The sequence below is a fragment of the Pezoporus flaviventris genome, unplaced genomic scaffold, assembly GCF_033815535.1.
Source record: "Pezoporus flaviventris isolate CSIRO_AGI_PZ_B2104156 unplaced genomic scaffold, CSIRO_AGI_Pfla_v1 ptg000013l, whole genome shotgun sequence".
Taxonomy (NCBI): Eukaryota; Metazoa; Chordata; class Aves; order Psittaciformes; family Psittacidae; genus Pezoporus; species Pezoporus flaviventris.
This window is the reverse complement of record NW_026892561.1, coordinates 10,374,047-10,483,485: the sequence shown is the minus strand read 5'-3', so window position 1 is coordinate 10,483,485 and position 109,439 is coordinate 10,374,047. Positions and strand designations below refer to the sequence as shown.

Here is a 109,439-nt window from a genome sequence, read left to right as displayed (position 1 = left end):
TTTGATCTTTTTATTCACCTACCTACCATTGGTAGAATGGTTTGAAAGGTTTGCTGTGCAACATTTTTACAATCTGGCAGCTGGTTGTGTAAAGACACGTCTGAATTTGGCACTTACCTGCCATTAGATGAGAACCATGTATGGTCTGGGGTGCCAAAGGGAAGGGAGGAGAGGCTGCAGCTCCTTCCTTCCATCACTCCTGTGGGCAAAATGTATTGCAGAGCCATGCAGAGATCCACTACAATATGTTGTAGCTCTGGGAAAAATTGGCCTGGACCCTCAGACTATTATTTTCAACTTGACTATTCACAGCTGGAATAGCTGTGGGTTTGTTATTTGTAAAACATCCATGAATTTCACCACAGGCCTTTCTAGCAATACTGAAGCATCTGTGAATCAAACTGCTCCCCAGCTGTTCATTCACTACCTGCCGACTCCTCCAGCACTGCAGCCCTATTAATGGTTACACCGCACTCCTGGTGAGCTCCTGCCACAAGGCTCCACTCTTACTGCAGCTACAGACGTGAATTCCCAATAAGACGAGGGGTGTTATTTCTTTCTGTAAAAAGTTCTTGCCAATGGTTGGAGCCCTTGCCAATGTTTACTGTCAGCTATTGATATTTAGATTTCAACTATGTTTTGGTCTAGTCTTTGCAAACCAGTCAGAAACACTCAAAGTGATTTTCTACCTAAGGGAAAAAAAGAAGAAAAAAAAAGTATTTCCATTAGGAAGGGAAAAAATGAACAGAGGCTGTGGAGAATATACTGAATATCCAACGAATGTTGTTCAGAGCTTATCTTCAAAAGAACAAATCAGCTCAGAAGTCCTTAATAAATGGCCTTATCAATAAACCTCAGAAACTGTAATTTCTTTTTACAATAAGGATGTATTTAAGGTTTTATTTAAAAGCTTTTCGTGATAGCTAAATCATCGTAATCAGCTACTTGTTTTTAAGAAACACATCACACTTGCAGATTGGTGAAAAATGTTTGAACCTTTATTTAGTTGGTTCTTTGTTAGATGAGGGCACTGGAAAAAGAGATCAGAAACTAACCAGTGTCTGCACACTTGGAGAGAATTTCTTGGCTTTTCAAGAATACATAGTGTTATTTTTAAGCTGCTAACACATGATGTCTGAAGACTGTGATGCTCAGCTAGGAATTCAGAGGCTTAGGAGCTTTCCCAGGTTTCATCTGAGTCCAAATCTTATTGCAAAATGTCCATGGTTTTTTTATGCTTCATACAGAAAAACACAGGGAAGTTTTTTTATTTTAGAAAGCTTAAACAGAGTTAGTCTGTGCAGTGGATCAGGAAAATTATGGTCTTCTATGGGATGGAGAAGTTCTAGTGCTTCCATACATGGAAGCAGAAACTGACAATTATATGATGAGAACTGCTGTGCCTGAAATATAATGGGTTCTTTAAGGGAAGTTTTACATTTGACCATGATGCAGTCATGATTGTCTTTATTCTCAAGAGATCTGCAGATCTTTTTCAAGGAAGAAGCTCACACCCTATATACTAATTCATAATTTAAGCTATTTTAGACTTCTCAGGTGGCAGGGAAAGTGTAAAAGCAATTAGTTGATTGAAAGAAGGGAGAACTGGGAGAACTGCTTTTTTTTTTTTTTTTTAAATCTTGATTTCTAGCAAGATAATTTTGTCATGGGAGGTAGCAGCATCCCTTTGCTTTTCATTTGCCTACCTGAGCAGGAGGGGATGCTGAGATGATTATATCTATATATATATATCTTGTCTGATAGAGCCTTTGAAGAGAGCCATCTAGCTCTACTGACATGCACCCTCTGGCAGATGTGGTTGCCTGGAATCTGAAGCAAAATGGGATTAATACATGCCCAAACACTTCACAGGGACTTACTTACCTGGGAAATATCTTTTAGTTCTGTTTTACAGAGAAACTGAGCCACTGATATGAAGCATTATAATTCCCTGTACTAAGGTGTGAGACTTTTTTTGTTTGTATGATACCAAATCATAGCTCTGTTTTAGCTCTGTTTTACAGAGAAACTGAGCCACTGATATGAAGTGTTATAATTCCTTGTACTGAGGTGTGAGACTTTTTTTGTTTGTATGATACCAAATCTATTATTATTATCATGACAAAGACAATTTTTGCTAATGTTTATTCTGGGGGCATAAATTCATAAAAATACTGTGCCAATCATTTTATTTTGGGCAGTAGTCTTCAAGTTCTTATTTAGGAAACTCCATACAGTTTTCTTATGTTATATTAAATGTGTTCTTTACTTCTTGAGATACATCCCCAGGTGCTTTCTCTATGAACATTTGATAGCTTCAGGAAGTACCATTGCTCATTAAAAAAGGAAAATCCTGTGCATCACTCTTTTGGAACTCTGTTCCCAGTGATAACATACAACCCAAGAAGAGATTTCAGTACTTAAAATTCAGAAAGAAAGAACTGACCAGCTGTGCAAAATCTGCCATGGTTTGCTTTCAGTTTCAATTTACAAAACAACAACAAACGACCTCATTCAATGCTTAACATTTTATTCTAGTTTTGCTGTAATCTGTCTTTGGTATTAGGATACTTAGTTCAACCATATCATCTAACAGTGAAGTAGATCTATTTATTTACTTTGAAGTGGTCATCTATTTCCTTTTCTTTTGCATTCTTCAGGTCTACGTTCTGACCTTCCACAGCTAAAGGTGCTGGAAGGTTTAGGTTACTTTCTCTGAGAATGTTTCTATACCAGTTTTTGTATCAGAGGCAATACAGAGAATTCAAATCACTTTTATTTCAAAGGTTTTTAGCAAGCTGAAATATTACAGACATATGACAACACTTGGCATTAATGTATTTTTTTCTCCCTCTGTAATATTTCTACCGTACTGACGTAAATGAAAATATACTGTGAACAAGGGAAGATATTTTTTCTTCCCATTGTCTTGCAATGCACTTTGATGTATAGATTTACTAGAGAAAAGGAGAATGGAATAGCTAAGTGGTAGCCATGCAGATTTCATCCATGGCTGCCTGGCATTCCAGCTCTGATACTGCACATCCCAAACTGCATCCCAAACCCATCCACAAACTGCTGCTGGACCAGCACTGATTGCTGCAACAGTCCTCACATACACCAAAGGCTCAGCTAACAGTTATGACTATGCTCAGCTGCGTTTCTGCAGTTCTTGTCTTAAGATTATATCTTGAAAAGTTTTTTGGGTTTGGGTTTTTTTTTCAATGAATTAGCGAGCATTTCTATTCACTCAATTTAGAAGCTGAAGATTAAGAGGAACATCATAGTGCAGGTAATATTAGACAGAACCAATGGATATTAAGCCATTATTTGCACATTAGCAAGTTTTCCCTAGGTAGGTTTTATCATTTCAAGACATTTTGTTTTGTGGTGGTGTGTTGTTGTTTTTTTTTTTTCTCTAATCACCTCTAAAATTATGAACACTCAAAGAATAAAACATCCTGAATAGCAAAGCAGCTTGAAATATTCATAACTAAGAATGCAACTGGTAATACTCATAAACAAAGTTGTTTGGAGACCCCTTTATTAATTTTTAATTTATTTTCAGTCAATTCCTTATTACTTCCAAATTCCTGTAGGGGATTCTGTTAATTAGTCATGTGTAAAATATTCATTAAAAACAGCTTCCTATTTTCTTCTTTTATTGCAAATTTACATTTCTAATCTTATAACCAAAATAAATGCCATTGGGTAGAGAAACCACATTAATTTTGATCAACCCCTTGAATTAGAAACCCAGAGAAGAAAAGATATGGTAATAAAACCATAGTTACATTGTGATTCCAACTCGCTAGAAACAGGTACACATGTATCAAACTGCTGTCTCCTTGATATATAAACAACAGGATTTTTAGATAATTTTACAAATTGCTTTTAGGGAAGGAAAACAAACAAACAAACAAAACCAACAAGCAAAGAGAAAATCAGTCTTCACTGGTACTTACCATGGGCATTTACCATGCATTTGATAGGTCTAGGTATAGAAAAAAGATACTACTTTTGAAATCTGGCCCAAAAATTGAGGCAAAAATGGTTCCAAAGTAATTGACATTAAGTTTTTCTTCATTCTCACTTTTTATCTAATGATTAAATAGAGGAAATGTACTCCTGTGATTTAGTTGGATGACTGAGTCTCAGAGGTCTGAATACAATTTTACTTCTGATATATAGTCACTTCCTGGCAACTCACTTAATCCCTCTGGACCTCAAGTTCTCTTCATGTAAACCCTGACTCATATTTCTGGCCTTGTGAATTCTTTGGTCTTTTCTCAACTTTAAATATGTGATGAGGCCAGTGGAAAGGATTTATTAATATTGGTAGAAATTAAACATGCACAAATGTTTCTCGGGTTAGAATCTTTGGATTGCCTATTCTAATGGGTAGGAAAAGAGGTATTTCTGGTTTTCTACTGTATCAGGAAATGTGGAACATCACCATGTTTTGGACCATAATCTTTTGATATTATGCTTATATTGTGTTATTCCATTTATGGTACAATATTGTGTCTCTTCTATGGAGGTAAGGCTAAAGCAGTGTTTCTTCTTTTTCTTATCTGTTTTGGTATTTATCAGCATAAGCATAGAGGGAAAGCTCTGACAAAACTTTAGGCATCCATAAAAGTTCTGTGTGCAGAATAGAAGCCAAGCTCATAGCCTGGCAAAGATCTCCCTAAAATCACAGGCTGTTCTTTTCTCTCAATAGGACACATCTCCCACTGATGTCAGGCATATGGTTAATTTGCCATATATTGCCAAAGTAAAGCCATCTTGGTTTCTTTCTCTTGTTTTCTGCATAACAGATACTCTATAATAAAATGTTTTTCATTTTCCTAGAGAAAAGGCACTGGAAAAGCAGGAGAAATACTCTGGATATGGTAGGTACTGCTGAGTAGCAATTTTTGAGAAATGGAATAATATTGGCCAAAACCACAGTTTTTAATCTTTTTGCACTAAATACAGAGAGGTTGATGTATTTCCTGCCAGGCAGAGGAGACTGTAAGAAGGAAAAACACATCATGTTAGAGGAATGGCAATACAAAATTTTGTATATTCAAAGGAAAAATCAAGACAACACTGGACCACGAAAAGTGGTGTTCCAGTTCCAGCAGATCTAGACTGGAACCAGAGCAAATGATTTCATATTGAGGCAAATTAACATAACTTTGCTCCTGCCAGTATTTCTGGTTTTGAAAGTTTTTTCCCCAAATAAAAATTATCCAGTTGCAAGAATGCAGGGCTGGTTCATAGTATTCATACAATGATCAGCATCTCATATGAGCTGTTATTTGCTCCTCTGGGGGTACCCTCAACAGCAGGAAGTTGACCAGCATGGGAAACAATCAGAACACAGCCCAGAAGGCTGTTTCTTACCTCATGAGAAGCATCTGAATGCCACCGCAGCAGTAACAATGTCAGGATACTACAGGAGGCACTGTTGAAACTTCTCCCTGCACAAGGGCAAATTAATTACTTCACTCTCCAAGTAGTAATGCACTTTGTTCTTCTCTAATTCCCAGCCTGGACATTATAGTGGAGGGTAAAGGATGAGACTATGTGGAATGGTGTGATTGGCAAGCAAAGCAGAGCTTTTGTGGGTCTGTTATGGAGAAGGAAAGCTCAGTTCCATCTCAGCTAGGGAAATCTACTTTTCATGTTAGATTTCCATTTCATGTACCACTTCTCCCTTTGTGATGTCATTACCAAAAAAATTCACTTGGACATCAAATGCGTAGTTTGTGGTATTCTAAATATAACTGGGACAATTTAGAATTGCTTTGAAACTTCTCTCTGGATTAGGAACCTTGTTGACCTGAATTCTCCCACTTAGTATCTGCAAGTCTGTCACGCTCCAGAAAGCCGTGAGAAAATGCAGGCGCTCTTACTTGGTAGTGTTTTGTACTCAGCTAAAGCAGGTACACATTACTATGCAATAAGCATAGCTTATGTCCCCCATATATTCATCCCAGGAGAAAAATTACTTTTCAATAGCTTTTTTATACATATTCTTCTCCTACTTTACTGCTTTCCTCCCATCACTATCTTTGTAGTCATTCAGTCATTTTCTAAATAACTCTTAAAAAAATGGATTTATAAATTGTGACTCACAACCTCTTCCATTCCTTGACATAAGAGGTCATAACTGCTGCTTCATCAAGACCCAGAATTCTCCTTGGACACATTTAATGTATATAACATCACCTCTACATTAGCTCTAAGGAAATAATTATATATCGCTGCTCCTAATTCCAGGAACAGATTTGATCAAGATCAAATTAATCACTGCCTTAAAATCATTAGAGATCATGTAGTACAGTGCTGGCTGAGCCTGAACCATGACTCAGCCAGATAATACTTTATCTGAAAACTAATCACCATCTACCATATCGTCATCTTGAGCCAGCAATTCATCTCCATTATCTCAGTGGCTCCTCTGATTGCAACTAGATCAAAACATCTTGCTGAAGTCCAGATTAATTTTACCTCATCCTTTTTTGCCCAATTTAGTATGTGGAAAAAGTCGATCAGTAGTGTTAGCCTGAGTTCAGTAAACCCAGACTGACTCCAATGAGATGCTTTCCACTCCATCAGTTCTCACAAATTAATTCCTCTGTGATCCTTTCAAGTTCTTCACCTGGAACAAAAGCCAAGTTAAAAGTTTACATGTCCTGGTCACTCATCCTTTCCTCACAATTTAAACGTAAGCACTAAATCTTGTTCAACATTTGTGTGGTGGAGCCTGGGGAGTCTGGTCTGCAGAATATGTCAGATGCCCCTGCTAATGTCCCTGCTAGTTCCTTGTCCCCAAGGAGCACAGCCCTTCAGATCCTGATTTCTTTGTATCTTTCTTAAGTATATGTTTACATTCTTTTTACTAAAGATCAGTTTTACATTTTGGTTTTTTGGATTTTGCTTCCAATATAACTTTACTCCTTATTTTTTCCTATTAAAAGTATGTAAAAATGTATTTACACAGGAATTTTGCCACGCCTAAGTCCTTGATGGTTGTTCCCCTTTCTGTTACTCAGAAATCTTCTTAGTCTTTTGTTTTTCTTTCCCCTGAACATGTTTGAAATTTCTGTCATTTTTTTAATTTTTTTTTTTGTTACTGCCACACACAGAAGTTCATTACATTTTAAAGCATCTTTGGACTCCTTCAGTTCTTGACTGTTAGCCTGTATTTCAGGTGCATTAGGGGCATTTTTAATCACATTCACTCTCTCTAAAGATATCTTATGCAAATTTGTGCTCAGTATATTTCTGTTTCTCTTCTGAAGAAAAAGGATTTTCATGTTTTAGTTGAAATTCTTCAGATACAAAATCCACTATACTAAAACATTAGATGATGAAAAGTGTAACTTCAAATCAGAGCAGTTTTAACAGGGAACTTCCATAGGTCTCAATGAAATAATTAAGGGAACCATGAAATTTATTATTCTCATGGCAAACTTACAAAGTGCATCTCTTTTGAGGTACGAATTTATACAGGAACTGAGATAATTTCCAAGTAGGTTTATATCTGATTGTTTTGCCCTGTTAATCCAGTCAAGACAGTACAGGAACAAGTTGGTAGGGTTAAGTGCAGAAAAGGCTGCTTTAAATCTCTGAATAGAGTTTGGTGAAGATTTTCTATTTCTAATGTTTCCCACATATTGCTGATTCCTCTTACCTACCTCTTTATTTATTATTGATTTCATGCTAGTGTACTAGGAGGATAATTGTGCTAGGAATTGTATACAAAATACATGTTAATTTTTTTCAAGTATATTGTGCTTATGCTGTAGGCTATAATTGTTTTGGAAGATTGCACTGAATTAGGCAGAGTACTTAGATTCAAAATGAGACAATATTGTGCCCTCTAGGACTCCCAAGATATATATTTAGATCCTGCCTTGACAATGGCTTCCTACATAACCTTGGCATGTCCTCTCATCTCTCTGTTCTTCAAGTTCCCAGCTACCCAGCCAAGGCAGAAATACCCCCCATCTTTCATCTTTTGGAGGTAGATTGTAGCATGCTTATGTGTTTTGCTTGATTTTTCTCCTGAACAGTCACCTTGATTTTAGTGTGATAATTCCAGTGCATGAAAACTTTGTCAAAGGCATTTTCTTTTTCTAACACTGGTGCTTATCAGCTGTTTAAGAGGTATATAAAGCTTTAACCAATATAATTTTAATGCTATATAAATTACGCTGTATTCAAGAAAAGACTAAACATTTTTCAAACTAGTACTTCCTAATAACAAAGCTGGAATTGAATGACATTATGCTCTGAAATTAAAACTATCTGATCATTTTCTTATACTTTGTACCAAAGGCATAAATTTTGATCTTTTCCCCCATAACCTTAATTCCCTTCATTTAGCCCATAAGGTCACTGCCCAGTTGTTTTCTTTCAAAAGTGTATTTCTCTGTTATGAGAAGATATGTCATTTTTATCTGAAGTGCTTAATATACCTTATTGTAAAAACTTTCCCCAAAGAATCAATTTTCAGCCCTAAAGGTTATTTCACTTTAGTGTGCAATATACCACAATTTCTGCTGTGTTTGATCCATTTGAGCTGTGGAGTTGGTAAGATTATACATGGTTTATACTGCATAGATTTTTAATGTTTCACACATTAGGTTTTAAAAATTGCCTTCATATTCCCTATATTGATTTTTGTGGGCCCCAGCGTACAACACCCGCTGAGTGGCTTTGCCAAAGTCTCCTGATGAAAGGATGATATAGGAATCCTCAGCAGGGGCAAAGACAACCATGGATTAAAAAAGAATAGCATTCATTTGACCATTTTTTTTTAGTCTCATTGTAGGTTTTTTTTTTCTCTCTTTTTTTTTTCTTTTTATGATGGCGTGCACAGTGTAACTGCCTAAGGGCATGCTTATTATAGACTGTATTTTAAAGCTGATTAAAAATAAATTCTCCATGTCTGTCTGAAACTTATTCCACAGAGAATCTTGTTTCATATTGGACGAGTAAAAGGATCTGTTGCTTAGTTAACTAGGTTCACCTTTTACCTCAGCACACATTTAAAAATCTCATATCGAATTTCCATTACACTTCATTTATTATCCAGTCTTCCTACTTTCATCAGAGAAAGCATTATAATGACTGTGACTTTGAGAAGTTTTATAACTAATGTGTGTGCTTGTGTGTATATATTTATACATATTATTATATTTTATTTATACTCTATATAAAAATTAGGCTATCAAGTCTGAAAGAAAAATCTTGGTATCATAATAAGCAGACTAGTCTTTGCAATCATTCTGCAGCACACAGGACTTGGCAAATCATCAGATGGCAGGCTGAAGAGGTAAAGCACAGAATCTGCAAATTCTGGCCATGCACGTGGGAATAGGTTCCGGGCTTTCCAAGAATTGTGGTGAAAATGAAACTTGGCAGGATCCATGCAGAAATTCATTTCATCTGTTTTCATTTTGCACTGTCTGTCATCTAGTTTTTGATCACTAAATGAAAAGGAGAAATGAAATTCTGCCATATGCATTCTATAAATTTCAATTTAGCTATCAGGTGTCACACCTGCCACAATTTTACTTTTGCTGTGTTTCAGACAACAGACATAATCATTTGTTTGTGTTACTGACGTTGGTTTGGGAAAGTTTATTTATGGTAGTATTTGCAGTAAATCTGCTCATTTCCATCCATTGCTGTATAAACCTACCACTTGAAATAGAGACAGTTATGTCAGCTTGTATAGGAAACATATTGTATAATGTTAATTATACGGTAATATTTATACTCTCTGCTTCTCTAGTGAAATGCTCTGAAAGTGACTGCTGTGATGTTTTGAACAAAGTCGCATTATACGTTTCAGGCCCAGTTTCTCCTAGAACAGGGAGGCATCATTTACAGTTTACATTTCTCGTTTGTCTCTCCCCACCAAGAATGCTTTGCCCTGCAAGGGCTGCCCACCACCTCCCCATGGGACTCTTTGTCCCTGATCATAAAGTGTTCTTTTGGGTGTCGAGGATGGGATGTTGGATGCGTGACCATTCAGAAATTTCCTGTTGCATTTGCTTTGGCCATGAAACAGTTGCTATGGACTGCCCCTCATCACCTACACTTGGGTGCCAGAGCCCCACCACAGCTTTGGGATTTGGTCCTCAAGACATTGCACACACCCACCCCACACCCACAAAGCCTCAATGCACCTGCATGGTAACAAGTCACTCACTTTTCACTTAATGCCTCCAGAACTAACTGTTCATACTCTCAGGAGGAGAACATTGTGCTGGTTAAATTTATGCTGTTAATAGGCAGAAGGATTAATGGTAGCCAGTTATCTCTCCATGATCTGTCAAATGTATTTATGGTGGCATTTATTCCCCGGTTGTGGATTTTTTTCTGGAAAAAATATAAAAATAAACTTTAAAAAATCATAAATAAATGAATCTTGTCAAGTATCAGGAGAATGGTAGAAGTGGGTCAAATCTTGTTGGAAAATGCTGATTGGGTGGCAATGAATTTTTACTTGGTTCCATTTCAATTTCTCTGAATTGTTTATGTCAAGAAGAGATGGATAGAAATTTAAATAAAAAGTGAAACAGAAGTTAAAATTATTTTCTCTAATTCAATTTCTTCATTTTTCAGAATTTTAAACTGAAAGGATTGTTGTATTTGAAGATTTTTTAAAAGTAGACCTTTTCAGGCACTTCATGCTTTCTTGTTTTGACTCAGGCTTTTTGGAACTTTTTCAAGCTTTTTGGAATTGCTGGAAAATCAGAAAAGCTTCATGTGGTTATACACAGAGTAGAAATATAAGCCTGTTAATTTACCTTTTTTATTTCCTTTTTTCATATGCTTTTGTTTAAAGATGAAATCTTTGAGCCGTAATGTGAGAGCAGGTATGCAACAGGAAATGCAAGCATAATCTATTAAATATTATGACAATAATAAAACACAAGTCATATAACAGTCATGTTAATGAAACAGCATGATGCCATACATTTTGCTATATACTTGAGTTTTGTTAGTTTGGATTACAGGATCACGAAGTCTTTGTTTTTTTTGTTTGGGATGGTTTTGTTGAGGTTTTTTTTTGCGGGGGGGGGAGGGAAGTAAGAGGGAAGATTAACAAAAGAATTCCAGTTCATCTTTCTTTAATTTACACCTTAGTCTTTAATGACACTTCATTGCAGGCTTCTATACTTGCCATTGCATAGGTAAGGACTTTACAGGCTTTCCATTAATTACAGTAATTTTGAAAAGTTCTGATTCATGCTTTGATAAATTTTGGTCTGGGGTTTGAGAAAAATATAATTCACTTTGAGGAAATAAGGGAGAGCATTCATAGGGTGAAAGTGAACATCTGTAGAGTGACTTAGTGGATAAATGATTTTTGAAACTAACCCATCTGAGTTATAATGAGAAAGCAGCTGTGGGGGAAGTTGTCATATTGCATACCAATAAGCATTGTGCAGATGGGCCAGCAGTCTCCTTGCACACATACACTCATACACTCTGTCATATCCATCCAAAGGTGAGTGTATCACTCAGTACGTGATTCATAAATTTGTTAGCTTCTTGGAGCAGGAAATTTGGAAAAATATCATCATATCAGTGCTAACAGTTATTTGGCAATTAAACTGAAACAACAGTTAGCTTAAGGTAGAATTTTGTTTTCTTTCTTTCTCTTTGATTTTCTGGTATTTCACAAGCTTATGTATAATACATTTTATTGTAATTTCTTTCATGCAACAATGGCAATCCTCTGTACTTCAATGATATTCAGTTGCTGCCAGCCCCAGCTCTTGCTGTGGTACACCTCTGTTGCCTCAAGAGTTCAGCTAGTGATGGTAGTGCCGGTGCCCATTGCTTGGCATATTCCAGCTCACCTTATGAATCAGACTTTTTTGTGTGCCTTTCATAGGAAATCCACTGAAGTGTAAAAATATACAGTGTCTTATACCTGCATTTCTAAGGAAGCTGAAGTACCAATACTTATTAATAAAACTGTTGAGAGTCAAGTATATCAGAGCATGTATCTCCTGGTTTTTTAGAAACTGACAGATTTGATCAATTAAACTCCAATGCTCTATTCATAGCTCAGGTTTTTTATGGTACAAAGATTTGCATTCCAATTAGCGCCTGCAAAGAAAGTTTTTGTGTTAACCTGATCAGTAATATTTCCCCCTCCTCAGCGTCTATCTTATCCCATTGAGACTGCAGCGATGTGTCAGGAAGAGCATCTCTGTTACCTTCTGATTGAACAAAATTCTCTTAGGCTTCCTTTGAAATCTTGAGGGCTTGTCACTTGAGGTGTTATTTTTTTAAGCATGAACAAATCTTGTCAGCCAAAGTGAGAAATCAGCTGTATTTTATCAGCACTTTGGGATCAAACTTCACATTCAGTATTCAGCACTGGGTGCTGTATGTGAGACAAAACTAGAGGTTACCGTCTGCTTTAGACAGAACACCTCTGGTGGCAGGGGGCGTCAGTTTATTACTGTTTGCAGATGATACTTTAAAAAAAAAACAACTCAGATGATACTTCCATTTGTGTGATATATCAAGTGCTTAATACCTTGCAACACTTATTTATGTAGGAGCATTATGTTGAATTAAGTACAGCTTCTTTGGCTTAAAGTGCCTTGAATCCGCATGCAACTTTTAAAAGAGAATTAATTGGCATCATAGGTCTTTTGTAATTAATCCTCCTTAAGGCTGAGGTAATGCTGCTTTGCAGCAGGTCTATCACTTACCCAGTTACACACTGATTGCTGCACTCCCTAGTCTTCCATCTGGACATCTGTAGAGCTCTGGGACTTAAAGAGCTGCATTCTCAATCCCATCTGGAGAAGTCTCACAAAGGCAGACATCTACAAGATGCTGTTGCAGTAAATAATGGTAATTCCTGCTCCTACACCCCATGCCAAGTCAAAGGAAAAATATTCTGTGATAGTGACTGAAGACAGTTACCATAAAGGGGAAAAAAAAAATGTAATTTCTGAGTTTGTTCTGTGGAGCTTGTAAAAGCCAGGGATGGAAGCTGGTTCCCAAGACTGACCTGTGTGTCACTGCTGTAGTGCAGAGCGAGTATCGGAACTGAAAAGCTGTGTAGTATCCACAAATCAGAATGTATAGCTATCAGCATTGGTAGGCTACTGTTTGAACTAGGAATGCTTCTTAAGAAATGTTAATCACTTTTAGAACAGTCTGTGTACTGTGGGTGCAACGTGAGATGAGTGGTAGTCATAAAGAAGAAGCTTGGTTTAGCATGTTTATTTCAAGACAGGTTCTATCTGTAGAATTGTCCTTCTAACCATGTCGTCTTCTATTTCTGAGACGTTCTTCTGTTTATTCTATTTCTTCTTATTTCTCACCCAGTGAAAGCAGTAGATTTGCATAATACCTGTAGGGAACATCCAAACCACCCGGTACATTCCTTGCTTGTTGCTGCTGCTTTTCAAGCTTTTCCTTCTTTGGTATTGTAGGCAACAAGCATATCCCACTGCTTAAATTCTGGGGAGAAAAAGGGTTTCCCATGGATATTCTGTCCCTTCAAATGAACACTAATCAGCTTAGTAGGACTATCACCTTCTCCAGCATAAAATTCTTCAGTGCTGCCTTTCCTCCCAAGATTGTATCCTAGCAGGCATTCACAGCTCGCCAAGTAAAACAGCAATGTTGCACTTTTTGAAAGCAGAGAAATGCCTCCAAGGGGAAAAAAAACACAAAACAAACAAACCCAAACCACACACTGCTTTTTACTTCATCCTCCAGATTTCCTTCTCCTGAAACCCAAATGCTACTCCTCCAAGCTACAAAGCCAAATTCATCTGACTGTATGAACGCCAATACAAGATATTATCCTTTTTATACTGAAGACTGCTGTAAGTGAGCAATGTGTCTTCCAGGCTGCTCTCACGGCAGTTTAGAAATGGAGCTGGCAAAACACAGCTGAGTTATGGGAGAAGCATCATGGCAGTTTAACAGCGAGTCTCAGGCCTCCTTCCAATTCTAGGAGGCATCTCATAAAGCACAGTTAGAAAAATCACAGAGCTGACATGCAAAAGTTTGCACTGGGTTCCTTGCCAAAATTGCCAACTATGAAGTCAAACAAACAGAATCTGTAAATGAAATGGTTAACATGGGAATTTCTGTAAATCGGCTTTAGGAAGTGGCGTGGAAGCCCTTGCTTCCTAGAACTGACCTCTTTTCCTCATTTTAAAATCCCATGTAGACAAGCCTAATATGCTAATAAAATATCAAGATACCTTGAAGTTTAGAAGACTTGATTTTTATCCAGAATAGCTTAAATCAGCTTCTTTGGCCTTTCATACCTTACATCAGAGAGCAAGAAATATTAAACATTTCTTATTTCATGCAGCATCTTGAGCACACATAAATATATATTTTTAAGACATGCTTAAAACATCTCTTTCTTATGATGTAGACCAGTGTGAGAACCCTGAGGAAAGAATAAATTACAAACTTGCATAACAACCACGTGTCAGTTTAAAAACCATGCAATAGCTCGGCATGAAGGGAAGAGTTAAGGGATTATATGTGGAAGCAGTAACTCTCAAATTTGTATTATTCTAGGTTTAAGTCCCACCATTATCATTATTTTTAATGGTGTTTTTATATACTGTTGAATAATAGTTTGTCCACATCCTGGCTTTTATCAAAAGAACTGCTTGTGCAGCACTTGTGCTGGCAATAATGTCTAATACAGTTATGGTCACTTAATTAAACAATTTGGAAGTTTACTTTAGATGACATTTAAAATTGAAGTTTCAAGTACTTTATTCTATCATGTTCTCTCTCGGTATTGTTCAGTAAAATGCTGTATTCAAGGAAATCCATGAAATTACAATTCAAAAGCTGTGATAAGAATGGATTAGTTCTGTACCATTTTTAGCTCTCATTACAATTTTTGTTGCAAGACTAAGTCTACAGATTGAGTATGAAGTATATCAGGCTTTAAATTCAGCGATAAGTCATTGTTAGGACAGAGAATTTTGTGATAACACAGGCAGAAGATTAATCCACTCTGATGACAGCCTTGCAAGTCTATGAAGAACAGAACACAGAACAAGATTTATCCATCGCATTGACAAGGACGGTAAGGAGAATGGGAAATGGAACAAAATGAGTCCATTTGCATGACAACCCAAGACTATAATCATATGGTTCCACTCAAATTCTACAGTAATGGACTATAAAGAAAAAAGCATAAACAAGGCACATAATTTAAACTATATTGTACTCATCAACCTTTTCCAGTGTCTGTAGAAAACATAATCAGGGAAGAAAAATTAATTTCAGTCTGGTAAATTACACTTTAAATGCAGAGGGGATACAACAGAATTGTTCAAGCAAAGTTATTCATGTGGCTTTCATAAGTTTGAATAAATTCATTCTGTTCTGTATTCACAAAGATGAGACTATCAAACTAGATCCTCAGCCTGAATAAAGCAGCACAGTTCCTCTGACTCCAGTGAGCTCAAAATCTTCTCAAAATCTCCAAGGAAACTCTCTTCTTGATAGGGAGGCTTTGAAAATACTGAAATAAAAGATAATTTGAGATACCTAGGGGAGAATTTTAAAGAATGGAGATTGCCAAACAGTGTGAAAGATGGAATAGGAAACGTACATGTGCATCTTCCACATCCCTGCAGTTCCCTGAAACTCGCTGGAAAAGTGTGGAACTTCTCACATACATCCATTTGTGTGCCCAGATGTTTCTAGGATCATGGCTGTAAGGCTGTAGGGAAGGGATTTGTGAGCTGGAGTCTGACATACCATCATTTGAATTAAAGCAACAGTGATTTGTGCTAGGATTATAAGATATATACTATATCATCCATATACTATAAATCTATAGTTGTTTTATCCTTTAAGCAATTAAAACAATGCGATCTAAGGCATAGCATCAAGTAAATATGATGTCATTATTGGAAAGCTCTTAGAAGCTTTGTCTAAAGGTCAAAATCAGAATTACATTACTTAGTCATGAACCTTTGCACTTTCTCATCTGAACAATGGAATCTCATTTTAATTTCCTTTCACTTTAAATACAGGCATTTCTGTGAAGGAAGTTGCATATGAATATCTGCACGTCTCCTTTCTTGCAGCCTTATGAAAAAGAGCTATATCATATGATATAATCAACACTCACTATGCCACATACATATAGCACCAGTTATTTTAAAAATATTTTAAAAAGTTAATCTGAAAACATCTGAATTAGTAAGTGAAGACTTTAGTGTACCAGTTGAAGCAGTACATGAATAAACTCTTTGTGTTTCAGTTCCTTTAAAGAACAAGTCCTACAGCCATGCATAAGCAAGATTTCCACTAATTTTAGCTTGCTAGCAGGAATTTACTTGGGAAGTGCCTGCAATACCTAGGTGTTCAAACACTTAACTACATATGACTGAGGCAAATACGTATTTCTTGCTCCTTTTTGAGCATTGCAGACTATATTCCATTCTGGTTTCATCATTATAATGTGCAGAACAGACCTTAAAACAATTTAGGCTAATCACCAAAAGGCCAATGTTCCTGTGAGTGTGTGTGTGAGAACTTTGAGATTGTGTTCATCTGGAACTTAATGTGGAGTGTAGATGTGAATTTACTGAGGCAGCCAAAGAAGCTCTTGTCCTTATATGCTCACTTAACATAGTATCAATTCTACTTAAAAATAATAATGAATAAAAGATGGAAGCAATCAAATTAAGCTCCTCAACAGACACCTCCATTCTACATCTTCTTAGCATACAGAAGTCAGATCAATTTACTCTCTGCTTGTGCAAAGCTTCTCATGCATTGTGTCACAGTATTGCAAATTCCCTGCCTCATTCACAGGCTTTGCTTCTCTGTTTTCTCTTCCTAGAATCTTTTTGGATCTCAGAGATAACCTTGATCTAGGTTAGCGCTGCTGTGCAATGTGTAACAGAAGTGGTAACAGACTGGATGGCTTCTTAACCGCTATTATAAAATACCTCATCCTTTTATGATCTTGATTTATGACATATCTCATGATGTTGTTTTAGAAACACACAAGGTAATGTTTAAAAAGAAGCTGTGCCTCATGTAACCAGTGCAATCTCTGCTGTATGGGTGAAGGAGACTCTTCTTGAAACGGCTAAGGTCAGCAGGGCCCTGCAAAGTTCACTTACCTTCCTGGGGCTTCATCTGGGTATGTAGCTGCAGAGGAGAGCAGGGATGTTGTGGCTGGCAGCCTCTTAGCAGGAGTTGCAAATGGCTCAATTGACCAACACCAGGTAACACCTGTACAACTAAACCTGTTGGGAGTCCATAATCCCCTGCCAGATGGGACTGAACCAGAATGCCAGGATACATGCAACAGCCAATCCACAAGCCAAAACAGTTGGAAGTATGGGATTGGTCAGGAGCCAGTGCAGATGGCAATGGAGGGCTGGTCAGGACTGCAAGTCTTTGCTTGGCATTGGATGGGTGCTGATACAGATGGAGAATGGGATGTGTCAAAAATGCAGTTCTCTCTACTTGTCTTTATAGAATCTATGCATGAGAAAGGGAGACGTCTTCCAAAATATACTCTTAGCTTCTGGGACTCAGTCCCCTCTCTAGAGGTATCCCCTCTACACCTGAAATTAGAGATTTGACTAGAAACATTCAGCTTAAATTTTGTTTGAAGGAATTATTTGTATACAGGAATAAAATGTGGATTTTTTTTTTGATGCATTTGCACTAATAAATCTTTAGTACTCAATTGTTTGCAGAAAGTGAACAAGGACTAGTCACGAATGCTGTCAAAATGGAATTTGCTTTTAACTTCAAATGAATATTCATGAATAATTTCCTCTACTATTTGCTCACCACTCATATTTAATGATATGGGAAATGGGATGAATAACAAGGTGCTGAAATTTGCTGACAATACACAATTATTTAAGTTAATATAAAACATGGAGCAAAGTAAGGAATTTCAGGAGGAGTTAATAAAACTAGAGTGACTGAATAACAGGATACCAGATGAAGTTCAATGCAGACAAGTACAAGATAATAAACATTGGAAGAAATATTGATGGGGTATGAATTAGCTCTGACCTCTCTGGGTTAGGATAGACATACTGTCCAACAGCAGTGAGGAAGGAAAAATGCCCATGCATCACAGAGTGATGATACAGTTGTTTTTAATGCCAGTGTTTTGTTTTGACTTACAGCACTCTTGGCAGTTCATAGGATGAACTTTCCACTCTAAGTCCTAAATGGTTGTCCAATATTTTCCTCTTCTGAGTATTATTTTGTCCCTCATCACAGTCCTCAAGCGTTTTTCCTTCTGAAAGGGTTCTCAGATAGGAAATTCACAAATTCCTGAGGTGTCACCTTAAGAAAAGAGGAAGGGATGCAGCGGAGGCAATGGGGAGTGGTGAGGAAGAAAGAGGTCGAAGGGCTAAGAGGGCTCTGGATATGGCAAGACAGTGAGAAGTGGGGCAAAGCACAAAAGCAGCATAGGGGCGGTGCTTTTAGGAGCTGTTAACCAGGACGTTCATAACTGTGAGGGAGTAAGAGTATGGAAAAGAGCATCTTCTATTACAGCATTGCATACCTCATCTGACCCCAGTGCTCTCCATCCCTGTGGCCACATTTAGATGGTCACACCTCCTCTTCCACTCCCTTTTGGCCTGCCTCTCTGCGAGATATAAACCCACAGCAGCTGGAGCTTCCTGGGAAGTGTATGACCAAATCCTGAGATCCTCACTTAGGATCTAATCATTCCTCAACAGACATGGAACTTAATTCAATAAGGGCACAAACCTTATAATCTGACCATTTTACAGCCTCTTACCCAAGGTAAAATCTAGGATGGTTTTGTGGCATACTGGCCTGCTGGAATATTGCCTGGAGTGTTGCGAGGGTAAAAATCTAGACAGGTTAGGACAGTGACTTGCCACTACTTCAAGGCAAAGAGTATATGATAGATGAACAAGGAGTGTCAGAACTCCTCTCCCATGTGAGTTAAACAGAGTTAGTTTTTGTCTTCTAAGAGCTTGTCTGGTTATCTGACAGTTAGCATATTAGCACTGCAATGTAAGAGCCCTTCTCTTCTAATGCTCTAGTATAAAATGAGTGTGGATTAAAACAACTGATAATCTGGCATTTCATTGGTGTAATTATTCATGAGGTTCACTCTATCCTGCAGAGATGTGACTACCATTACAAGTACCATAACATGAGCAGTCCCAGGAGAACATAAACAAAATTGGAAATGGAATTACTTTATTCCTTTTAGCTGTGAGGACCTTTATACTCAGCCTGTACATCTCTTCTGTGTTATAGCAGATGTGGAAACAGAGCGCAATTTCAGGGCAGCTAATCTGGCTTTCAGAAACATTGCATTCACTTTAAATTCCCTCATTTCATGACTTCATCCAAGGTAAAGCAAAGAGCAGAAAGAAACTAGCTCTGAGCACTGAAATGTGCAATTTCTTTCAGATGGACATAGCTACGCAGATTTAGTAGGATGTGTGCATGCATATGTTTACGTGTGATTGTGTGTTTATTGCTTCAGAATTGCCTAGAGTTACATCATCCCAGGAGATATATTCAGCCCTGTATGTTCAGATGGAATATGATGTTTGCACATAAAATGATAAGCATTCATGAAGCACTCAGACAGGAAGGTGAGGTGAGGCAGTTATAAAACAGATGCTAACAATACTTTTGAGCTAGAGTCCTCTGAGGTAGGCTGCTCTATGGTAGACTAGTCTGTGTTCAGAAAATGTTTTCCCTGGATTTTTTTTATTTGAAAATAATTGTAACCAACCATGTAAATTCATTATTTTGAGCTGACATTTAAGTACATTTTCAATTGCATCCAGACTTTATTGACTAGAAAAAAAACAACCCTGTAATTGCTCTAGTGACTAGGATAAATGAAATATTTCTGAAGTAGTATAAAGACCATCTAAATTCCTGAAGTGATAGGATTTGGTATGGAATCCATAAATGGATTTAATATTAAAAAAAAATAGAAAGCATCAGAGAAAAAGCTTTATCCAAGACATTTGTGCATCCTCAGTCTGTTTTATATCCCATTTTCCTTTTGGCAGCAAAGCTGGTGGTTCAAATGAAGAGTCATTTATCAAAAAAAGCAAAGGCTGAAAGGGAAGGTCATGATCATCTTATTATTATTCATATCAAATATATATAAGCCCAATTCAGTAACTGATACATATATGTGCTTATGTGATAGAGATAAATTAAGTGTATGCATGTGCATGCGGCTGTTCTGCATGCACAAAATGGATTATGTTGAGCACAATGTTGATGGGTTAGATACCAGAGTCTGAGGGTGCTGAATATATGTGGTACCCAGTGACAAGGAAACTGAAGATCTATGAACCCTACAGGAGCACTCAGGGTCTCTCAGTCTGATGCACACTCTTACCACCCCCTCTCAGTATGATCCATAGTGGTCTGAAAGTGGGGTCTGCAACCTCTGGCAGATAGATTTATAAGATGACAATCAGATGACATCCTTTGGCTCTTCTTAAGTATCTACTGGCATACTTACCTGCTAATTTGAGAAAGAAATACAGATCCTTACATACCACACTTGTTTTTCCCTGGTGTAATATAAAACTACAAATGTAGACAGAATCTTTGGCATATATCCAGCTAGCAGTCCAATTTTGATCACACCAAAGGAATAAATGTCTTTCATAGAGTTGGTCATGTTTATGTTAATTTAAAAGAAGCACACCTAATACTAGCACTGTTCAGTTTTACTTCCTTTGTTGGTACTATAGGCAGTTTCCAGAATTAAAGCAGTTTTTTTATATTTATCTTTTGAGAGCTACCTGAGACTGAGCTCTAGGAAATGTTAACTTTCTTCCCTCATCAGCTGTGGGCGTTAGTTTTGCAGCATTGTCTGCACAATCAGGATCCCAATTACCTTTAAGCCACTGTGAATAAATGCATTTCTTCATGATAAAAGCTTGGAAAATATCCGGTAATTTCTGAGAACAGGCTGATGTCTATCAGTTCACCACCAAAAAAAAAAAAAAAAAAGCACAAAAAACCAACAACCTTGAGAATTCTACACTCACAGTGCAATAAGATGTTGTAATCACAGTGATCGGTAATCAAAAAATGTGTGGTTTGAAGTCAAGCATGTTAGCCTGTGTATATTCATGTCCTCTTAACTCGGTCTTGCAAAGATAAATGAGCCTATTTATAAAACAAACAACACATTTAAGTATAGAATTGAGGCTTTTGCTTCCCACATTTAAGAATGGAAAAGCTGTCTTTTGGAGTGTTTCCATAAACCATTTATTTTTAATGCTTATTTTGAGGCAAGCAGGGGTGGATTCTGCAGTACTGACATTCCACATTCTTGCACCATTTGACTTAGTTTAGACTATTCTCCAGTCTTCCAGGAATATGCATGTTTGTGCATGTCCCTTCTCCCTGCCTGTAAAGACAGACATCCTTCAGTTTTGTGACACCTCAATATTTTATTCTCAGTGTATTTTGAAAATTTTGACAGTACAAATTTGAAAGTGTCTGCTTTCTTATGTGTTCATCTGCTCATCTCCACTTGTTTAACTCTTTATACCTGTGTGCCAATAGATATTATCAGTAAATCCTCCTGGTTTAATCTCTAAAATGTCTCAGAAATCTCCCCTTTCTTCTTCATTCTCCCCCTAAAATATTTGTCAAGTCCATCCTTCTCCACATCCATGCCTACTACGACCTTGCTGTCTTCAGCCTCTAAATGACACTCACATTAGCCAGTTTTTAAAGTAGTCTAATGCAAAAGTAATCCACTGCTCCCAGTATTGAGATCTCATTAAGATATTCCTAAATCCCTCTTCTTCCCTGTCTCCCTATTGCCTTCTAAATCTGATCGAAGCTCCTTTTATCACCCAGTTCCTCTTAACCTAACCTTCCTTCTTCTGTCCTTGCTCTGTTCTTTGACATCTTTCTTCTTTATGCACTCCCTCCTCACAATGTAAACCATTTCCCAATTAGACCTATGGACTGCCTTTGACGTTGTCCACTATGCCTGTGAGTGGAGTAAGTAGTTTAACAATGTTATTCCAGATGGAAACTATTCTGATGTGATTTGCATATTTCTCTTGATAAGTTTGGACCATTGACTACTAAAAAGCAAGTTGTCATGTGTTTTTCTAGCAGAAAGGAAAGGAGGCATTTGTCTCCTTATAGTGAGATTATGGCTTTTTTCTGAGTCATCCACAACTTCTCTGTAGCCCTTGAATCAGAAAAGGAATTAAAGTTTTAACTATAAATTTACTATCACTGTGGTTCATGAAATTGCTGTCTAACCAGTCTATCCAAACAGCCCTTGCAAGAAGCTGTTGTCTAAATGAAATAGAAATGTATATCTCTGACTTTTAGAAAATATATTTAAAGCTCTTAAGACCTGAATTTTAGCTTGTAACTTCTCTCTCTCTTCACTTACTCATTGTTAAACACATCTTAGCTTGATTTTGGGGAGTAAAAAGACAAAGGGCAATAAGATATAGTTTCTGCATTATAGGTTTCCAAACCCAGCCCTTACTTAGATGAAATTAGCAGCAGGATCTGTAAGTTAGTACAGACAAGCAAAGCTTACAGTTTAACGTGTCAGCATGAAGGACAGGACATTCAGATCAGAGCTCCACTCAATCCATCTGATTTTCTGTTCCTCTGAGTCTCTGTGCATCAGATTACGGGAAAACTTAACAAAACAATCTAACTCCTAGTCCCTTCCTCTCTTCCCCTTTAAGTCCTACCCCCTCAAAAAAATCAAACAAGAGAACAGTCTTCCTACACCTGGACCCTTTGTTCATTATTCTGTGGTTCAACAAAATTAACATCCGGTTACTGGAGTTTCCTCTCTCTTTGCCAAGGTGCTACAGAAGTATTTTGTGCCAGCCAGACACCTACGTGCTATTTCTACATGCCTCGAAACACCCTGGCCCAAGTAGAGTTTAACTCATTGAACTCCAGCCAGCAGGAAGCTGGAAAGTGATGGTGAGCAAATAGTTCCTAAGAACTTTAGAAAAAATGTTGCCACTTCTACAGGTAATTCTTAAAAGCAAGCTGATGCTTTCTTGTCAGTTCCCTGCCAAAGTTCCAACCTCAGAACTTTCTTGTCAGACATGAAATATTTTGTCACACTGACTTTCCATAGCCTCACATACATTTTATTTAGTTTAGAGAGATCCTCCACTCATCCAGCAGCATGCTTTTTTGTGCATGTCCCTTGGCTTCCATCTATAAAGACAGGCATATCTCAATGCTCCAGTTTTACAGAGCTTCAGCATGTAAGTCATCATCTCTGGGAAGCTGGGTAATGACAGTATCCACATCAACTATAACAGGATTAGAGAAAATGATGCCATGTCCACGCATAATGTAAGTACATGCTGAGGTCTCATCAATTAGGGTACTATAATGAGGACAGAACTGCTCTCACGTTTAACACAGAAACATGCTAAACCTATATTGAATATGTCCTATTACACAACACCCTGTTTCAGTCCTACGAACTTCTAGAAACTTTGGCTTCATCAGCTCCTGAGATTCCTGGCCGTACAGTTCCTTCCTGCCTCTTTCCTCCCTGCCTATACGTCTTTGTTTTTCTCACAAAGCAGAGTTCAGTGGATTTCCTGTACCTCCCTCACCAACCATTATCCTTAAGGCAGCATTGCTTGGCTGCAGTAAGGACCTATCTCAAAACTGAAGAAAGCGGTAGAAAGAACAATTGCAGTCGGTCAAGACTGTCTCAAAAAGAAAACAACAGAAAAAAAAAACAGGTCTTGGGGCTCACATATATTCAGCTCACCAGGAAAAGGTGGAAGGAAGCTTGTAGACCATTAACTTCAAGCTCGTAAACCCTGAGGTAGTTACTAATATCCTCCACCTCTTCCTCACTCTCCCTGATCTGCTCCACCATTCTTCTGCTACTCCTTTATTACTTCTGCAACCAGGCTTCAGCTCACCCCTTCCAGCTTCATCCTCCCTCTGTCCTAGGCACTACTCCAGGCACAAGGTCCTTTAGCCCACTCAGCCCTGAATCTTCTCTGATATCCCTTTCAAGACCCAGGCTTCTGCTTCTCTTTTACTTTCTCATTTATTCCCTTAATTTATTCCCTACTTGCCAGAAGACTCAGTCCTAAGCCCCTCCTGACCCTTCCTGTCCTGCCTGTGAGTCTCAGGAGCTTTTGGAAACGTGAAGCTTGGGAAAAAGGGCAGTGTCAGGGCTGAGCCCACAACAGCACGTCGCTTTCCTGATAGGCATGTGTACATATTTTGCACATGTTCATACATTTTAAGGAAGGGAATTTTTTCTGTGACACAGGGGCTCTGCACCAGGCACTGCACAGCAAACAGCATCACCAATGAAACTGCTTCCATTCCTAGGTAGGTGAAATCTCCTTCCCTGGGGAGCGAGTGGCAGGTGGGAAGGGAGTGGGGTCTGGCAAGGAGAAAGGATGTGTTGGAGGTGGTGGAAAACTGCTGGATACATGGGACTGAAACTCCCTTTAGCTCTGATCAGGGCTGCTACTAGATTCAGTAATTACATGGTTAGGATCATTCCAAACCCAAATCCCACAAATACCAGCCTTTATCTCACTGTGGGTTTTGTTCTGTAAAAAACAGAAACATTGTGGGGTTCTGTGGGCTTGTGGTGTGTTTATTATTTTTTTTTTCTCCTCTCCATCTGCTTGGGAGAGGTTTAGATTTCACAAGTTATGAACAGTAAAATGTCAACAGAATCACACAGGTTTTTGTTTTAATCTCTGGAAAATGGTTTCCTCTCTCAAAAATAGAGGGAAAAGATGAAACTTGGTGATAACTAAATCAATATGGATTATATATAATTGTAAAAAAAAAAAAAAGTGTGTAAGTTTTAGTCTTTTGCATATTTTGAGACATTTTAATTCGTCCAAGAAAACAGTGCCTCAGTGAGATTTCCTGAAGCAAGGAGACCTGTAGTTGTAACAGTAGGCTATCGACAATGATATTTGGGTAGGGAAAAACAAGACTGCATCCAAAAGGATCTTTGTGTTCTGCAACTTCCATGGTGTTCTACTAACGATTTATGAATTAAAAATTAAAAAACTTACTTTCCCTTCTGAGTTAGCTGCTTCATTTTTAACCTGTTACAGGGTGTGTATAATTATAATAGTTTCCTTAAAGGGAGAGATTCCTTTTTTCTTTGTGTGGAAAACCATACGTATTCATGCTGTGGGAAAGTAGATATACCCTTTAGGAGTCATCCTATGTATGGAAAAAAGAAGACAAAACTGTCATAACATAGAAACAGTATGTTAAGAGATTAGCTTTAAATAGTCTGGATAAGTTTTTAAACCCTAATATCATAATGCTGTAAATAGTATGACATGTCATTTTAATGTCTCAGACCATGCATATGTGTTAGCTACACAGGTATGGAAGTGCTTATAAAAATAAAAATTCCCATTAGGAGAACTCTGGTATTTTTACTTGATATGTATAGGGCAGCTTGGATTACACTCAATACGTAATTCAGAGTACAAATAAATGTCTCTGCTTTACTGAGTACTAAGAGAGCATTGAAAGGTTTTCAAATGTTTTCCCCAAATCACTGAATAACTTCGATGTTGTTTACCAATTTTATACTGGTTGAGTACATACACAGTATCTTAATCTACAGTGTCTGCTGTTTCTAGCCCTTGGATATTTTTACCAGAGAAGTCCCTATAATTGGTGGCCCTTGCCCCATCCTGTGATATACTGAGTCCATGATGATAAGTTTACTGGAATACACCAATTTTGTGGTCATGACTCTGATTTTCCTTTGTTCCAGTTCTGATTTCCAGTCTGCTGGACTATGGCTATACTTCTGCAAGCTGCAACATGACATGCCACAAAGATGCCAGGTGTGAAGTTCAGGGTGGGACAACAGGTTGCTATTGCTCCCAGGGATATACAGGAAATGGCATAACATTCTGCTACGGTAAACAGATTTTACCTATATGCATCTTTGTTATGTTTTTGCTTGAAAAACTTACTCAAGAGCTCATTAGCTCAAAGATTAAATCTTATGTCTCAACACCTTACACTAACATGTTCTCAAAGCCAAAAACTTTGTTTCTGAAAAATTCTACAACTTACTCTCAGTCTAATATTTTAATATAGCATACGATGCATCTCAGTTGAGTATAATATGTTTTCCAGCTTTTCTTTCCCATGGGAGATGCTCATGTATTTTCTCTGATTCAGCTTCAGCAATTTCCCTTGTGACTCAGGATTTCTGAAGCATAGAGTTGACATGACTGCCACATTACAGCCCTCTCATCTCATCCACACATACACAACACTAGACCACTCTTCCCAGCAGCTGATCACGATCAAAAACACAGCTCCTGGGCCACTCTAGAGGACTGTGAACATTTTTGTGCCACAGAGACATGCCTGCATATGAGGCAAACGTTAATTTTTCCACTACATCTGAAGAAAAGGACGATATCCCTGCCTGTATTTTTGAGTTGTCCTCCACTATGAGTAGCGCTAGTACCTATTTCTTCTATTAGATAGCTATGCCCAGCTGAAAGCAGGCTGAATTCGTATGAATCTTCTAAATTTTAAGTGTCCTGAGAAATAGTTATAAATATTAAGCATCCTTTTGATCAGGTTTTTTGTTTCACGCATCTTGGGAAATTTAGCAGTAACAGAGGCACTTCAGTTAAGTATTTGCATAGGTAAGTGGCCCACGTTTAGTTTGGATTTTTATAGCTCACTTGCTATGGTGTACTTGGAATTTTGCTTGTTTTAAGAAAATTTAGAAAGCAAAGACATTTTCCCTAAGAAAGCTGCCTACCCTTTTATAAGCTGGAAATGTTTAGAGAGAAATAAAGGTGGCTAAAATAATAAAGAGTAAGGAATTAAAAAGAAAAAAGAAAAAAAGAAAAATTTTGTTTGGAAGAGACCTTTGGAGGTCATCTGGTTCAGCTTCCCACTCAGAGCAGGTCCAGCTTAGAGAAGGTTACTCAGGGACCTGTCCAGTGAGATTTGAGTATCATAAAGAATGAAAACTACATACATCTCTGGGCCCCCATTCTAGTATCTAGCATGGTAGACACGTGACTAGGTAGCCTAGGCAGAATAAGTGTGATGACTACTATATTTTTGAAAACTTTTTTCAATATCTAGTTGTGGTTTCTCTTATTGTAGCTTGTAACTTTTGCCTCTTATGTACATTTCAAACAATAGTTTAGCTTCATGTCCCCTCTAAACCCCCATAGCCTCCCATTAGGTGGCTGTAGAAAACAATAATTTCCCTCTTGCCTTGTCTTCTTAAGCCTGAAAAAACACTGTTGCCTGAGCCTCTTCTTTGCATCACTTGTCATGTATTCACTAAACATATTTCTTAAATTTAATGCTGGCCTTGCCCTAAATATAGGTCAATCATTATTTGTCTATCGAGCTGGTCAGAGAGAAATAAGAAGAAATGGCCTTCACTACACTAGTATTGTATTTGCACTAATTCAGTTTTACTACCATGAGTAAGCTGGTTGATTTGAAAGCTAAATGTACATTATGTTTGCAGAGTCAGGGGCCTATGCTTGTGAATAATGCAGAGAAAGAATTAAAACAAGTCAATTTTTAGCAATGCTCCCTGAAACAGATCAAACCAGGATTTATTTATCTGCCATGATGCAGTATCCTCTATGTTGTGTGTACTTTTCTAGAAAGTTATGATTATGAATCATTAATTATATTTACAGTAAGATACCTGTTGTTCTTCACTGACATCACTGATGTTCTTAAATCCATCCATTATATATGTACCTAGTATAGTGCTATTAAATCCATTTGTGTAAGGGTAGATTTATCTTACCTTCCATGTTCTTTTTCCTCATATAGTATATTTTTCTTACATTCTCTTTTGCCTGTATTGTTTTTAGGGAAATCTACATTCAAACTTCATAAAAACTTTTATAGAGCATGTAAAGAAAACTCAGTAGAGTGAAATATACATTTGCAGATCTTGTCAATCAATTAATTGTTTATTAAGAATTATACTGTTTGGAGACTCAATCTTTAAAATGAAATTTGCAATGTCAGCCCAGGCAAAACAGCTACTAGATGTATTAGTGGTGCTTTGCAGTTGAGCAGCAATGGTTTGAAGCAAGCCTTACATCAGGAGAATGTTTTCTTTGGTAAAATACTTCAACAACCCACCAAAGTCACTTACCCTCTAGCCAAACAACAAAGCTTGTATCAGAACTATGTGGCTGTTGCCCCTGAAAGAAAGGCAACATTTCTCTGGAGCAGCATGTTCCATGGTGCATTGTTAATATTGCGCAGTCGTTCTTTAATAGCATAAACAAGAAACCTGGATTTTAATTGGGTAGGTTCTAAAAAAGATTAGAAATACAGGCCAAACTCTATCATAAATAGTATAAAGCTACCTTCAAAGGAGATCATCAATTAGTTGCTAATACAGTAATTTTCTAGCAAATATATATAATACTTTGTGTTTACATATTTGCCCTTTTAGTGATTTAGATAAGTTGTGAGAGTCATAATTACTGTCAACAGCATTAGTAATTTTGCATAGCACAGAACCAACTTCATTGTGCTTATCCTGGTGTACCATTAAAGCAGAACTGTTGTTTCGAGGGTTTATTCTGGAACAAGCAATTTAAATTCTTTCTCCTTGTGAAAATGTTGGAGAACAAAAAAATTCTAGTTCTTGTGTTAGTCCACTTAAGCCTGTAGCTGGAAAACTGTCCCTTTTTATTTATAGGTACTCCCAATGTTTTTAAAAGGTTTACGTTTTTTTCTCTACTTTCACTTGCTTGTAACACCTCTTAAATACTTGTAAAAGTTATTTCTTTCCCAGCTCTGTCTTTTCAATGTGATGCACTTAGACATTTTCCCTTGAGTTTACTGTGCTGCAAAAGGCAATAATGCCCTGTTACATTTATTTCCTAGCACCATTATTGGTGAATCATGAATCACTGATGTCAGCATACCTTAGGAATCGGGTTTGTTAGTTTTTACTTTGCTCCCTTTGCCAGCTGGCTAAGTGACTGTAGAGAGCTCAAGATTATTGGATTTGCTGTGTATAGATAAAGACATATAGATATGAATTTAATTTCCTGGTGTCAAAGTCATGGCTTTTAAAATAATTATCCTCTTACAATCTTTCCCACAAGATTTCAACCACCATAAATTAGGTCATATTTTGGACTTTCCAAAGGCAAACTTTGGCCAGACTAACAATAAACTAATCCTCTTCATAATCTCATTGTCTTCAGTAAGAGTATGTGCAGGAATGCACATAGTCAGGAGAATAACTGATTGTAGGATCTGGCCTCTTTTGTATATTGGAGTTATAACTTACGTAGCAATAAATTCCTTCCGTACAATATCTTCCAGAAATCAATAAATGAGTCACTTTGTCAAGCTTTAAACCTCTGAAGTACAAAATACTGCGCCATTCTTCTTACTACTTCTTTGGTATTAATATTCCTTGCTTAGGTAGTATTAGATGAGAGAGAGCAACCTCTGAAAATATAATTATTTGCCTCTTAGGATTCCATTCTTGGGCAGATGTGTGTTCTGAATGTAATGCATGGGGCTTTAGGTTCATGTTATCATACACCTAATTGAAGTAGCACAGCTAGAGCTTTCGGCATGAAAATAAAAAATATCCAGATAAGACTGATTTATAGACAAGTTAACTTTCTTTTGTGCAAAAATGCCATGGAATTTGTGCAGATAAATAGCATGCATTTACCACTTTTGTAAATCCATCTCTTTATATAAAGAGTTGGCCATATAAATTAGGTGTTGCTCATAATTCCAGCTTTCTTCCAAAAGAAAATGAAATGAAACAAAAAAAAAATTCAAATCCTTTAGAGAAGATTGGGGTGGAAGTGAAACTTCATAGAAGCCAATATTTTATTTTTAAAACAGAGGGAAAAATTATTTGGCATTATTGATGCTTTCCTAAGCAGCTCTGCTGTTTCAGTACTGGCTGTTTCTTGATTGCTGACTGCCAATTTGCTGCTTTGCTGGCACACTGCAGGAAATTAAAGTAAACAGTGTGATCACAGTGTTTACTTTAACTTTGTAAAATACGGAAGAAAAATGAAGCAGTGTTGTTTGTTCCAGGAGGGTAGGCAGGCAAGCAGGAAAAGTCTGAACACAATATCCCTCCCAGATATCCCCACACAATATTCCCTTGTAAATGTCACTTGCAAATTATACTACAAAATTAATCAGTCTTACTTGCAAAATAGTTACAGCTCTTCCAGAAATAGTGAGCAAGGATGTAGGCTATCAAAGAAACTGTATACTGAAGCAAGGCACTGACTCTTTCTGAAGTGCAGTGTAAGAGGATTTATCATTTTCCAGAGGCAAAAAATACATCAGTTCAAAGTGGTATTTTATATCAAAATACAGAATCCCTGTTAGAACACAGGTCAATTTGTGTAAACTCAGCTGAATCAAATTGAAAGTCTACTCAATATCTGAACACAAGCATATTTTCTTGTTTTACTGAGGGTCATGCGACCAACTCTCTGGCTTTTGACAGCTGTAAAAAGGAGCTTTCCTGTGATACATCAGCTCTTTGCTCTAAGGTGATGTCACTGTGTCCCACCATCAACTTTCATTGCAGTCACTGAATTTGTTTTGATTCACTGATGTCACCATTGCCATTCTAGAACCCCCAATGGGTGTGTAGTTTTGTGGGAATTTTTACCTCTTAAATTAACAATACCCTGTAAAACCACTGTGTATAATCATTTCATTCTATCCATAAATGTCCTTCAATAGAAAGTAATCTAACCAAAATGCTGGTTCACCGGAAGAGAATTTTTTTTATTACCAGCAGGCATAAATCACTGGATGTCACTTCTGTGTTTACCAAATAGTTTGAAATCACTGATATGGAAGATCCAGTCCACACGCTTCCTAAATCCATTTCACTGCTCTCAGTTACCACAAGCTATGAAAAGGCAAATTGCAGCTGCTCTAGCATAGCACAGCAGGAGAAAGATATGTCTTAGCCAAACATAAATAACAGGGCTCCACACAGTGGGTGACAGCTTGGAAAACCTGGGATGTGCTATGCAGGAGGCCAAAGCAGACCACTGATTCCCAGCCCTTTTTATATACTCCTCATAACCTCTAGGCTCATCTCTCACTCTTCCTTACACTTTTTCCTCTTCCCTCCTTATCCTGTCTCTCAGTCTCTCCTGCTTTGCCTCCAAATTCTGCTGGATCTATTACACATTTTTAGGGTGGAGCATGGTAAATCTAAAGTGTGGGCTGTGTGAAAGGGCTGAAGTCATCTTTGAATTCAGAATTCCTGCTCTAGGTTTAGGTGTCTGGCTTTCTGCTGATCCCAAGAAGCATTAGGAGGCACTGTCCTGTTTGTTGCATATGTAGATATTATATTTAATTAAGCCCACACCTTCAGGGTTCCTCTACAGGGAACAGAAAGTTTCCTTCCCTTCCATCTCTTCATCAGTCTGTATCATCTTCAGTGTAGCTGAATGTCTTTCACCTTTTCTTGAAGTGCAGAGAGTGACAGCTGAGCTGTGAGATGTTACCCAAGTGAGGTATCTTGATCTCACATTTTGGACTGTACCTGTAGGCAGATCATGAAATTGAAAAGCCTGAAGAAATTATTGAGGAGGATTTGATACCCTGGTTCATAACAGTCCACTTGCCTGGGAAAGCATGGGTGTTAATGTTAACGTAGCAGGTTCCTGGCTGTTTGTGGACCTACGGCTATATGTATGGCCTTTTTTCATGCAAGGTGCTACAATTTTCTGTGAATTGGGTAAGGTTTTACTGGTTATAATTTATGTAGACTGCTGGGGACTAACCAGCAGTTGCATGGTTGCCTTCTAGTTGCAAAAGACAGAGCTATGAGAAAAAACAAAGAAAAGAGGAAAAACAGAAAAGCATCTTTCTTCTTCTCTGTGGTTTTTGTTTATATTTTCTTGAAATGGAACTTTGAGCATGACTGAAATGCAGTAATGCATTTTTTGAATGGGCCAGGAAGAAGCCAAAACTTCCTCTTGTTACATCTTTAATAGTATCCAGTCTCTCTTTTAAATTAGTCCTGTTTGTATCTAGAAAGGATTTAAAGATGGGTGTAGATGATGTGGTAGAAAAGAGTTATTTGTCTCTCTCAAAAATGTACCCAAACTTTCAAGCTGATCAGCTGTACATGGATGGTTTCTTGCTTGTTTAAGTCAAAATGTGTTTTAACCCATGCCAAATAATTCTAATTTCCTTTCTTGAGAAAATACTCTTTTCATCTTGCTTTATGGTACTAAGAATCAATCAATATGTTACATGTTTAGAGTCTGTGGAAAAATTCATTTAAGGAGCTTTAAACTTGTTATTTCAGAGTCTGCTTACTTTGTGTTTACCAGAGATATGACTCACTTCCTGTATCTCTAGCATCTGAAGCAGTCCAGATAGGTCCGGCAGTAACAAAACATTCTTCTCACTTGTTGGTTTGAAGTAAAAGGATGAAAGATATTTCCAGAACATGTATGCTCATACATGTTTATTAAATGTACACATATGTATGAGTAGGTACGTGGATAAAAACCAACCTTTTCCATGCAAAAAATGTAAAGCAATCTCAAAATCATCAGTTTTACTCATTCTGTGGTTGTATAGTTTAAGTTAGCTTTTATTAAGACTGGGATTTATGGGAAAGAAGTTGCTTCCATAAATTCCTCTTCCTTGAGATATCTTCTGCACCTAGGTTTGTGTATGATAGAACCCACTACAGCCATCAGATTCTGCAGCTGCCTTTGGGGCTATAAAGTTAGTGTTACCCACTTAACAAGGAAAGAATCATAAGGAATTGCACACAGAAGAGATGATGATGTCATTTCCACACATCTACATTAATTTGCATATAATATCCTAGTAGTCTGGCATATTCATTTTACTTCTCTCTCTGTCCAATAATTCACATAGTTCAATAGTGACAAAGTGTTCTGTTTTTTTTTTGGTTTTGCTGTTTTATTTGTTTGTTTTCCTCTTGCAGAATAAACTGGCCAGGAGTGGTGAAGTTGTCTGTAACCTCATTTGAAATGTGTAATTTATCTAGGATGATATGTAGGTGCACAATTTTTCTGTGTATGACTGTGAAAAATTGCCGACTGAGCTGTTGGCAGACAGAATATCAAACCCCGCTCAGCCCTGTTTGTATGAAAAGGTTTAAGAAGGTAATTGACACTTTGGGCCTCTATTTGCCAAAGAAAGAGATAATGACTTCCCCAAGAAGATTAGAATCTAACCAAACATTGTGCTCTAAATATAGAGCACAAAGCCAGGTGATGTTTGCGAAAATGCTGCTTGGCTGCAGGAGGAGGGGGGGCCTGAAGGACTGCAATTTTGCACTGTATATTTTTAAGGTACACAGATTTAATTTAGAGATTATGGCTCGAAAATGAAATTTACAGTATGTGTGTTTTTCAACGATAAGAAATTGATTTTGTGACCTTGGTACACACTAATTGAAATATCTGGCACTGTGTTTTGCTGAGGTTAAAGGAAGCTATATATGCCTGGAACCACATTCTTCTTTCACCTTGAACTGCACAGTTAATCGCAACCACAATCACTAGCAGGAAGGAAGCTGCTATTTCGCTGTGGTACAAGGAAGTTGAATAATCTCTGTTCATTGTCTAATGGATAGGTTGTTTTGTGTTTACTTCAGGTTAAGTTTAAAAGATTCACATTAACTTCAAATGGAGACTTCTGGTGGAATTAACAATTAAGAAGCACCAAGGCTTGGAGCTCTATTCTGTGCCCTCTGCCACTGCGCCAGGTGATGGTACGGGGAAAAGGCTCTCTGGCTGTGCACTTCTTCATGCTGTTCCAGCAGCAGGGAGAAGAGAGCAGCACATGGGCTGCTCTGCCCTTGGACTGTTACTCCTGTACATCCTCCTGCTTGAAAGGCCAGTTGCAGCATTTAGAAACAGTAGCTATGCCCCAAGGGACTCCACAGGTGGGTTGCTGATTTAATGAGTCTTCTTTATTTAACTGGTTTTCTGTCTTAGCTTAGACTAGTACAACTGTGACAGTCTAAAGTTGTCTATAAACTAGTGTGTCAGGGTGTCCCACTATTTCACTTATTATTTAATGTTACACATTTGTTAGGTTGGTACAGGATCATGTTTGTCAAAAAGGAAAATTAAAGCTCCTGAAAAGCATTGACAATAAATGGTTACTTGTTCAAAAACAGCCAAGTCAACCTTTGTTTATGTTAGTAGGCTTCATGTAATGGTGTTGCAATAAAGAAAAATAGCTCTTCAGGATATGCATTGGCTTTTATGTTTTATTTGTAATGAAAGCTATGCACATAGGCGGCAATCTACATAAGTTACAGTGAAGGAGAATATAAGCATAGATGGTGACTTGCATGTTTATATATTTAATATTTATTTGTGGCAAAGTGTCTGAATTTAATTTTTAAAGAATGTGAAATTAGGCTGAGGTATTGCAGTTCTCATTCCCAGAAATCTTCTCAAAGGAAAGCTAAGAGAAAAGCTGAATTCATCCTACCACAGGAGAACACTGTCTATATCTCCTGCCCCAGCTGCACAGAGCAGCTGTAGATCTGTTCCCACAACTCTTGTCATATTTGATTCCAGGCTGGGAGAGAGTCCAGTGATCCTCACTGCCTTCTTCATGTTGTAATCGGTTTTGGGTAACCCCAAAGTCCAAATGGGCTGAGATCAGCACAGCCCCATCTCACAGTTTGCATCAGCAGCGTCATGAAAGAGAGGGAGTTTTGCAATGGTGATCTCTGCAGCACATGAAAGTCTTCATCACTGATCTCTGTAGCACGTGAAAGTCTTCATCACTGATCTCTGTAACATCAGAGGCCCCAAAAAACACCAGAGAAACTCTTCAGGATATTGGCATGAACTGAAAGGGAAATTCAGCTAAGCTCTGCAGGTCTAAATAGGAGGTCTGAGCCTTTCTTTAGTTCTTTGTGGTGGTGGGAAAGGAGTAGGTGGAAAATTGCATTGCAGCAGAGTCTTTGCCTTACATATGTGTTGAATAAATCATTTTGGTAGGTAGTGTTGATCCTGAGGAAGCTCTTCCTTTTCAAAATCAGCCTGTAACTAGCTCAGAAAGGAGATCAGTGGAAGCTGGAGCTACTCAGACAAACAGGTTTGGGCCCTCTGTACCTATCCAGAATGTTTCATTATTTGAAGTTGTGATGAAGCATGCAGAAATTCATAAATGTGACCCACTGTGCAACATAAAAGTATCAATATTTCTATGCTATTGTGTAAGGGATATCTGGTGCATACAGAAAGAATTTCATCTCCCTAACTACCACAGAGAAAATGGGAAAGGCAAATAGCCTTCAGAAGTGTATTGACTTGAAAGCAAAGATGAGAAGTTTCTAAAACTTAACAGTGTTTCATCTAGGCCAATCAAAATAGAAACTATGCTGCATAGCATTTGTAAACAATGGAAAGATGTGATTTAGCTTCTTTTTTAGGGTTGTCATGCAAATCTTGGTACACTGATTCCACAAAGCTTTGATCATACTCAGCTCCATGTTTAAAATCCAGGAAGTTCTTAGTAAAGCTGTTGCTTCAGGGGTACATCACACCGCAGAAGCTAGATATTCAGTCCAAGGTGTGTCAGGACACAGTGGTGGGCTACAGAAGTGCTGAGCTCCGTTTGTATCATTTTGCTCAGGATGTCTGAGGCTTAGATGGATGTTAGAGGAGAGGCTGAGATAATATTTGCACAGCTGTGGGAGCAAAGAAAAGAACTGTTAAGTGAACTTTGTGTTCATCCTCTAGAATAAACAGGTAGTATGCTAATACCACCAAATGCTTCTTGTTGGAGGGGAGAGATGTGCTAAAAGGCCTCTGGGCTGTAGTCGCTGTTTTCAAAGAAAGCTATTGCAGCTTTTATTAGCTGTAAAGTGCTCTTGAATTATTACTCAAGTTTTGGCCTTAGACTGATGAACATTCAGAAAACTTTTAACCTGACAATGGCATATTACCCTCAGGGCATGCCACGCAGAAAGTAGCATTCAAGTTTCAGCTTGACACTCAAACTAGTAAGGGGTCTGTGCTGCAATACGGACATATGTTTTTGAGTGCTGGAACAGAAATCCAAGTGCAGGGCTATTGCTTTTTTTCACTGGCAGTGTGGTAAAAATAGCCTCTTGATATACCTTCTGCCTCTGTTCTTGTTGCAGTAAGCAATGGTAAGGGCACAGATAAGTACAGTAATGTATTTTATTATAGTTTCCTGCAGAAGGGGTGTTGCTGATGACTTTCCTCTGGCAGGGGGGTGACTTGCAATTGACTCTTGCAAGCCACAATGGCTGTAGGACACAAAGTCACAGTTAGGGGTGGATTTTCCAAAGAAATATGTGTTGAGCACTTTTGAACTGTCTGGCTCTATCCTAGGTGCCTAAAGGAGGACTGTGTTGTTTCAAAAGAATAATCCCAGTTGTGGGTGCTGAGCAATTGAAAATCTGTCCCTGAACTGCCTTTTTTTTTTCTATCATCTGTTGGCAGTTTGGGCTTTTGATTGATTTATTACTTTGTTTTTAACTGCAAAGACCCTTTATTCAGGAGGGGAACTATGTGAATGAGCTGGAGCTGCTGGTGGTAGCAGCTCCTTGCCATCAGAGTTTCAGTAATTAAATAAGTAGATAATATCCTCCTTATTGAGAAGATTTAGAAAATCATAAGGACTTTGCATTATTACAGTGTTTAACATCCGCAAATGGAAAAAAAAAACATAATGGCAATTTTCATTAGCTGCAATGCATGTGGAGAGCTCTTTTTCTTTCTTTGAACAGCCAAACACTAAACAATTCCTAAATCCCTCCTTGTTACTTATGTTTTCTTCGTGGTGGTTAAAAACCCCATAAAGCAGAAACTGAAGACTTGCTATTAAAATACTTGCTGACAGCTCCATTCAAAACATCCTTTCAAATACTGCTATCACATCATGATTCATCTGCTATTCTGATACAGTTGCTTTAACAACAAGTACCTTCCTTCTTGGTTAGGGCTCATCTCTTTTCATCACAAAATTCTTCCTTTAGACACTTTATTGAATCTCTGCTGTAAACAAGTCTTTCCCTGGTGTGATAGTGTTTGTGTTACAGAACACATGTAACCCCCTAAAAGCACAAGAAACCCTAACCTTTTATCATCTCATTACCTGGAATATATATATATGGGTGCAAGCACTCAGTGCAATTAGCATAACAAGTCAGGGTTTCTGGTTCAGCATAGTGACCCTACATCCCTCTGTACCCAACGAGTATATGCTGCCCTGTTGTTGTAGCACCATGCTTCCATGAGCTAACTCTGCCAGGGCAGCTCTTTGTCTGGTGTACAGCAGCACAGCTCTATCAATTACAGCAGACTTATGTAGCTCCCACCAGCTGAAGACCAAGCTCAGGAACATCCTGGGGATTAAGTGGTCCCCAGTGAAGCAGGGTGAATTTCACTCTTGAAGCTTGAAGTTAGAATTATTTACAGCCACTTTAACAGGACAACAGCTGCTCTTTACCTGGAGATGAGCCAACAGCACTGAAAAATTTTGGATCTGAATTGCAGATGGATGAATTTCAATTTGATTCAAGTAGCTGGACTGCATGATTCTGTACTGTAAGCTTTCAAAGTCAGAGCTTGAGAGAAAGATCATTAATTTGGAAGCTGATACTCTGAAAGACTTTTATGAAGCAATATATTTTCATAGCAGACTCGGATCAATTTAAAAGTAGTAATCAAGGGCCATGTGCTACGTGTTCACAGACAGAAAATGTAGAGAATCCAGCCAGAGCCAGACACTTAACATTCAGAGCATTAAGACTAGCACTGAGGATATTGCCTCTGTGGAAAACAGTATGGTTCGGAATTAAAGCATTGTGAAGTTTTGAGATAACCAGATACAAGGATGCCTCTGGATTCCTCCCAGAAACAACAAGCTCAACATAACTTTTCCAGGCAAATTTGGGATTGACTTCTGTACAAATTTTGATGGAAGAAAAGGTCCCTGCAAATATCCCACAGAAAAAGTGTGTTAAATTCTTGAGACAAAAGAAAAAATTATAATAGTACCCATTGAAACTACTTTTTAACATATTTGAAAGGCATTCTCCAAATCCAAAGTAACTACAGCAGTTTTCATCAAATGAGATGTAGACCTAGAGATTTTTCCCTTGCCAGTCCTAAGAATTTTATGAGTTGTAACATTGCCTTAAAAAATAAAGCATCCACACACTACTGTTTTATGTCATGCAAGTAAAAGCATTGTACAAAACCAAAATTTATATTTACTTGGATAGGGCCACAACTAAACTCCTCTTGGAATCTCTAACCTCACTCCCTTAGTATTCTCTTTCAGGATACTTATAGGAAAAAATAGTGGCCATTGGCAATTATAGATATTTCAAAAGGCTGATTCATTTCATCTCTTACGGCAGTCATTGACAGACTCTGCTCTGTGCCATGCTGTGTCTGAAACCAGATCCACAGCCATTCAGGATTTGTACTTGGAGCCAGATATGATTTTCACTTCTTTGCTGAAATCGTCCTCTGTCATGACTTGAAGCAACAGAAAGGCACCTCTGTGTGCGTTAATTACACACTCTCAGGTTGATTTTTCTCCAGGTTTCCATATCAATCTTTACTAGCCAGGAAAGAAACTAGGGAATAATGAAATCTTTCATGGGTGGCTTTATTTTAGTGGATGTGTTAAGATTTTCTGTGTGTCATGGCTTAACCCCAGCTGGAAACTAAGCACCATGCAGCTGCCCCCCCCTTCCACACATCTGCCCCCACCCCCCCACCCCTCCTGGTGGGATGGGGGAGAAAATCAGAAAAGTAAAATTGAGAAAACTCATAAGTTGATATGAGGACAATCTAATAGATTGTCTAATAGGTAAAGCAAAATCTGTGCATGCAAGCAAAGCAAAACAAGGAATTTATTCACCACTTCCCGTAGACAGGCAGGTGTTCAGCCATCTCCAGGAAAACAGGGTTTCATCACTCATAATGGTTACTTGGGAAGATGCCATAACTCTGAATGTCCTCCCTTTCTTTCTTATTCCCCCAGCTTTATATGCTGAGCAGGATGTTGTATGGTATGGAAAACCCTTAGGTCAGTTAGGATCACCTGTCATGCTGTGTCCCTTCCCAATTCCTTGTGCACTTCCAGCCTACTCACTGACGGGGTGAACTGAGAATCACAGAATCAGCCAGGTTGGAAAAGACCTTTTAAGATCATCAAGTCCAACCATTACCCCAGGACTGCCAAGACTACCACTAAACCAAATTGCTGAAGGCCTCATCTACATGGTTTTTGAACACTTCCAGGGATAATGATTTCACTATTTCCTTGGGAAGCCTGCTCCAATACCTGATTACCCTCTCTGCGAAGGAGAAGCAGAAAAGACCTTGACTTTGTGTAAGCACTGCTCAGTGATAACTAAAACATCCCTTTATTATCAATAGTGTTTCCAGCACAAATCCAAAACATCATCCATACCAAATACTATGAAGAAAATTAATACTATCCCAGCCAAACCAGCAGACTGTCAGAGTGACATTGCAGTGTGATCATTCTCTGTACCTTTTGAACTCAGTTGTCTTACACTAGATTAAAAAAAAACAAATAAACCGAAAGTTTTTAAAAAACTGAAAGTTTTGCATAAATAACCTAATACAAAAAGTTATACTGTAAATTCACATATATTGAAGAATCCACATGAAAAATTAACCTTACTTGGGACTGAGCTATTGAAATAATTTGACCTTGAGTTTGCATTTCCCTAGCCATCAAAGGCAAGCAAACCTAAGAGGTAGGGTAGTAGGAAGACAGGTCTCAACAGTTACAGGTCTTGTGGAATGTTTTGTTCACTGCAAGTACCCAGATGAATTTTTATGTGAGATATGCCTATCTATTTTCCTTGGCTTTGTTTTGACTAATACAGTGTTATCTTCAGAGGCAAAATTTTGTTTGAACTGAAGAGTTTTTAGACCTGCAGTCTACATTTTTCTACATGTCGGGCAATAACGTAGTAGGAAAAGATTCTTTATAAATACACACAGGTATATAGACCATACTGTCTATGTACATTTAAAAGGCATTGAAACAATCTGAATTCCTTTAATCTATGTAAAAGGTCCCAAACTTTAATTCACAAAACTTATACCCTTACCCGATTCATCAAACAAATGTGTTCCATAAAAGGATGAGAAAAAAATAAAAATATTCTGTAGTTAAGCACGCCATACATATTTTCACTAAACTAGATTAGGACAATGGAATACTTTCACAGTTTTTTTCCATAGCATACAGAGCATAGTGCTTGGGAAAAATGGGAAAAAAAAATCTTTTTTTTTTTTTTTTTTCGCATAGTGTGGGATCTATTAAGCAACTACAGCAAATAGCTAGATAATTTATTTTTGCTTTTACGCCTCTAAGCAGATTCTGTTTGGATGGGTTGCTCTTGGAGAGTGAAATTCCTGAGCAAGCTTATTACCTTTGTGTCAGCTTTTACTACTTTGGTTCTCTTCATTTTAATAGTATAAGTAAACGTATATAAAGAAAATAGTGAGATTTTTACCGCTGATTTCTCCTCAGAAAAGTGACATAATACGGTGATGTAAAGAAAGATGACTCTGTATTACATTGCTATATGTTACTCTGTAGCATGCAACCAAGCAAAATCTTAGAAAATCCCAAACACTGAAATTTTTTGAGACTAGAAAATGAGAATTAAGCCTTTACTGGGATCTTTTGGGAAAATGTTATAATTAATAATTATCTCGTAGCTGCTTGTTGTTATTTCTCTGTGCCAGCCTTTGACAGACCAGATGTAAACTGCTTTTGGCTGGTCTGTCAGTGGGCTCCCATTATTATCATTTGGGACATAAAACCCTCCCTCACATATTTGTATAGGTAAATCTGGTCACTGACTCTTCCCAATCCCATCTTCTCTGATTTCCCTCTCTCTGTAGAGCGAAATATATCTATAATTTCTCTATCCTGATTGGTGTTAGCAACATCTACTAATTTAGTATCATCTGTGAATTTGATTCTCAGGCTGTTCATCTCTTTTTCCAGAGCATTAATAAGTATGTAAAATAAAACTGGGCTTAACACCAATTCCTGTGGCAACCCAACTGGATACCTCTTCACAGCTCAGCACAGTGCTGTTTGTCATGACTCATTATCCTCTGTTTACATTTCTTCAGCCAGTTTTCGATCCACATGACAGCACTCTTATCCAAGACATTATAAATTATTTTTCTAATAAGATTTTGTGAGCCACTGTATCAAATGCGATACTACAGCCCAGAAATATTGCAGTCACTCTGTTCCTTCCATACGCTAACCCTGAAAATAGTGAAGAAGCAATTACATTTGTCTGGCATGACCTGTTCTTTGAAAATACAAACTATTTATTGGTCATGGTTCCCCTGTGGTTCCAAGTGATTTTTACGCTTATAATGTTTATTCCATTATTTGAGAAGAGATTGAGAGTAATCATACTAGAAGATAACTGCAGGTTCTCTCTCCCACTCTTCCCCTTATTCTTGGAAGACTTTCAGCAGTTGCTGAGATTCACACCTACAGTTTTAAGGCAAAGAAAACAGCATATCCCAAAGGCATACCCTTCAGCAATGGGGAGTCACATGTGAGGCGTACTACCAGAGCACAAGGAATGGCAGAGATAGTACTAGCTATAATGTAGGTGATAAAGTCTGAGAGACAGGACAGAAAGGCAAGGAGTGGCTGTTAGGAGGGGGAGGAGGACTGCTATGGTGGTCTCAACAGAAGAAAGGAGCAGGAGAATTCAAAAAAAGTCTCAAAACTAGGATTCTATTTGACAGGGGAATTCTGGAGCTGTCTGCTCTAGGGAAGGATCCCTGCACTGTCATTCATTCAGTAATTTTGCCTGGTGCTGTTCAAACAATGAGACATGCCTTGCTTTCCTTCGTTAACTCTTGTGCTGCTGTTTGCACCACATGCCACTTGGGGCATCGGAAAACAAAATAATAAACCAGTTTCTCTGAGTGAATTCAGATAGTTTTGTGCACAATGCAGTTTCTATCTGTAGCCCATGTCTTGTCATGCCATCTGGGCCCTGTTGATTACTGGGGATAGGAGCTTTTGCTCTCATAATGCCATGTTCGGGGTTTGTCCCTTACTCAGAACAGAAATCATAGAATCATAGAATAGTTAGGGTTGGAAAGGACCTTAAGATCATCTAGTTCCAATCCCCCTGCCATGGGCAGGGACACCTCACACTAAACCATCTCACCCAAGGCTTCGTCCAACCTGGCCTTGAACACTGCCAGGGATGGAGCATTCACAACCTCCCTGGGCAACCCATTCCAGTGCCTCAACACCCCTACAATAAAGAACTTCTTCCTTATATCCAATCTAAACTTCCCCTGTTTAAGTTTGAACCCATTACCCCTTGTCCTGTCACTACAGTCCCTAATGAAGAGTCCCTCCTCAGCATCCCTATAGACCCCCTGAGGTCTCCATGCAGCCTTCTCCAGGATGAACAGCCCCAACTTCCTCAGCCTGTCTTCATACAGGAGGTGCTCCAGTCCCCTGATCATCCTCATGGCCCTTCTCTGGACTTGTTCCAACAGTTCCATGTCCTTTTTATGTTGAGGTCACCAGAACTGCACACAATACTCCAGGTGAGGTCTCATGAGAGCAGAGTAGAGGGGCAGGATCACCTCCTTCGACCTGCTGGTCACGCTCCTTTTGATGCAGCCCAGGATACAGTTGGCTTTCTGGGCTGCATGCGCACACTGCCGGCTCATGTTCATTTTCTCATAAACCAACACCCCCAAGTCCTTCACTGCAGGGCTGCTCTGAATCTCTTCTCTGCCCAACCTGTAGCTGTGCTTGGGATTGCTCCAACCCAGGTGTAGGAGGACCTTGCACTTGGCATGGTTAAACTTCATGAGGTTGGCATCAGCCCACCTCACAAGCGTGTCGAGGTCCCTCTGGATGGCCTTCCTTCCCTCCAGCGTATCAACCGAACCACAGAGCTTGATGTCATCAGCAAACTTGCTGAGGGTGCACTTAATCCCACTGGCCATGTCAGATACATGGACAGACCTCGCACTGGCAGTACTGAGAGCTATTCTTGCCATAGAACAGCAGGATCACACTAAAGATCAAATGCTTTTTGTGGAGGGATTACATTTCCTGCCAAATACATGACATGGTTCAGTTTCAAGTACATACAGAATAAATCTGTGACAAGACAGACATTTAACAGTGGCTTAGTATCCAGGACTGTCATGGCAGACAGCTCTCAGCATCTGATCTAGCAAGATCTTCTGGTCAATATCTGCATGACCTTGGAATCCATCTCTCTCAAAGAATTTTTAGGGATGGTGTCTAATGAAGTTTTAGTACAAATTTATATACATACCTCATAAGTATAGATTTGTACAGTTAAATTATATTGGGAAATGACCCCTGAGAAATGACTCCAAAAGAAACTAGTTTTCCTTTCTGCCAGCTCTTGTCACTGCTCTGGAAATTCTCACTGTCTTTGTGTCACTTACTCACGCTTATCCTTGGAGTTTAAAATGCATCATCAAAGAGATAACCAGTTTCATTTTGTGTATCACTATGAATTATCCTGTGAAAACAATGCTACTGAAAATGATGGCTGACTTGTGAGAAATGTGTGAACACTTTGAACATATTACAAAAATTTTAGTCTAGCTCCTGGAAAAAAAACCTAACATGAACCTGTGGGGCAGGTGTGGGACTGGGGGTTGTTTCTCCTGTTTCTTGCAGTGCTGAGTGCCTGCTCTGAGAGCTCCCAAAAGCCACACTTTCTGTGCTGGTGACAATCAGAGGCAGATGCTGCCACTTCCACCCTGGAAACTAACTTCTAACGAATTTAATGCCCTGCCCATACTACTCACTTAGGAAAGTATGGATAATGGTGTAATGAGTTTTTTTGCTTATACAACTATGCAAGGAAAAAAACACAAGGAAGTTTTAAACCAGATATGACAGCCTTGAAGATTTTGCACCACCTTCCTCCTCTGGAATTAAAAAATGTTTAAAGCAGACTAACTTGGGATATGTCAGCATGACTATATGATCCCAGGATCCAACCCATACTTCAAGATTGTACCAACTGGAATAATGCTCTCATGAATAAAATAATGCAGGATAAAGTGTTTTTTATGAATCCTTTTCTGAGCAGATTAGCTATGTACATCTTGTAACACAGGCTGGCTGTGGAATATCAAGCATGGCAAGAGACCTGTTAGAAAATGAATTGCATTATTCAGCCAAAGCAATATCAGAAATATCCTGGAGTCTACACTATCTTAATGTTGATTTAAAATCATATATTTATATTACCTTTTTATGTCTAGTAAAGCAGTGTGATGGAGCCTTTCTTTTGCCAAACTTGTATTATCCCATTTCTCTGAGTTAGGTAAACTGTAATGTGTCTGCTTTACAGATGGGTAAACTTAGCATAAAAAGAGGGAAGCCATTGTTTTCAGTCAAGAATGCCTAAATGTAAGCACTTTCATCTATATTGGCCATTCATAGTGGCAGTGGCTCTGAAAATTAGCCTTTTTCCATTCATTTATATGACAGATTATTTTACTTTAAACAATTCTTGGATAAAATACATTAGGAATCCCTAGGGCAGGAACTCGAAATCAGGACTCCCGCATGAAGACATTACCTGCCTGGGTGGAGAGATGTGCTCACAGGTTTGGGGTGATTGAATTGCTTTTGCCAACTGGAGCAGCTTCAGTAGGAGGGATGGAGCGTATTTCTGCTGAAGTCCTGTCTGCAGCTGGGTGATTAGGGTGCTTTTCAGGACCAAGGGAGAGCGGGTTTGTTTAGGACTGCATTTAAACTCCTGCTTGCTAAACCACTGCTTATGAAGAAGACATCACCACTATTTTGTTCTCTTTCTCCTTTTCTTCTTCCCATATTTGAATAAGAGTGACTGCAGCTGCACTAAGCACAGTGCAGGTCCCCATATGTGTATTAGGCATATTATGTTTATAGGATCCCATCACCTTATCAGAATTCCCAGTGGAATTCAGGCACTGCTAAAAAATAGAGACTGGGCCTCTTACTGCTGGCTGAATCAAGGTAGCCCCAGGAATAACAAGGAGCATAACACAGGTATTTCTCAAAATCCTTTTGTTGGTGCCAAAATCCTTTTGTCAAGTTGTGACTAAAGAAGTAGCCACAGAGCAAGGAGTTAGAGAACTCCAGTCAGTAGCTAGTCTTTTCCAGCTGGCATTTTGATAAATGTTTTATATATTATAGTACAGTATAAATTATAGGCATATAAATTACAGCTAGTAGCACGGGATATTGGACCTGCTAGGGGGTTTAGCCTGCATGTATGGCATAGCCAACATACTGTTTCCATCATTTTAATAACCTTTATAGAGCAGGTGGCTGATGCAGTTAATGCTGCTATCATTTTTCTTTCCTTGTGTGATTTGCTGTGATGACAGTTCCATCATTTCATTTTGAGTATTTAAGGCTATTAGGAAGCATTTTTAGGCAATCGTCTGGTATAGGTATTTTCAAGCATGCCTAAAGCATATAGGGAGTCACTGCCTTTCACACCGCATATTTCTAAGTATATGACATGTTCTGTGTTAATCTGTAGAAAAACTATGGACAAGATCACCAGCTGTGATAAGCTACCTAGTTTAATTTAGATGGAGTTACAGCTTTCTGTTCCAGATGGGGTTCAAGGCCAACATCTTACAGTTGCAAAGATTTCAAAGATGTGAAACATTTCTAAGATCATTGGAATATATATTTTGCATTTCAAAGATAAAATACAGAAACCAGTATGTCATCAAACCATTTAATTTTCTTCCAAGTTTGAGAGTAAATTGACAAGAGATCAGCAATTGGCAGGAGAACAAATGAAACATATTGAAAGAGCCAATTTGCTAGTATCGAGGGAGGCAGATGTGTCAGTTTTGCATCTGCTCAAGCAAAGTACTTGTTGCTGTTTTATTCCCCTCCTCCTTTTAAAAAATATTTAATTATCCAAAGGTTAAATTATTAGATAATTGAATAATCATTTATAAGTGACCAAGGAGCACTCTATTCATAGAAGAGCCCCTTTCTTCACTGTGCTGTAATTCCAGCAGTTTCAGTTAATTTGTGGAAGTTTCTGATTTTTTTTCCCAGAACTCATCACACCCGACACACACCAGATTTCAATTGCAGCTGAGTAGTTTCCTGGGCCCCAGTGCTCCAGATACCAATTTACTACCTTTGTCTTGAACTAGCTGTTAAAAGGGAAGGAAGTGGAAACAACATTGAGATTTCCAATGATGGTCTGTTTCAGGATATAGGCATGCATCATGGCAGAGAGCAGGAGGCAAAAAAGCAGGCAAGGGTAAGTGCTTCCATGTTTTAAATGTAGACAGCAAGGTGGGACCCTTACCTATTTACTTTCTCTGTGAAACAAGTAAACAGGCAGGCATGAGCTTAGGCTGTCAATAGGTGACATTCAGAGATGTAAGTCTGAAGCATGGCAGCAGCTGTTGTCTGAAGAAAAATGTGCAGAGAATGAAATGAGTAATTCTCTGCCCTTGACTTTCTCACTATTTGCTAGTTTCTGTTCTCTTTATTGTTGGTTTATCATCTATTGAATTCTTATATTTTTTAAAACACATCAACAAATTTAGGTAGCACAGTTCTGTAACTTCTAATATTTCATTAATTTTCAAGAGATCTGGTATGTGGTATGCACAGGGTGTGGATGCAAAGGTGGATAAACAAAGAATTTCAGCAGTGAAGTAGTAGGATCACTGGGTTTGTAGAAGCTTTATTGCCAAGTTATATATCTATGAATCAGATTTCATGTATGCGTGGGCCCTGCAAACCAGGAAACTGGAAATGGGGAAACTACGTGATTTTTCTTTTATTATTTAAAATAGATGTTTTCCATTGCCAGGAGTTTGATACTTTGTGTATGTGTTGTCTTGTATAAGCTTTAAGTATTAGAGTTGTCAATGTGACTTCAGGAGTTAAAGCTTCAAGTGAGAAAAACAATCCACTCCAGCCCCAAACACCAAAATGTTGTAGAATTATTCGTTTCATGTACTTCAGGAATTTCTAAAGCACTGACCGCTGTAGCCTTGAGGTGCCCATTAAAAGTATGCTTAAAAGTAAGAAGCTATTCTGCTCAAAATAGATTATCACAGGCCTCACTTTTGGCCACAATTTTTATCTTAAATTCCATGTTAGAATTTTTTTTCCACAGGAAAAGAAACTTTGCTTTAAGGAAGGATTTGGCCTACTTGAGAGAGATGCCTCAGTTTCTGCAAGAAAGGCATCCACTGACTGAGCTGAAACACCTCCCCTCTGTCTCCAGACCACCTTCAATACTCAGCAATGGAAACGACAGCACAGGGCTCAGAAACAGGGATGTGCAGTGTGCAATGTCTCTGTGATATCAACAGAGTATTCAAGGTTAAATCTCCCAATCACTTGAATCCATGACAGAATTTCCTTTTTAGCTCTGCTTGTTAGTGAGGAGACTAAGGTACCCTTCCAACTATGCAACTTATTCTTGCACCATCCTTCACTCAAACAAAAAACATTCTGGAGAACACTGCTTAAACGGAAGTTTCACATTGTTTCATTTCTTAAGATTCATCATTTGGTTTAAGCTTACCCAAACAAGATCAAGGTGCCATATTGAGCACCTTGAGTGAGTTCACATTGCTATCAAAGGACATGAGACCTTTAGGAATTTGAGTATATTTTGTTTAAATTAAAACAGACAAGGTAGAAGAAAGGATTTTTGTAGATGACGAACTGAGACAAAGGCAAGTTAAGTGATTCCCCAGGCTTCTACGCACAGTCTATAGCAAAGTCAATAAATGAAAATGAAACCTGTAAGTCTTTCAAGGGTACATCCAGATCACCACCTCCAGTTCCGGAGGTGGCTTCAGGAGCATACATGGAGGTGGAAAATTAGGAGACTACCGTGTAAAGGAAAGAGCAGGACCTGCCTTCCAGGAGAAGAAAAAGCAACACAGAGCTGGAATAAAAGTGGCAGAATCTACCTTTTGTATTTGGGAATTACAGGGTGGGGGGAATGTTTACACTTGCCTACTTTGCCTCTTGTTATTGGGAGCTGCCTCTTGCTGAGTAGCCACCAAAGATGAAATTTCCTGTTAGCTGGTGACTGATTGTGCTGTTCGTATTATCATCACAACAGCATCCCTCAGCAGAAATTGGTGTGCTAGCACCCTGCTGACATAAAAGATGTGGACAGTATCTGTCAAGCAGTCCATTGGAGAGTCCACAGCCCTTCCCTGTGCTTAGTGTAGATGGGACGTGTTCAATAGCAGCTGCAAATGTTGAATAATTAAATTGTGTCTACAGCACTTCATATAATTATTGCCCAAGTGATAATACAGTGAGATAAGCCTAGTGTCGACAAGCAGACTTTTCCACCTTCAGAGTCTGGTTAACAGGCTTGCTGTTTTGAAATGCAAGAAAAGTCCATTCTGACAGGAAGGATTTAAATAGAAAATTAAATGGGTTTACATATTGCTCTGCATGACAGATTTTTTGCTAGCTTTCGACGTCTGCATGATCTAACTGAGCATGTGGAAGTAAGATATACATTTCTGAGCGCTATAATAGTTGCAGTTGTTGTGGGGAAGTGTTAAATATAAGCAGCTAGTCCTAAATGCTATTTTAGTCCACTAAATATTCTGTGGGTTAATAATACTAGAAGAACAGGGATGGTCAAAATAATTTTTGGGTATCTTCTCAATTGACTATCTGTTCAGAGGGAATTTACTTGCTGGTGGTCTTTTCTTTCTCAAGAAAACAAATGTAGACAAAAGATGACTCCACAGTTGTGTCTTGACTAGAAATAAGTGCAGCTAGAAAATAACTAGAAAAAACTCCATGTGTTCTTTCCATCTCTTTTTAATAAAGTGCAATTAGTACACCCCTTGCCTCTTTCTGTTAGATGATTGTAGGCAGTGTTATTGTGATTGAACATAAACTGCTACTGCAGCTGTTCTTTTAAATATACAGTTGAAAACAACAGCTCTGGTATGGTGACAGAAAACATCAAAGCAACAAAACACACTATTTTATCTGATGGGGGTAACAATATCTCAGCTAATATAATGGCTGTCAACCCTGCCCATTGTATAGATAAGGAAGCTGATGATGTCTGCATGCTCTTTGTTGGTACGCCAAGTTGCAATTATCCTATGACAGAGCCCTTCTGGGCTATGATTGATGAAATATTTTGAGGGGGAAAGCCCTTCAATAAGTGGATTTCATTGGATTTGATGATGACATCGTTTGCACGATGGCTGGCAAAAACATTTTAAGTAAAACTAGGAAAATGTGGCCTTATTTTATCTGCCTTGGATGTCCTTGCCACATTCATTTATTTGTATTGTATGTTGGATGTAAACAAGTCTAATTCTGAAGTTCTTGTGTTGACCTTTTTTGGCACCGAGATCAAAGTACTGTCTGCAATAAAGATGAGAAGACTTTAAAGACTTCAGTGGCTTGTCGGAGTAGGGTATGTTTAAATGTAAAACAACACAACAGTGCAGCCTTTCGTTAAAACAGACACCAAATGAAGTTCTAAAGAAATTTGTTGCTCCACAAACAACCTATCGTTATCTTTCAGTTTAATGGCCTAAAAGTTGACCAGTTTAGAAGACAATTTTTCCTCCTTTCCTGGGCCTTAACTCACAGGGTGACTGCCACTTGTCTCTAACAGATGTAACATGGATGTTATGACATTCATTTCCTCTTAACTGGTTTCCTTAGTGGATTTGGGAACTGGTAAAATCCTCCTGAATAACAGTCATCTCTCTGTAAAATGTCAGCCTTACCAAAGCACATAATTACCTTTTTTGCAACAGAGTGTGCTGCTGTCCTACCCCAACCATGCCATTTTCTCTGGCTTCAGTTATCCCCTATCCCAGATCTGTCAGTGCATCTCTGGAGGAGACTCTGAAGGTTGACATTATGGTACCTGATCTGAAGCAAGGGAGCTGCAATAAGAATTTAAGCTGTAATCCAGTTATTTTCATATTTAACAGTTTGACGACTTGAAAATAAATGTCTTCTAAACACTACTTTTTTGTATAGCCTGTATTTAGATTTGAGAGGTAAACCTACTCCACTTGACTGAATAAACTAAAGGTTTAATGCTTACTGTAACATTAAGTTTGCAACAAATTTAAGCATAGAGAACCTTTCCCAACACATTGTTCTGAGATCTTCAGTATCTTGACTAAGCTGGGACTTTTGGAGGAAAACTAAGGATATCCTATAGAACTGCCTGTGCTGGTACATCCAGAGACAGGCAATGACTTCTTTTAATGAGCAAAACATTTGATACATGATGTAATAGTTTTCCTGGTTTAAAAAATAAAATAAGAGTCTTCACTGCTGCTTTTGAATAAAACAGTTCCTTGTCCAACAGTTGCAAAACAGAAGCTTGCAGTATATCTTCATTTATCTAATAAATGGCCCAACTTTCAGGGATACTTAACATGCTGTAGAAATCTACCCAATGCTTCTGCAAGTTCAGTCTACTTGATAATCAAGATGTTTATCTTGATTATGTTTGCTTGAGCTTAGATTTAGGCACTTACTTTGAGAGATTTATTCCAATAAATGAAGGGAAGCTACTTTTATTTGGTTTTTTTTAGTGATTTGCTAGGGAAACAAGTTTTTAGCATTTCCCACTGAGAACTTTGCAGCTGAGTAATGTTTAGAAAAATAACAGTGAAGGCTTCTGCAGTGCCTCCCTCTCTGACAGTTACCCAGCATGGCAGTCTGTGGAAATCTGTTATGTTTTACATGCATTTATTCAGTACTTTATGAAAATCCTCCTTTTCTGTGGATTCTGCCTTCTTAGTATGTAAATTATACCCCTCACTTTAATCAGTGGCAGCAGTGTTTTCTGTGTTTTGTAATTGGGACTTTGTCTCCAAGTGTCGTCTGAGCAGACACAACACCGTGCTGCATAAAACAAGTGAGGCAATAGCAAGCAGTGTGGCTGTGCAGCACAGTGCTATATCCAGGCTAATGGAGTCTGTATTTAAAGGGCTAATTAGCCTGGTTAGAGGGTGGCACTAAGGCAGCCTCACTGCTTGCATTATGACCTGCCTCTGAGCATCATGTGGCCCTCTGTTGTGGTGTACAGGCATACCTCCATTTGCCAAAAAGATGCAAAGCATTTATACAACATATCTACACCCTTCTGCCTGTCAGCACTCCCAGGCATAAAATGCACATAATAGCACTTTATGTGGCAGGTTGTGTTACAGTAGGCAAACTTGAAAGTGTTTGCAGTTCTGACTTGTGCCACATTTCAGTGTTATTTCCTGTTATAAGTGTTACTTCTGTCCAAACTGTAGATATGTTTTTAATGGAACTTATATTTTTGCCTACTAAGTGTGTTTTTTATCTTTGGGATAATAAAGTCTAAGCTCCTGTATATAAGAATAAATAACCTTGCTAGAAAATTACAGTTATGTAGACAACACTGATTATGAATAAACAGAATATTTCAACCTAGTATGTAATAACTATTTAGGAGCAAAGTTATTGGTGTAGTCAGCAAGGGAAAAATCAATTTAGAGTGAATTAGGATGCTATATGCTCCCCTCACAATCAAAATTCGTTAGGGGACTGGAGTAAGTTAACTCATTCTGCCATTAGACACAGAACTAAAGTTTTCCAGATTGTATGCCTTAGAAATAAAGGTCCAGAAAGAACTATCAAGACTATTTGGCATGAGGAGACCATAGGCTCCATCTCTTCAAAGCTCTAGGGTTCAGGAGGGAGAGATTGAAGAGGCCTTTAGAGCAGTCTGGTTTTTGGAAGAGGTTGCTCCAAAAAGGAGAAGGGCTATATATGTTTCAAATGAGCAAATTCTACTAAAATGATACTTGGCTATTATATGGGAAAATGACTGATTACCAAAAACCTGCAAGCCTTTAACTAAGCCTGAGCAGTACCATAGACCTAACTTCTCCTAAGCTTTGTAACCTCTAATTTCATTTGCAGCATTACATTTAGCTTTAATTCACATCAGATGCCAAAAAAAAATACGGGGGGGGGGGGGGGGGGAGGGCGGAGGAGGAGAGGAAGGGGCTGGGAAGGCAGGCAGACACCAAACACTGTGTGTTTTTATAGTGCCTTTTGTTATCAAAAATGAGACTTTGGGATCAGTCTCTGAGATATCACTGTCAGTAGTTAAGGCATTTTCACCATGGAGTTAAATACTTACAGCATTGACAGTAGCTGGAAATACTTCAGTGGTTATTGTTGAAGTCATTAGTCTAGCTGAAGTAATGCTGGCATGTTTTCCCTCTGGGTAGAATTCCTCAGTCTAATTGTCTCCTCCTTGCCAGACCATATTTGATATCTTCGAGTTTGGAGACTGGATGTTTTCCAGTAATTAATGGTTTTTCTCAGTTATAGATTGAAATTATTTCCTTCTGTGAATTAGTCTATTATCCAGTAGTGAAGCTATTGAATTCCAGAGCATTTAAATGGGATAACTTACAATAGGGCTAATACAGAAAACATACTGTCACAAAGCCACATGAAAGCTATGTAGGAGATGTTTAGTTCACATGTAATTTTTTTTTACAAGAATGAAACTGTATTGACTTTAAAAATAGAAATAAATAAATACATTATTATTTGCTGTTGGTATTATCTTCTAATGACCTAACCTTAATATTAATTTAGAGCAATACAAGTCCATGCACTCACAGACTTGCATTGTCACCTCACCTAACCTCCTGAATAGTACTGACAATCAAATTTCATCAAACTACTCTTGTCTTGAGTACTATAACTTGGGTTTGACAAAAGTACATGATGAACTCAATGTCTCTGATGCCCAGACTAGACTCCTTAAAGTACTTTGTCCACTCAGAGCATAATTAGCCTGTGGTTTCAGAAATCAATGAATACTGTTGCACAATGGGAAATAATAGCCTCTGTAGTCACTGTTTTATGGCCTTCTGTGTTATTTGAGCTATTACTTCTCTCAAAGAAATTTTACCACATCTTTTATTGTATTCTGCTTTTTAAGTCCAAAGTGGAACATAATACAGATCTCAAGGGTAAAAGCAAGAAATGTTTTTAATACTGTTTCAGATATCTTACAGCAAATTATTTTTCAAAGGACAAAATTTACTGAAGATAATGTAGTACTTCCTAATGTACCATCTATTTTTAAGTAGCAGATTCAAAACCATGAAGAGAGACTTCTAGTTAAATACTGAGCCTTGTTGTCCTTTCTACATATGGACCTGTCCTTGTTGCCCAAATAAAGGCTTCCTACTAAAGCTCTTAAATCATGTTATAACATGATTTAGCAAAAACCTTTTTGGTAGAATTCAGTTTTATTTTTTCCATCCAAAATGCTGCTAAAACGGTAAATGTAAACTGACAGAATTTATCTCCCCAGGGCCAAGAAGGCAGTCTGGAAATGTGAGATGTAAGAATTCATGTTCATCCTGACATCCAGTCTTGCGTTTCACTTGCCATTAGATGGGACATTGTTGAAGAAGCCAGAGAGATTATGACCTCCAAGTGATGACCCTTGTGAAACTGGATGTAGGAGACATCCATCTAGTAGCTTTTGGGAATTAGATATGGATGGAGTAATCCTGATATGGTTATATTGTCTTTCTTTGGATGAATGGAACATCTGTTGCATGTAGTTCAATGAATCGCAAGATTTGGTGCATGTAGTGTACAATCTCTGCAGCTACTAGGGAACTATTTCCGAAAACTGTTTACAGATTCTAATGTAATATGCAAAAGAAAGTTTGAATTTAGACAAATACCAGAATGTGTCACGATGAGCTTATGTATTTTGATTCAGAAAGTTGTGCAGTTTTCAGAAATTAATGTTGGAAATAACGAGAACCAGGTGCATTGGGAATTAAACAACTTTGAGTCTTATTTCCCAACTATTCTATGTAATATGTTATTATACAGTGCCTACTAGAGTACTAGGGGGGATGTGTATATGCAGCATAAATTGTGGCATTTATATAAATGGAGGAAAGGGTTAAACAATGTAATTGAGATACATCTACTTTTATGCCAGCATTACAGTAAATAGAAAATGCAATGGGAAGTCTGTGAGGAATTACAATATCTGTTTTTTTTGTTTGTTTTTTTTTTGCTTGTTTGTTTTTTGTTGGGGGTGTGTGGGGGTTGGGTTTTTTGTGTGTGTGAGGTTTGGGTGGTTTTGAGGGGGGATTTTTTTTTTTTTTTTTTTTGTTTGTTTTTAGGTACAGTTCTATTTTCAGTGCTGAAACAAAACTTCTACTTGGACTGCCCATTCAGCTCTGCAGGGGCATAGTTATCTAGCGGGAAATTCCTCTCGGTAAAGGACAGATGTGCTGCTCACTTTCATTTAAGCAAAAATATTCTGATCGTGCATGTACTGTTTTACTTTTCAGTTTGAGTTCCAGTGAAAACAAGCAAGTTAGCAACAAAAGTAAAAGCTGGATTGGTAATGATAATGTTAAATAACTGGGAAGTTTCTGAAACTTTCTGCTGGTTTCTCTGAATAAGGGGGACATTGAAACCTGCACACTGCAGGTAGTTCGAATCCAGCATGTTCTCATTCATATGCACTTCACCTTGTTTTCATTCCATGTGCTTGAAGGAAGGGAACCAAGACACTGATGATGTGTCTCAATTACACTCTCTCTAATCCTTGACTAGTAAACTTGACACAGGGTGTCTGCCAGGAAGTTGAGGCTGGGTAATTAGACCTGTGTGGGGTGAGGAAAGGAAGAGCAATGTGGTCTTCATCCTTGATTTCTGCTCTTGGCAGGTTTTGCATTGTTGCTTCTATAAAGCAAAGATGTAGGTTAATGGGAGCCACTCCTTGGACATTAGTGAGTTTGAGGTCAGGCCCTGTTATGGAAATAGACTCTTCATGCACTTGAACCAAACATGAACATGTTGTTTCCTCATTTACTTGAGGGTGAACAGAACAGTCCTGTTATTTCAGAGCCTGCCACAAGAAGGAGTGACAGAGCAGGTCAGCTGGGGAAAAGCCTTCTTCAGAACCAGAGCCTACCTCTTAGTTCAAATACTCCCATCTGCCTACTCCAGGGAGAAATTAGTCAGTTGGATCTTAATTTCTAGATTCTACAGGTACAATATTAGTCACCCCAAACAAAATGGCAGTCAGTGATTCCCATCAACTTCAGTTAAATTACCTTTAACATACAACTATCTCAGTGCCTGGATAGTTAATCCATAAACCATTACAGAAATCCATGTACTTTCTCATTTGTATCCACCCTCACATGCCATCTATGTAATAAACTTACATGCCTCACACTGTCACTGGCATTAAATATTTGAAACTGCCTGTTGTGCACTGTGGAGGGCTCCCAGCGCAGACAATCCTTCACAAGTATCTAGGTGCTTCCAGCTCAGATTCCCAAGCATGGTGGAAACAGTGCTACTGCTGCCACGTGGTGTTCAGGACCCTAGGAACTTAGTCCTATGTGACTGAAGGAGAAGTTCATATCCTGACAGAAAACAGCACTACTTCTTCTTAGTGTTTCCTGCATGCTTCTAGTGAGTTCAGTAAAGCTCATCAGATAATGTTTAACTTAAAGTTTCTCTGCCTCATTCAAGCCATGCTGTCTCTCACTTACCCCTCTTTCACATCATCACACAACATGATGGCGCTGCAGTGGGTTTCATATATAAACTGTACAGTCATGATGCATTTCCCAGTTGTGTTTCCTGAATAAATATCCTTCTTGTTTTGTTTTGAAATTTGGGAAAGTGAGGCCTGGAATTTTTTTCTTCCCCATTTGCTAAGCTGTTTTCCTTCTGTCTTATCTCTTGCGTGGGACCAAAATGTTTAGATTTGAGTGGTAATGTCTCACTCGTTCACATCCTGTCAGATGGGAGCCTTGGGTTGTTTGAGTTCACAGTATGACTAACCATAAGCTGCATGTGACTCAAACTGAAAATGAGGTTATTGTTTATCCCCTCCTATTCAGTGCCAGTTTTCCAGAGATTGCATCTGGTTTCCAGTTTTCCAGAGATTTCATCTGGTTCTTGCTCCTCACCACCAAAGCCAGTCTGACAACCCCAGCAGACCATCTTCATCCCGGATTTCATCCATTTTACTGTCCCTGACATTACTCTGCTGCAGTCTCATTCCTTCTTTAGCTCTGTATTTTAGTAGGTCACCAAGCCAGGTCCTCAGCTGGTGAATTAATGCTGCCTTCCTGAGTGGAAGGCAAAAGGGGAGCCTGAAGTGCTGTGGGTGCAAGGAGATCATGGTCTGCTTCCCAAAGAGTGAGTGGCAGCTCCTAGTCCCTTGCATCTGAGCTGTAATGTGAGTTGTGCTCCTTACCTGTACTCCTGATGGGTACCCTGAGATGCTCACTGCATCAGCAGGGGATGCCGGACCGGCTCTGACTTGTGCCTATAATAGAAGGGGTGAATCTTCGTAACATTCACAGGTCTTCCCCTCATGACCTGGTTAGGGAAGGGGTGTCAGACAGACAATAAATAATTAATTTGGGGTTTGGACACCCAAACTGAAGCTCCTCAATTGCAGCTGCACAACTCAGAAGCTTTCTTGCTGAGTCTCTGTTGGTCACTGCATCTTTCAGGTCTCCTCTGGGGCAAGCGATGGGGATGTTGCTACTGTCTGCAGTGCATTTAGATCCCTGCTCATCAGGAGGGGAGGTAGTGCTGGGGAAAAGGTGGGTCAGGGCCACTCAACAGCTATTTATTCCGACCTTTACATCTGTTTCACTGATTTGAGCACCCTGGTTTCTTTTTATTCTCAAATTCCTGCAGATACTTGTCTGGGTAAATGGTTTATTTCCAGTCAAGGACTAGCACTTTTAAAGATTCCCTCCTCCGCCCGCCCCCCCCCCCCCCTTATTCTTCACATATGAGTGATCACAAATTATAGACTTTCTTTTTTTGATACTTCACAAGTGTTGAAAAAGCAGGTTGTTCCGTGTGGCCAAACAAATGACAATTTCATCACTGACACTTACCCAATAATAAATGCTTTTCATGTTTAATTTTTAAAGTCTGAAAATACCATCGAGAGATGAAGGAAGCAGTTTAGATAATATATTAACCTTATCCATTCTCTGAAATTCAGCCTGATTCTGTTTTGAATACGTAGGAACATGCCTTTCTTTACGACTGTTCTGCCCCGTTTCTTAAACTAAGGGAACTTTTTGTTGTGAGGCCCTTTAGTTCAACCATACATGAAAGATCTGCTGATCTGAAATCATCTCTGCATATACACATAACCTGTGAAGAATGTGAGAGAATATATTAGTTTGCTGAATTAAGGAATTTTAGGAGTTCAGTTAGCTGCAGAGCCATCAAGTTCAAACCAGTTAAAACCTATTTCCAAGCTACAAAAACATTCTGAGAAGGCACTGCAAAAAGTTCTTGCAAGGAGGTAGAGAGTTATGAAATTTCAACAAGACAGTGCTTCCAGTGGTAAGATTTGCTATGCAGCAACTGCATGGTCCCCTGCCCTAGTGTAGGACAAAGATGAATCCAGCCCATTATACAAGCAATTCATATTTAAATGAGATTTCCAGCCCAGTTGTTCAGTCTCAAGTGGTTTTGCTAAGCATCTGCTTTCATGCTGATTTAGACCAAACTTGAACACTGAATCTGTGGAGAATCATAAACAAATTGTGTTAAACTACCATTAATGGAAACACATCACAAGAAAAGGAAAGCAAGGTTGTTAATGGTATCGCTGTTCTCAACTTGGGCTGTGATGTCTGTAGAGGCACAGTCCTGCAGCACTGAAGTAATGTATGTAAGATCACCCACTGTTCTGGGACCTCCAGACAAGCTAAACACAGCAGGGTGAGTAGCGCTGGAATTTGTTTTACAGGAAGCCTTTCATTTCCTTGCTTTTGAGGGGTTAAGTGAGGCACTTCAAGTACTGTTGTCCCATGAGGGCTACACTAGGGAAGGGTAGTTTTAGTTTCCCCCGGGAGCTCCATAGCAACTTTGGCAGTAGAGGCTGCTGTTGAAAGAGAACAGCCGGATGCAATGAATCAATGTATTCCCCAGCCACTCTGGCTGCATTTCCTTCCTATGCAATGCTGTCCACTTTTCAGACTGCTGTGTCCAATACTGGTCCCCAGGCCTGTGCTGCCACTGCTGCTCTTGACAGATGGGTATGCCCCAGAGGCCTCCAACCTTGGTTTTCAAAAGGCCTGGACTGGGACAATATTAATTGTTGATGCTTTTATTGCTTCTTTTTATGTCACCTGGGGAATGCAGTGAATAGAATGTGAATGTATTGTTGTATACAGTAACAGTTTCAATATGAGCTGCTTGTGGTCCTTAGTAACATCAAGTGTTCATTAAACTTATGAAAATCTCACTATCATGTGCATGCTTGTTCAGGTATGGCTTTGGGAAAGCTCAGGATATCAAACTCAAGCTCTGATCAGGAGTTCTTAATTCCTTAAAATCCTTTAATGTCAAGGTGTCAAAAGACTTCACCTGCAAAAGCCAGATTTCTGCTGCCCTGGGAAATCTGTTGCATCTCTGGTGAGCCTGGCTGGTTATCCAGGTCAGAACCCACAAAGCACCTTGGCCACAGCACAAATTACCCTGTATGGGAAGCTAGGACTGGGGCTCCTGACAAAGCGGAGGAACAAGAGCCTTGAGTGCTCTGCCTGTAGCAAGGCCCCAGTAGAAAGCCTTGGGAGATGCAGGTCTGTCTAGCCATGGGCCTTCCCACCATAGGTGCTAGTTTTCCAATCAGGTCACTGTATTAAAATAATTCAGTGCCAGAGAGGCCAGAATACGTTACCAATACAAAATTTCACTTCTAAAAAATCTTGTTTCCTATGGGTTGGTGAGGACTGAAAATACACAAATAATTCTGTTTGAGTGAGTTCAGCTTTGTTTGTTCATTACTTGAATGAAGGGTTAAACAGTTCATTTCAAATTTTACAAAAAGGGAAAAAACAAAAGTTGCACGAATGTGAATTAATGACAAGTTTCACCCCAAACCTAACTCTTCATTTTATATGTCATCCTATCATCAAAAAGTCTGTCAGGGAGATGCGCTCAGTGTAATGGAAATCCTTCAAAGCTGCTGCAGTAAGACTTTCCATCATGACATTTTTCATGTAAAATATGTAAACAGTATTACAAAAATATTATATTTAAAATTGGTAATTCAAAGCATTTTCTCATGCTTGTCACAATAATAAATTATATCATGTTGTAGCTGTATTGCCCTGACATTTTCCTACTGTAGGTTATAATTTTATAACCATGTTGTATTAAAGCAGGATACATGACACGGAGGAACCTTAGAATGTACATGGGCTGTGATAGAAGAAACCACCTCTATTTTATTTTTTTTTTCCTAAAATCAGATTCTTTTAGCTTCCAACTGCATCATGGCCTTAAAATCCACAGATCATTCTTCCTTTTTCTGTTCATGTGTTTTAATGCTTTTAAATTAATTGAATATTCCTCATACAAGAACGTATTATATCACCACTAAAGAAAATTAATACACATTTTACCTAATGAACAATGTTACCTAATGTAAAAGAGTGATTGTTTAGACACTAGATCCAGTTTATAGCTCTGTGTGACAGGGAAAGACTTCCATCAGTGCCCAAGCTTCTCAGTAGGGCCACTCAATCCTTAAACCAATAGTGTTCTTTTAATGAACACAAGCAATTTTAATACAGAATTACCATCCTGATTTAAAATTCAGTTTGAAAGGGATATATTGGCTTTTCAGATTTTTTTTTTTTTTTTTCCTTTTGAAGATCCTTACATGTTTTTGAGAGACAGGTAGAGATATGATTGCATGCAGCTAGTACCCAATTCCATCTAACCATAATTACATTTATGCACATTAAAATACATAGTAACTACATTTTTAAGGTGAAAAGGGAGAACTGGTTTTATTTTACACCTGTATCATGCAAGTACCCTACCAATATTCAGGTACACATAAATGTATGTGCACATACATGCTTATACGTATACATATGTATACATACAGTACACATATGTATTCCTGTACCCACACATCTATGGATTATTTAACCCAAATTTCCTAGGAAAATATTTATAAATTTCCTTACAGTGTGATTTCTTTTATTTAATGATGAGATTTAGAACAATTCAAATATCACAGAAGGGCCGTGTAAAAATGATAAAAAAAACCACACCCAAAACTCCTCAAACCCCCAAAAATCAAAAAAAAAACCCCACCCCAGCAACAAAACCCCCCACAACCTGCTCCTTACCTCCTCAACTGTCATTTCTCAAGACATCATGGCTATTCAAGAAATGTCTTCTGTATCAGAGAAACTTGAATGCAGCATTACCATTTAGCCACAATAATTAACCATGTGATTTGGCCAATCTTGTCTCTAAAAGTCTCCAATTTTTTCATTAGTTACTGAAAAAAAAAAAAAAAGTCTTTACAGGAACTAAGTGTTCAGTTGGTATCTGTGCCAAGAATGACTGCATGTGCCATAATTGAATTAGGTAGCAACAAAGCAGGTGGATGACATGCTCATTGTCATTTAAAGTATCCTCTTAGCATAGACAGAAAATTTTAAAAAATTAAAAAAATATATATATTTTATATATAAGGGCCTCACAAAAAATATATATATTTCCATCTATAAATCCTGCTATTTTTTCCTGACATCATTTAAATCACAAATTCAGTAATATTATAAATAATGGAAAATTTGGAAAACTATTTTAAGTCCCTGAGCTTCATATTGAACTGCTATCTGAAGAAAAAGTTTAAGTTGTTTATACAGAGAACTAGAAGATATTTTGCCATCATTGTTGATCTTGTGAAGTATTTTGTGTGAAATTAGGTGGATTGAACAGATCTACTTAAACTATATATGAAAACCCTTTTTTTTCTTGAAAACTTCTTCCTTACTTCCGTTTCTCATTAACCCAGTAGTTTTTTGTAGTGAGCACCACCCTGGGCCTAATTACATCAGTGACTTTTATGCCATTAATTTAAAATGGAAGCAGGATGTGGTCCAGTAAATTATGCCCCAACATGGTCTGCTCAGTATTGTGTTAGACCATGGGAATAGTGAAAAGAAAGGTACTTATGAATTTAACTCTTAATATTAATTCTTGTGTTTGCAATGTAAGTTACTGTTAGTCTCTGATGTTCTGAAGCTTTCTCAAATTATCTGAAAGGCGCTTTCAACAGGTAAGCCTCTTAAGGCAATACAGTTACTATTAATCCCCTTAGACATACTGAACATTGAGGAAAACTGCCAATAATACAGTAAAGTTAACTAAGCATAATTGTAAAAAATGTATTGATGACCACTGCATGACTCATTTTAATATTGCTTATAAAATCGTTGGACTACCTGAAAAAGGGTAATACTGGTGGAATTTGAGGACTATAGTTAAGCTCCTAGAAAACAAATTAAAAAGGAAAGTTCTTACACGTAGCTTTTCTCTCTTTAGCTTTGTCATTTCTCTGTTGTGAATTAGGTCCTGCAGTTATCAGTGTCCTTCAACTTCTTATCTTCCATGACTACTATCCAATGAGCTTTCCAAAGTCAACTCACATTGTTTCCTAGGATCTAATACTTTCCCAAGACCAGGTTTACTTGGCAACTAAAATAGGAGAGTCCGTTTTTTTTTTTTTTTTTTGTTCTGAAATGCCAGGGTTTGGGAGCAAACTGGGATTGCAAAAGAGCTAAACAGACACATGCAAATGATATTCAAAGAAGTGGACCTTGTTATCAAGATTTGAAAAATATCCTGGGGCCTGGACTCTGCAATACCACATGCCAAACTGAATTTTTCATATTCTAATGCTTTGCTTTTGAACTTGGATCAACATCACATTTTTTTCCTCCCTGTCATAATTCCACTTACACTAATTTGGTTTTACTTTAGCATTCTTTAATAACCAAATCATACACCATTTCTGCTGTATTCTCATGAATATCAAAGATGTAGAATATTGTTGGTGTGTGTTTGCAAGGTGCTTTTATACTTGGATTCCTCAATAATTTACATTCAGTTTTAGTTATAATGACCATAATCCATTTGATACTGTTGACCCAAACTCCCCTGAGGAAAGCTGCAGTTCTGAATTGGTATTTGCCTTTCTGAGTCAAATGAATAGTGTTCAAAATTACATCAGACTTCAAATCTGAATAATGTCCTGTTCTAGGGTTATACAGGGGGTGTAATTAAGTTATCTTGCAGAAATGTATCCCTGCATTATTTTACATTGTTGTACCATGTGCACCATGCTCTTGGTGTACTTTAATCTGTTCTAGCTTACGTGACACTTTATTTACCTGTACCTTATCTCGTCAGAACCTTAGGAGAACACTGGCCATCAGAAAGCAGAAGCACCTTTCTAAAACTCATCCTTAGGTGTCTTTTCTGAAATCATATGTCTTCTCCCTGTCATGCTCAAGAAGACTCAAGTCAGTCAGTAGGACAAACTTGGTTAGTTTATTGTCTAGGACTGCTATGCAATACCTCAGAAGGTCTTCAAAAACAGGCCAAAACCCCCCTAACAGTTTAGCTATACTGATCCTGTTTTGGTGTTAGGGAATAAAATGAGTGACTTTTTGATATCCTTTTGAGCTTTGTTTTCTATGATTTTAAATTCCCAGCTGCATCCTCAGTGTGGCTTTCTATCTGCAGATTTTTGGATAGCAAAAGAATGTTACAAAATACAACCATGGCAAAACATATACTTGTCTCAGTCCTTTATCCCAAGTGAATATCCAATTAAACCATTCACTTCAGTATCCTGCTGGTTTTCTCATCTGTTGACTCACAGAATGAGGGCAGAAGAGTGCTTCTGAACACCTGATTACATCCTTGCCAATGGGAAAACTGTATAGACAGACACCAAGAGTGCCAGCTCAGCATTAGTAACTTATATAAATAAAATACCAGAGTCCACATTAAGTTTACTCTTTACTGTTTTCTTCAATTGGCAAATTTAAATATATTTCTCCATAATTTATGTCTTGACAGATGATAATGAATGTGAAAATGCTACCCAGCCTTGTGGAGAGCATGCCAATTGCACAAACACAGTGGGAAGTTATTTCTGCATGTGTATGCCTGGTTTCAAATCCAGCAATGGTCAACAAACTTTTGTACCTAATGATGGAACCTCCTGTGTGGGTAAGTTATTAATGTCTGCCAGCTTGCTTTACACTGTCACTCTTGTTGCCTCTGTTAATTATAGAAATCTAGCAAAATGCTTTTAGATTTGTGAAGTTCGGGGCCTGAATATAAAATTCCCTCAACTTGGACTGTTACAAACTTAATATTTCAGTGCGGCCCCACAGTTCTCACTGCTTTCAGTAACACTTCAATCTTGAATCTGCTTGCAATATTTTTGTGCCACAGTTTTAGACAATGAAGTTAAGGTAACACAGAAATCCCCAATCTACCTATTTATGCCACTGTTTCACTAATGTGTGAGAAAAGTGGTCATGTTCTTAAAACAAAGCAGTGACAAAGTATTCTGCATTTAGGTAGCTCTGGACCAAAAAAGTCCCCTATACAAGTAACCTACTATGCTCCAAAACTATGCTTTTTCTTTTGGGGGCTTTGGTTGAGATATTTTTGGTAATTTTTCAAGTCTGATCAAAAGCAATGTGCAAGATCAGTAGTTAACCTACCTCCTGTGCCATCCATCAGCCTCTGTTTCTGTAGCAGTTGGGTGGAAGCTGTTCAAGATTACAGGGGAGGAAAAGTTCTCTGGAAAAATGTTATTTCTGAACAGCTATGCAACCCTTTAGGATTTCCTTTGGATGGAAGAACTGTAACTGTTTCTCTTCTTTCAAACTCCTGGTAATTTTCTCTATATGTTGCAACAGTCCTCAGGGAATCAGAAAATGAGAAATAAATCTATTGCCCTTTACACCTTTATGCTGACTATGTCTCATTCTGTATACGTCTCCTGTGAGCTTGTGAGTGCTGACAACCTCTCTTCTTACTGCTCTTAATATCAGCAGAATGGCTGCATATTAAGCCAGAAAGTGATCTAATCAACATTTCTTGCCCATTGCTCACAGCCATCTAAAATAGCTCCGCTTTACCCAGCTGCCATGAATCGTTCTTAAATTAGCTGGGATTGAGACTGTTAGCATATTAAGCTGTAAATATTCTTGCTGTTTCTGGTCCAGGCTTTGATTTTTATGTTATGACATTTTCTCAGCTTCAGAAGTTTTGTCTTCAAAGTTCTTCCTCTGACTGTTCTTGTGTCACTTTAGCTTTTCATCATTAGCTTGCCTTTTTTTTCCTATTGCCCTCTTTACTGGGCAGACTGATCATTTTTTATCCTCTACTGGGGGTTAGTTTACCACTTCTCCTTTTTGTAAGTTCGTATGGGAAGAGGTGAGAGCTTCCAAAACTCACGCTGAAATAAAAAAATTACCTTAGGCACCTTTTCTCATTATACAAGTGTACCGATGACTTTGGCAAGTAGTGAGTCCTAAAGACAGCCTTTTGATCCACAATTAATTTTCTACTCTATTTGTCAGGGAAACCGTAATAGGATATTTTGTACCCAATGGATCTGCTGCTGGTGGTGGCAGATATGACTTGCTCACAAGCAGCTGTCAGCAGTGTATTCAGGATGTACTACACACCCCTAAAGCAAACACTGAAGTTGTCATTGTAAATACAGTGCAAATTATCCTGCACAATTAGGAGGACAGAGCTACCAAGTATCCACTCAAGTTTATAGGCACCAAAGTATTTTCAAATTCTGCAAAGTCTTAAGTTTTCTCTTTAGTATATAGGTATAACGCATATGGCAGCACCTTTGAAAACGCAGTAGTTGAATTTTGGAGAGTATGCCATTATGTTTATGTGTTTATGCAATCAAACCTATCTGGACTTCCCGGAGGTGCAAGTGTGGTACATCACTGTGTATGCGTGAGTGCTCTTCAAAGTCCAGATGAATACATATGTGCGTTTCTCCCCTCTTTGGATACTATACTAAACCAAATACAAAGTGATTATAATTCTCAGGATAGTGGACCAGAGGAAAACTTGGTATAGTGGATTTGGGAAATGTCAGTTCACCCTTAACCCAATCCCTCTGTTGGGGGTCAGCAGTATTTCATCTATGTTAGGCGGTAGAATTGGTGAGGAGATGGCAACGAAATGCAGATAGAGGAGGAACTGGAGGGTAGTAAGAGAGAGAGAAGAAAAGAGAAGGAGAAAGGAAATGGAGAAGAAAAAAAGAGGAATGCAGAGATGTAATGTTTCTGAAGATTGTATTTTTCTGTTCTCCAGCATATGAGTTATTAAAATCTATTTACAGTATAAAAGCCATGCTTTTCCCTCAGACTTCACATTTTATTGAATGTTCAGCTGCAGCTGAAAAGGTGAAATATAAACCTACTTTTTTCACCCTGGTCAACACAGTAAAAACATTAAAATGGCTATCTGTAAAATAAAAGTGACATCTGTGCTACTCTGCCTTTTCCAGGAACACGCTATTAGTTTTACTCAGGTATTTTGAGAACACTGGGAAGGCACCATTTCTACATGACATCCTTTTCTGTGTCAGGAGAGATGTACAGTGGATGGGATATGCTATGCGGCTAACTTTTCTTTTGCCTGTGCTATTCGTAGGCTTTTTCATTTCTGCTTTGTGTGTGCTGCTGACTTCCACAGTATGGAGGCATGGGGAGGGAACATCTAGTCCTTTGCAATTGGACTTTTCAATCACTTGCAAGCTACTAATAAGCAGAAGGTATAATGTAGACATCAAGCTGTCTTGACTGACTGGTGAAGAATCAAAGCGATGTAGGTACAATCTAGTAATTGGCAAGACTGAACATAATAACTGTTCTCAGTACTTTTAATTTAATTGGAATTTCCTTGCCTGCTGCAGTAAATGAGGAGTGACAAAGCACAGAAATAAAATAGAAGGTTCTAAATCTATTTTCACACTAGCCTAAGTGGTGTTGGTGATATTATTTTTCTGATTGGAGCTATTATAAAAGCTTCAAAGTTCAGCTCCAGGGTTTGTTTTGAATATTTACTAAAAGGCCAGGGTTTTGCAGAGCTACGGCAAATGCTCTTCTGTTTAAAAAGCTGCTGTTCTTCAGCCTTTGCTCAGGAATGTTTTCAGCAAAGACTGCTCAGTCAAGCCTTGGCAGCCCAGCCCCACTGCTGTAGTAGATCAAGGAAGACGGTTTGAGATCCTTGCCCCAGAGCTCCAGCAAAATTGGATCGCTGAAAGCACTGACAAGCTGCTGTCCATGTGTGGTCCAACAATTGCATATTTGGTTAAAAAGGCATAACTACAAAATATAAAGAAACAAAAACTTACAGCCTCTGCATTTCAAAGCAGGAACTTAAAAGCAGCATTTTTGCAACTGTCACAAATTGTTGGCTGCCCCTGACAATCTCATTGATTTAAAAGGGATGTGAAGCTGATTAGTACCTTGCAAGATCAGGCATATTTCCTTTTAATTTTGTCATCCAGGAGATTTATTTTTTTTTCTCCAGGAAATAGTAAATTATATAGGCATGATATGGACTCATTCCATATGTACAGCTCAACTGCAGAGTCCATTTGTGTATACTCAACAACGTGTCTCTGTCAGACCATCCTGTTGCCAGAAATGTGCAAGCTGTGGTACTTAAGTTTCTGCTGTTGTTTTGAATGATCCTGACTTCTCATTAAAATCTCTATTATGTTTAATATCTGACATAATTACAAGAGGAAGAGTAATCCGTATGACTGCCCAATAATGACAAATAAACGATTTACTAAACTAAAGACTCATGAAAAGTGAAATATCACAATGATTCTGAAATATTTGCACCAGTAAATCACATGGAAACTTGAATACTTAGCTGTGGTAGTCTAGAAAGTATTCAAGCATTTATTTATGTATTTATTTATAAATCATTATCAGTTTTAGCAAAGCCTCTTGTCATTTGCTGGTGTTTTAGCACTGCACTACACACTGAATATCTTGCTAAGATGTACATGTCCTTCTCTGTGTAGCTGACAAGGCCAAGGAAATCTTTGGTATAAGGCTGATGCGTGTTCTTGTTATACAAACTGATATTGTAGTGGTTTTCACCCTTGCTGCTTCAATTCATTCAAAGTTTGTCTGTCTTACAGAGAGTCACACAACAGGGCACTGACAGTCACCCACTTGTTTCAAAAAGAGCTTTATAATTTACTGATGTGAGAGGTTATTTAAATGCCAAGAGTAAGAACTTTAGCCTTATGTCTTTAAATGACAGCATTTAATTATGAGGTAGACTATGTAACACTATACCAAGCTTTTTCCCTCCCTCTTCATCACTTTTGCCAGATTCATTGATGTATAATGTGGTTAGCTCCATGACTGCATGAATACTGAGGTCACAGAAACCATATGAACACAGATAATGTAAAACTCAGTTCATTAAAGAGAAATATTTTCAGTTTGGGGCATTAAATATGGAAACAAACTATTGCCCTAATGCAGATAATTATAATTTAACCTCATACCTTAAATATCGGTGCTTGCACCAGTCCATTCAAACACACTGCTTCCACAGCAGCTATCCGTGAAAGGCTGAGGTGGATTTGCTGGGAAAGGCAAATACACCCACAGCCCCACCTTGCCTTCCCATCTGTACCTTCCCCATCTGAACCTCAGGCTTAAAATGCAGCATTTCACGTGAAAATCATACTCACTGCTCAGTGAGGAGGATGGGGTGGGATCTCAATCATCTACTAGAACCCCAGCAGTTATGAGCAGAAGAAAGAGAGCTGGCTAATGAACGTTTTTCTGTTTTTCTACTATTTCTGTTTATCTAGCAACCTTATTTCACATACATGGTTGCTCATTTTTGTTCTACTCTTTTTTTAAAACCACCAACAGTCTTGTGTAAAAATAAGAGTGCAAAAATAGTTCCTATATGCTAATAGTGCATTTCCAGCCCTCTATATCTGCTTTCTGTTTGTCCTTAACATCCATCTGGCTACACAAAAGTCTTCTATCAATTCACGTAGCTGTTCTCCCCCACTAATCGGTTAATCAGTTCTTTTTCACAAATTTATTTCCTAAATTCAGTGTCATGCCAGTTCTTCAGTTCTCTCTGATTCATCCATTCCCCTCTCTACCTTTATTTTCTTTCAATTCAGTTCTCAGGCTGTTCCTTTAAAGCTGCTCATGTATCACTTCTTCATTTTTCAACTCTTTTCATACCTGTTCCAAAGCTGTTCACTTTTTTCTCCTTTCCAGCACAGCACTTCACAGTCCATTACTTCATTCATCAGAAATATTTGGGTTTTTTCCCAGTTTACTTTCTCCATTGAGTTATTTGATATTTATCCTTGGCCAACCAAATAATGCAAAATAATCCCTACTTCAGCCAAAGAGTTAGTACACAGCTCTCTATAATTGATCAGTTCATGGATTCCCTTACTGGAATTCATCAGTTTTACTCTTGGACTGTGCCCCACCCGGTTACTGAACCTGTCTACCTAATGGCAAATTATTTAGAAGTACAGAAGACATTTTAGGCAAATGTAATTTAAATGTGAATTAAAAAATATCCCACATGCCAAGCACTTTAAAGGGCACAGAGCTTAAATCTTGGATTAGCAAATGGATGAAGTGATCTTTTGTAGCATCTTTTTAAAGCTGTAACTTAAAAGAAAAGGCTGCAGTTTTATTTCTCTTTTCTAACTGAATCATAAGGCTGAGAAAATCTATTTAGTCTAATCTCTGGAAAATGGTTTTCTGATGATTTGCATCATGCCGAGCATTTTGTTATGATAGAATTAATATGGTTTTAAAAGTTTTATGGTTTTAAATTCATGGTTTTAAAACATGAACAATGCACTATTATATAGTAATAAAAGTGGTGGCATAAAAATATGATCAATTATGATTTATCCTTTTAATCCCTAAATATTATAATTGGCAGGTATTTTGCCGTTAAGTTTGCCTTTTCAGTTTCTGCTTTTTTTATTCCATGAAATTTTATTATGAAACTGCTTGCAGCATGCAGGGCTATTATCAACAAAGCAGCAAGGTGTTAGTCTGTAAATACTTAATGAAAAATTCAATTTCTCACGATATTTGCAGATGTAGATGAGTGCAGCAATGAAGGAACTGTTGCCTGTGGAGATCATGCAAAATGTGAAAACGTGGATGGAGGGTTTAACTGCTCCTGTAAGGAAGGTTATCAACCATCCACGGGAAAATTGCAGTTTAAGCCAAATGATGGCACTTCCTGCCAAGGTACATGATATTATCAAGGTTTATGTGTTATTAGAGAGCTACATCTTCTAAGAAACCCACCAGTGCCTCTTTATCTTCAGCTAGATTAATCAGCAATACATGAAAAAGAGGCAAGGCAGTGACATCTACATTTCCTGAGAATAGAATCATTTTGTAAATGTATTGTTGCTAAACAGTGTGATGAAATCCATCTGAAATAGTGGTTGTCAGATGTCTCCTTCTCTCCATCATTTCAAGCTGTCTCTTAACTTTACCTGTAGAAGTCCCAAGGAAAGGGGCCTAAGTCTCTACCTGAGTAAAACAAAAGCTGAGAGTCTGTCCAGTGGTGTAACTTTGGCCAAGATCAAGTCCCAGTAGTTGCAGTTTGAGAACAAAGTGCTGTGTCTTAATGTGCATAAATTCAGAATGCTGGTGGTGTGAGGAATGACAAGAGCTCTTAAAATAAGTATACATTGAATATTGATTAAACTGCAGTATATAATTAGTTTCTGTTTAATTTCTACAGAAAATCTGAAGGCCAAGTGTGAGTTATACAAAGACTGTATAAGTGAACGTATTAACAGAACTTTAGCTGGGGTAAGTAGCATTGGTTTATAGATTAATTTCTAAATCCTTTAATTGTTTCTGTTTGAAACTGTTATTTCAATTATAATAGTTCTTAAGGAGCTTTTAACAAATGCTTGAAGCATACAATTGAACTTAAGTATGTTTACAGAAGTGTTTTTAATAATTTCAAATTATTTGAACTGGGTTATATGTTCAAATCATGATAATAACTTGCTGGGAATCTGTGTGTTCTGTTTCCAGCAAAGTGAGTCATGATGCATGACAAATTCAGAAGTGTGATGATCACTCAACTGTTTCTGTAATTTCTGAAGTTACGCACTGCAGCATTTACTGATGTGCAATTATTTGCTTGTTCAGAGTGAAAGGCAGCAAGATAGCTTACAAAAGTAATGTCAACAAGTGACAAAATAGAAAATGGAGCAATAACAACCTGGTATGCTAATATATTTACTGCCCAAGCATAGTATGTAAAGTGGTGCAGAATTTATAGATTCAGGGACTCTGGACTCAAGATTTCTTTTTCACCAGAAACAGAGATTCCTGAAGCAAATTCAAAAAAAAAAAACAAACCCAAAACATTAATGGAATCACTGTTCATTAGTCTACATTTATAGTATTGTCTAATTTAAAAAGATAAATGAAACATAAGAATAAATAAATCAAATTGTATATGTTGGGATGTTATATTAAGCAGTTTGCCAAAGTTAAAAAATTCAGAAAGATATTTATTGAAAGGCTTTTATTAACCTAGTGTAAGATGGTCATTGTGTTAACATGCTTTCTGTGTTAACCTGTAATGTAATGTATTATATTAAATGTAATATATGCTTACCACCTTTACATATGAAGGCATGGTAAATGCCACAGCAGGATTTAGGATTTTGGGGTTTTATTTTTTGTTTTTAAAATACATAGTCAAATTAAAGTAGTAAGTTAAAATACCTCAATTTTGCATAAAAACTGTGTCAGATTTTAGCCTAGATTTTTAGCCTGTGTTCTAGTTTGATTCAGCTGCAGTCAAAGACAAAGCAAGCCCCATAAAAGCTGTTCAGCAGCAGAGTCTACAGATCTTACAAAATCAGGTGTTGGGTTCAGGGTTTCTTTGATGTTTTTCTTTGGGGGGGGGGGGGGGAGGAATTTTAATCTCATTAAATTTCAGTATCATGAAATAAGAATTCTTTTCTTGTTCATCTGTGAGATGGAAATTTGCAAGTTTAATCATCTCACCTTCTTCAGACTGTTGCTTTTTAAACCAATTGTTTTATATAAGTGCATTAAGCAGTTCATAAACTGAAGCATTGATGGTGAAATAGGCAGTACAGTTTGATTTAACTACATGCTTTATAATCTGCGTTTAAAAAAAAAAAAAGAAAACCCTACCAAAAACTATTTCTCTGCTCCCACATTTTCAACTAAAAATTTAACAGAAGAGAGTCAATGGAATAATCAAATCACTGATATTTAATGACTTTTGCAGAACATTTACCAGCTAATTTTGGAGAATTAGGATAAATAAAAAAGAGCTGCAGTAGTCGGAAAAAAAGTTTAATGATAGCATATGGCTTATTTTTATAGTAGCTATTTATTAAGATTATAGCAGACATGTATAACCTATTGATTTAAATGGTGTCTCTTTTTATGCACAAGCATCTTAAAAGCCAGTATGTTAATTCACAGAAATCAGCCATTTGCACTGGGTTTACTTTCACTTGCAGAAATGTGACTTCATTTGTTTCATTAAGATGCGAGTTCTTGTATTTTTCAGATTAGTCATTTGAAAACACCCCTGGAGATGCTGCAAGAAATTAATAAAAATACTTTGGGACCACTTTTACCTGTAGATGTGATTTCATATGTTGAAGCACTATCTTATTCATCATTAAATACCAGGCATTACTCTGTTTCTGACAATGAAACACTTCGTAATACAACCATTAATGTGAGTAGATCAAGCCTTAAAATTAGATGAGGGGGATGTGTGTCTTATTTTACAAATAGCATATGACTCCTGCACTTAAACATATAATTTTATGTTTATATAACGTGCAGGTTTTGGTTAGTACTGTGAACAATTTTTTACAAAAAGACAAGATTACAGTCTGGGAAGCTCTTCCTGTAGATGACCAAAGACGGAGCCTGACTAAGCTGCTGCATACTGCAGAACAAGCAATGCTTCTCATGTCACAGAACTTCAAAAAGACAACACAGCTAGATGCTAATGCAAGTGACATAGGTAAGATAAAGAAAATTAATCTAAGATATACTTTAGGTGTGGATTACACTGAGGAGTTTTTCAGCACGATTATGAAGATTAGAAATGGTGTTATGTGAAAGACACAGGTGTTAATTTGTATGAGTTTCATAACTAACACCTGACTTTCAGTGTAGGTATCATAATTTTCAATGACGGAACATGTGAGCCTACAGCCCAGAAAAAACTTGAGAAGCTGTAGAAAATTGTCCTTTCAGATTCTCTTTCAATCTCTCATTCTAGTCACACCGTAACAATGAATCTGCATTCATCTTACATGTACAAAATTATCCTATGCATCTAGTATGCATTAAAAAAAAACCCTACCAGTGGAATGAAACTTAGATTTGCCGTATACAGATTTTTTCCTCTTTTTGGCTCAGTGAAGGTATTGTAAATGATCATGGAATCGGGATTGTGGTTGGTGAGTCCGATCTGGAGTGGCTTTATTTTCAGAAGAATTTCCATTTCAAGAGGAATATCTGAGGAGAACCAGTTAGGCTAAACTGCACGTTTTGCTTTCCTACCTTTCTCCATGTGTGCTGGTGCCTTCACAACAACTGCTGATTTTCCTGTATTAATAATTGTTCTATCATTCCTTCAGTGGGAGCAGAGTAAGGTTAATACCAGCTGCTTTTGAAAATCCTGATAAAGCATTGTTTATGACTTTGGCAATGGTCACATCTTCATTTCTCTGAATGTACCCAAACTGCATGTGACCTGATTTCTTATTTTAGATTCAGTACAGTCATTCAGTACCTCTTACCAGTTTGCCAATTTGTAAGATGACATGATAAGGCAGAGTCTTCCTTTGATCCCGAGGCAGGTCAAACCACCTGTTCTTCTTTCACTTTTCTGAAAGTAAATTAGCAAGAGTGATGAAAAATGAGAGATTTTGTTCTATTACATAAACTCTTTAGAAGCAGATTTATGTCAGTCCAGAGTGCGTCTGGGCCTGCAGCAGATACAAAGCGATGCCACTAGCTGGCTGTAAATCCCCGGTTCCCCCACCACCCTGACAGAAAGGAGAGGGTCTCCTGGCTACAGAGCTGAGGCCATGAAGGTCTTGAAGAGAGGATTCATGTGCAGCCTCCAGTAGCAGTGTAGATGCTAGTCAGACCAAGCTGAGAAAAAAAGCTTATCATCAAGAGAATCTTGAGGAATTTCCATGTTGAAAGGTGGATGATTTTTTTGTCTTGCTCTTGTTCTAAAATGAGAAACTAGATGAGCTCTTTTCCAAATTGGACCCAAACACTGCAATCTTTTGTTACGGTTTTTCAGCATCAATGCATTTTCCACAGGACTTAAATGTGCCCCACACATCTATTCTGGGGCAACACCTACAGTATTATCCCTCTCTCTCCACTGCTTGCAATCTCTTGAACTCCAAGCTTTTCAAAACTCCAGCTACAGAAAACTTTCTTACATCCTGACGAACGTTTTCTGACAGCTGGTCTATTGAATAGCTCATATTATTTTTGTGTGCTGTGCTATAAGCAATGCAGATGGTATAGCTTAGTGATATTCCTCCATCAGTCAAGTTTTAGATTTGTTTGCTGTTTTGTTTTTTAAAAGAGTCCTGATTGACTTTTTTTGTTCCCTTCCTGGGTGATTGAAACTCAGCACTATAATGAACCAAATAAAGAGCTCAATGTCCTCTAATGTAGTTTGTGTCCTGAGGGGTGATGCTTGTTTGTTAGTTTTTTGACAAGACACATCATTATTTCATGGTGCAATGTGCATTTGGTAGCATGGACAGATAACTATAAAAAATATACTTTTCAAAAATTGGCTTTTGTCAAATGTTACTATTCAGTAGAGAATTTTATGCTTTGCTTTTTATAATTGTGATTTGTGGTCCCTTTTAGAAATGCATTTTTAATAAAGCAATAGCTCTTCTTAGAGTAACCTACATTGTTCTTTTCAGTTCCTAATTTAATGCAAGGTGAATAAAAGACAATATTTTTCATGGAAAGAGTAAAAAGTATGAGAGCAAAATGTATGCAGGAAAATAATAAAACATAGGGGTTTAAGCAAACATATTAATAGCATTTTTCTTGAAATATTTGGTGCAATGATATACTCTTAAAAGTCACGTTAATTATGCAATTCAATAGCACATTTATTAACCCAACTATAAATTATGGTACACTGTAATGGATCTCTGACTTGTGCAGTATTTTTCTTCTTTTTCAGTACTCAAGGTTTTTGCTTTTGATTCACATCACATGAAACACATTCACCCTCATGCATACACGGGGGGAGATTATATAAAGATCTCTCCAAAGAAGAGAGAGGAATCTCATCCTAATGGTAAGAAACAAAGGTTAGAGAGTAGGTGGGCTATTAAACACCTTGGCTAGACTTGTACCCACTAGTAAATAACCAAATATGCAGTTTACTAAGACTGAGCTTCAGCCCTGCTAACTACAGAGAAGTCAAGGTGTTTCTATCATCATCTCTCCTACGCCTTTACTGTCTCAAGGCTGGTGTTTCTAACGTTTCCAGTATACAGTGAGCTTTAACACTGGATATTGTTGCCAGAGACCTGAGCTTTATCCTTTTCTTAGCCATAGATCTGCTGTGAGTTCATACTGGCCCCATCAACTAGTTTTCTTACTTCTCCTCCAAAAAATTTGTGTACCTTTTCTATTTAAAGAGTAGTTCACTAGGGCAAGAATACATTTTCTTCAGTACCGAACCAGTAAGGCAAGGAAATTGGCTTGGACCTCATAGTGCTACAGAAATGGTTTGCAACTAATGTCATCACTGAAAATAAATAAATGTGTTTAAACAGTTCTAGAATTAAACTACCTGACCTAATAAACATAGAAAATATTTTTTAAATCCTAATCTTCCAGTTTATCTGAATCTCACCACCTGTCAGTACCCCAAAAAGTGATTTGCTTTGGTACCAGGAAGAAAAATCATGACTTCTTTTTTTTGTGTATCAGCACTGCATCCTAAAATCCCATTTGCTTTTTTTTTCCCTGTGTGCCTTCCATTCTGGGTCCACTGCAATGGAAGTCAAAGTAAGCCAGGTAATTCAGAGAAGCCCAGTATTTACCTCAGGTCTGAGCCATTTTAGTTTGAGACCTGATACCACATATGTAGCCAACTTTAAAACAGCAGCAAGCATGTATTACTCTAGAAAAAAGTATACATGTGTATATCTAATTAGAATTCCCAGTGTGAGCACACAAAGATATTTCTAATGGCAGTTACATTGTTTTAAATAAAGCTATATTTCATTGTCTCTAAAACCTTTTCATAAGTATTCCACAAAGATTCCATCTGTTTTGCATATTTTATGCAAGAGTAGTAATAATGTCTATTGTTTATTGTTTCCTTAATGTCTTCAATATTGTTCTTCAATAAAAACCCCACAAACCACTGAACATGGTCTATTTGATTGATAGGCACCGTTGCAGTTGTCTTTCTGCGGTATAGCAATATTGGTTCTTTGCTTTCATCGCCTAAAAACCTCTCCTCAAAAGATACTTCAGAGCAGAGACAGACCGTAAGCTCATCAGTTATAGCTGTGGCAATTAGCTCAAATCCACCTACACTCTATGAGCTTGAGAAAATAACATTTACCTTAAAGTATGCAAAGGTAAGGGGCTTTTTTATTATCAACATCAAATAAAACAAAATAATAGTTAATCATTTTATGTGATGTAACCATACCTGCAGTGTACGATATATTGAGACATAATTCTGTTGTTTGCTGATGTTTGTCATTTATTTCTTTAGTTAGATGAATTCCAAATGTGACATCATAAGTGCAATAAACTAAATATGATACAACAGAAAATAGCTATGGGACTAAAGCAAGGGCAACAACGCCAGCTTTGCTGGGTTATAGTATGAATAAAATGTAAATGCCTGAAACAGAGAATATTACAGGGTCTTGAATATTCTGTATTTAGGTGGGGTTTCTGAAAGTTTATCACATGGTTAAGCATGCATATTAAAAAATACGAACATATGCTTCAAAGTTACTGCGAAAAGTTATCTTGGAGGTAGGAGAATATACCAGAACCTATAGTATTTCAACTTTGTTATTTCTGAAATCTGAACACATTTGTTTAAAACTAATAATTTTAGTTCCATAGTGTGTATAGATTTTACTGAATTTACTTGTGCATGAAGAATCACCTTGCATTGCACAAAGAATTATCAGAAACTTAGAAAGTGTGTAAAGACGTTGACGGTAGGACAAGGTGTTAACCTTGGTTATGCAGCTTTTAAATTTGTTATTTGTCTTCTATATAAATTTGCATATATTTATACAACTTATTAGTACAGTGGGGACCTTATCTTTGACAAGTTAGTAAGCACTAACTGTAATAAATAATACTAATGGTCCTATTCAGCGCTGTCATCACACCTGATATAGCAGGTATGATATGACCCTGGCTTTATCTCAGATCACTTTGTAAAATGCACGGAATAAGTCTCAGTTTCAAACTGCTCATTTGGAAGGGACTGTGAGCAGGACAAGCAATGTGGCTGTAACCTTGGGGTTTAGTCCATGTTCAGCAGGTGCAGGTGTATGTATGTAACAATGATTTCGGTAGGTAAAAATTCCAACACCTTTGCAAGTGCCAGAAGGGTTCAGTAATCTGATTAGACTACATTTTTGGTAGGGTGTTAGCTTTGTGGATAAGATGCTTCCCTCTCTAGCCATGTTTTGATTGCTTGGAATAGGACTTGCAGAATGTCATTTTTGTTTCCCAGCCTTCCAAAGGTGCAAGCAGTATGTAATGAATTGCACTGGCTAACGTAAGAAAGGTCTCTTGATAGGAAATATCCTGCCTTTTGCCATCAGTAAAACATCTTGTTTCTGTTCCAGACTCCGGATAAAGATATTAAATGTGCATTTTGGAACTACTCAGCAGACACAATGAATGGCAACTGGGCTACAGAAGGCTGTGAGCTGACACATTCCAACTCCACTCATATCTCATGCAAATGTAATCATCTGACTCATTTTGCTGTTTTGATGTCCTCAGGTGGCTCTGTTGTAAGTGCTATTTTAATTTAGTGTTTTACCTCATACTTTCTCTTATCCTCATTCCTTATGTTTTTATTTCAGTGCAACTTATGTACTTTTCCCCTTTTAGGTTGTCTCTTGATTTTGTTCAGCAAACACACAATTTATTGTGCACAGAGCAAACAAAATTCCTCCCATATGTGTTTGATTTCCCTTTTGTCCTTTCTGCAGTATTACAGAGCAGTGATGCAGCAAAGTATCTTGTTCCAAATACACAGTCTGTTGTGCTTATTTTTGGTGCATTGCTTTTAATTTTAAATCCCATTTTAAGACTGCTGTGGGATTTAACTGGCATTCACTGGTGGTCAGTAACCATATGGCCCTGAATTTCTCTCTCACAAAACTTTGCCACCCATTTGTCTAACCTTGGCATCTAAAAATCTGCTTTAAGTTCTTTCCTGAGAATTTTCAACAGCATAAATCAGTGTGAAGTTTATGACTATTAAACATAGGCACTCATGACAATCACAAAATCGTGAGAATGACCACTCAGTATATCCCTTTGTTTCCAGGGCCTGTGTGGGGATCTGTGGGAGCTCAGGTCCTGCCTCAGGAGGCAGCTTTACATGGTATCAGAACTGACAGCAAGCAGAATATTAGCATGAATATACTGTATTGAGACAGTTCTCTCACACTGTGAATTTCACGCTGACAGAGGCTGTTTCCTGGTTGCTAAATAGCATCCTAAATCTTCAGTTTATATTTAAAACCTTTGCAGGTACTTATACATTTGTTTTCAAAAAGAAGTTTGGGAGGAGAATAATCTCTGGTTCTTTATTTAGAAAAAAAATTACTTAGATACATTTTATGGTCAGCTGAATAGTACCCTTATGCTGATGCGCAGTCATGTACTTCAAGAGGTTCTTTGTGCAAATACCAAGCAGCAAATGTAACTGTATTCCTGTACAGAAAATATTCACATCTAATATTAAAATAGCCTGTGTTTCTTTGGAGAATGTTCATGTTACGTATCTGGGATAGCATTTGTTTGAAGTGATTGTTATTTCAGAGTCTTGTTTTGATCATGTTGCAAATGCAGTGAGGGTTATTCAGTTTTGCTTATCTAAGTCACTGCTGTGATAAGTCCTTTTATATTAGAAAATGTTCATGTCATATTAATATATGTCCTACTGCCAGTGTATTTGTTATTCACGAAAATGATCTGATTTTTTAAAGCATATTAGTAGATACTGATGTTAATAAAAAAGTTTTGTTAAGAAATATCAGAAAATGCAAGAGCAGAAATATATGCAGCTCATTACTAATTTCTCCATGAATTATGTCTTACAAAAAAACAATACTTTTTATACTATCCAAAGTGTAAGTTTGCAGTGAAACTCTACAAACAGTTTTGATTAATACTTTGTAGAAAAGACGAAAAAAAATGTATAATAGAATGAGGTCTTTCTTGAGAAGGTACAAAGCTGTTCTTTTAAATATTATATTATAATTTTCCCCCAGGGTGTTACAAATTATAACATTCTTACAAGAATCACTCAGCTAGGAATAATTATTTCGTTGATTTGCCTCTCCATGTGCATTTTTACATTCTGGTTCTTCAGTGAAATTCAAAGCACTAGAACGACAATTCACAAAAACCTCTGCTGCAGCCTTTTCCTGGCGGAACTTATTTTTCTGATTGGAATCAATATGAACAATAATAAGGTGGGTAGTTTTCACTCATATCTTGATTTTGTGTTGTAAAGTAAATGTACTGTATAAGACATGATTTTCCATCTACTTCCAATATTTCCCAGTATCAGTATGAATATTCCAGTGACATTGGTTTCCCAGTCTAGTAATAGAAAATACAAAATGATCATTTAAAGAAGTAGGGTCTTCATCTGAACTGGTGCGTATTGACATTGCTCTATGGCTTTCATTTAAGCTTTTTCATCTTATCAAAGACTGTGGTCTTGATATGCTTATCATTTTCACTTTTCTCATCTATTTGGACACTGTACAAAGCCATGCTGGTGACTTTCTGGGTGACAATTTTCCCTAAAAGCCAGGCCATCTGTAGTGCCAAGCTAGCATTTAAGATACAGCAGTGTTGGCTGGAGGACCCATTTTCTTTATGCATGTGAGGTCTTGACTTCTCCCTGTTGTTTTTCATACAAGAAGGGCTGTTGATTTTTGCATCTCAGAATAGTTTTAGGAAATTAAATTATGCATAAATTATCAAAATAATCTTACTGTAAGTAGTCGAATAGAATTTAAAGTTACTTGAAAAACTGCAAACTGCTATCCATGAGATGACATTCCAGTACCAACCGATCAAGAAATATCATTTTACAAACATTTTGTAGTAACAAAAGTAATTTTGGAAATAATTCCTTGTGATGCCTAATTACACTGTTATCAAAACTGTAAAAATGAACTTCATCTAGATCAGGAAATCATACAGACTGCTCCGATGTAACTATGGTATCAACCTTGTCAAGTTGTTTATATAGTTTTCCTGGGAAGAAGTGCACTAGAAGTTGAATGCAGTCTCTTTATCTTACCAGTTGCTACAGAAAACAGTAATGAACAAGTGAGCTCATGGGTGTAGGCCAAGTTCTTGTCAATCAGTACTACACGTGGGCTGCTGGACCACCACTTTAGAGTTCACTACGTTGCTGTGCATATGCTGTTTTATTAACAGACATATTAATAGAATTATGACTCTTGCTTTCTCTGATTGAATTTCTAGCTCTTCTGTTCAATTACTGCCGGATTACTCCATTATTTCCTTCTAGCTGCTTTTGCATGGATGTGCATTGAAGGTATTCACCTCTACCTTATAGTGGTGGGAGTCATCTACAACAAGGGTTTCTTGCATAAGAATTTCTATGTCTTTGGCTACGTCAGTCCAGCTGTGGTTGTTGGAATCTCTGCCGCACTAGGATACAAGTACTATGGCACCACAGAAGTGTAAGTCACTGTTTCTGTGTCCAAATCAACATACTTAAGGATGCAATAGTCACAATAGCACATTTCAAGGCATTTTCTGCTGCTTACTTTTCAGATGTTGGCTCAGCACGAAGAACAACTTTATATGGAGTTTTATAGGACCAGCATGTCTAATAATTCTTGTAAGTATAATTTTCATTTTTATTGTAGTACATAAAACTGATAATAAAAGGTGTTTGATAATCACCCACCCATTGCCAGCATAGCTGTGAGTGCTAATTATAGGGCAAAATTGGCTAATTTAGACCTTTTTATAGTGTTTTTAAATTATTTATATGCTGTATGTCTAAATACTTTACTAGCCTGAAAAATTAATATTTGACCAAAAAAAGCTCAATATAAGATAAGAGCTTCTTTTCTTGCTTGCTTGCATTCTTCTATCCTGATGGTTTCAGAAATTCTGTGAAGCATTTCTCTTTTTTGAGAAGTAGCATCTCTGTATGTCATTGGCATCTCAGCATGGCTCAGCAGGAGATGTACACAGACACTATCCTAGCAGACAGATAATCTGTTTTTTCAAATGTTGTGTGACTTAATCTCTTATCAGGGATGGGTCATCTTTGTAAGATTAGACTGTCATCTTTGTGGCTTTATCACTTGCTTGTACCCTGTCATCATCAAAGTTATTTTAAACTAAATTGCGACGTCAGAGAAAAGAACCCACTATTTCACATGGGCAGACAAGTCAAGTATTGATAGCCCTATTTCAGCTGTGAAAAGGGCCTTTTTAATTCTTACTGGAAGTGGCTTCAAACCTGCAAATTTGGCAGGTATTATATGTTCAATTCTGAAACAAGACATTTTTGGTGCCTCAGGAGCATTTCTGAGTGCTATAAAGTTTAACAAACCATTCCAGCTGTAATGGGGCATTATTGTGTATGACTGAGTTGACAGTGATCTGGCGATAGCTGGAACTAACATAGTGAGAAGGTACAATGGTGAGGACTTGTGGCATCTGTGGTCAAGTCAGTTATAACCATACACCGGGTTTTATTTGGTTTATTTATTTGGTGATAAATGTGAAGATTTTTAAAAAAGAACTGGCAATGCCTAATGCACACAAGACAATAGTAAAACAGTTTTATTTCAAAGTATTTGCAATTTCAAAGCTGAATAAAGTATCAGGTATAATTCTGATCAAATTTCACCCCAAATTCCTACTGTAGTCTGGGGATGGGCTGGGAGCAACCTGCCAGATGCAACTGCAGGGTGATTCCTCCCCATCTCACCCTCCTGGTGAGCACGGCAGACTTTGAGAGAGCCAAGGCACTGTAACATCCCTTGGATCTGTGCTTCTGCTGTCAGATTGCCCTGATGGACAGCAGGTTACTACAGTAAAACAAATTCATGGGGAGAGACCATCCTTTACTAGGAAATTCTTACAGTTCTTAGGTTTAAATTGTCAGTTTCCTATTTCCACTCTGGACCTTATCTCTTTCTTCCATGAAGGCAGCAAGGATGGGATTTTTTTGTTATTGCTATCATTCCTGTTCCTCATCTGCCTTCAGGTGAAGATTTATGGGCAGTGATGTATCACTGCACTGTTAGCACAGGAAAGCTGCATTATCAAAATATACAAAATGCCCCAAATTTATGCATCTGTAACCTCTTTTTCAGCTCCAACTGAGCTGTGCTTAATTCCAAGCACAGTACAGAGTCAGAGCAGGTCTTCAGTGGCTTTCGTATAAGTCTAGATGGCAGCGGAGGCAAATCCTGCAAAGCATGGATGTGCATAAGGCCTGTAGCCTCATTTTGCTCTGAGGCCTATAGCTATTCTTTTGGCACGCCAGATCTTCCAGCACTCCCTGCAAATATAAAGGAGGTAATAGAGGTTGATACAGGCCCTATGTGCCAGTGCAGTCCACCTGTGGGTAAGGATAGAAGCCAGACAGCTTCTTTTGTTTTCTCCCACTCCTTTGCCTAAGTGAAGCCACACAAAGGAGCTGTAGCTGGACAGCAAGGGGCCTGGTGGTTGTCTTGTTTTTTTTGTATGTTATGGAATGGTTTTGTGATAACTTGTTTTCACAGTATTCGGATACCTTTGTTATTGTCTCTTCATAATCATGTTACTAGACCTGGGAGGAAAGGCAACCCACTTTCAGCAAGCTGCGTTGTCTGCTGTGGATTTTTTTTTTTTAAAAACATTTGGACAGCTTATTTTGATAATGTCATAATAAATTGAAGCCTGAACTGCAAGAAGGATGTTTTCAAAGAGAGCAGGGAGCTAGGTAATTGGCTTACACTCTGTCCAGGTTAGTGTCTAAGGAAAATATGGAAAACCTTAGGAAAATAGGGACATGTCAGAGATGAAGTTGGTGTCAGATGTCTGCTTTGTGGAAGGCACATTGGTGGCAGTAATTCAGTTTCCATTGTCCAGTCTTCCTATTAATCATGCTGCATGGGCACCACAATAATATTAAACTTTTTTTCCAAAGTAGTGCCACTCAGGAAGTCTTTTTAATTACAGAAGCCAAACTTTTTCCAAGATTTCCATTCTGCCCACAGCTAATTAAGGGGGGGAGGGAAAGGAGGTAATTAAGGACTCTGAAAAGGAAATGTTATTTTTGTTCTGGGATAACCAGATAGGTTACTGCAACCCTCGTATAGAAAGTTGCAAAATCTGGCAGCTTCAAGCTTACCTTTAATCCTGAGCTTCATCTACTAATTTTGAGTTTGCAGGCTTTCTAAGATAGCCTGGAGAGTTTGCATACCAAATCTCTAAAACGTCACTCACCACAAATATGATTCTTGCACAGAGACCTTAAAATTGATAGGACAAATGCCCATGTACACAAATGGTGCTTTCAGTTGCTGAGAGTGGGGACTCAGGAGATTCGTGCTTTAGATTATACTGTAATATGGCTTTGAGACAATATGTGAATGATATAGAACAAGAGCAGTTCTGTACCAGCAGATTTTCTGTCTCATGGTACATTATTTCAAACACATCCCTGAACATTAAAACTACAGTAATAGTGAACCATAGGGAGCTCAAGTGTTTATCAGGAGTACAAACTAAGTTCTCTTCGTTGCCTAAGCAGAAACAGTACTTCTGAAAGTATTTGTTTATTAATATTAATGTTTTATTAGAATTCTTAAGTGAAAGTTATGGCCATATCCCATCTAAATATTACTATTATTAGATTGGTGACTTTACATGAAAAGGAGTGGGTCAGGAGCTCCTTAGATGCAGTTAGCAAAGAAAGGGCATTTTGAACCTTTGTAAAACAAGCTGCGAGCTGAAGATAATTTCTAGAACTTATTTCTTCCTCCTAATACTTGTAATCTTTTGAACCACAAACATTTTACCTAAAACTATGCATTAGATTAGATCAAAGCATACAAGTATGGAGAAATTATTTATAACAAGTTTTTAAAATTTTTAATAGACAAGTGATTTGTTTAGCACAAGTTTTAAGAGACATTCACACACACCACAACCCATGCCTGATTGAGGCAAATGCAAATATAAGCTTCAGAAATAAAAGGTATGAAAAAAAATATCCATAGAATATGTTCTTTTCTTTTGTAATAAACTTACAGTAACCATCTCCATGTAATATGAAATACTCATTTGCCTGCAGGGCAATATAGCTGCAGTTTTGATAAGCATGAAATGTCAGCCAATAACAAACTCCTTCCCGTTGTGCAGGACTTCTATACGGCTTTCCACACCTCTGATATGACAGCTTGCTCTGTGTTGAGTGGGAGCCACTCTGGATTTTATCTCTCTATAAGAAATTTATTCTACATACTGGCATTTTTGGAAACTTTATCTTTTAGATTCCATGGAAAGATGATAAATCCCTCCACTTGTATCTATTGTGAGGGACAGCTTTATATATTAGTTGACCAGCTGGCAGTAGAAAGTACATTGTTTGGAAGGGTTGGGCAAAGACTATTAATGCTGCATTCATGAAAGTCTGCAAGCTAGTAAAAGGAAAATTTAGAAGAGAATCACTGATAATCCAAGTGCAGCTATAGGCAACCTTTCTAATATACCTTTCTCCTAAACATTTCTTCCATTAAATCTGTTCAGTTGAGCTTTGTGGAGCAAATTCAGAACCACCCATGATAACATGATGTCGTGGTTTAAACCCAGTCAGGTAATTCGTTCGCTCACTTCCCCCCCTTTTCTTGCCCTCCCCCTGCTCTCGGAGGGACGGAGAGGAGAATCGAAAAGAATGCAACTCCCACCGGTTGAGATAAGAACAGTTTAGTAACTAAGGTATAACACAGATCACTACTGCTACCACCAATGATAATAATGATAAAGGAAATAACAAGGGAAGAGAATACAACACCTCAGCACCAGCTGACCGATAACTCGCCCCCCAAGCCCGACCAAGCTCCGACCGATACCTCCTCCAACCCTGCCGTCTCCCAGCCCTTCCGGCTAACTCCCAGTTACATCCTGGGCATGACGTGCTGTGGTATGGAATACCTCTTTGGTCAGTTTGGGTCAGGTGTCCTGTCTCTGCTTCCTCCTGGCTTCCCCTCCTCCCTGGCAGAGCATGAGGCTCACAAAGTCCTTGGCCAAACCAAAACATCCTTGTTATCAGCTCTGTTCCCGAGCTGAAAGTCAAAACACTGCACTGCACCAGCTACCAAGAAGGAGAAAAAAAATGACTGCTACTGCTGAACCCAGGACATTATCCACCCCTTATTCCATACCATTCACGTCATGCTCAGTTCCCACATTTTCAATATACCATCACTCTTATCTTAGTGCACTCTTATCTTAGTGCATGGACCAGTCCCTATAAAGCTGCTGAGTCCATCTGGTCCATGATGTCAGGCTCCACCTCTTGTAACAGTCTTCCAGAGCAGGAGAGACTGTGTGCAGTGTTCACACTTGTGAATAACCTGGGCAATAGTGTCCATTGCTAAGTCCACCCCTCGATCATGAGTCCATCTCTATGTTGCATCCCTGTTCTGATGACCTGAAGTGCCATGGGCCCACCAGGCTTAAAATAATTCACTGTCCCCTTAAGCAGTTTCTGCAGCTTGTTGCTGGGGACTCCATACAGCTGCCTTCCATCTCCGATGCTTCCAAAGCACTGGAGGGGCCCAGTGGACTAGATACTTGCCCATACTGTCACACACACCCTGCCACTCATGACTGTCCTTCCCTGGGGAAAACCTCTTGGTCCCCCTATATTGTCGTCTAACCCCAGACAAGACCCAAACCTGACTCTGCTTAACTTCTGAGATCAGACAAAATGGTTGTGGGTAGAACACAGTCTGTGTGTGTGCCAACATGCTGATCCCCATCACAATCAGCAGGCAGGTCCCAAGGATGCCCAAAGGCCATTCAAAACCTTCAGAACTCTCAGTTGATGCTGCTGTACTTGTCACTGGTGCTGGTGTAGCTGCTGTGCTTGCCGGCTCTCCCACCGCCAGCTTCTCTTTTTCTGAGTCCAGCTCTTCCTCCTCTGCCTTGCTGGGAAATGCTGCGTGGTCTCCTGCATCCTCCTGGGGCTCGGCGGGCGGCTTCCGGGGAATGCTCTCGGCCGTCGCAGGGCTCGGCTCCTCCGCGGGGCTCGGCTCGGCCGCGGGGCTCGGCTCCTCCGGGGGGCTCGGCTCCTCCGCCGCCTTCTCCCGCTGCTCGGCAGCCGCCTCCTTCTGCTCCTCGACCGCCCCGACCTCCTCCACCAGCAGCCGTCCCCTCGCGGCCTCCGGCCCTGCTCCCGCCGCCGCTTGGTGCCCGGGGCCGCTCTCCCGGGCCGGTTCGGCTGCCGCCGGCTCCCGGGGCCGCTCCCCCTCGGCTCCCCGCAGCCTCACGAAGATGGAGAGTAGGGTGAGGACCAGGACGGTGAAGAGCAGCCGGACGGCCAGGTACAAGTCCACGGCCACGTCCGTCCCGCCCTGCTGCTGGAGCCCGCCCGTATTACAAGCCATTGCCATAAAGCACATTGAGACAAGAACCTTAGCCCAGGCCCCACACTTGATAAACACTATCACAGCAAATACCGGCTCTACGTAAGTTACAACATTCTGAAGCTGTGAGATCAAGAGAAACAACTCTGAGAGCCAATAAATCGTCATTGTGATGAGTGACTATTAATCTGGTCAGATCTGTCGTTATCTCAACCCTTCGTGCCCCACGTTGGGTGCCAAAAAGAACTGTCGTGGTTTAAACCCAGTCAGGTAATTCGTTCGCTCACTTCCCCCCCTTTTCTTGCCCTCCCCCTGCTCTCGGAGGGACGGAGAGGAGAATCGAAAAGAATGCAACTCCCACCGGTTGAGATAAGAACAGTTTAGTAACTAAGGTATAACACAGATCACTACTGCTACCACCAATGATAATAATGATAAAGGAAATAACAAGGGAAGAGAATACAACACCTCAGCACCAGCTGACCGATAACTCGCCCCCCAAGCCCGACCAAGCTCCGACCGATACCTCCTCCAACCCTGCCGTCTCCCAGCCCTTCCGGCTAACTCCCAGTTACATCCTGGGCATGACGTGCTGTGGTATGGAATACCTCTTTGGTCAGTTTGGGTCAGGTGTCCTGTCTCTGCTTCCTCCTGGCTTCCCCTCCTCCCTGGCAGAGCATGAGGCTCACAAAGTCCTTGGCCAAACCAAAACATCCTTGTTATCAGCTCTGTTCCCGAGCTGAAAGTCAAAACACTGCACTGCACCAGATACCAAGAAGGAGAAAAAAAATGACTGCTACTGCTGAACCCAGGACACATGAATATGACCTTGGCAGCGTTGTCTTGATTCATGCAAGTTGGACTTGTACTCACTGTCATTGCCATAATAAATTGGCATACCTCTTTAAGAACGAGGACTCAGAAGTGTGACATGTAACGTTAACAGGTGCAATTTGCCATTTAATGGTAAAAATCCATCAGTATCATTTGTTGAGATCACCTCTGTAATAACAAAACCCAGACTTGCTCTTTGAGGTCAGATTATTTCCAAAATTGAACATCATTCAAATAGCCCTCTCTGTGTCTTTTACCTAAACATCCTAGTGCTGTGCAGAGAGGAGGTGGCTCCTGTACGCCCTTGCTTGGTTTAGTCCTCTTATGTGTGTTTTCAGGGACCTAGAAGGTGTCTGACTTGGCTTCAAGCTCCAGTTTCTTGAAACAACTGGTAATTGCAGTGTTTGCAGCTACAAAAATGGCTTATAAATGGACCCTGTAATTTTCAGGGCATTCTTGTAAACTTGACTTGGAACCTATAAGCCAATAGTTCTTGGGAGAGGTGTCTTCAGAAAAACCAAGTTCTTTTTATTAAGCATTCCTGTATGTAATAAATGTAATGAATAATCAACTGTAAAGCAAAAATATTCTAAGAATTGCAATGATTGATTAACTCTTCTGTTTTAAACTTCCCATGTATAAATGAATGGGTAAATGAATAAAATATACAGATTGCAGTTGCAAAATACAAAAAAGAGACATATGAGTGATGAAAGCAGGCTAACAGTAGAGTAATGCTTCCCATTAAGGAACTGCCTGCATATTCATTAGAGCTAGTCGATTACTTAAAAAATACATTCATCAGATAATTTATTTGATGAATTTTACCATTATTTGTCAAATAATTTATTCAACAAAAAAGGTAAAATTAATGGAATAGTGCATTCATCAAATCTTATTGGACAGCTCTAATACTCAGTTCTGTACATTTAGGTTGATTCAGGATTAGTAATACTGCTGTAATCAATGCAGAAAAATTTTGTGGCAAATCCATTACTCTGCTTCTTTCTCATATACTCACATATTTCTTGTACTTAATCTAGGCCATTCAAACTGAACATCTCCCTTGTAGAAAAGTAAATATTCAAAGAGTTTAAACTTTTACGTTTTTGCAGATTCCAACATTGAGCATGATCTGATAGTCCATTGTTCCCACTTGAAATAAAAAAGGGGAGGGGGAACAGGCAAAAATCCCAACCAAGCAGCCCCTCTAAGGTCAGTTACACAACTCTGACATAATCAAGAGCACTGCCTCCTCGGGCTTCTTCACGTTATTATTCCTGTTATTCATTGAGCAGCTCATGTTTGTTACTCTTGACATTTCTTGACATTCTAAGGACTGATAATGAAAAAGTTGTTCGACTTCTGACTTCCATTACAACAAAACATATATATGTTTTGGAAAATTCTGTGGGTTTTTTTTCCAAAGGGTTATTTGTGATAAATGCTTAGTTAAGTTTCATAGATAGATGAGAAAAGCATACTCTGTACCATTTACTGTATATTTTTCAAAAAGTAGTTGGTTTAAAGATTTTTTTATATCCACTCTTGTTCCTCAGTCTGCCTTTTCTGTGGAAATAAAATTCCTACAGGGACTAGCAACTGCTTTATTATTCTTTATGAAAAAAAATAGTCCCCTTTTCATTAGCCCCTCTGTGGCTTCAGTTAAAGGTGTCTCCATGGCATTTCTTACGCCATTGTGGATAAAGTGGAGATAATTAATTATATAGTGGTATTAAATACTGAGTGTGCAGCTTTGGTCAAAACAGATTAGTTCAAACGACAACGGTGTTCAGCAAGAGCAATAAATGCTGTGCTAAATAATCATTGAGTCAGAAAGTAGTTGCCCCTGGAAAGGACGAGCTTTAAACTCCAAGCCACAGCTTCCATACTGCCATACCCAGCGGATGGAGCTTCTCAGCAACACCAGGGCTTTTATGTGAAATTAAGGTCCCTCCTTTGCACTTTTCCTTCTTCCCTTCCTCTGTCATTAAAGCCCCTGTTCTAAAGTCCCTGGAAATACTTGGGAAAAGAGTCTGTAGCCATTATGAAAATTACTTGCTCTTATGTTCATAAAATCATAGAATAGTTAGGGTTGGAAAGGACCTTAAGATAATCTAGTTCCAACCCAATATGATGTTATATATAACAACATAACAATATGATGTTATATAGGAACGCATTCATCACATAAAGCTCAAAGATCCTAGAAAGATGTTCTGTAAAAAAGTTTTTTTTGAGTTTTTTAAAGCAACTTAGTGAGTAATATGATAAGAAAACACGTCAAAAAGTTCTTCCTCAGATTCACTGAAAGGACATTAGATTGAAAACTCAAGCATGTCCCCTATCAAGAGTGAAACAAGTGGAAACAGCAGAGGGGGTACAAGTGGAGGGTGAGGGCAAGGGGAGAAGTACTAACAGGTGCCAGTTCACTGTGCAGTTTTCCTTAAGCATCCCATAACTTAGTGTAGGTTAATGCCCCAGGCATCCTTCTTTTCTAGTAAGATTTCATATTTGAAAAATCATGGCAGTCAGATGAAGTTCCCGATGACTGGAAAAGGGAACATATAACCATCATTTTCAAGAAGGGGAAAATGGATGACCTGAGGAATTACAGACCAGTCAGTCTCACATCCATGCCTGGCAATATCTTGGAGCAGATTCTCCTGGAAGGCATGCTAAGGCACATGAAAAACAACAAGGTGCTTGGTGACAGCCAGCATGGCTTCACTAAGGGAAAATCCTGCCTGACCAACCTGGTGGCCTTCTATGACAGGGATACAGAACTGATGGAAAGGGGTAGAGCAGTTGACATCATCTACCTGGACTTGTGTAAAGCGTTCGACGCTGTTCCACATGACATCCTTGTCCCTGAATTGGAGAGACATCAATTTGATAGGTGGACCACTCTGTGGATAAAGAACTGGCTGGATGGCCTCACACAACGACTTGTGGTCAACTGCTCAATGTCTGGCTGGAGACCAGTAACTAGTGGTGTCTCTCAGGGATCAGTGTTGGGACCTATCCTGTTCAATATCTTTGTCGGTGACATGGACAGTGGGATTGAGCGCACCCTCAGCAAGTTTGCCGATGACACCAAGCTGTGTGGTTCAGTTGATACAATAGAGGGAAGGAATGCCATCCAGAGGGACCTTGACACACTTGTGAGGTGGGCTGATGCCAACCTCATGAAGTTTAACCATGCCAAGTGCAAGGTCCTGCACCTGGGTCGGAGCAATCCCAGGCACAGCTACAGGTTGGGCAAAGAAGAGATTCAGAGCAGCCCTGCAGTGGAGGACTTGGGGGTGTTGGTTAATGAGAAATGTAACATGAGCCGGCAGTGTGCGCTCGCAGTCCAGAAAGCCAACCATATCCTGGGCTGCATCAAGAGGACCGTGACCAGCAGGTCGAAGGAGGTGATTCTGCCCCTTTACTCTGCTCTCGTGAGACCTCACATGGGGGACTGTGTGCAGTTCTGGTGACATCAACATAAAAAAGCCATGGAATTGTTGGAACAAGTCCAGATGAGGGCCACAAGTATGATCAGGGGACTGGAGCACCTCCCGTATGAAGACAGGCTGAGAAAGTTGGGGCTGTTCAGCCTGAAGAAGAGAAGGCTGCGTGGAGACCTCATAGCAGCCTTCCAGTATCTGAAGGGGGCCTATAGGGATGCTGGGGAGGGACTCTTCACTAGGGACTGTAGTGATAGGACAAGGGGTAACGGGTTGAAACTTAAACAGTGTAGATTGGATATAAGGAAGAAGTTCTTCACTGTGAGGGTGGTGAGGCACTGGAATGGGTTGCCCAGGGAGGTTATGAATGCTCCCTCCCTGGCGGTGTTCAAGGCCAGGTTAGACAGAGCTTTGGGTGGCATGGTTTAGTGTGGGGTGTCCCTGCCCATGGCATGGGGGGGTTGGAACTAGATGATCTTAAGGTCCTTTCCAACCCTAACTATTCTGTGATTCTGTGATTTCTATAAACTGTTCCTCCTACTTTAATGTTTCCATATATATTATGCCTCAATGGATTTTTTTTTTTCCCAAGAAAAAAAGCACAACTGTCTAAATCAGTTTAGGTTTTGTTTGGCTTTTTAGTTGCTTAATATTCTCTTGCTGGTTCTTTACCCTGCTTTGCTATAAGTACAATTACTATAAAAACTTATGCTTACCCTAAATTGTTTATTAAAAGGACCACCATAAGTTTGCTTTAGATAGTTAACATAGACTGAAGTATTTTGGACCTTCTTAGTAATTACACAATGACTACATCCACAGTACACATTTTCTCACTCATATCACATATTCTTCCACTATTCCACTGTCCTTTTGATTCATTGCTTGCAGGCATTTAGAGAAGCAATTTAAATTTACAGTAGTAATTGCATATGAATACTCTGGAAATCTCACTTGGTCATTGAAAGAGTTTTTGTGGCTTTGAGTAAAATGGGATTTTGAGACTACATCCACAGCAGAATTGTGACTATTTCTAAAAAGCCCAAGAACCAAACCTTTTATAGTGTTTGGCAAACTTTGGCAAACTGTGGAAGGCATAGACAGCTTTCTTCCAACTAGTCACACCTCCAAAATGGCAAATATAGCCTGTTGTCAGACTTGACATCTCAGTCGTGATCATGATGGTATCTCACCCATTCACTGAAGCTAGCTGTGTTAAAAGAGAATATAAAACTCCTTTGCCACATAAAAATACTCCTGCAGGATTCTGCATAAGGCTTCAGATGCAGCCTAAGAGTTTTGCATTTATGCAAAGAAACCATTGAAGAGGTATAACATGGAGTCTGAAGTTTTTTATGCACCTGGAATCAATTCATTAAAGAGCCTGATTTATGTCATGACCATCTTACAAGTAAATGCACCTTCTAAAAAGGTTCTTGGAAAAGGCAAAGAGTAAATAAAGTGATTAATTACACTGTGAGCGAGATAGAACCTGTTCCTACCACTGGATATAGTTATGGCTGAGGTCAGATACAGCTCTACTGGCTCATCCCTGCTGCCCTTGGCTGCAGAACTGAGGTTAAATAAAAAGACTGAGGTCAGCATGTGTTTAGCTTTGTAATCCAATGAGAAACATTAAATCTGAAGTCTGAGAGTCGGATTACTCTGTTGAAAAATATGGAAACTCCATGTATTTATATATTTATTTACAGCTTGCTGTAAGTGTTCTAAAAATATAAAGAAAACATATGAGTCTAAATCTACAGCTTAAGGTATGTAAAATAACAACTTGAAAGTATCCATATATAAAGAGCAACCCTATGTGATAATCGTGTATTTCCTGAGACAGAGTTTGACATTAACTCATTTAGCTATGTTTTACCTTCTAAAACAAGTGAAATCATTAAAATCTTAGAATCATAAAACTCTAATCCTGCATTAATGAAAGTATTTCCAAAAATATAGCCTAAAGGGAGGTTGTTAATGGTTTTGTTACAGTTCCTACTCCTAGGTAAGGCTGCTGTTGTATACCTAAAGTATTGGAGAAGATATATTCACTGGGGACATGATAATGAGATAAATCAGTCAGGAGACAAACCCAGACTGTTTGACTGCCAGCTTGTGTCCAATTTGATGCAATTAATATGGCATACATTTTCATTTTGAAGCTTAAACTGTTGTATTGTTAATAGCTTAATTCTGTTCTCCCCTGAATGAAATAACGATGACCCACTGAATGTTGGCATTTTACCCAGCCATTAACCATACAGACAGAAAGACAGAAATGGATTGCTCTCTGTGGCAGAATTCAGAGCATCACAAGCTCATTAATTCAAACACTCATAATGAGGGTCATTGTAAAGACTGATACAGATACAGCTGCTCTGAACTTCAGACATTTTTTGAAAGAACCAAATTCAATATGATATATGTAAAAAATTCAAGTATATGCCTAAGAGAGCAGCGGGAGAAATTTTCTCATTCTTTTTTGAGAGATCTGACATCAGCATATAGATGGTTTCATCAATTATTGAGACAGAGACTAAGAAAGGAAAAGGGAATGATTTGGGGGTTTCGTTTTTGAAGTTTGAATATAAAGTGCTCAGACTGAATCAGAGCTAGTATGTGTGAATCTTTAGAATTAGCTGCCTCTTTCTCATACCTTCTCTTCTTTGTAACTATAGAGAGCCTCAAAAGGCTGGTATTTAAAGTGGTTTAATAACTTTTGAAAGGCTGGAGTGTATCTTTTATACAAAGATATCATGTATGAAACTACCAATTCCTTTTTCATTATATAAATACATGTGTATTGGAAACAGCCTCAAAACCGCAGCGTCATATTAAACAATTACTCCTCTGTTTAAAAAAAGAACTGTCTTCACGTAGTCCTGGATAAGGAATGGGGAGATGAGGGAGATCCAGGTCTCCTTGCTCCAGTGAATATTTAATTATCATATGCCATGGAATAAATCCAGCAGGGCTGACAGAGCAATAGCAATGAATAGCTGGTACAGAGGTTGGAGAAACTAAGGGTCATAGCTTAGTCTGAATATTAAGTATAACAGAAAATTATTCCCATGCCTCCAACATCCTGGATAAATGCCCTGTCTGTGGGGATTTTCATTGTTCAGGTATGTCCTTTCTGGTTTTAATCAGAAAAGCTGTCCTAGTCAGGAAGCCTTTCCAGGTGAAAGTATAGTCTAAAACAGTAAATGTCTTTTAGTGCTAATGAGCTGACATTTTTCAAAAAAAAAAATGTTGGACAAAATTTTCTTGAATGCCTTGTCCTGATCTGTTTCATTTTACCTGATGTCCAGGTGCTAAGTGAGCTACTGCCACGAAAGATGGGCCATTTCCCTCTGAGCTTTCAAACGCTCTTTTGTCTTACTTAAAAAAGGAAGGGGGAGAGGAAGGAAAAAAAGATTTCTTAGTTGCCAAATTTGACAGCTGTCAGCTACCTTGATGGAGCAGAATTAAAATACATCACTTCACTCACTATCTTACCATTTAATTGTAATTAATTATGAAAGAAACTACAACTCTTCAACATGAGTGCAAATATTTTTATTTGCAGGCAGATGTTTTGCATGTTTTATTAAATTTTGTGTATTTCATACCATTCAGTGCTCAACTAAAAATAGCTATCATTCTGTAACTACACAGAGAGATTTTTGTGTGGTGTGAAGCACTAACATCGTATTTACTTAAGGATAGAACATTATGTTACTCTTCCAGTATGTAAAATACGGACATTTAACAGTGAAATGAAGAACCTATTTTAAATATAGCAGTTGCTAAGCAATGTGCTATTAGCAAAACTCCAACAGCTTGAAACATTTAGCATTTTAGGACCTACGTGCTCATTTTTACATTATTAGTTTGCGAAATACAGTTAGCAATCAACAGAGACGTTTGTAATTTGCTTAGACACTAGATAAGAATGTTTCTCAGTGATCTTCTGGATCCCAATCTTGGGGGAAAGAACCAAGTAGTCATAGAATTGTTTGGGTTGGAAGGACCTTAAGGATCAAGTTCCAACCCCCTGCCATGGGCAGGGACATCTTCCACTAGACCAGGTTGCTCTAAGCCCCATCCAACCTAGCCTTGAACACCTCCAGGGTTGGGACAGCCACAGCTTCTCTGGGAAACCTGTACCAGTGTCTCACCACCCTCACAGTGAAGAACATCTTCCTAATAGCTAATTTACATCTACCCTCTTCCAGTTTAAAGCTAGTACCCCTTGTTCTATCCTTACATGCCCTTGTAAAAAGTCCCTCTCCGGATTTCCTGTAGGCACCTTTTAGGTACTGGAAGGCTTCTGTCAGATCTCCCAGGAGCTTTCTCTTCTTGAGGTTGAATAACCTCAACTCCCTCAGCCTGTCTCATAGAAGATGTGCCTCAGCCCTCTGATCTTCAGCTACTCTGGACTCACTTGAGCAAAGCCACATCCCTCTTGTCTTGAGGGCCCCAGAGCTGAATGCAGTACTGCAAGGGAGACTCATCAGAGCAGAGTAGAGGGGGAGAATCACCTTCTTTGCGTGCTTGATGCAACCAAGGATATAGTTGTCTTTCTGGTCTGCAGGTGCACATTGCTTTGGTCACTTTGAGCTTTTCATTAGCCAATGGCCTAAAGTCCTTATCCACAGGGCTGCTCTAAATCCATTCTCCACCTAGCCTGTACATGTGCTTGGGATTGTCCTGGCCCACATGCAGGACCTTACACATGGCCCTGTTGAACTTCACATGAAGTTTGCACAGGTCCACCTCTCAAATCTGCACAGGTCCCTCTGAATGGCATCCCCTCCCTCCAGCATGTTGACCACACCACACAGGTTGGTGGCAAACTTGCTGAGGGTGCACTCAATCCCACTGTCCCTGGTGCTGATAAAGATGTTAAAACAGTGCTGGTCCCAATACTGACCCCTGAGGAATGCAACTTGTCACTGGTCTCCACTTGGACACAGCCAACTCTTTGGGTGCAACCATCCAGACAGTTCCTTAATCATCAATCTGTCCATCTTTAAAATCCACGTCTCTCCAATTTAGAGACAAGAATGTCACATGGGACAATGTCAAATACTCTGCACAAGTCCAGATTGTCAGTTGCTCTTCCCTTATCCACCAATGCTGTAACCCTGTCATAGAAAGACACCAAATTTGTCAGGCATGATTTGCCCCTAGTGAAGCCATGTTGTCTGTCACCAATAAGTTCCTTATTTTCCATGTGCCTTAGCATAGTTTCCAGGATTGTCTGGACACCAAGGTGAGACTGACTGGCCTGTAGTTCGCCCAGGGTTTTCCTTCTTTCCACCTTTTAAAAATGGGAGCTCTGTTTCGCCTTTTACAGACAGTGTGAACTTCACCAGACTGCCACGACTTCTCAAATGTGATGGATAATGGGTTGGCCACTTCATCTGCCATTTTTCTCAGGACCCATGGATGCCTCTCATCAGGTCCCATGGACTTGTGCACCTTCAAGTTCCTTAGAGGTTCTTGAACCTCTTCTCCTACAGCAGGTGATGCTTCATTCTCCCAGTCCCTGCCTTTCCCTTCTGCAACTTGGGTGGTGTGACTGGAGCACTTGCCAGTGAAGACTGAGGAAAAAAGTCATTGACTACCTCAACCTTCTCCATATCCCAGGTAATCAGGTCTCCCATTTCTTTCTGGAAAGTGCCCAAGTTTTCTTCTGTCACCAACGTACCTATAGAAGTTTTTCTTGTTGCCCTGTCCAGATCTAATTCTACTAGGGCTTTAACTTCCTAACCTGATCCCTGGTAGCATTGAGACAGAGGGATGCAAATCTGCAAACAGACTTAGAGAACCATCCTATCTCTAAGTGCAGTTAAGTTAACACAGCACATGGCTTTTCCCGTCCTATCCTAAAATACATGTGATTAATTGAACAGAGCTCCCCAGTCTAATTCCATTGGCAAAACCTCCTTATTGTTGACAAGATGATAGGGAAAGCACCAGGAAACTTCTTGGCATTTTCAATTGCTCTTACTCTCCTGTGAATTTCTTTACAAGAGAAATTATCTGGACCAATGCTGTGGCTGTGGGTTAGATCTAACCATAGGACTTGTACCACTCTGGAGAGCTCTGAACTCTTCCTTGGGTGCCTGCTGTATCTTACCAGCACACATCACAGTTGTGAACATGGGAACTGTACCATGGAGATTGCCAAAACACAGCCACAGGAAAATTTCACTAACCTGCTCTAGACCGCAATGTGCATCCATTACACATGCAAGTGCTAATCTGCAGAGTGATATCCAGAGCAAGGTCCACTGTTGCCTGCAAATCCCTTGAGAATGCCACTCTCTGTGATCTGTAAAGCCTTGACAGGACTCTTTTTAACAGGAGTCCTGCAACTGGTTTAACAGAGCCAGAAGTCACTCCTAAATCCTAAATCCTTGTGACCCTTCACAAAGGTGATCTCCCCAAGAGAGATGTGCCACTTACCATCTTCCCTTTCAACTCAGTCACAGGTGTAGAATAAAACCTAGCTCATCCAGATTTGTGGCTCCTTGGAGATTACTCTGGGTTACACAGATACATAAATGTAGATGCCCCTATCTCGAGAATCCTGATTTCATGGGATCATAATAACTGCCCTTATTCAATGTCTATTTCACAGTTTTCTACCATTTGCTCATAAATATACCACAACATTTCCAGAATTTAAGAAAGCTAAAAACACTTTTACAAATATCTTTATGGAGAAATGATTCCCTGGAGATGTTATGAGTGGAGACTGTTCCTATATCAGCCCTTGTCTTTGATTAACCACTTAAAAAAGAAAAAAAAAGGGGGGGAATAGATTAATTATTAAAATTAGTCCTGTAGTGCACCTGAGCGTGCTGAGTGAAACCTGATTCCCACTGAATCTCAGGGGGAGGGAGGGCTGAGGATGCTCAGCACCTCACAAAATTGGGCTTGCAGGGAGAAAGTCGGAGGTTTCCTTTGTGAAATAGTAAGGACTGAGTGTGCTGTTTGCCCAGTAGAAGTTTGGGGTGGCTTGTTCAATAAAATAAGAGAAAAAAACGAATTCAGTTCTGGGCTTAGAATCAGTGCAATTCCCCTTTAGCCTATTAGACTTGCTGAGAAGCCCCTCTCAGGACTTGCAGCAGTTTCTCTGACTCCTCAGCCATGTAATACCACTGAAAACAAAGGCACAGGAACTTGCCATGTCACACTGTAATGTCATTATTCAGTTGATAAAACTGTGGCCCTGACACAACATTTCACGCTTTGGGTTTACCCAAAGCTGTGGAGTATCTCTGCTCATTATGCAGGTAACTTCTCCCCAAAGCCGGCATGTGGCAGCAGCAGTCCCCAGGCTGGCCCTTTCCAGGCCTGTACAAAGCCCATCCTGAGCTTGTTTTCACAGTTGCCTGCACATATTGCTCCACTCCAACTTACTGCCTCTCTGGAGACAGCGTGCCTTATGTTTGCCATTTCATTCTCATTCACCTTGCTTGTCACCTTAAGGCAGCCTTAATTATAGCATCGTTGAAGGTTTATTCAACAAGATCTGAAGATTGTGCTTTAATTACAAAAATGAAAACACGCGATTACAACCAAAGGAAGTATAAAACAGTATTTGGCTATAAGTAGCAGCTGAAGCTTTTTTAGATGTTTCAGTGCCTCTCATCCAGAAGCCCCTCAGTCTGGCCCAGCTAGAAGATTAGGGGATCCAGGGTTCCTTGTGCCTATCTATATTTTGATGACTTTTACAGCCTACTAAGTCCATTTCTGCTCATTTGAAGTTCAGGTTTGGATACAAATTCAAATGTCTTAAGTGGCTGTTTCTTTATCTGGGAATTTTGGGTGATTTGATTTTCCATGCCATTTGTTGAAACATGTATGGCTCTTTGAGGATATTAGTTATATAAATGCCATTTCCCCTTACTTTAGTCCAACTTCTCAGTATTCCTACTCAGTTCAGCCATCCAGTGTGAATTTTTTACTCTACATTTCCCAGAAATAGCTGAGGCAAAGAACATGTAGAGTATCAGGTTGAAGCAAAATATGTTCAGCTTAGGATTCCTGTTGGATTCCCAGTTTTCTCTAAAGGCCACACTTGGCACATTATCATTAGCTAGTTTTTTGTCCTGGATTTACCCATGAGTTCATGTTACTGTTTTCCCTCAAATTTTGCTGCATTTCTGTGTCACTGAACAATTGCAATTACTTGTTGTTACCTGTATTGTCCCATAAGGACAAAATGCTGTTCCAGAGGTCTCTAACTTAGGTTAAAAATAAATAAAAACAAGCACACTATGTAGCCTAAAAGCTACTGTTTTGAGACACTGAACATTGTGTAAAGGCAGTCTGTGCACTTTGCTATAGATATTTTTTATTGATGGAGTGCTTCAAAATGGGGCAAAAAAACAACTTAAGGCTTTAATAAATCTTAGAAATGACTGGGTATTTCAGAAGTTAAGCTCACCCTCATTACCCTGTAACACTACCTCCTGCGAGGCTACCTGAGACGTATTGTACTATAATTGTGTTCTGGCAGCTAACTTCGAGAAGCCAGTGTTAACCTCTCCCATTCCCCTGGTACAGGTTATTCCCATTAGAATGGGCTGATGAATGAAAAGATTGTAGTTAATGGGTATTACTTTAATGCAGAGGCCCAAATCCTATTATTCTGTGCAACGCATAGAGTAAATAGTATTTGTGTAAAGGAGCCCCACTAGGACTAAGAGAAATAGAGTTTGCTGCCACAAGGCCCCATATCTGCCCCTCAGCCTCCCCCCATCCTTGCTCATGCTCAATCCCATGCTCAGGAGAGCATCTCCAGTTCTGCAGCTGGTTTATGTGGCCAAAAGATAAGGAGTTTTGGCCCATAAAACTTCTTACAGAACCTATTAATGGCAAAAAGAAGGCTCTCATTGACATTCGTGATTTTGATGACAGGCCACCAGAGAGGAAGTTTGGTCGTGTGGTTTGTGCTGTGATCTGGATAGCTCTTTTCTGTAGCTGTGTGTATTCTCCATGCTCATGGTACTCTGGTCACATTTCACCCTACCTTTTTCAGATTAGTAAATACATTAGGTAGGTTATGCAGATTACAGTGTGTGCACTAAATTGTTTGATATATTATTCACCAACAAATATAAGATAAAATCTAAGTCTGCATATAATTACCCACAACTGCTGACTGACTTATAATTAACTTTGAAAAATTGCTGGTTTAGGAGATATTATAGATTACAATTTTAAATATAAGGAGCTTCAGAATAGCTCTCACGATCAGTGCGAGTACAAGGTATTCAGTGGATTAATTCCCTAAACTGCTAATCAGCTCTATCTCCTGTCTTATCAAATTGTAAATACATTATGCTGTATTAAAGTATGAGCATGCAGCTAATTAAAGCAGAGCCTGCATTTAATATCACATACTCCCCCCTTGACGCAACAAAAATATTCTGAGGACATACATAAGTGTTAACAAATGAAAATGATTCCTTTTAAAGTGATGCTGTGCTCCTACATCAGCCTTTTGTTTTCATTTCAGAGGGTTCAGGGTTGGTTTTTTTTAAAGAAGGAGGGAGGAAAACCACACAGTATTTCTGGAGAAACAAGTTGGGGAAGGCATTAATTCTATTCAGTCTACAGCTGGAAGCCCACAGGAACCAACCAAGGGATTACAACCAAGGATCTACAAATAGCATCTGGATGACATCCAGCTAAAATTTGGTTCATTTACTAACATTTTTAATAGAGTCTGATGTTAAACGCTGCAAAGCAGAGTAAGATTTCTTTTTTTTTTTTTTTTAAGCAAGAAAGCAAAGCCATCCACACTGTTAAATGAATGCAGTATAAATTCAAATGAAAGATCAATGAAGCCTAGCTGGGCAAACAGAGGTTCAGAACTATAATTGAGCATCATTTGCAAAACTGTGGTTTTTAGTGGCTTTTTTCTATTTCAAACTGAAATAAAATAATGCCATTTCAAAGAAGGCAGGAAAAAAAAACTGAAATTATTCACCTATGAAACAAACATAAAATATAAGAGAGAATACACAGCAAGAAGCCTTTCAACCAAAGTTAGTTCTTAAAAAATTCTTTGTGTAAACCTCAAAGTTTTTTTGTGCCACTTGAAAGTTTTCACACCCCAAAGACCTCAGAACATATGATGTTATTCAGCAACAAAAGACATACATTTTGTCAAGCTCTACACAATACTGTGTAATAGAAAATCCATAGGGAGGAGGGGCTTTTTTGTTTTCTCAATTTCCCTTTTTCCTTTCCCTTTTCCTTTTCCCTTTTTCCTTTTCCCTTTTCCTTTTTTCCTTTTCCCTTTTTCCTTTCCTTTCCTTTCCTTTCCTTTCTCCTTTTACTTTTTTTTTCTTTTTTCTTTTTTCCTTTCCCTTCCTTTCTGCTTTCCTTTCCTTTCCTTTCTCCTTTTACTTTTTTCTTTTTTCCTTTCCCTTCCTTTCTGCTTTCTTTTCCTTTTTCCTTTCTTTTTTCCTTTCCTTTTTTTTTCCTTTCCTTTCCTTTCCTTTCCTTTCCTTTCCTTTCCTTTCCTTTCCTTTCCTTTCCTTTTTCCTTTCCTTTTTCCTTTCCTTTTTCCTTTCCTTTTTCCTTTCCTTTTTCCTTTCCTTTTTCCTTTCCTTTTTCCTTTCCTTTTTCCTTTCCTTTTTCCTTTCCTTTCCTTTCCTTTCCTTTCCATCATCTCTAGTTAAGGACAATAATCTCAGCAGAAAATCAAAGAGTTTTACCAATAATATCAATAAACATTTGCAGACCATTTGTAGTGATACTGTTGAGATAAGGTGGCATTACAGCCTTGTTTGATCAGTGTTTATTACAGGGCTTATATTTTCTTCATAGAAGTGGAACAGAAGAGTGTCTCCTCCCAGCACTGGATTCTATAGGTTTCAAATATACAGAAACTTCATCTGATTTGTTTCATTTCATAGAAACATAGAATAGTTAGTTAGGAAAGGACCTTAAGATCATCAAGTTCCAACCCCCCTGCCATGGGCAGGGACACTTCGCACTAAACCATGTCAAGCAAGGCTCTGTCCAGCCCGGCTCTGAACACCGCCAGGGATGGAGAATTCACAACTTCCCTGTGCAACCCATTCCAGTGCCCAGGAATTTCAATGTGTAATAGTTCCTGAAATTCAAAAGCATCCTGTTTTGAACTAAAAGTTCATTTCTTCACTCACCGCAGGTTAATTTGTTGGCTTTCGGAGTGATTATTTATAAAGTATTTCGGCACACTGCAATGTTAAAGCCAGAAGTTAGTTGCTATGAAAACATAAGGTAAGTTTGCTGATTAATATAAATTCTATCTTCTCTAAGTAAATACAGCCAGAGATGAGAGTAAGCTTTGAAAAATAACAGTTTAATCTTCTGGAGGATTTGTAGAAAAAGAAAGATCATTTCTTTTTCTGTTAAAAGGTATATTTTGCAATCTTTATTCCCACAGAGCAGTACCTTGTACAGTAACTCTGGGATTGTGTGAGAGGTGTACAAGGAATACAAGTGGCCCTTATCAAACAGAGGGTAAAGACATATGGCAAGGTTAAAGAAGTAATTGTCCTTTTTTTTCTTAATTACTTTCCACAGCCTCTATGCAAGCCAAAAAAGATTTCAAACCTTATGCCTGAATTGGGATAAAAATATTTGCCTTGAATTAACAAGTAATTTAGTGAAAAGACAATCAAACCATTCATGTTGTTTGTAAAAAGTCCACAGTAAGACATTGTACTTCTGTGGTGCTAGGGGGTATGGCAGGATTCTCTCCAGGATTTTTACTTTGCATGCTGCTATGATTTTTCCATCAGCTCAGTCTCTTTAAAACTGATTTACAAGGACCTTGAAGACCGTTTGTGCAGGAAAAGCTGAAGTGTACTACAGGGAACATTGAAAACAACTTACTGTTTGTGTTGCTTAGGAACACTCCTGCAGTTTCAATGCATTGCACTAGATTTATAGTTAGGATTTAGCAATTGTTTGATTGATTACTTTTTCGTATTCTTCACCCTTTGTAGCTTCATGTGGTGACCTGGTTTTAACGAAGTTGAAAATTATTCATTTTCAGATGAACAATGCTAAAAATGTCTGTTGTTCAATGGAAGTCCTGCAAGGACTGGTCTGAGAGTGTATAAGAAAGAAATCAGTGGCTTCATTTCCAAGACAACATGCTGTAATTTGCTCAAGTCTGTGAGCAAAAACAATTTTTTTTTAAGAGAAAGAATGAAAGAAAGTAAGTCTAGTTTTACAGCTGGCACCGTCTTCTGCAGTGAACCTGAGAGGCAGCCTGGTAACCTTTTGATGTCATGCACATGTACTGACCTAAGAGCATACTGTACAATTTTCTGGGTTATTTTTTGAGGAAGATGAGGAGGAGGAGGAAAAAGGGGGGAATGCTTCATAACAGACATATGTTTTTCCTTGGGGTATTACACTAACAATAGATTTAAATCGAATCATATGGTGCTGCAGTACACCAGAGAAAACGTATCTGAAGATTAAAGAAGCCAGTGTTTTAGGGCCCTCCAGTTCTACTCTGCTCTTCAGCAGTGATTATGCGAGCTTACTCGTGCCACGATGCTACAGCACACCCCAAAGAACAGCCCGTGTATTTGCATTTCTCAGGACTTTGCAGATGTGAAAAAATTGCCTAGGCAGCATTTACCTTCCAAAGAGGTAAAAGAAGGAAAATAGCGCTTGCCCACATGTTGTTCACAATGCTTCCTTCCTGTCTAGATCCTGTGCCCGAGGTGCTCTTGCTCTCCTGTTCCTCCTTGGGGCTACGTGGATCTTTGGAGTCCTCCATGTTGTCCAGGGATCCGTAGTTACAGCATATCTTTTTACAATCTTCAATGCATTCCAGGGGATGTTCATTTTCATATTTCTTTGTGTGTTATCTAGGAAGGTAAGTGTCCCATTCTTTGTGGGAGGCCACTCAGACAGTCTCGTGTACCTACAGATGCAGCTCCCCAGTCCTGAAGTGGAGTTGTGGTACAACAAGGAAATCCTTGTGCCATTAATGGGGGAGAGGAGAGAAAATGTGAAATTCTCCTACACTTTCAGTGGAGACAAATCTCTGATTAACTTTTACCTTCTCACATATTTCTCCCCAGTTTTAAAACCAATATATGAAATTTGAAAAAAAGTGTTTTGGTTTTCTTTTTTAATTATAAAACTGGTTATAGTGTCATTAACCCAGTGAAATAATGCAGTGTGTGCAAAAGCACTCACTTCCAGCCTTTCCAGTGAACAGCAGGATTCACCCACGCTATTCTGTGATAACACTTCCTCCATTCTGTCCTAAGGCCAAAACCAACCCTACCTTAAGACATCTAGTGAAAGGAGCAGTACAAAATTATTTGAAAGACATATAGAAGTATTAATAAATATATAATAATAAACAATTAATCCCATATTTTAATGCAACATTTTTATTTCAGATTCAGGAAGAATATTATAGGTTGTTCAAAAACGTTCCTTGCTGTTTCGGCTGCTTGAGATAAACGGAAGAAAAATATGCACGAGCATTTCAGTGGAAGAAGGAAGCAAGCTAGATGATGTTGTTATGGATATTATGGAAAGAATGTGTTATTGTGAAAGTACGAAATGATACAGTGAGCAGGCATATCTCTTAATTGAATTACTGACTGGTTTTGTACATATGTGTGCATTAATGCAAAGCATTTATATTATGCTGAATACAAACGGTATACAAACCAAACTCAATTATTGCAAAATAAATATTAATGAAGGCTGGGGGAAAAAAAGCAAATTTCTGAAGAATATCAAGATTTTTCATGACTTTCAGGTTTTGTTTCTCATATTAGAAATATCTGCAGTTTTTGAAAACAAGATACCAAAATCTAACTGGCACAGCAGATTTTATGAATTGCCTTGTTAGTGAAACATGTTCACTGTATTTTTTTGTAACAATGATCTTCTTACATTTAAGTTGTATGTGGTCATCTGCAGGGAATGGGTTCCATTAAAGAATCAATAGATAAAGATCAGCTTCAGGCCAGACTTTTGAAAACATTTCTTTTAATTTAAAGTAGATTAAAGAAAGAATTTGTTTAATATTATTCTCTTATCACTCTGAAATATATATTTGTATATTAATCAATTCTTTATTTTTATAACTTTTAAAGAACTGTTTAGATCTTAAGAGCTGAGGTCAGATCTGATACAAGAATGGTGGGACAGCCATTTTATAAGTGAAAGATTGTTTTGTGAATACTTTGAAAAAGATCTGGTTCTTGTTTTATTTAATTGCCAAAAAGACTGAGATCTGCTAAACTGGCACAATGATTTTGGAGGCTGTGGGAAGAAGATGCTTTCATAAGTTCGTCACTTGATATTTGGAATCCAGACCTTGTAGCATCAAATTAAAAGTGGTAGTAATCACCCATGCAGAAGAATGCAGATTTAAATTCAGTGGTGTGTGCCTCCATACCACATAAAATTGTAACTACAGCAGTTTATTCACAGAATCTTTGAGTCAAGCAGTTGTCTTCCTCTGAGGCTCCTGGTTTTGAAACACTTATCCTGTGTTTAACCTTGGGAGCATCCATAGATCTACTGAAATACAAACAGAGTAATTGAGGTGCAGGTTTTTCCAGATCAGGGCATAGATATGATGCATCAGCGGTTCCACCTTTCCCATCTGACTTACTTTAAAAGTATGCTTTAATTTCACCCTTTTAGCACCTAGCTTGTGTATTTGAAGTGCTGAGCAATCCTCAATCCACATTGCCTTCTCAGGAAGTGTCTAGGATCTCAGATGAAGCCCAGTGTTTTTACCTGTGAGGCACTGTAAATATGTAGTTTTTAATAAATCCCACTGTTGTGTTGTCTGTTAAAATAAAGCATTACTCTGAGATTTATTTATATTAAAGGAAACCTTTTGTTGGCAATGGTCTAATTTGTTTGGTTGGTTTTTATCTTTTTCTCTACACACAAGGCTTTCACTCTATGCACTGCAGTGATATGCTTCATTAAGTATATTCCATGTCTCTGACAAAACTTTGGAAACCACAAGAAAAGCTCTTTTTCTTGGGGGAAAAAAAAAATCTGTTGGTCCTTTGAATGTAAAATATGTGAATAAACTCATGTTCTTAGCTTGCACATTTTGACATTTCCCTTTATTTAAATAAATACACTGGTGTAAGTTCTCATGGTTATAATTATTTGCCCTGAATTGTTTGCTGTATTATCTCCTTTGTTCTTGTGTATGTTCTTCCAGGTTTGGGAAGATACAGGTACATATTACTTAAAAGAGTATTTTTAGAAGGATAGCTACTAATACATCATTTTTAATCTCCTGCAGAAATGTAACTATACTAAATCTGACTGGACAAAGAAGCATCTCTACTAACTACATAATGATTTCAGCATGCTCAGTAAGATTGAAAACATTCCTGGAAAAGAAAATATATCATAAATTGTTTAAGTTACAATAGACATCTTAATGTAAGGACGTCCTTTATAGGAAAACTGGTTTTTCCAGTCTCTGGAGCAGATCTTCATTGAAACTGTTTTCTTTACATGCAAGGATGAGTTTTCGTCTTTTAATACAACACATAAGGAGCAGGAAAAGAAAACAACTTGTTTAGATTCATTGCCTTAAAGCCTGAAGGGTATTGTAATTGTCCTCCCTAATGCATGCAGAAATACTGACAAGAAATAAAAGGTTTTATTTGTCACAGTCCTTAATAACACAAGCCCCAACCCAGAGAGAGAGAGGAGGAGAGATAATGGGCATCAATTGGAAGAAGGGTTTCAGCAAGATATGAGAAAAAATCTTTTCACTGTGAGAAGAGTTAAGCATTGGAAATGGTTACCCACAGAGGTTGTGTGGTTGTGTTAAAATCTTTAGAGGTTTTTAAGATGATAGGGTAGAGCCCTTAGCAATCTGATCTCATACCTGACCCTGCTTTGAGCAGGGACTCTCTGAGGTCCTTTCCAGTCTGTGTTGTTCTATGAGTCTATGATATGAAATATCAAATCAGAAAAATTACAGTTGGCCATTAGTTATGATTTTGTTAAGCAAACTTGCACACAGGTGCCATGCATTAGCTGCATAAACTGTTTTTCCAAAAATAAATTTTATGTACTTGTTAGATCAACTGGTAAATAATTGGCTGGTTTGAAAAATAAGAACTTGTTCAGCATTTTTTCATATTACATGCTTTTGAGAAGTATGTGACATCTCCAGGTGGGGCCAACAAGAAGAAAGAAAACAAACAATGATTGACAAGACAGATAAAAAATAAAATGTTAAGGTTTCACTCTGAAAGCAAGTGCTTGCTGAAGAGAGAAATTGTTTCCATTAAACCAATCAAAGGGAAATTGTGTTCAGTGTTGCATTTCAAGGTGTGCTTCAGAATATAATAAATAAGGTCTGGATTAAGAAAGACTGGTTTATTCTGAAATAATTATTTCCTCAAAGAATTTGAAGTCTATTTCAAAAAACCCACAACATTTAGGAGTCAATTAGCATCACAACCTTTGGAAGGTTCAGTCTGTCAGAGCTGTAGAATGAAGCATGTAGGCATTGAAAATACCATCATTACTGTTAAAATGTATTTCAGACTTTCCTCCACTCTCCATTTGTCATAGTCCTTCAACTCAGAACACGGTGGTACCCTGAAGCCAGGAATCTGCAAACTTGTGCATCTTATTGACCAGCCATACAAAGCAATGTTGCACGTGGTGATGTTAGGCAGAATGAACAAGTATTTTTGGGTCTGGTTCCACCAGATGATACACCTCCAGCATCACTTTTCTCACCAATAGTACCACTTTTATATCTACCTTTTTTATCTTTGTCACAATAGTTCCTTAAAGCCCAGCTCAGAATCACACTCTTGCCAGATGCCAGTTAGTCACAGGAGAAGTCCTACCTCCCTCTTTGAAGCCTTTATAGAAGAGACAAAAAGGCAAAAATTTAACTTGGGAAGAAAGCTCAAACTTTATTTCCCTTGGGAAAAGAGCTAGTGGGAGGAGGGCTCCTGGCCAGCAACCTGTTCCAGCATGTGTTACTCCTTCCACTTTGCTCTTGTACATGCAGGGGACAAAGCATTACTGTGCTGTGATATTACAGAAGATGCTACCTCACTGAAGTCATCCCCCAAAGCTATTTTTATATAAAATTAAGCCTTTAAGATGTATGCAGACTTGAAAACAGCTGGTCATCAATGCATCAGTACTCCATTTAACCACAACCAAAATATCAAGTGCAAATGTGCTAAAGCATTTTCACAAGTTGCCTGGCTCCCTGCCAGCTCAGCCCTCATGGCCATTGCTGTGGGCAGCTTGTCCATATAGACTGCAGCTCCATGAAGGACCGTACTGCCTTTTTCAGACTCTCTATCTCCATGACAACCCTCCTGAATAAACCCTATAGAGAACCAAGGTCCCTTGCAATATCCAGACATTGCCAGGAGTCAGATATATAGCCAGGCATAGGACCAAAAGATCCTAGAACTGATGCTTTGAAATAAGATGCAAGATGTGACTAACAGAAAGTACTATAATACCATCAACTTTACTATTACACAGCAAAACTGACAGCAGCAATCCTACTAGGTGAAAAGAACAGAAAGTATGAAATAAAAAAAAAAAAACAACAAACAACAAAACCACAACAAAAAGTAGCAGTAAAACTGATTGCTGAGAATGTATTATTTTTTTTTCAAACTGGAACAAGAGAAAGCTTAAAAAGCAGATAGAAATTACCACGAAACATAAATATGGCTTTTGACTGATTCTGTTTATAACAAGACCTTACTTTTCTTAGAGACCTTATTTTTACATCTTCTCAAAGCAGGGTTGCACTTTTCCCAGAATTCCTTCTCCAGAGCTATCCCTTTAAATTTGGCAGAAGCTTTACTTCTAGAGATGTTTTACAGCTCTTTCTTTATTCTTGTCTTGCCAGTAAGTACTCAAATTTTATTATATTTACTCTTTTGGATTCCCAAGAAAGCATTTTTTCATCATGTTTCATAATGTAAGGGAACTCTTCTGTTTTCTGAAGCATAGCTTAATATTCTTGTTAAAACTAGCTCTAAGACTAACTTGTTAAAACTAGCTCTAAGACATTAATTTTCAGTGCAGTGCCAATAGGCACCTCCCTCTGATGTAAGCCTTTGTATTCTAACTATTTATATGAATGCTGCAGTCAGCTCTGAATCCACATAAACCTAACACCATTTAAATTAATTTTGTGAGACTTTTGCGAGACACTACTGAATAATTTAGTCAAATCCAAGTTGATTATAAACAGTTCTTTTCAATAACTAAATTTGAAATCTGGTTTTAAAAGGTAGTCCAGTATATCTTATAAAATGTGACTTGAAATTATGTCTCCAATATCCATAATCAGTTAAACTTTAATCTGGGTAGGGATGCTTTCCTCCTGTGTTTGGCCCACCATTATTGGGCCTAATGGATTGAGTTAAAGGCAGCGATATTCAAAATCCCACTCCTCTCACTTTTTGACTGTTTCTACACTAAACAGACTTCTGGCACCACCTTGGCTTCTGATGGGTTTCAGAAATAATTGTTGATGATACAGTAAATTTGTTTTCTATCCCTTGTGTTTAAATCCCAGTCTTACAAACACTCATGCATTTGCTCAGTTTTATGCACGACTAAGTCTTTGGCATTAATGAGACTGCTCATGTGCATAAAGTTAAGCATATGTGCAAGTGTTGTATGATCAGGGTCTTAGGGTGCCAATTTGCAGTAATAACAGATTTGCATAAACTCATGATCCCAGGCACTGGGTTTCCTGCTTATTATCAATAGTGAAATTCATTTAGCGGTTTTTCATTCACTGATGTTATGAACCACTTTCTTTTTTTTTAAAGTGAACTTAAAGTTGCTTTTCTTGCCAATCCTGAGTCATTTTTGATTTCACCTGTCTCCCTTAACATACTGGTGGTTTCCCTTCCTGTTGGCACACTTAGAAATGCCCATCATAACCATGTTAGTATCAGCTCATTTATGTTCACGATGAAAGATTG

At 38.4% G+C, this 109,439-nt stretch overlaps 1 protein-coding gene across 2 annotated transcripts; it reads left to right on the top strand.

The window, feature by feature from the left end:
• Positions 1-23,697: 23,697 nt before the first annotated feature.
• Positions 23,698-105,537, top strand: ADGRL4 (adhesion G protein-coupled receptor L4). 2 transcript variants are annotated; one of them, XM_061451592.1, is made up of 17 exons: positions 23,698-23,839; positions 24,347-24,408; positions 25,838-25,987; positions 63,175-63,327; positions 69,267-69,422; positions 69,928-69,998; positions 71,755-71,928; positions 72,039-72,222; positions 74,437-74,553; positions 75,660-75,853; positions 77,096-77,266; positions 78,758-78,961; positions 79,992-80,212; positions 80,307-80,373; positions 101,609-101,700; positions 103,150-103,318; positions 103,854-105,537. In XM_061451592.1, exons 2-17 carry the CDS (start codon positions 24,387-24,389, stop codon positions 103,914-103,916), a joined length of 2,208 nt encoding a protein of 735 aa, XP_061307576.1. In that variant the 5' UTR covers positions 23,698-23,839; positions 24,347-24,386; the 3' UTR covers positions 103,917-105,537. The 2 variants fall into 2 exon arrangements, with proteins under 2 accessions (XP_061307576.1, XP_061307577.1); XM_061451593.1 differs by lacking the exons at positions 23,698-23,839; positions 69,267-69,422 and having other exon boundaries at positions 23,846-24,408.
• The last annotated feature ends 3,902 nt before the right edge of the window (positions 105,538-109,439 follow it).

What these genes read in the sequence shown, in the direction of transcription:
- ADGRL4 (XM_061451592.1), top strand. Translation starts at nt 24,387, where the DNA reads ATGAAACTGCTTCCATTCCTAG. An exon ending in TGATGGAACCTCCTGTGTGG is followed by an intron (nt 63,328 to 69,266) that starts GTAAGTTATTAA and finishes CGATATTTGCAG; the next exon opens with ATGTAGATGAGTGCAGCAAT. An exon ending in TCAATATGAACAATAATAAG is followed by an intron (nt 78,962 to 79,991) that starts GTGGGTAGTTTT and finishes TTGAATTTCTAG; the next exon opens with CTCTTCTGTTCAATTACTGC.